Source organism: Canis lupus, chromosome 9, assembly GCF_003254725.2.
Source record: "Canis lupus dingo isolate Sandy chromosome 9, ASM325472v2, whole genome shotgun sequence".
Classification (NCBI taxonomy): domain Eukaryota; kingdom Metazoa; phylum Chordata; class Mammalia; order Carnivora; family Canidae; genus Canis; species Canis lupus.
This window is the reverse complement of record NC_064251.1, coordinates 43,920,527-44,042,422: the sequence shown is the minus strand read 5'-3', so window position 1 is coordinate 44,042,422 and position 121,896 is coordinate 43,920,527. Positions and strand designations below refer to the sequence as shown.

The 121,896-nt window shown below is 48.1% G+C and overlaps 7 protein-coding genes, 1 long non-coding RNA gene and 1 other non-coding gene across 31 annotated transcripts; 6 read left to right on the top strand and 3 right to left on the bottom strand.

Annotated features, from left to right (window-relative positions):
* Positions 1-417: 417 nt before the first annotated feature.
* BLTP2 (bridge-like lipid transfer protein family member 2) lies at positions 418-30,386 on the top strand. 4 transcript variants are annotated; one of them, XM_049114239.1, is made up of 39 exons: positions 421-578; positions 1,431-1,554; positions 2,055-2,104; positions 2,399-2,546; positions 2,724-2,842; positions 3,079-3,139; positions 3,321-3,504; positions 4,045-4,168; positions 4,333-4,457; positions 4,901-4,968; positions 5,084-5,229; positions 6,969-7,087; positions 7,196-7,359; positions 7,515-7,773; positions 8,292-8,497; positions 10,068-11,160; positions 11,586-11,777; positions 11,904-12,106; positions 12,254-12,372; positions 12,494-12,714; positions 13,218-13,408; positions 13,524-13,623; positions 13,761-13,963; positions 15,986-16,280; positions 19,050-19,207; positions 19,486-19,692; positions 23,031-23,130; positions 23,538-23,720; positions 24,076-24,197; positions 24,685-24,840; positions 24,923-25,044; positions 26,131-26,311; positions 27,345-27,435; positions 27,855-27,961; positions 28,097-28,232; positions 28,337-28,467; positions 28,641-28,742; positions 29,048-29,182; positions 29,592-30,386. In XM_049114239.1, exons 1-39 carry the CDS (start codon positions 514-516, stop codon positions 29,772-29,774), a joined length of 6,693 nt encoding a protein of 2,230 aa, XP_048970196.1. In that variant the 5' UTR covers positions 421-513; the 3' UTR covers positions 29,775-30,386. The 4 variants fall into 4 exon arrangements, 2 of the variants coding, with proteins under 2 accessions (XP_048970196.1, XP_025332176.3); XM_025476391.3 differs by having other exon boundaries at positions 422-578; positions 27,345-27,431; positions 27,851-27,961; XR_007413040.1 differs by lacking the exons at positions 28,641-28,742; positions 29,048-29,182; positions 29,592-30,386 and having other exon boundaries at positions 418-578; positions 27,345-27,431; positions 27,851-27,961; positions 28,081-28,232.
* Positions 30,387-30,521: 135 nt separating this feature from the next.
* RSKR (ribosomal protein S6 kinase related) lies at positions 30,522-40,797 on the top strand. Of its 13 annotated transcripts, XR_007413042.1 has the most exons (13): positions 30,522-30,846; positions 31,237-31,485; positions 31,574-31,669; positions 31,771-31,839; positions 32,197-32,266; positions 32,487-32,609; positions 32,785-32,825; positions 33,085-33,112; positions 33,224-33,313; positions 33,398-33,486; positions 33,611-33,721; positions 33,882-33,957; positions 34,157-34,216. XR_007413042.1 is itself a non-coding variant. In XM_049114246.1 (12 exons), the coding sequence occupies exons 1-12, from the start codon at positions 30,790-30,792 to the stop codon at positions 39,046-39,048; spliced, it is 1,134 nt and encodes a 377-aa protein (XP_048970203.1). In that variant the 5' UTR covers positions 30,522-30,789; the 3' UTR covers positions 39,049-40,797. The 13 variants fall into 13 exon arrangements, 12 of the variants coding, with proteins under 12 accessions (XP_048970203.1, XP_048970201.1, XP_025332181.1 ...); XM_049114246.1 differs by lacking the exons at positions 33,882-33,957; positions 34,157-34,216 and adding an exon at positions 38,938-40,797; XM_049114244.1 differs by lacking the exon at positions 33,882-33,957 and having other exon boundaries at positions 31,308-31,485; positions 34,157-35,617.
* On the bottom strand, positions 32,377-43,189 carry LOC112677665 (uncharacterized). 2 transcript variants are annotated; one of them, XR_003147135.3, is made up of 5 exons: positions 42,439-43,189; positions 41,912-41,985; positions 33,871-33,947; positions 33,071-33,176; positions 32,377-32,605 (listed from the first exon to the last, which is right to left on the bottom strand). It is a non-coding gene; the product is annotated as an uncharacterized LOC112677665 (long non-coding RNA). The 2 variants fall into 2 exon arrangements; XR_004819131.2 differs by having other exon boundaries at positions 42,864-43,189.
* Positions 43,190-43,263: 74 nt separating this feature from the next.
* SPAG5 (sperm associated antigen 5) lies at positions 43,264-64,617 on the top strand. 2 transcript variants are annotated; one of them, XM_025476403.3, is made up of 24 exons: positions 43,264-43,440; positions 43,697-43,822; positions 47,525-48,615; positions 48,727-48,904; positions 54,804-54,878; positions 55,127-55,216; positions 55,365-55,499; positions 55,684-55,803; positions 55,929-56,021; positions 56,124-56,237; positions 56,608-56,701; positions 56,867-57,014; positions 57,094-57,196; positions 57,405-57,538; positions 57,987-58,125; positions 61,949-62,060; positions 62,228-62,314; positions 62,579-62,699; positions 62,817-62,928; positions 63,318-63,398; positions 63,688-63,843; positions 63,931-64,005; positions 64,137-64,217; positions 64,419-64,617. In XM_025476403.3, the coding sequence occupies exons 1-24, from the start codon at positions 43,390-43,392 to the stop codon at positions 64,488-64,490; spliced, it is 3,588 nt and encodes a 1,195-aa protein (XP_025332188.1). In that variant the 5' UTR covers positions 43,264-43,389; the 3' UTR covers positions 64,491-64,617. The 2 variants fall into 2 exon arrangements, with proteins under 2 accessions (XP_025332188.1, XP_025332187.1); XM_025476402.3 differs by having other exon boundaries at positions 55,124-55,216.
* Positions 64,618-64,805: 188 nt separating this feature from the next.
* Positions 64,806-69,188, top strand: ALDOC (aldolase, fructose-bisphosphate C). Of its 3 annotated transcripts, none has more exons than XM_025476407.3 (10): positions 64,806-65,044; positions 65,403-65,496; positions 66,563-66,684; positions 66,772-66,983; positions 67,112-67,166; positions 67,463-67,623; positions 67,745-67,828; positions 68,055-68,229; positions 68,355-68,554; positions 68,700-69,188. In XM_025476407.3, exons 3-10 carry the CDS (start codon positions 66,573-66,575, stop codon positions 68,793-68,795), a joined length of 1,095 nt encoding a protein of 364 aa, XP_025332192.1. In that variant the 5' UTR covers positions 64,806-65,044; positions 65,403-65,496; positions 66,563-66,572; the 3' UTR covers positions 68,796-69,188. The 3 variants fall into 3 exon arrangements, with proteins under 3 accessions (XP_025332192.1, XP_025332191.1, XP_025332189.1); XM_025476406.3 differs by having other exon boundaries at positions 64,807-65,044; positions 65,391-65,496; XM_025476404.3 differs by lacking the exon at positions 64,806-65,044 and having other exon boundaries at positions 65,345-65,496.
* Positions 69,189-71,098: 1,910 nt separating this feature from the next.
* Positions 71,099-86,680, top strand: PIGS (phosphatidylinositol glycan anchor biosynthesis class S). Of its 2 annotated transcripts, none has more exons than XM_025476408.3 (12): positions 71,099-71,228; positions 71,508-71,647; positions 71,733-71,844; positions 78,113-78,202; positions 78,484-78,575; positions 79,928-80,135; positions 80,399-80,541; positions 81,526-81,640; positions 83,289-83,434; positions 84,011-84,111; positions 85,070-85,280; positions 85,606-86,680. In XM_025476408.3, exons 1-12 carry the CDS (start codon positions 71,195-71,197, stop codon positions 85,879-85,881), a joined length of 1,668 nt encoding a protein of 555 aa, XP_025332193.1. In that variant the 5' UTR covers positions 71,099-71,194; the 3' UTR covers positions 85,882-86,680. The 2 variants fall into 2 exon arrangements, with proteins under 2 accessions (XP_025332193.1, XP_048970195.1); XM_049114238.1 differs by having other exon boundaries at positions 83,289-83,440.
* Positions 75,701-75,835, bottom strand: LOC112677754 (small nucleolar RNA SNORA1). Its single transcript, XR_003147186.1, has one exon. It is a non-coding gene; the product is annotated as a small nucleolar RNA SNORA1 (small nucleolar RNA).
* An 827-nt stretch (positions 86,681-87,507) lies between the features above and the next one.
* On the top strand, positions 87,508-93,277 carry UNC119 (unc-119 lipid binding chaperone). 3 transcript variants are annotated; one of them, XM_035721536.2, is made up of 5 exons: positions 87,508-87,812; positions 91,236-91,349; positions 91,815-91,917; positions 92,220-92,275; positions 92,564-93,277. In XM_035721536.2, the coding sequence occupies exons 1-5, from the start codon at positions 87,587-87,589 to the stop codon at positions 92,674-92,676; spliced, it is 612 nt and encodes a 203-aa protein (XP_035577429.1). In that variant the 5' UTR covers positions 87,508-87,586; the 3' UTR covers positions 92,677-93,277. The 3 variants fall into 3 exon arrangements, with proteins under 3 accessions (XP_035577429.1, XP_025332194.1, XP_025332195.1); XM_025476409.3 differs by having other exon boundaries at positions 87,512-87,812; positions 92,103-92,275; XM_025476410.3 differs by having other exon boundaries at positions 87,541-87,592; positions 92,103-92,275.
* Positions 93,278-97,996: 4,719 nt separating this feature from the next.
* On the bottom strand, positions 97,997-112,233 carry FOXN1 (forkhead box N1). Its single transcript, XM_049114237.1, has 8 exons — positions 112,074-112,233; positions 111,227-111,685; positions 108,818-108,931; positions 106,937-107,067; positions 105,320-105,416; positions 101,697-101,904; positions 100,974-101,465; positions 97,997-99,531 (listed from the first exon to the last, which is right to left on the bottom strand). The coding sequence occupies exons 1-8, from the start codon at positions 112,194-112,196 to the stop codon at positions 99,221-99,223; spliced, it is 1,935 nt and encodes a 644-aa protein (XP_048970194.1). The 5' UTR covers positions 112,197-112,233; the 3' UTR covers positions 97,997-99,220.
* Positions 112,234-121,896: the final 9,663 nt, after the last annotated feature.

The window sequence follows — 121,896 nt, the reverse complement described above, 5'->3', positions numbered from 1 at the left end:
AGGGTTATACTAGTACCCTCAGTCCGGACCCTAAGTGGCCAAGCGGGCTCTATAATCACCCTAGGAAAGTGCTTTAAAAGTGGAGCGCCGCGGCCGAAATGACGAAATGAGACGGCGGAGTCTGTAGCCAGCCCGGGAACCGGCTCAGACTCGGTCTCGGGTAAGCCCCGGGCTCCGCATTTCCGGGTGCGGAAGGGTGGGTCCAGGGGCGGCGCCTGAGTGTCAGTCGGCGCGAGTTCCGCCCCCCACCCCCGCGGTCTGCTCTGGAGCCACGCCCCGACTTCGCGCAGGCAGCCAGTCGGCCCTGCCAGATCGCGGGCGGGGAGGAGTGCGGCCGGGAGACAGCTGGCTGGCTGGCGGGCTGTGGGGGGCGGGGTGCACGCGCGCCAACGCTTCCTTGTCCGGGGCCCTTCCTGTGCGTGCGGCTGCTCGGCCTGCGGCGGCGCAGAGCGGAGCGGGCGTGGGGGGGCCCCGGCAGGGCGGGGGCCGGAGCCAGGCCGGGCCGGGGCCGGGATGCCCCTGTTCTTCTCCGCGCTGTTGGCCTTGCTGTTGGTCGTGCTCAGCGCCCTGTTAGGCCGGTGAGGGGATCCCGGCCACAGCGGCCGGGGACTGAGGAAGCAAGAGATTGAGGAGGGGGCGCTCGCCTGAAAAGCGCGCGGGAGGGGAAGGGGGCTGGAGTGGACGGTGCGCGGGCGGCGGAGGGGGAGGGCCCGAGGGGGGCCGCGGAAGGGGCGAGCGGCGCGCGGGGGGCCGGAGCGGGGGCGTACGGCCCGAGCTGGCAGCTAGAAACTGGGAGTAGGGGAGACTGAGAGCGGGCGAGGCCTGAGGGGATGCTGAGACTGGGAGCTGCATAGGTGTGTGAAGAGGGGCCCGGCTTGGTGGTCTCCCCTTCCCCCCGTCACTCGCCCCTGAGTGTCCCCTTCACCAAGCGCAGAGGGCACCTGCAGCCTCGCCCGAGGCGGAACAGGTCTGGCTACCCAGGGGAGAGTGGCGTTTGAGCCGGCCGGGTGTGACCCACAGTGCCTTCTCGCGGACACCTGTCTGGAGAGCGGAGACAGAGACCCCGTGGGGGAGTGCGTGATGATGGCACATCTGACACAGGGCTGCCTGTATTTCCACTCCCCTTCGGGCCTCTTCTTTCTTCCTCTGGCGTTCCTAAGGATTGCAAGGACTGCTTTATTTGTTCCCTACTTAGGAAGTGGGCTGTAGTTTGTCTGATTTCATCTGGGTGGAGGAGGACTGTCCAGGGCTAGGTAGGGTCTTGATCTTTGTGGCTGAGTGTGACAGTGTTGTTTTGGGAGACCAGAGAGTTGCCCAGTAGATCCAGCTTTAGGACATGACCTTTTTGCCAGGCGTTTTAGGACCAGGAAGGGGTGAGGACAACCAACATTGGGAGAGGGTCCTGTGGACTTACAGGGATTTTTCTGCAGGTGGTTTGTGGTCCGGTTGGTCACCAAGTGGTGTCAGCGAAAGCTGCAGGCGGAGCTAAAGATTGGCTCCTTTTTTTGGATCCAGAATGTCAGCCTTAAGTTTCAGCAACACCAGCAAACTGTGGTGAGTCTTGGGGAACTCCCTGGGTATGTATGTGGAGTGGACTCAGCTAAATTTTAACTTTTTATTTCTTTTTTTCCTAAAATTCTGGGTGGCTTTCCTAGGCAACCCAGCCTTGTCACCTCTTTGTCAAGATGATCTTAGAGTGAGTTTGGAAACACTGGGACTGATGCAAGTTGTTGAGTTAAAAATGCTTATAAGGCACAGAGTGTTCAGGGTATGTATAGTAAGAAAGATACAGAACTAAGCACAGAAAAAAGATAATAGGAAATAGAAAAGCTTACTGTTCTAATTTAAGAGGAGAAATAGCAACATAGTCATGAAAGAGAAATACTAAGCAAGTTCAATCAGTGTCATTGTCAGGAGCAGATACAGTGCTGAGGAGAGAAGTTGGTGGAAATAGAGTGAGAATATTTAGTGGAGGGGCTATCGCACTTCCTCCTCTTCTTGCAACCTTTCCTGGCTTCAGGCTGCTCACAAAGCTTTCTTCTCCACTGTTTTAGGAAATTGATAGCCTGTGGATTTCCAGCAAACTCCTTAGCCATGATCTGCCGTGAGTACCCTATATCCTCACTCTTCTCTTGGGGAATATTTTGGGATTGGGGTTCGCAGAATGTCATTCTACGGAGGCCTCACAGCTCAAGGAGGGGGCTGGGGTTTTGCTGATATCTCTCAGTTAGCCTGGAAGCTATTATTTTGTGAGACAGATATCGACAACTACTATGAGACTGTTCTCCGTGATTTGAGTTACATTTTTACAGAGGATGGGAGAGTGAATGTGACGGAGGGGTGGAGACTGCTAGGGAAGGGCTGGATCTGATGGCAGTGAGATTTCTCTTCTGGGCAGACGCTATGTGGCATTGTGCTTTGGAGAAGTACGTATCAGGACGGACCTACAGAAGGTTTCTGGCCTTTTTGCCCCATTTTCCCAAAGCACTGGGGTACATCAAAAGGAACTGTCTTTCAGTCCATCCTTACTGAAGATCTTCTGTCAGGTGAGATACTTCTCCCACTTTCCTGGACTATATAGTAGGGATGGCTGGCTGTAGAGTCATAGGTGGATTTTTTTACTGTTTTGGGAACATAATACCAAGAGATGCCTCTTATTCTTTCTCTACTAGAAAGGAATAGCAGTGCCTTGACATTAATGATTATTCTTTGCTTCTTTCTAGCTATTCTCCATTCATGTAGATTCTATAAACATCATGGTTCTCAAGGTGGCTACTTCTGAGTCTTTGTGGCACATTCAAATCAGAGAAAGCAGCTTTCTTTTGGATTGTGATGGGAAAAGGTAACCATTGGGTAGAAGAGGGTCGGGTAGTCCCATTCTTGCCTTACAGTTGTTTCAGGGTGGGTGGATGTCAGGGTTTTCTTATTAAGCTGTCAAGTTCTCATTATGTAGCAATTTGAGGAGAGGCTAAGATTAGGTACTTCTATTTGCTTTGTTCCTTTCAGCCAGTAAAACTTGACTGAAATTAAACAGTGAGGAAAGGGGCCAACTGCTCTTAATTTTTTTTCCTTTCCCAGGCTGAAATGTGAAGTTGGCCTAAATCAGATCAACAGCAAAGTTCTAAAGAGTGGCCAATTGGTGAGTATGCCCTGGTCATTTAGATGCCTTATTTCTGGGCATAAGATATGAAGGAGCTTACATTCTAGATTCCATGTTCTTATGGGGGGAAGTGTCTCTCAAGGTGGTGGTCTAGACTGAATTTTGGCCCATAACCCCCAGACTCCCTACATCACCTTAGAGGCTTTTATCCTCCCTGCAGGAGGACACCTGCTTAGCGGAGCTCTCACTGGCCCTAAAGTTGTGTCTAGAGGTGGGCATCAGCAGTCGGCAACTGAAGGCCATCACTGTGGATATGTGGACACTCCATGCTGAACTGCATGAAGGCCTTTTTCATAGTCAGCTGCTACGCCAGGGCCCAAGCCTGGCACCCAAACCTTGTTCAGGTAAAGACCTGGTCAGTAAGTTTGGCTGCCTTGTTCTCCGATTATTCTGGAAGTACATAAAAATAGGGGTCTCACTATTCATTAGATGTGATTTGTTAGCATGACCTTTGATCCTGAGGATAGCTAAAGGAAATAGGGCATTTACTTGTCATGAATTAGATTTGTAGTATTAGTTTTACATATGGTCTCTCACTAAATTCTCAGCATTTCACAAACAAGAAAACAGAAGCCCAGGAAGAGCAGCTACGTGACTTGACTGAGGTCATAGAGCTAGTCAGTAGTAAAAATGGGACATCAATTATTTTGCTCTAAAGTCCAAATTCTTTCCGTTATATTAACCTCTCCCTACTGTTTTTTAGATTTTGGGGAAGGAAGTACACCAGGTGACTGGATCTCTGGGATATTTGCTTTGTGGCCTAAGATTGGGCATTTGGTTAGCCTACTTTATGTGGGAAGATTTGGCCAAAGAGGATAGGGTATTTTGGGGACTTGAATGTGTTAAAGATTGATGGCTCTTGTGTTATTCATTCATGTTTTCAGAAGTGACGGAGAACTTGGCTGAGCCAACTCTGCCTGGCCTGTACCTCCTTCAGCAGCTGCCAGATCAGGTCAAGGTGAAAATGGAGATCACAAGTGTGGTGCTGTCCATGAATAGTCAAAAGAGGTAGGCTCTCTCCTGACGCAGAAGTGTGGAGAGTGATATGCTCTATATGCTCAGGTCTTTGTAACTAGCTTAGTAGCTGCACTGCACTGAGCTTGTCTGTGGGGAGAAAGGGAGTAAGAATGACATTCCATGCATTCCTGAGCCAGAGTTTGTCTCTGGTTCAGGCACCTGAATTGGACACTGAAGCTGTTGTATTTCCTGTACCACCGTGATGAGGATCAGCTGCCTCTTCGAAGCTTCACAGCAAACTCGGATTTGGCACAGATGAACACTGAACTCATACTAAAAGGTTCATGGGTGGGGATGTTGGTACCGAGATGATTAGACACTCTCTCCCATGCTCCATTTGGCCTTCTTTTTTTTTTAAGATTTTATTTATTATTTATTCGCGAGAGAGAGAGAGAGAGAGAGAGAGAGAGAGAGGCAGAGACACAGGCAGGGGGAGAAGCAGGCGCCATGCAGGGAGCCCGACATGGGACTCGATCCCTTATCTCCAGGATCACACCCTGGGCCAAAGGCAAGCTTTACACCGCTGAGCCACCCGGGCTGCCCTCCATTTGGCCTTCTTAATTTAATATCAGTGTAATTGGGGATGGAGAGGAGGGAACATACTGAGAGAATATAGCCCCAATTCATGAGTTTTGGTGACAGTCTGTTCAGTCTGCTTGCCTGCCTCTAGTTTGCCTTCTGTTTTCCCAGTGTTCTTCTCTGATCTGCTCTTTGCCCTCACAGATGGGTTGTTGCTGTCCCAGAGCCGCCAGCGCATTGTCTGTCTCAACTCCCTCAAGGCTATTGTGCAGGTATGATGACTGTGATACCAAGAATCATTCCTTTCTCTGCTTTCTCCTTGTATCATTGCATTGTGAGTTAATGGGATAAAACCCAAGCCGACAGTTCTGGTGTTCTTATTTCCAGGTGACCACTATTGACCTTTCAGCCTCCCTGGTTTTGAATACTTGTATTATTCATTACCGGCACCAGGAATTCTCTCACTGGCTGCACATGCTAGCACTGGAGACCCAAGGGTCTAGCTCATCTGTTTTTAAACAAAGAAAGAAAAGGTCAGTGTAATCTTTTTAGCCACCATCTTATCAGGTAGATTCCCAGATTCTTTTGGATTAAAGTGGCATATTGTGTTAAATATGTATTTGATTACTTCAGTAGCAATTCTTTTTTATTTTATTTTTATTTTTTTTTTTGAAAGAGAGCAAGTGAGCATGGGAGTGGGAGGGGCAAAGGGAGAGGAAGAGAGAGAACCCCAAGCAGGCTCCAAGCCCAACTTGGGGCTTGATCCTGTGACCCTGAGATCACAAACTGAGCTGAAATCAAGAGTTGGGTGCTTGGGCAGCCCTGGTGGCTCAGCGGTTTAGCACTGCCTTCAGCCCAGGGTATGATCCTGGAGATCCAGAATCGAGTCCCATGTCAGGCTCCCTGCATGAGGCCTGCTTCTCCCTCTGCCTGTGTCTCTGCCTCTATCTCTCTCTGTGTCTTTCATAAATAAATAAATAAAATCTTAAAAATTATATATAAATAAAGAGGCAAACAAGAATCACCAGGGTGTGAGGCTCTGGGATACCTGCCTCTCTTAAAAAAAAAAAAAAAAAAAAAAAAAAAAAGGTTGGGTGCTTAACTGACTGAGCCACCCAGGTGCCCTAATAGCATTTTTTTTTTTTTAAAGATTTTATTTATTTATTCATGATAGTCACACAGAGAGAGAGAGAGGGGCAGAGACATAGGCAGAGGGAGAAGCAGGCTCCATGCAGGGAGCTCGACGTGGGATTCGATCCCGGGTCTCCAGGATCGCGCCCTGGGCCAAAGGCAGGCGCTAAACTGCTGCGCCACCCAGGGATCCCTAGCATTTCTATTTTATATATTTTCCCCATTAAACTAGATTTTTTGACAGTATGATGAAGTCTTTTTTGTTTTTATGTTCTCAGTGCCAGCATAGTGCCTTATTTTTTTATTTTTTTAAAAGATATTTTTTTCTTTTTTTTTTTAATTTTTATTTATTTATGGTAGTCACACACAGAGAGAGAGAGAGGCAGAGACATAGGCAGAGGGAGAAGCAGGCTCCATGCACCAGGAGCCCGACGTGGGATTCGATCCCGGGTCTCCAGGATCGTGCCCTGGGCCAAAGGCAGGCGCCAAACCGCTGCGCCACCCAGGGATCCCAGCGTAGTGCCTTATTATACAAAATATATAATTGTTACATTGAGTTTAAGTGATCCACAATATCTTATCTACTTTAGATTATCAGGTGATAGGTCAACCGTGTCATCTCTCTGTGCATTTGTTGCGTAGACAACTTAAAGTTAATAATGGCTTGGAAGCAGTGTTCCTTTGTTGTATTAGGTTGAATCATATGATCTACTGATGTTCATATTTGACTTATGAAATGGCAATCTCATATGGTTCTATTTAATATCTTTCTTGAATTCCTGCAGATTACCATTGGGAATGGCAAACTGATGAATTTGGTCTTAGTTGCATTCCATCTTAAGCATCACAACAAAAAATTTTTTTTTAAGATTTTATTTATTCATGACAGACACAGAGAGAGAGGCAGAGACACAGGCAGAGGGAGAAACAGGCTTCATGCAGGAAGCCCGATGTGGAACTCGATCCTGGGACCCTGGGATCATGCCCTGAGCCAAAGGCAGATGTTCAACTGCTGAGCCACCCAGGTGTCTCAGAATCACAGCAAAATTTACCCTGACTTTTGAGAGTTTCACGTACCTGTTCCGTAATAGGAAGCTGCAGTTCTTTCTTTATCGAACAATAATGTTTTGTCCTTATGCAGAACCTTCCCCCAAATCCTGGCTCCCATCATCTTTAGCACCTCCATCTCCAATGTCAATGTTTCCATTCAGCTTGGTGATACACCACCCTTTGCCTTGGGATTCAATGCTATCTCTCTAGGTAAGACTTCGGGATGGAAAAGGAACAAGAATCTGTCCATTAGTGAAGCTAAGCCCAATTGATGTTTACAGTGGCTCCATAGAAGTCTTTCTTACCTTCTTTGTTCAGATTACCAACACCTGAGGCCACAAAGTATCCATCAGCGGGGTGTCCTAACTGTGGACCATCTCTGCTGGAGGGTGGGCAGTGACTCCCACATTCAGCGAGCACCCCACCCACCCAATATGCATGTTTGGGGTGAGGCACTTGTCCTGGACTCCTTCACACTACAGGTAGGTGGGGACTTTGATGAACGGAGCCCATATGGTTTCCTTGTCTTGCCATGCTTTAGTGCACGGATCATCTTTTTGGCAAAAGATGATGCATTAGGGTGTTATAGAACTGTGTCTGCATGCTTCTAAGGGGGCTCCCTCTGCTTCTTTTCTAGGGTAGCTATAACCAGCCTTTGGGCCTGTCTAGTAACCAGTCAGATACCCTCTTTCTGGATTGTACCATCCGAGGACTGCAGGTAGAAGCATCAGATACCTGTGCCCAATGTCTCTCTCGCATTTTATCTTTGATGGACACACAGTCTGGGAAGTCAGCTGTCTCTAGAGAATCTTCATTTGGGGAATCTGTGTCATTGCTGTGGAAGGTAGACTTGAAGGTGGAGGACATGAACTTGTTCACTCTTTCTGCCCTGATTGGTAAGTGGGACAGGGAGTCTATACCTAAGTGGGTAGTTTGTGACCTAAACATATTATGCTAGTTCAGTATACTCCCTTCTTATTTAATGAAGCTGATTATTTGAATTTTTTCTAATTTAAAGGCATGAGATGCTAGAAGGTTTTACATAACTGTTGGGTTTCTTGAAATTTCTTAGAGGCTTATAGAAGATATTACTAAGCAAGATTTATTTAAAAAAAAAAAAAAAAAAAGCCTTGATAGTTGGTCAAGAAACTGAGATGTGTAGTTTTTTAATTTCCATGTGTGTTTAGTTCTAGAAACAGATTTATCTCTGGAACTTTGTAGGCGTTAGAGAGCTTCTTTGATTTAGGTAGGTTAAGATAGAAAAGGAAAAATTTCCCTGAAACATGAGGAATGAACTTAGAGGTAGGTATAGGGAATAAAGAAAACTAGAATGAATGGAATGAGTAAGAAAGGAGAGTGAGGGCTGAAGTTGCCAGAGCTGAGAGCCAATGCTAATGTGGTTTCTGGATGTTAGGTGCTTCAGAGGTCCGACTAGACACACTGACCATCCTGGGAAGTGCTGAAACCTCCACTGTGGGTGTCCAGGGACTTGTGCTTGCCCTAGTGAAGTCAGTCACAGAGAAGATGCAGCCCTGCTGCAAAGCTCCTGACATCCCCACTCCTGTGCTCAGTCTCTCCATGCTCTCCATCACCTATCACAGCAGCATCCGCTCTCTGGAGGTAAAGCTTCTATGGGGAGGTGAAGTCAGATTGTTTTTTTCCTAGGCTAAAGAACATTTCCCAGCCTTCTGAGTTTGTTGCAAAACATTTATAAGAAATATGATACCTTGTGTTCTTTTTGGCTTGGCTTGTTCTGTACATTTTTAACTCTTTATGGAATGTAAAATATACACAGAACTAAGGAGGATATTTGAACTTGTATGTATCCATACCCAGCTTCAGTAATTACCAACTTATGACCAGTTTGTTTCAGTTCTATGACCCACCAGTCGCCCCTGCCTCCTGCTCTGGGATTATTTTGAGGCAGATATATACCAGACATATAATTTCAACCCTAAATATTTCAGCATATATCTGAAAAATAAGGGGCTTTTTTTTTTTTTTTTTTCTGGTGTTATTTCGCTGAAGCACACAGCACATTAAAAGGCTGGGAGGGGTGCCTGGTGGGTTCACTTTGTGGAATGTGTGACTCTTGATCTTGGGGTTGAAAGTTTGAGCCCACGTTGGGTGTAAAGATTACTTTAAAAAAAAAAAAAAAGTCTGAAAGGGAACTGAAAATGGAGACCCTGGCAAGTTTTAAGAGGCTTTTCAAGATCTTTCTCCTCAGGGTACCAGGTGGATATGGGACCCTCTTAGGAAGGGAATGGAATATCTTTCTAATTGTCTTACTTCAGCTTCCTTTGGAAACTGAGGAGTTGTCTTTTCAGAGGCTGGAGCTCAAAGGCATTTTTCTGTTCTGCGATTTAAATTTTCTTTGTGTAACTATTCAGGATTGATTTCGTTTTTCAAGCTTACAAAGATTCCCTTCTTTGAAGCATAATTTCGTATGAGTCAATTGCTGTATTGACTTGTGTGGTCAGTTCTTTTTATACTTTTATTTAAGAATTAAGTCAGGGGTACCTGGCTAGCTCCATTGGTTGAGTGTCTGACCTTTTAGCTCAGGTTGTGATCTCATGGGATTGAGCCCCATGTCAGGCTCTGCACTCAGTGTAGAGTCTGCTTCAGATTCTTTCTCCCTCTCCTGCCCCTTCCTGCTCATGTGTACCCTCTCTCTCTCCCTAAAATGAATAAATAAAATCTTTAAAAAAAAAGTATTAAATCAAGATGCAATTAATGCATAAAACATTTTTAAATTGATTGTTGCAGTGGTTATTATCCAGAACATGGCCATTATAGAAAGGTATTTCATGAACAGAAACAAAAAGCCACATGACTTAATAAGTATTTGCTGTATATAATTCATATCCTGTGGTAGATATTAAGAATCAACACACATGGCCTCTACTCTCAGATAATTTAAAATCCAGTTGGGAACTCAAAAGTGTAAGTGCTCTTATATATAAATAAGACCTGAAAAAAAACCCAAAAACAAAACAAATAAGAACTATTAGTTCTGTATATTCATGCTAGGGAAACAAGGCAAGGGAGTAATTAATGTAGTTACTCAGGAAATGCTTCTGAATGGAAATGGTTCTTCACCCAGGTGTGCATGTACATAATAATAATCCCAGCCATCTCTCCTGTTTTGGGATATTGCAACTGACAGATCTTTTTCTCTTGTTCCCTGAAGGTTCAGTGTGGTACAGGGCTGACCTTACTTTGGAGCCCACCAGATCACATGTACCTGTATCAGCATGTCCTGGCTACCCTACATTGCCGAGACCTACTAAGAGCCACTCTGTTTCCCGAGTCTGTTCCATTCCTTGCACTAGAGACTCCAGAGACTGTGTCTGAACTGGAAGACCTTCTCCCTGAGCCATCTCCTCCAAAGCGTCTACTAAACCTAACACTAGAGGTGAACACAGCTAAGCTGACAGCTTTTGTAGCTGAGGACAAGTTCATTACCCTGGCTGCAGAGAGTGTGTCACTGAGCCGGCATGGGGGTTCACTACAGGCTTACTGCCCGGAGCTGGCTGCTGGCTTTGATGGTAATAGCATCTTCAACTTTAAGGAAGTGGAGGTACAGCTGTTACCTGAACTGGAGGAGATGATCCTCCACCGGAACCCTTTCCCTGTGCTGCAGACCCTCCGGAATCGTGTTTGGCTCCTCTCCTTGGGCTCAGTCTCGGTGGAGTTTCCTTATCAGTATGATTTCTCTCGAACTCTGGATGAGGCTGTGGGAGTACAGAAGTGGCTGAAGGGGTTGCATCGAGGAACTCATGCTCAGGCTTCTCCAAGGCCTGCCCCACTCCCACCTGATCTACTCTTAAAGGTTCAGCACTTCTCATGGGTTTTCCTTGATGACATTTTTGAGGTGAAACTTCGTGATAACTATGAACTAATGAAGGATGAAAGTAAGGAGAGTGCCAAAAGGCTGCAGTTGCTGGATGCCAAGGTGGCTGCCCTTCGGAAGCAACATGGGGAGTTATTGCCAGCCCGTAAAATTGAGGAGCTCTATGCCTCTTTGGAACATAAAAACATTGAAATTTACATTCAGCGCTCCCGTCGTCTCTATGGCAACACACCTATGCGCCGGGCACTGCTCACTTGGAGCGTGGCAGGGCTAGAGCTGGTAGCTCTGGCAGATGCCTCCTTCCATGGGCCTGAGCGTGTGGTAGAGCAAGTTCAAGAGCTTGATCCAGGCAGCCCTTTTCCTGCTGAAGGAGTAGATCTCGTCATTCAGTGGTGTCGTATGCTCAAGTGCAGTGTTAAGACGTTTTTGGGTAAGTAGTACTTGCTTATTTGCAGAGTGTGGTGTTTGCCCTCAGAGCTTCAGAAAGCTCTTTGAGTGACTACAGAGGAGTTCAGTTATATTGGGAACTGTGGTGGTTTTTGGATGAGTGGAGTGGGAGGTGGGCCCCTCTTCCTTTCTTTGTTCCAGAATTTCACCCTGAAACTGCTTGGCTACTGTAAAGGACAATTACCATAGTCATCTTCAGGGTTAGTGTGTCTCTTGGGTCTTGGTTTTATTCCCCTCACCATCTGCTCAGTGTCTCCATGCCCTTTTCCAGCTTTTCTTCCAACTGCCAGATCTTGTTTTCTCAGTTGACCTTGTTAAATAGATGGGTAAAAGTAGTGGCAGGGAATGCTCGAGGCATGTTGAGACAGTCCTCTGAATAGCCAGCATATATCCTCCCTGTAATAACAGTTCGGATAAGAGATTATCCCCGGTACCTGTTTGAGATACGTGACTGGCGGCTGATGGGTCGACTTGTGGGCACCGAACAGAGTGGTCAGCCTTGCTCCCGGCGGCGTCAGATCTTGCACTTGGGGCTTCCATGGGGTAATGTGGCAGTAGAGAGGAACATGCCTCCACTCAAGTTCTACCACGACTTCCGCTGTGAGTAGAGGAGGGCAGCTGGTTTGGCCGGGGGATGTTGTGATGGCTGGGATGGGAGATGAGCTGAGGCCTGTTGGAGTGAAGAAAGAAGTTGTGTAACAAGTTGTACCTTTTCCTCCATCACAGCGGAAATCTTTCAGTACACAGTAGTATGGGGCCCATGCTGGGATCCAGCCTGGACACTGATTAGCCAGTCTGTGGACCTCTTGACCAAGCCTTCAGCTGACCCCAGCCCACCCTTGCCCTGGTGGGACAAGAGCCGTCTTCTGTTCCATGGGGACTGGCACATGGATATTGAACAGGCAAATCTGCACCAGTTGGCTACTGAGGTGAGAGGTTCCAGAGGAGTTGTTTTCTTATTAGGATGGTTTGGTTGGGGCTTATAGCACATGGGGGGGAAGAGAGAAAGGTACTCATTTGGGAGATTTGGGTGATACTCTTACCAGATCTCACCAAATTATTGGGGGTGGTTATAGGACCCGTACAACACCACAGAAAATATGCACTGGGAGTGGAGCCACCTGTCTTTTCATTGGAAACCTGGTCAGTTTGTGTTCAGGGGTGACTTGGATGTCAACGTGAGAACAGCTTCTAAGTGAGTGAAGTGATGGGTGGGGCCTCAATAGGGTGAGGGACTCTGGTTGGAGGGAGAGGGGAAGAGCCAGAGGGTTGCAAGTGACCAGGACACTGAGGGCTGGGACTCTGTTGTGAGACAGGTATGATGACTGCTGTTTCCTTCACCTGCCTGACCTCTGCATGACACTGGACCTGCAATGGCTGTGCCATGGGAACCCCCATGATCACCACAGTGTCACTCTGCGGGCCCCAGAGTTTCTGCCAGAGGTGCCCTTGGGCCAGCTTCATGACTCCTACCGGGCATTCCGCTCTGAGAACCTCAATCTCTCCATCAAGATGGATCTGACCCGGCACAGTGGGAGTGAGGCTTGGGTCTGGGGCAGTGGGCGGAAGGGTTGGGAGGATGGGCTTAAACACCAAGGACTTCAACCTGACCCTCTAGGGAGGGGTTAGGGAAAGCAAGGGAGGATTTGGATTAGGATGTTTTTTTGAGAGAGGGTTAGTGAAAACAAAGCTTAGATCTTTTTTTTTTTTTTTTTAATTTTTTAAGATTTTTTATTCATGAAAGACACAGAGAGAGAAAGGCAGAGACATAGGCAGAGGGAGAGACTCCAGGCAGGGAGCCCGATGTGGGACTCGATCCTGAGACCACAGATCACGCCCTGAGCCAGGGGCAGGTGCTCAACTGCTGAGCCACCCAGGCGTCCCAGCTTAGATCTCTAGACGGAAAAGGTGTTGGGGATGTTCTCTTGAGACTGAATGCTGCTTGGGTTTTCAAACCTCTAAAAGCTGAAGCTAGGGATAGATTTAACTTCATCTCTGTTTTAATCACAGCTAGGAAGTGTCTTTTCCTCTTTTTTACAGCAATATCCCAGCCCCGGATTCTGTTATATAGTAGCACCCTGCGCTGGATGCAAAACTTCTGGGCAACTTGGACTAGTGTTACAAGGCCTATCTGTAGGGGAAAGCTCTTCAATAACCTGAAACCTAGCAAGAAGAAACTTGGCCAGCACTACAAGCAGCTTTCCTATACTGCACTTTTTCCCCAGCTGCAGGTCAGGCTCTGACATCCTCAGTTCTATTGTCCTTCCCTAGTTTTCTTGTTTTTTCTTATCTTAATCATCGCTCTGATGCCATTCATGGTTCAGAGCTAAGCTTTCTTGTTGCCAGGTGCATTACTGGGCCTCATTTGCCCAGCAACGGGGCATCCAGATTGAATGCAGTCAGGGCCATGTCTTCACTAGGGGAACTCAGCGGCTTATACCTCAAGGTAAGCTCAAAAACTGCCTTTATTTCTCCTATCCTAATCCTTGCCCTCTTCACCCTTCTCCTTTCTCTTCCCTCTTTCTGTTCCACACTATTTTTCTGTACTGATCCTCATGGCCTCTGTATGCTTCCTTTTCTCAGCAGGCACAGTGATGCGGCGCCTCATCTCTGACTGGAGTGTGACCCAGATGGTTAGTGACCTAAGTCAGGTGACTGTTCACCTGATGGCTTCGCCCACTGAAGAGAATGCTGATCACTGCCTTGATCCCTTGGTAACAAAGACCCACCTACTGAGCCTGTCCTCCCTCACCTACCAGCGGCATAGCAATCGCACAGCTGAGGAGGTACCACCTGATGCAGTCTCTTTACTAGCTTTTTTGTATCAGTAGGTGTCTTAGTTTGCTCAGGCTGCCATAACAAAATACCAAAGAATGCGTGGCTTAAACAACAGAAATTTATTTCTCACAGTTCTGGAGGCTGGGAAGTCTAAGATTAAGGTGCCAGCAGAGTCATATTCTGGTGAGGGTTCTTTTCCTGGGTTGTAGACAGTTGCCTTTGCTTTGTCCTTACAAGGCAGGAAAACAGAGATTATGCTCTCTGGTGTCTCTTCTTATAAGGGCACTAATCCCATCATAAGGGCCCTACCCTTGTGACCTCATATAAACCTAATTACCTCCCAAAAGCCACATCTCCAAATATTAACACATTGGGGATTATGGTCTTTTCCTTTAAAAAAAAAAAAGATTTTATTTATTCATGAGAGGCACTAAGAGAGTCAGAGACACAGACAGAGGGAGAAGCAGGCTTCATGCAGGGAGCCTGATGTGGGACTTCATCCTGGGACTCTGGGATCACGCCCTGAGCCGAAGGCAGACGCTCAACCACCCAGGCATCCTGGAGATTATGGTCTTAACATATGAATTTTGGCTGGCAGAACAATTCAGTCTATAGCAGTAGGTTTCAGGCTAAGTTCCGGGTAACGTTTCTAACTATATTCCAAGCATATGTATCATTACCATATGATGAACTCACTGTCAGCTGTACCAGTTGTCCCTCTTTCTGAAAATTTTTTTTTTTCGGGCAGCCCAGGTGTCTTAGCAGTTTAGCGCTGCCTTCAGCCCAGGGTGTGGTCCTGGAGACCTGGGATCGAGTCCCATGTCAGGCTCCCTGCATGGAGCCTGCTTCTCCCTCTGCCTGTGTCTGTGCCTCTCTCTCTCTCTTTCTCTCTCTCTCTCTGTGACACTCATGAATAAATAAATCTTTAAAAAAAAAAAAAAGAAAATTCCTTTTCTCCCTCACCTTCTAAACATAGTCTCTTGCCCTTCAGGAAACTGAGTAAAACTTATTTCCTAGCACCTTATTTGATGTCTTTTTTTCCCCCAATTAAGAAAAGATTTTATGTTGAAATTATCTTTCTTCTTCCTTCTTCCTCCTTCTTCTTCTTTCCTCCTCCTCCTCCTCCTCCTCCTCCTCCTCCTCCTCCTCCTCCTCTTCTTCTTCTTCTTCTTCTTCTTCTTCTTCTTCTTCTTCTTCCTTCTTCTTCTCCTCCTCCTCCTCCTCCTCCTCCTCCTCCTCCTCCTCCTCCTCCTCCTCCTCCTCCTCCTTCTTCTTCTTCTTCTTCTTCTTCTTCTTCTTCTTTTCTCTTTCTTTTTTTTTTTTTTTTGATTAAGTAGGCTTCATGCCCAAGGTGGGGCTTGGACTCATGACTCCAAGATCAAGAGTCAAATGTTCAACCGACTGAGCCAGCTAGGTTACCCATATGTTGAAATTTTCTGAATCATGTAAAATACGGTGGATATAGTCTGAGTGTAATCTAATGACCTTTTTTTTTAAGATTTTATTTATTTATTCATAAGAGAGAGAGAAAGAGAGAGAGAGAGACAGAGACACAGGCAGAGGGAGCAGGCTTCATGCAGGGAGCCCAAGGTGGGACTTGATCCTGGGTCTCCAGGATCAATGCCCTTGGCTGAAGGCGGTGCTAAACCGCTGAGCCACCCAGGCTGCCCTCTAGTGCACATATTAAGACCACTTAGGTTTTTCTTTCTCCAGGGTCTTCTTGTCTCTCCCAGAACAGATGTCTTTCTTTTTCCTTTTTTTCTTTGGGTAAGTGGGGGCAGAGGGAGAGGGAGAGAGAGAATCTTTAGCAGGTTCCATGCCCAGTGCAGAACCCAACTTTGGGCTCAGTCCCCTTTGATATCATGACCTGAGCTAAAATCAAGAGCTGGATGCTTAACCAGCTGAACGACCCAGGTACCCCAAGAATAGATTTCTTATTCAACAAGGTGGTTTTCCTCCTCTACATTTATGGTCCAGGAACAATTGTGGGAATTTCCATGCTACCTCGTGGTTCTTTTCCTGTTTCTTAGGAGCTCTCTACTCGAGTTGGGGATCCTGCCTTTCATACACACCAGCTGCACTTGGTAGATTTACGGGCTTCCTGGACAACCACCAATCGGGACATTGCCTTTGGTTTATATGATGGCTATAAAAAGGCAGCAGTACTCAAACGTAATCTCTCTACTGAGGCCCTGAAGGGGTTAAAGATTGATCCCCAGATGCCAGCTAAAAAGCCAAAGCAGAGTGTTCTGACCAGTGCCCCAACCCCGCCTCCTGTCAGCACTCCCAGCTTTAGCGGACAGCCTGATAAGGGGTCATCAGGAGGTAAGCTGGGGAAGATGAGATTTCATCGGGTTAGTTGTAGGATATGTACATGGGATTGGACAGGAATTGGGAAGGACTATCACAGATGGTTTCATCTAGGTATAGAAATGAAAGCTATTGTTTTTCCATATTAAACCACCTCACTCTTTTTTTTTTTTTTTAAAGATTTTACTTATTAGAGACAGTGCATGAGTGGAGAGGTGGGGCAGAGGGAGAGGGAAAAGCAGACTCCTGGATGAGCAGGGAGCCCTATGTGGGCTTGATCCCAGAACCCTGGGGCCAAAGGCTGACACTTAACTGACTGAGCCACCCAGGCATTAGCTCATTCATGATTAGCTCATTCATTCACTCACCACTTATTCATTCATAGATTCATTTACCTTATTGAGGGTTTATAATATATCAGACATAAACCTAGACATTAGGGATATAAAATGAGGGGAAGCTCAGAAACTAGTAGGTAGACACGTAAATTATTATTTCATTATGAAAACGTTTTATAAGAATGTTCAAGAAGAAAGTATTTACTTATTTATTTATTTTTATTTATTTACTTGAGAGAGGGTGCACAAGCAGGAGGAACAGCAGGCAGAAGCAGAGGGAGACAGAGACTCCCCCACCAAGCAGGGAGCCCAATGCAGGGCTCGATCCCAGGACCCCGAGATCATGATCTTAGCCAAAGATAGATGCCCAACAGACTGAGTCACCCAGGCACCCCAAGAAGAAAGTAGTTAAATCAGCATAGGTAAATCTAGAAAGGTCTTCCCAGAAAAGATAATTGAGATAGGTATTAAAAGATGAATAAGAGTTCAACAAATAAGGAGAAAGGAGAGGGCATTTTAGGGAGAAGGAATAATAAGTACAGAGGAACGCAGGTTATGGTGATTTTGAGAAAAGGTGAAAAGTGGTGTGTGTCACAAGTGAGAAATGAAAGCATAAGGAGTAAGGAGGGAGTTCTTGACTGGATTAAAAGAGGGAATGCAATCAGGGACAGGTTTATTGATGAAGTAGCATTTAAGCTGGACTTTGAAGGCTTAGTGTGATACGGTTTGAACACGTGGAAGTGGGAAGGAAGGACATTCAAGGCAGAGGGAGTATCCTGAATAGGAGTGAAGTTAGTAAAGGCCAGTATGTTCAAAGAAGAGCAGTCTTATTTCAGTTGGCATAAAGAGTAGCTGAGGTGAGGAGTGAGGGAAGATCCTGGAAAGGAAAGCTGCATGTAGACTATCAAAACTCATAAAAGGCTAAGGAGTTTTTGTCCTTACTCAGTAGATAGTGGTGAACTAACTAAAGGTTTTTGAATAGGGATGTGTCATCATTAGACTTGACTTTTAGGAAGGTAAGTCTGGCAGTGCTGTGGAGGAGGACTGGAGGGGAAGAAACTGGAGGTAGAGGTATAAGAAGTATAAGGTAACTATAATAGTGTCCCAACAACATATAATGGAGGCTTGAACTTGGTAGAGGCAGTGGGAATGGAAATGAGGGGATGGATTGAAATGTTATTGCGTGTATGAAATTTGACAACTAGTTGGAAGGAGTTAAAACAGTGAAAGCAGTAACGACTGAGGCTTTAAGCCTAGGACTGGCATGATGGTAACATTAATATCAGAAATAGGAGAGCCAGAGGCTAGACAAGTTTGGGGAGGTATAGGGTTGTTGAGTTCAGATTTGGACATGCTGAGTGTGTGGCACAAGCAGCACATCTAGGTAATGTCTAACAGCTGGAGATGATGACCTAAAAGCTTAGTCCTAGAGATGAAGACTTTGGGAGTTTCAGCATAGAGCTAAGAGTTAACGCCAAGGAGATAATAATAGTTGCTTACTGTGTGGCAGATACTCTGCAAAATACTTCTATGTGTTGTTGCAGTAAACTCCCTCAACAACCTTGTGAGACAGTTACTGTTACTTTACAGACAAGGAAACTGAGACAGGCTAAAGCAAGCTGCCAAAGGTCACAATCAAGTAACTGGCAGAGATAGGTTCTTAAATATAAGTGGACTAGTCTGATTCTGGAGGCTGCTGTTAACCATAATACACTGTTAGTCTCATTAGAAGAAAGAGGAAGAGAAGGAACATGTCCAGGATAGACCTTAGGAGATACTTATTTCTAAGACCTGGGAGAAAAGGATTTAGAGGCATAATCAGAGGAAACAGTAGAGCCATGAAAACATTGAGGCACTGATGGTAAGGGAGTGGTTTCTTTCTTTTTTTTTTTTTTTTTATTTATGATAGTCACAGAGAGAGAGAGAGAGAGGTAGAGACACAGGCAGAGGGAGAAGCAGGCTCCATGCACCGGGAGCCCAATGTGGGATTCGATCCCGGGTCTCCAGGATCGCGCCCTGGGCCAAAGGCAGGCGCCAAACTGCTGCACCACCCAGGGATCCCAAGGGAGTGGTTTCTTGTGAAAAGGAGTGATCAACAAACAACATTTAAGATGATATGAAATGAAAAACGTAAGGAACAAAATGAAATGAAAAAAAAAGATTCTAGAATAATTTAGAGCTTGATATACCTAAGAGAAAAAAATCCTGCCACTTACATAGCATTTCTAAGTTTTTCTTGGTAATCTATTACTTTTGTTAAATTGAGGGAAAAATGAATTGATAACTTTTATTTTGTCCTCAGGGATCAAGGGGTGGAGTGAGTAGGTTGGAGTTGCAGGTTGCAGAATATGTTCTAGACATACTGAAGGAAGATCAGTTTGGCCCTAGATGTGTTCCCTATCCCTTTGAGATTATGACTTTTCCCCACTTCCTATTTCTCTGCCAGGTGCCTACATGTTGCAGAAGCTGATTGAAGAGACGGATAGGTTTGTAGTGTTCACAGAAGAGGAGTCAGGTGTGAGTGACCAGTTGTGTGGCATTGCTGCCTGCCAGACGGATGACATATATAACCGAAACTGCCTTATTGAGCTGGTTAACTGCCAGGTAACTTCTCTTTACCAGCACACCCCAGCACTGGGCTAGATCATAATGATATGTGTTCACCTTCTCCCACCACCAAATAAGAATGGGCAGACAGAGCTCCAAAAAATTATTCCTTCCAGCAAGTGTCCAGGATAATCACTTTCATATCTAAAACCATAGTGTTCACTCTGTAAGCCAGAATTAGGCCCATCTATAGTTATTGTTACAACCTTTTCACTAACTCTCTTATCTTCTCTGGTGGCCCTTGTGCTGTGATTCTGCTTCTGCCTACGGCGTAGATGGTTCTTCGTGGAGCAGAGACAGAAGGCTGTGTCATTGTATCAGCTGCCAAAGCTCAGCTGCTGCAGTGCCAACACCATCCAGCCTGGTATGGTGACACATTGAAGCAAAAGACATCTTGGACTTGCCTACTGGATGGCATGCAGTACTTTGCCACCACTGAAAGCAGCCCCACTGAGCAGGATGGCCGACAGCTGTGGTTAGAGGTTAGTCAGCGGGGTTGGGAAGGCCCGTTATATTCCCAGCTTTCCATATTTGGCTCCTTCCAGCAGACTACTTGAAAGATTTCTGATAGTACCTGTTGCTACCAGCTTAGCAGAATAATGAAGCTGGTAACACCTTGAATGTAGGAATTCTAGGTAGTCTCTGATCTGTGGTCTGTGAGCACAGAGTGCTTTTTTTTTTTTTTTTAAATCTCTTTCTATTCTTTTTCATTGCAAAGGGAACTCTCATTTCCCAGCACTAGAATAAAATGGGCCCCTGCTAATAAATCATATTAATCAATGGGCAGCCAATAAAACAGGCAGTAAGTCTGAGGACTTTAGATAAATTCTCTTTCTATCCTTTCTCTGATTTCTCTTATGAAGATGGTTGATTGGTTGTTTCAGCAAAGCAGTAAGGTTGAATAGAAAAATTGCTTGTCTAGGAGTCAGGTTATGTGAGTTCTAATGCTATTATGTAGCCATAAGCCTTTGAGTGAATTACCATTATTTGTAAAATTGAGTTAATACTTCCCTCTCACAGGATTGATGAAAGGATCAGTGAGAGAGTGCTTTGAAAAATATAAAGCTTGGGGATCCCTGGGTGGCTCAGTGGTTTAGCGCCTGCCTTTGGCCCAGGGCACGATCCTGGAGTCCTGGGATCGAGTCCCACGTCGGGCTTCCGGCATGGAGCCCGCTTCTCCCTCTGCCTGTGTCTCTGCCTCTCTCTTTCTCTCTATGTCTATCATGAATAAATAAATAAAATCTTTAAAAAGAAAAATATAAAGCTTCATTTAGAAGGAAAATAATCATTCCATTTTTAAAAAGTTATGTCAGGGGAGGTCTCACTGTGTGTCAAGATAATGTTTTGTTAGATGGTGAAATTATGAGCAGTTGGCAGGGACTAGACTAGATTTTCTTTCTTTTCAGCTTAGTAAAACTGAATTTGCATTATAATTTCTAGGATATAATATCAGAATTATTGGGAGATCTGATAGTTTGTTTTTTTTTTAATTTTTTATTTATTTATGATAGTCACAGAGAGAGAGAGAGGGAGAGAGGCAGACACAGGCAGAGGGAGAAGCAGGCTCCATGCACCGGGAGCCCGATGTGGGACTCGATCCTGGGTCTCCAGGATCACGCCCTGGGCCAAAGGCAGGCGCCAAACCGCTGCGCCACCCAGGGATCCCGAGATCTGATAGTTTATAAAATGTATCTAGCAAATAATTCTGCATTGTTACTACTTGCACGGGTGTGAAGTGTCCACATTGTGCTGGGCCTGGTACACCCAAATGAGTTACTGATCCAGCTACATCTGTTAAACACCAATATGATAACTTCATTTGCCACTATACTCAATGAGGAAAAAGCTAATCCTACTCTTCCCTCTTCCTTGCCTGGTGTTTCTTAACTCTAACAACCTTAAGGCTCAATCCAAGCAACCTCAGGTGTAATTACATACAAGGTAATCATTTAATCAGATGTTAAGCCAAGTAAGGGTCAGGTTATTGGTAATATGAGAGGTCATATTACAGCTGTGGTTCAAGCAAGCCCTATTCTTTATCAGTAGACTCAGGAGGTAGGCATAGAAGATATTAACTATTCAGGAAGAGGTAGGCAGGATGAGCTATGTAAGATCTGACTAGCATTTTCTGGGCCTCTGCTTCTTTTAGCCATGCCTTCTTTTGCATGTGAACCTCTTTTCTCCCCCCTCAGGTTGTGATACTAGCATTAGAGTAGAATGTCTTTGGATTAGGTGGGAGGGACTTTTTGTTGTGTGTGTTTTTTTTTTTTTTTTTTTGAGAGAGAGGGAGTGTGCACATGTGTGGGTGCAGGGGTAAGGGTAAGGGGAGAGGAAGACAGAATCTCGAGCTGACTCCACACTGAGTGTAGAACCCAATGTGGGGCGCAATCCCAAGACCCTGAAATCGTGACCTGAGCTGAAACCATGAGTTGACTTAATCAAATGAGCCACCCAGGCGCCCTGATATTAGCCACTTTGGTGTGAAGTGGTTTTGATTTGCATTACCCTGATGATGAGTGATGTTGAGCATCTTTTCAAGTGACTGTTAGCTCTCTTTATGTCTTTTTTTGAAAAATGTCTACTCAGGTCCTCTGCCCATTTTTAAACTGGATTAGTTTTTTTTTGGTGTTGAGTTGTAGGAGTTCCTCATATATTATTTGCAAATATCTTCCATTCAGTAGGTGGCCTTTGCATCTTGCTTATGGTTTCCTTCACTGAGTTGGGAGGGGACTTTGATCTTGCCTTTTCTATATGAATTTTTTTGTGACTTGGCAGATTTGCTTTTGGCCTTCCAAACATATTACTCATTCTATTATTCATTTTGACTTCAGCTTGGCAGAGTCAAAATAATTCATTTCCTTTACCCCATGGCAACAATATCAGAGTGGTTGTCTGAAGACAGAAAACAGCAAGAACACAAACACATAAATATCAAAGTGGGTGGGAAAGTCATTGTTTTCAATGAAATTTTTTGTGTTTGACAGGATTTGATTTTTTCCCTAATTTTTAAAATTGTAAATACATGTAGTATATTTTATACATATATAAGTACGTATATGGTAAAACATATGAAATTTACATATACATAGAAATATATTTATATAGTAAAATATAACATTTACTGTTTTAACTTTTTTTTTTTTAAAGATTTTATTTATTCATGAGAGACACAAAGAGAGAGAAGCAGAGGCATAGGCAGAAGGAGAAGCAGGCTCCATGCAGGGAGCCTGATGTGGGACTTGATCCTGGGATGCCAGGATCACACCCTGGGCCAAAGGCAGGTGCTCCTCTGCTGAGCCATGCAGGCGTCCCTGTTTTAACCATTTTTAAGTGTAAAGTTCATTAGTATTCAGTACATTCATAATGTTGTTCAACCATCAGTACCATCCATCTCCATGACTTTTAAGATTTTATTTATTTATTCATGAGAAACACACACAGAGAGAAGCAGAGACAGAGGCAGAGGGAGAAGCAGGCTCCATGCAGGGAGCCCGATGTGGGACTTGGTCCCAGGTCTCCAGGATCAGGCCCTGGGCTGAAGGTGGCACTAAACTGCTGAGCCACCTAGGCTGCCAGGATTTGATTTTAATCTAGCTTCCCTTTCTTGCCTCAGGCCTGCAGGTCTGGTAAAATGTGCATGTAACTCATTTGGCTTTGAAGAATTTGGGTGGTTTAGGTCAAGAGAGAGTCATGTATGTCTTCTACCCTGGGAGACCCTTCAAGCTATTCCAGGCAGTAGAAATTTGGATGGTAAATATAACTACTTGCATCTATGACCCAGTTGGCCAGGAGTTAAAGGTACCTGTATCTCTGTCTTCAGGTAAAGAATATTGAGGAGCACCGGCAGCGTAGTCTGGATTCTGTGCAGGAGCTGATGGAGAGCGGGCAGGCAGTGGGAGGCATGGTTACCACGACCACAGGTCAGTTCTCCCTTATTCCCCATCACGTGTATCTTTTTTTTTTTTAATTTTTATTTATTTATGATAGTCACACAGAGAGAGAGAGAGAGAGAGAGAGAGAGAGAGGCAGAGACATAGGCAGAGGGAGAAGCAGGCTCCATGCACCGGGAGCCCGACGTGGGATTCGATCCTGGGTCTCCAGGATCGCACCCTGGGCCAAAGGTCGGCGCTAAACCGCTGCGCCACCCAGGGATCCCTCACGTGTATCTTCTTATGTGCTCTTAAGATTACCATATGCTGGAGTAGGACCATTTTGTGTTAGGCTAGGTTGAAAGCAAGTGTTTGGAGTTCTCTAGACATCACACGGAGCTGAAGGCTATTACAATACTGCTATTGAGAATGTCTTTCTCTTTCCCACCTCTTCCCAGATTGGAACCAGCCAGCTGAGGCGCAACAAGCCCAGCAAGTCCAGCGGATCATTTCACGCTGTAGCTGCCGAATGTACTATATTAGTTACAGCCATGACATTGATCCTGAACTAGCAACTCAGATTAAGCCACCTGAGGTCCATGAGAACCAGGAAAAGGAAGATCTCCTAAAGAAACACGAAGGTATTTAGGGCTTGAAAGGCTTTTAGAAGGGAACTAGGGAACTCGTGTTATTTCCTTAGTGGTTTTGAGTTAGTAGTGTTATTAAAAGTCCCACTGTGGACTGGGCATTAACATTTTCACTTTGCTCTACGTTATGTAAGTTTTGCCATAAGACAATAAACTGTACTCTTGGAGGGAAACTGGGGTAAATTGGTATTGTTTGATTCTAAAATAAGCAAACATATTTCCTACCCATAAGGATCTCTCACTGATCCATTTCTATGGCGTTAACTAACAGGAGTGGTTCCAAATATGGGTTAGAAGGTGGGGTAGATAGAAACTTGAGTTTCTTACTTAGCTGCTAACAATTACATAGGGGCTGTGGATACCTTCACCCTTATTCATCATGAGCTGGAAATCTCTACCAACCCGGCTCAGTATGCTATGATCCTGGACATTGTCAACAACCTGCTGCTTCACGTAGAACCCAAGCGGAAGGTGAGCAATGTGCCCCTGTAGAATGCCAGTTAGCCATAGGAACCCATTGACCTTGTGCTATATTTGGTGTCCAGTAAGAAAAGCCATGCTTCAAATTGAAGAAAGGACCTTGGGGTTGGTACATCCTGTTAGTCAACAGCAGCCATTGAAATTTCACTTATCTAGGAAAGGTCTGAGTGTTCCGAAGACTATAGAGCTTGTTTACTTTTTTTTTTTTTTTGGTTAGTTCTCTACTCAGTCACTTCAATATCTCTAAGAACAGTAACTAGTTCCCACTATCACCTCCATCCCTACCCTGTGGGACTGGCTTACTGTGAAATTTTTACTACTTCTGCATTGGCCTACCCCTTACACTTGTTACTAATGGTGACAGATACAGGTAAGCTTTCCAGAAGAGATCCTTATTCCTTGTTTCTTTCTCTGTTTCACTTTACTGCAAGACTTGTCTATTAAAAAATCTTGTTCATCTCCTTTTCCATTCCTTCAGGAACACAGTGAGAAGAAGCAGCGGGTCAGGTTCCAGCTTGAGATATCTAGCAATCCTGAGGAACAACGTAGCAGCATATTACATTTGCAAGAGGCTGTGCGGCAGCATGTGGCCCAGATACGGCAGCTGGAAAAGCAGATATATTCTATCATGAAGGTAGTTATCAGGGCAGTCTGAGAGGGTGTTCTCCTAGGACAAGGGAGATCTCCTCTCAGTCTCTCCTGTCCTGGTTCCCTAGTCTTTGCAGGATGACAGCAAGAATGAGAACCTGCTTGACCTGAACCAAAAGCTCCAGTTGCAGCTAAACCAGGAGAAGGCTAGCCTACAGCTGGAAAGTGAAGAGCTTAATATTCTCATCAGGTGCCACAGCATTCTTTCTCTTTTTCCAGAACGCCAGCTAGGATTGATTTCTCTTCTTTGCCCATGTTATGATAGTCTTTAGGTCTAGTGTGCATTATCAAAGGCTGATGTAGATTTGGGCAGTTCCTGAATGAGTCTTGCTGGACTTGGCCAAGAATTGAGAACAGGAGAGCCCTTCCTTTGTCTTCTTATTAGAGTACCTCCTGGGAAAGGGGAAAATCAGATGGTTTGGAAAGATCACTTTTGTGGCCTTGCAACTATGCAGGTGAACTGAAAATAAAATGTCTTTTTTTTTTTTTTAAGATTTATTTATTCATGACAGTCAGAGAGAGAGACAGAGACATAGGCAGAGGGAGAAGCAGGCTCCCTGTGGGGAGCCTGAAGTGAGACTTGATCCCAGGACCCCAGGATCATGACCTGAGCCAAAGGCAGACCCCCAACAACTGAGCCACCCAAGTGTCTCTGAAAATAAAATGACTTGAAGTTGATCAGTAAGGAACACAATTGCAGTTACAATTGTAGGGGTTTATTTTTTTATTTTTTTCTAAATTTTTATTTATTTATGATAGTCACAGAGAGAGAGAGAGAGAGAGAGAGAGGCAGAGACACAGGCAGAGGGAGAAGCAGGCTCCATGCACCGGGAGCCCGACGTGGGATTCGATCCCGGGTCTCCAGGATCGCGTCCTGGGCCAAAGGCAGGCGCCAAACCGCTGCGCCACCCAGGGATCCCTGTAGGGGTTTATTAACAGGCAGAGACTACTTTATTAGCTATGGGGAGCACCTGGCTGGCTCAGTGGAGCGTGTGACTCTTGATCTCAGGATCATGAGTTCAAGTCTCACATTAGGCATAGAGCATACTTAAAAAAACAAAAAACAAACAAAAAAAAAAACCAGCAGCAGCTACAGAACTAAAAGATGGAACTTATTCTTCCAGGCCCCAGATGTGAGAAGCAATGAATCCAGTGAAAAAAATTTAGGGAATACCTGTTCCAAAATAGGTCCATTTCTGGGTTTATCTCATTCCACTCTACTCCCGACCCAAATGCCGTTACCCTTATTGGCTTTGGCCCTCCTGTCCATTTATAGGTGTTTTAAGGACTTCCAATTGCAGCAGGCCAATAAGATGGAGTTGCGAAAGCAACAAGAAGATGTGAGTGTGGTCCGTCGCACTGAGTTCTACTTTGCTCAGGCACGATGGCGCTTGACAGAGGAAGATGGACAGCTAGGAATTGCTGAACTGGAGCTGCAGCGGTTCCTCTACAGCAAGGTATCGGGTATATATGGTCATACAAAAGCAGCATATTGAAAGGCATTGATTTATCTCAGAAGTCTTACAGAAAGAGATACAAAGAGGCTAATGATGATATTAATGATAGAGACATGAGCACAGATCCCTCTTGGACACAACTGTTTATACTATAAAATAATACAGATATAGATGAGTTTGAACAAATGCTTCTTTCATCGAATAAGATTATCCCTAGAAATATGGCCCAGAGGGAAGTAATCGTCCAAGTCCAACTTGGAATAGAATTTTTTTTTTTTTTTAAGATTTTATTTATTCATGAGAGACACACAGAGAGAGAGAGAGAGGCAGAGACACAGGCAGAGGGAGAAGCAGACTCCATGCAGGGAGCCCGACGTGGGACTAGATCCTGGGTCTCTAGGATCACTCCCTGGGCTGAAGGCGGCGCTAAATCGCCGAGCCACCCGGGCTACCCTGGAATAGAATTGTTAATTCTATACTGACATTCAGCTTTCCTGCAATAAGTAACCAATGGCATGGAGGAGAAAACATGATTCATTATTCTGTACCCTTTCCCTCTGGAAGTTTGGAAATATGTGAGACTATTTTTTTTTTAATCTTTTTATTTATTTATGATAGTCACAGAGAGAGAGAGAGAGAGAGAGAGAGAGAGAGGCAGAGACACAGGCAGAGGGAGAAGCAGGCTCCATGCACCGGGAGCCCGATGTGGGATTCGATCCCGGGTCTCCAGGATCGCGCCCTGGGCCAAAGGCAGGCGCCAAACCGCTGCGCCACCCAGGGATCCCAATGTGAGACTATTTTTGAATATCACAGTGACTGGGAAGTACTACTGGCATTTAGTGGCCTTGCCAGTAGTGCCCACGAGAAACTCTGGATTAAAGAGTGAGTTGATTGTATGGAATTGAAAGAGATACTAAAGGTTGGGATTAAACATATGGAGAACCTGAAAACAGAACATGTAGCAATCCTCTAGCAAGCTCCTGATAAAAGGCTTATTTATAGTATGTGTGTGTGTGGAAATCTGTCTTTATAGGTGAATAAGTCTGATGACACAGCAGAACATCTTCTGGAGTTGGGCTGGTTCACTATGAACAACCTCCTCCCCAATGCAGTTTATAAGGCAAGTCTTATTTCCTCATTCCTATCCCATTCTCATGCTTCCTAACATAGGGCATTTTTAAGATATTTTTTATTTTAGAGAGAGAGAGAGTGAGCATGAGTGAGGGGAGGGGCAGAGTGAGAAGAAAAGAGAGAATCCTAAGCGGACTCTGTGCTCAGCATGGAGCCCAATGTGGTGCTTGATCTCAGCCCTGAGATCATGAGCTGAAATCAAGAGTTAGATGCTTAGCTGATTGAGCCACCCAGGCGCCCCCTAACACAGGGAGGGGCCCATTTGTAAGGGCCCTTCCACATAAATCCAATATGGGAAACAGTGTGGTGATCTGAGAGGTTGAACGTTTGTCCAGCTTAGCAAGACTATTGCTTTTCCTTTTAGTCTGCATGGATTTGTGGGTTGATTTATCACTCTTTATCCTACAGGTAGTCCTGCGGCCCCAGAGTTCCTGCCAGTCTGGGCGACAGCTCGCCCTCCGCCTCTTCAGCAAAGTCCGGCCCCCTGTTGGGGGTATTTCTGTTAAGGAACACTTTGAGGTTAATATATAGTCCTTTGGGGATCCAGAAACAAAGGGCACTCAAAAGCTGTGTGTTGTTATACTATGTTAGGGGTAGGTAAACTGAGGGATGATATCTGAGCTTAATTGCTTCTTCAGCCTTTTTCCTCTTTAGGTAAATGTGGTGCCTCTCACCATCCAGCTGACACACCAGTTCTTTCATAGAATAATGGGCTTTTTCTTTCCTGGCCGAAGTGTGGAAGATGATGAGGTTGGTGATGAAGAAGATAAGTCCAAACTGGTGACTACTGGTGAGAACTTTTATGGTGGAGCTCCAGAAGACTGGGGTAGTGGCCCCAGAGATAGCTAAAGCTTCAAAAAGAGGATAGCAGCTGGTATGCTTGCATTTTCATAGGAATACCAGTGGTGAAGCCTCGGCAGCTGATTGCTACAGATGATGCAGCACCACTGGGCCCTGGGAAGGGTGTGGCACAAGGCTTAAACCGGAGTTCTGGTGTCAGAAGATCATTTCGGAAAGTACCTGAGGTACCAGACATGCCCCTGATCATGGAGAGATGGGACAGTCCTGAGGTTCTCTGTTTGGGCCAGCTGGGGATGTTTTCAGTCTTTTCCAGGGATGAAAGGAGATGGAGACATCTCCTTTCCTGAGTTTCTTCTGATGGTTTCAGGGACTCACACTCCTTTCCTGCCTCTCCTAGCACCCTGTGGATGATATTGACAAGATGAAAGAGCGAGCTGCCATGAACAACTCCTTCATCTACATAAAGATTCCACAGGTTCCTCTGTGTGTCAGCTACAAGGTCTGTTCCTCCCTAGTACTTTCTAGAACAGGGTGGGAAGGGAGCCAGATAAGATCAGAGATTAAAGTTAGTCATGGACAATCTGGTTTGTGAAGTTGGTCTATGGGTGATAATCTGCTATTCCCTCTACTGCCTTCAGGAGTCAGAACCATTACAGGATGAGGTAAGGGGAATCAGTATCTGTAAATTGCTGCTGTAGGAAAGTACTAGACTTCCGACTCAAGTACTAGCTTGAACTAAAAATGGCAGCTAATGTATCTTTTCATTCTTCTTTTCTCTGTCCTCTTCCCCTCCTTCTCTTGCAGGGTGAGAAAAACAGTGTGGATTGGGGTGACCTTAACCTGGTGCTGCCCTGTCTGGAGTACCATAACAACACATGGACATGGCTAGACTTTGCCATGGCTGTCAAGAGGGACAGCCGCAAAGCCCTAGTTGCCCAGGTATCCCGGCAGAATTCATGGCTCTTTGGTTAGCAGGGGCTGGCAAACAGATCCTGGGCTCAGGAGCATTTCATTGTAGGACATATGTAGGACAAGCAGCCTTGGGAATGGACGGGTGAATGAAGTGAGCTGCCCTCTCCATGACTTTGGTCAGATGACTAAATTAAATGTTTACTGAGTGTTTCATATATGTTAACTACTGTTGATTTTTAGGAAACTGAGGGCTGATGCAACTTCAGGTTCAGAATGGGTTCTAATTAGACTGTAAGCTTCTTAACAGCAGAGATAATTTTATAATTTGAATTGCCCCATTGTGTCTTCATGTAAGCTTAATAAATCTTTATTGATTTGGTTCACATTGATTTATTTTGCTTATCCCACTAATGCTTCCCTTCTCCTAACTTATTAGGTAATCAAAGAGAAGCTAAGGCTGAAGCCTGCAACAGGGTCTGAGGTCCGAGGAAAGCTAGAAACTAAATCAGACCTCAACATGCAGCAGCAAGAAGAGGAGGAGAAAGCCCGGCTCCTCATCGGTTTAAGTGTGGGCAACAAGAACCCTGGCAAGAAGTCCATCTTTGGCAGGCGCAAGTGATCCAGCATCCAAGAGTGGCTGCAGTACAGGATCTGACTCTGGCTCAGGCCCCAGGGACTTGTGGGGTGGGAGGCGTCTCCCTTCACCTATCAGGATTTGGGGGGGTTGGGAGACCACGGGGTACTGTGGAGAGAGGCAGTGCTTTTTTAACAGCTGGCCTGTTCCCTGCAGAATACGGTGGATAATAATGCTGAGTTCTACCTCACACTGATCAGCAGGCCAAGGGCCAGAGGCATCAAGAGAGCAAGACCCAGGGAATGGGTCCAGGATCAGGATCTGGTTCCCTTGGGGGCAACTGAAAGGGTGGGAGGGACAGTTCTGATCAAGTGTGATAAATTTTTATAGACCTATATATAAATACATAAATATATATTTCTAAGTGTAACTGCTCTCCCTCTGTGCTGGAAACTTGAGGGGAGGAGCTGATCTGTTCCTCATTTCACTGCCTTGTATGAGAGGTATTAGGGTTCTGGGGGGAAATCAGCCCCTTTTCAATCTGTGCCAAGTTCACTTGGGAAGATGGCAATAGGTGCCAGGGCTGGCCATGGGTCCCCTTGGGGTATGTCCTGGAGAATGGAAAGAAAACAAAGAGAAAAATATATTTAAAGTTGATTTTTTTTTTTTTTTTTTTTTTTGGTGTGTTAAGTGCATATGGGTTCAACCTGTGTCCGTCCCTCCCCATCAACCCAAGACATATCCTTTAGCTGTTACTCTGAGGATGGCCTCTTCCCTCCTGTGAAACTATATCATGGATACTTCCCAGCTCTGGTTTGACGCTGGCCCCCTAATAGGTCTCTGCACATTTTAGTGCTGGCTATGAGCCTATTCATAACTGGGGTGGGGGTGGGGGATAGGATTTGAGGATAAGAGTGGGGTTAGGCTGCAGCAATTTGCATCTCTAGTCATGAACAACAAGGAAGAGGCGGGGCTCATGTGTAATGTAGCATAAGGGGAGGAATTGCTTATGTAACAGACAGCAGATTTAGCAGGAGGAGAGAGGAAGCAGAGGCTTTGAATGGGAACAGTGAGCTGTCGGCAGGGGCAACATGCCCCGGTGGCTGCTTCTCATAAGGTAGGCTGTGGGGCTCTGGCAGCCTATTTAGGGGAGGTGAAGGGGTATGGGCTTAAGGCCTAGGAACTGACTGGTGCGGAGAATGTTAATGATGCCCATAGTGGAGGTGGAACAGGAGGCTATGCTGTGAAAATATCCCAACCCCATAGTAAGAGGCACAGGCTGAATTTCTGATGCCTCAAAGGGAAAGTGTCCAAATACTGCTTTTCTACAGGATTTGAATCATATCCAGGAAATCTAGGCCTTGGCCTAAAGCAAGAGCAATGGTAAATTTGCCTGGTGCTCAAAAACATATCTCTAAGATTGGGATTTGAGGGTATACCTTCTAAGATGGGCAGAACTTGTAATGCCTCAAGGGTAGAGGTTTAGAGTGGCTCCCTTGGTTCTTAGCAGGGTGGCAACATCCAGGGTGCCTGGGTCCGAGGCTGGAAGAGCCTCTGGTCAGGTGTGGGGACTACCAGGTCAGGTCTGGAAGAGTTGTGGGGACTACGGAGACATCAGTGCCTACACCAGGAACCCCCGGAGCTGGCCCCATTGCTAATAGAGAAGCCTCTGTCTGAGTGGCCAGTGCCTCAGTTCGTCAACCTTTTTCTGCCGGAGTTTCCCATTAGGCCCCTGAGGGGGCATCACCAGCTGAAGGTAGGTCAGTCCCTGGAAGGGGTATCAGTCTTGGGGAGATATCTAGAAGTGTCTAGAGTTTCAACAGCCCTACTCCATTTCTCTACAGATTTTAGGCCTTGTGGCTAAAGGCTCCTTTGGAACAGTCCTCAAAGTGCTAGATTGTGGCCAGAAAGCAGTATTTGCAGTGAAGGTAGGGATCCAGGTACTCTTCCACATCATTCTCTAGTCCCTGCCTCCAATCTTGATTTCAGAAAGGTATGGTGGGCATAACCTATAGGAGTCATCACTCCTCTCCTTTTATAGGTGGTGCCCAAGGTAAAGGTCCTACAGAGAGACATCCTGAGGCAATGCAAAGAGGAAGTTAGCATCCAGGTATGCACAGAGCCCAGGAATGGATCCTAGGAAGAACTAAACCGCAGGTGGAGAAAGCACCTTTCCGGTCCAACTGTCCTGCTCTTCCTGGTTCTGTCCCCTCCCTCTGCTTCAACCAAAGTAGATCCTGGGAAAAGTAGTTATCAGTTAATTCTAGGTCCTTCCGTGTCTAGTATGTCCCTCCAGCATGTCTTAGGTGTTTCTCAGTATCCTGCTGGTTTTGGGATTTAGTTCACCTGAACCAAGAGGTGGGGCAGCAGCTCCTTTTCTGCACAACTAGGTAAATCCTGACTTCTTGGCCGCCTTGATCCCCAATGACCTTTTTCCTCCGTAACTTCCTGTTTTCTTCATTCCTAGCGACAGATCAAGCATCCTTTTGTACACAGTTTGGGGGACAGCTGGCAGGGAAAACGGCACCTCTTCATTAGTGAGTGACTGGTTTCTCCTCATTCCCAAGAGTCCTTCTGTTGTACTCTCCACCTGAGATTACCCATCCCTTTGGCTTGTTCTCCCTTTGCACTGTTTTCCTTCCCAGAGCACTTTTATCTCTCAAAGGGAGAGGGAACAATAGGTGGCATGAGTTTGGGCAAGAAGCCTAAAATAAAATGCTTTGAGCCCAGACACAGTAACCCTCTAATATTGCCTAGACTTCTGGTACTTTGCAGTGTGCAGCTACTGCAGTACAGATCTGTACTCCCTCTGGTCCTCTGTTGGCTGCTTTGCTGAGGCTTCCATCCGCCTCTTTGCTGCTGAACTGGTTCTGGTGCTGTGTAAGTGAAACAGGAATGGTAATGGAAATGAGGGAAGAATTAAGAGGGAGGGGCAGAGAGAACTGATATTAACCCTGGAGGTCAAAGAACTAGGATAGGAATGGGATGGGAACTATTAGGGAATCTGGAAACATAGGAGAGCTTTAGCACACCCCATACTTGCTGTCATCCACAGGTTACCTCCATGACTTGGGCATTATCCATCGAGATGTGAAGGTAGAGTTATGTGCTTTTTTTCTTTATCTAAAGTGGGGCCTCAGAAGTTTCAACAGATCTAAGTAGGCGGAGGGGGGAGGGGCTGAGAACAGCTGACCTTAGGGCCCTCATAAGCCACTAAGGATTTGGGCAAGGGCCATCAAAGTATAGGCTTGAATGCTGAATAGGGCATCTTTCTCAGCTGGGAGGTAGGTATACATGATGAAAGAGGGTTGGAAGGAAGAGGATGACTAATAACTTCTCACCTGTGATTTTTCAGATGGAGAATATCCTTCTGGATGAACAAGGTAAGTCCTTTTCTTTTCCTAGCTCCAGAATGAGAGGTACCCTCAGTTTGGGAATAAGTCATGGCTAATAAGGGGAGGAACAGAGTGGTGCTGTTGCCTTATCTTTCACAGGCCATCTGAAACTGACAGATTTTGGTCTGTCTCGCCACCTACCCCAGGGAGCCCGAGCCTATACTATTTGTGGCACTCTTCAGTACATGGGTGAGAGAGGGGCTAAAGCTGGTGGGTAAGCATTGGTTGGAGGATAGCCAATTGATACCAGTGACAACTGTCCTTCAAATCTAGCCCCAGAGGTCCTGAGTGGAGGGCCTTACAACCATGCTGCTGATTGGTGGTCCCTGGGTGTCTTGCTTTTCTCTCTGGCAACTGGGAAGGTGAGAGAATGGTAGGGATGTCGGGCAAAGAGAGAGGCTTTTCCCTGTAGTGGGAAGAAGACCTTAGGAAATCTTGCCTTATTCCTGCCAAGCAGTGATACGTGCCCCCTCCCCCTTAACTCAGTTCCCAGTGGCTGCAGAGAGAGATCATGTGGCCATGTTGTCAAGTGTGACCTACTATGATTCTGAGATCCCATCTTCTCTTAACCAGGGGCTCTCACTCCTGCTCCATGAGGTAAGGGTGAACACAATTTTCCTTCTTGACTACCAAACCATTCATTCTCTCCTTCCCTATTGCTGAAGTGATATTTCCCCATTCCTCTAATAATCTGGGTGGGGTGGGGGTGTGTTCCATTTTGATCAAGTACCACCCTCACCACTTACCCTCTAAACAGCACTTCAGATTTGACTTCTGAGTTCCTCATCCTTCAAGTATCCTCCCCATCCAGAACAGATCACTTCTGAAAGAAGGCGAGTGTTACTCCTACCAGTCAATACAGCACCTTTTTATTCCCACCTTTGCCCCCAAATTAGTCTGTTTCTCTCTCTTTCAAATCCTTTTTTGGATTCTTCTTCCTGCCCTCCACAGCTCTGTGAACTTCTTCTCCAGTTTTCTGTTTAGCCCCCTTCCCATTCCAGTCCCTCATCCTTCATTTCTATTTGCCTTCAGCTCTTATGCCAGAATCCCCTCCATCGACTACGTTACTTGCATCACTTCCAGGTCCACCCTTTCTTTCGGGGTGTGGCCTTTGACCCAGAGCTCCTCCGGAAGCAGCCAATGAACTTTGTCATGGAGACACAAGCTACTCAGCCCACTCCATCGGAATCCATGCTTTTCAAGGATTTTGACTGTAACCTGGAGTCCTACCTGAACCATCCCAGCCTTGCTTGAGCCCCTCTACTGTAGATTGGGGCCCATCTGGGAACCTGAGGATTTCTCCATTGCCAACTTAGTATGACTACCTTAATGATCCAGTTACCATTCTGTTCTACTTATTGGACCAGAGTTCAAATCTTGGACATTCTGCTATTGGCAGCCACAATGGCCCTATCCCTCCCCACCCTCTAATACAACCCAGCTCTCTTTTTTTAGTATATGTGCTGCCGAAGCGAGTATAACAACCCAGCTCTCAATTCAACATCTCAGAGTGTTGACCTTTTCCTTTGCTTCATTTCTCCAGTGCTCATACCCTGAAGCTTTCAGTCAGAGGCTTATTCTACTTTTCCCTTTCCTTGTTTCTCTGCCATATTTCCTTTCTTTATTTTTCTTTATTATAGGGGAGGGGTAAAGGGAGACCAAGAATCTTAAGCAGGCTCCATGCCCAGCTCAGAGCCAATAACTTGGGGCTCAATCTCACAACCCTGAGATTATGACCTAAGATGAAATCAGGAGTCGTATGCTTAACTGACTGAGGCACCCAGGTGCCCCTGCCATATTTCTTTTTTTTTTTAATTTCTTTTTTTAAGGATTTTATTTATTCATGAGAGACACACACACAGAGAGAGGCAGAGACACAGGCAAAGGGAGAAGCAGGCTCCACACAGGGAGCCCAATGTAGGACTCGATCCTTGGACTCCAGGATCACACCCTGGGCTGAAGGCAGGTGCTAAACCGCTGAGCCACCCAGGGATTCCCACATTTCCTTTCTTGAGCAATAATGATACTTCATGGGGTCTCAAGGTGCTATTTATGTGTTTAATAGGCTTGTTGGAAACAGTATGAATGTTTTTCAAACGTCTCAAAAGCTGGCATTTTAACCCCTAAATATGCAGCTAAGACATATGATCTGGGGCTCAAAGCCAGTCTGTAATCCAGTTTTTAAAAATTTCAAAAGTGAATCTAACAGCCTAATGTGAGGAATAGGAACAGAAACAAGTGTGGGTTAAATGTCTTCTAAGGCTAATTGGAATAGCTATAGAATTTTTTTTTCCAAAACAAAACCTCTTCAAAAGACCTAAGATTCTTGGGGCGCCTGGGTGACTCAGCGGTTGAGCGTCTACCTTTGTTTGGCTCAGGTCATGATCCCGGGGTCCTGGGATCGAGTCCCACAGCAGGCTTCCCGGAAGGAGCTTGCCTCTCCCTCTGCTTATGTCTCTGCCTCTCTCTCTGTCTTTCTCATGAATAAATAAATAAAATCTTAAAAAAAAAAAAAAAAAGAACAAAGTTCTTAAATTGATCATTTCCCTACAGAGCCTAGGATTCAGTTTCTTTTTTTTTTTTTCTTCTAAGATTGTATTTATTGGGCAGCCCTGGTGGCTCAGTGGTTTAGCGCCACCTTCAGCCCAGGGCCTGATCCTGGAGACCTGGGATCCTGGATCGGGCTCCCTGCATGGAGCCTGCTTCTCCCTCTGCCTCTCTCTCCTCTCTGTGTATTCTCATGAATAAATAAATAAAAATCTTAAAAAAAAAAAAAGATTGTATTTATTTATTCATGAGAGAGACAGAGAGAGAGGCAGAGACGTAGGCAGAGGGAAAGGCAGGTTCCCTCCGGGAAGCCTGCTGTGGGACTCAATCCCAGGACCCTGGGATCATGACCTAAGCCAAATGAAGGTAGACGCTCAACCGCTGAGTCACCCAGGTGTCCCTAGGATTCAGTTTCTGATGGGCAAACCAAGAGATTAAGAGGCATGACATCAATCTTAAGATTTAAGGTTAGATGTATTTCAAAAACCTTTTCCTAAAAAAAAACAAAAACAAAAAAAACCTTTTCCTTTAGTAAGGAAAATCATCTGGACCTTAACTTTATATACATTTCTGGCCTTTAGGACTTTTCATTATTTTTTAACTTCTCAAAACCTTCATTTTTTTTTTTTTTTTTTTTTTTAAAACCTTCATTTTTTAAAAAACAATTTATTTGTATTTAAGTAATCTCTATATCCAATGTGGGGCTCAAACTCGACCCAAGATCAAGAGTTTCATGCTTTTCTGAGCCAGCCAGGTGCCCCTCAAAATCTTCATTTTTATTATTTTTCAATTATATCTGATCTCTCTTTACAGACCAAAGAGAGTCTGGAAAGTACTCAGTATACTTGTGTTTATTAATTCTGTTCCCTGGATTAAGCCAGATTTTCCTTGTACGTAGCTGGCATTTTATTGGCCTCTGCAAATTGCTTTTTCTGGATTGTACTTTGGCAATCTGTAGGAAAATCCCTATGAAATTTAATTAATTGCTGTGGATATTGTAAACGGTGTTCATCATTATAGTTCGTAATGTTCTGTTTAATGATGCATGGGAGAAATTTCCTCTGGACCCAGCTGTGCTTTTCCTGAATTGCTGTTTGGTTTTACCTTAAAGACACTAAATAGTCAATAGACTGTATTTTTCTCTTCATATCAGTGCTAAACCAATTAGAGCCTAATTTGTGGTCCACTTCCATCAAGTGTTTAGGACTTCATGTTGAATGTTTTGTATGCTAGCCGCATTCTTGGTTCCATCTTCCTTTCCTACCTTTATTTTCTTTTTTCTGTTTTAATCTTTTTTCTTACTATATTATTATCTCCGTCTTTGTAAGCCTTTTTGGACGAGGTTGGGATATAAATGAATAGTGTAACGTTAATGCTTTTGATTATCTCATTTCTCTTTAGACCCTTTTTTAGCTTTACTACATTTTTTTTTAAGTTGTAGTGAACATACTGCATATTGGATAAAAGCCCTAAATACTAGAAATAGGAACTAATGGTTTCTAAAGTAGTTAAGAGTATTAGGTGCCTGGATCCACCACTATCTCAGAGTATTTACACAAGTTATTTTAACTTCTCTGGATTTTAGTTTTCCCATTCTATATATAGAATGAAGGGGTTATAATCACTGGTTCTTGATTGTTGGGGGATGGGCTTCAGAGTTCTGTGATGCTTTTTCAAAGGGCAAATGTAGATAATTTTATGGTACTGTGTGTCTGGCCCAGTGTTTTTTTTTTTTTTTTTAAAGATTTTATTTATTCATGAGAGACACAGAGAGGGAGGCAGAGACAGGCAGAGGGGAGAAGCAGGCTCCTCAAGGGGAGCCTGATGTGGGACTTGATCCCAGGACCCCGGGATCACGCCCTGAGCCAAAGGCAGACGCTCAACCACTGAGCCACCCAGGTGTCCTGTGGTCCAGTATTAATTAATGTTCAGGTCACTTAACATATAGCTTCTTTGGTCACAGCAGCATATTGGTTTAAGGTCTTTCAGACATGGTGATATGTCACTAAGGTCCCTTTCTTAGGTAATATTAGGTAGCTTTAAGACCATAGTCCTATAAGTGTAGTTTGAATAATTTATCACATGTGGACATTTTTTAATGTATTCTGTTCAATCAGTGGGGCACTATAGCAGTTATTCTCAGGGTAGAATGGAAGGGGTGATAGAAAATCAAAGTTTCAAAAGGTATAATTTGAAAAAGCACTGTCTTCACCCCCAGTTTTAATATGCTCATCCCTGAAAGGCATTCTTTCCTGCCGTCCCTCCACCTGTTTAGAATCACTAACCTATAAATATAATACCTTTTACTTATCCACATGAAATTCACTTAAAAATATTTTTATAGGGGATCCCTGGGTGGCGCAGCGGTTTGGCGCCTGCCTTTGGCCCAGGGCGCGATCCTGGAGACCCGGGATCGAATCCCACATCGGGCTCCCGGTGCATGGAGCCTGCTTCTCCCTCTGCCTGTGTCTCTGCCTCTCTCTCTCTCTCTGTGACTATCATAAATAAATTAAAAAAAAAATATTTTTATATACAACCTGATATCATTTAAGTCTAACTCTATGCTTTGATTTTTCATTACCTAGAAGAAATCAAATATACCTATCAGTTTAGATATTTTATGCTATATCCCTTCTATATTTTCTAAGAATGTAAGATTATTCTTAACACCAATCCTTATATTCTTCTAGAAAACTATCTTTGTAGTTCTACCCGTTGTTTTTTACCTCTAAGTTTCTTCACCATATATTGATCTGTTCTTGATTTAACAAATTGGTAATCACAGTTCCTTACTTAGTTACTTCTTTACATAGAATCTTCAATGTAAAAATCTTGTCGAAGCTTTTTCAAAATAAAATCATAGGGCAGCCCCAATGGCTCAGCGTTTTAGCGCCGCCTTCAGCCCAGGGCCTGATCCTGGAGACCTGGGATCAACTCCCACATCAGGCTACCTGCATGGAGCCTGCTTCTCCCTCTGCCTGTGTCTCTGCCTCTCTCTTTCTCTCTCTCTCTGTGTCTCTCATGAATAAATAAATAAAATCTTGAAAAACAAAACTAAATAAAATCATATTCACTGCATTATTAACTCCTGTTACGAGCTGAATTATGTCTCCCCTGCACTCCCCCTCCCTGCATTCATACGTTGAAGTCCTAACCCCCAGTACTTAAGAATGGGACTGTATTTGAAGATAGTCTTAAAGACATAATTAAGTTAAAGTGAGGTCATGTGGGTTGGCCCTAATCCAATGATTGATGTCCTTATAAAGAAGAAATTAGGACACAGACACACACTGAAGGAAGACCAAGTGAAGATACAGGGAGATGACAGCTATCTACAAGCCAGTGGGAAAAGCCTCAGAAGAAACCAACTCTGCTGACACCTTGATCTCAGACTTCTAGTTCCAGAATTATGAGAAAATAAATTTCTGTTGAGTCTCTGGTACTTTGTTATATAGCAACCCTAGCAAATACAACTGCTATGATGAGTTCTAATAGATAAATCAGGAATGATTATTTACAAAAAAAAAAAAAAAAAAAAAGAATGCTAGCTTCTTCCCTATAGTTCTGAGAACATCGTTATTTCCATAAAGTTTTGCTGGTTTATGGAGCCCACTGATTAGCAGCTGTCACACTGCCTCCTTTGTTCAGTACTCCCATCATACACATCATATACACATACATTGTAGCAGGGCTACTAATTCCAGTTTCATTCTTGAATTCACATAGAACTGCCTGGTGTGTACTTCACAGAGCTGCTGATTTGGGTTGTTTATTTAGATTTTTACAAAATAAGTAATCTCTAATCCTAAATTTTTTTTTTCTAATCCTAAAATTAAAAACTACAAGTGTTGGGGTACCTGGCTGGCTCAGTCGGTAGAGCATGTGAATCTTGATTTTGGGATTGTAAGTCTGAGTCCCATGTTAAGCACAGAGATTAAAAATAAAGTAAAACTACAAGTGTTTAAAAATATTTGGACCCCTACTTCATATATATATAAAACTTAATTCCATATACATTAATGATTTTTTAAAATATTTATTTATTTATTCATGAGAGACGCACACAGAGAGGCAGAGACACAGGCAGAAGGAGAAGCAGGCTCCATGCAAGGAGCCCGACGTGGGACTCGATCCACGGTCTCCAGGATCACATCCTGGGCTGCAGGTGGCGCTAAACCGCTGCGCCACCGGGGCTGCCCTACATTAAGGATTTAAATGTGATTGTCAAAACATTTAAAAGTTTTAGAAGAACATTTGGGAGATTAGACCTACAATCAAGGGATGGAGGAGATAACTAAACCAAAACAGAAAATGAAAACACTATAAAAACATATTTACATAAAAATCTGGAAAACAGGGCAGCCCCGGTGGCGCAGCGGTTTAGTGCCGCCTGCAGCCCAGGGCCTGATCCTGGAGACCGTGGATCGAGTCCCACGTCGGGCTCCCTGCATGGAGCCTGCTTCTCCCTCTGCCTGTGTCTCTGTCTCTGTGAATAAATAAAATCTCAAAAAAAAAAAAATCTGGAAAATGAATGACTCGATCAAGATGCTCTTAACTCCACCACATAAAAGTCCTATATGTACGGCCAAAGATACTATTAATAAAGTCAATGGACAAAAGCAAATTTTAAAAAATTCATAATGTGATGACATCACAAACCCTTGCAAATTAGAACAGACATAACCTATTTTTTAAAAAGGGCAAGGAAGGGATCCCTGGGTGGCGCAGCGGTTTGGCGCCTGCCTTTGGCCCAGGGCGCGATCCTGGAGACCCGGGATCGAATCCCACATCAGGCTCCCGGTGCATGGAGCCTGCTTCTCCCTCTGCCTGTGTCTCTGCCTCTCTCTCTCTCTCTCTGTGACTATCATAAATAAATAAAAAGAAAAATTAAAAAAAAAAAAAAAAAAAAAGGGCAAGGAATATGAAATGATGAATCAATTACATCTATATCGTTGACACAGAAGGGTCTTTACTAGGGGCATCTGGCTGGCTCAGTTGGTAGAGCATGCCACTCATGATCCTGGGTTGTGAATTCAAGCCCCATGTTAGGAGGGAGTAGAGTTCACTTAAAAAAAAAAAAAAAGAAGAAGAAGGCTCTATATAAGACATTGAATGAGGGGGAAAAATGCAGAAGTATAAGAAATGGTGTAATTTTTGTAAAGACTTCAATACTTTCTTCCCTTTCATGTGTGTCACAGAGAATGAAAAAATGGGAAAGAGAAGTACAAGTGGAGAAAAAAGACACTGGCCCTCAATCCCAGAGACCCCATTCTACATATTAATTAATTTTAGGGGAGAAAATGTGTGTATAAAATAGACATACAGAACCTGTGTATGTGTATGCATATGTTTTACAAAGGTGTACACACTATTGATTACCTCAGGCAGGTAGAATGGAGGGGGGAGGCTTTGCCTTTAAAACACGCTTGCATTGCATTGTTTCACTTGCTATAACAGGCATCGATTATTTTTATAATTTGAAAACCACCAAATTTGGGATGCCTGGGTGATTCAGGGATTGAGCGAATGCCTTTGGGTCAGGGCATGATCCTGGAGCTCCGGGATTGAGTCCCATATCGGGCTCCCTGCATGGAGCCTGCTTCTGCCTCTACTACCTCTACCTCTGCCTGTGTCTCTGCCTCTCTCTGAGTCTCTCATGAATAAATAAAATCTTAAAAAAAAAAAACCCAAGTTTTAAAAATTATGCAAAACAATACTAATATTCTGTTTGTTACCTATTTATAATAGTATTTTCCCACTCATCTACTCTTCCATATCTGTCCTGATTTGCTGCTGGAAGCACCATATCGTTTTGGCTACTCACCTAGCTCTGACATACCACCTGCGACAAAGAATAAGCATTCCAATCGACACATTTCTATAATACAGGTTTTTATCGGGACACTTGGGTGGCTCAGCAGTTGAGCATCTGCCTTCGGCTCGGGGCATGATCCTGGGGTTCCAGGATCGAGTCCCACGGTGGGCTCCCTGCATGGAACCTGCTTCTCCCTCTGCCTGTGTCTCTGCCTCTCTCTCTCTCTGTGTCTCTCATGAATAAATAAATAAAATCTTTTAAAAAAATACAGGTTTTTACCAGTAGCACTTAGTTTTGTTTTGGTTCTTCTGCCACTTTCCACTCTTATTTTATTTGTGAATCTTTTTGATCGACCAGAAGTACATAGACCTTGGGATTCCCTCTGCGAGTCTTGGGAAACCCCAGGCTCAAGTTTGTGTTTTTACCTTGTCTTTCTTCCAGTTTTCCATTCAAGCAACTGTTATCTGTAGGCTGGGACTGTCATGTTTCTAGAGCAGTGCTGTCCAATAGAAGTATAATATAAGCTCTGTAAGTCATTTAAATTTGCCAGTAGCCGCATTAAAAACGTAAAAAGAAACAAGTGAAATTAATGTATTTTACTTAACCCAATACACCTAAAATATAATTTCAACATGTAATCAATATTAAAAAATATTCTATATTCTTTTTTACATACAAAGTCTTCGAAACCCAGTTTGTATTTTACACCTATAAACATCTCAGTTTGGACTAGCCACATTTGAAGTGCTCAAGAATCACATGTGGCTAGTGGCTATGCTATCAGACCACAGGGTTCTACGGAAGCTCATGCCTACAGTTCATGACAGATTATAGTTCTTCCTCCTTGTATGATTTCCTTTTCCAACTTCATTAAGACTTCAGAGTGTAAGTAAGGTACAGTGAGTGTCGCAAGGAACACACTTTATCACAGACTCTAACTCTGAGTACTTACCGTTAGGCTGTTTCCAAAAATCAATTCCACCTTCCATGGCTAGATTTTCCACGGAGGGGATTCAAGCCGACAGAAGAATATAGTCCTATAGTTGGTGGCGTGGTGGGTTGAAATCTCGACTCTGCCATTTACTACCGGCGGGGCATTGGGCCAATTTTATTAGGGCTTAGGTTCTGGTCTGCAAAAGGGTGGTATTTATACCTACTTCATAGGTCCTTAGGAGGGTTCAAGGAGTTACTATAGAGAAAGCATTTGGAAGTGCCAGGTACATAATAAATGTTCAATACTTGCTAGCTGTCGTTCCCGTAAACTTGTAGCAGGCCCTGAGGTAAGTCCCAGGGAAACACGAGACAGTCCGAAGAGCCTACATTCCAGCTCAAGGCCACCTCAGGCCACCCCGACACAGGGCCTACGCGCGGACCCACCTGGCCTCGTTCGTTACAGGACTTTCCATCACTTCTCCCTTCCGCGCACCCCAAGGCTCTTTCCGGTCTGGCTAAGGCGCCAGGTAACTAAGGCAGACCCGAGGAGAGGCCTCCTCAGGCCAGGGAACCGAGACAACTTTTCTGACAGGGTGTGAGGGTGGCCCACTGCAAGCGGGAGGTAGCTGACTCTCCAGCTGTCTGGGTACCCGCGCCGAGGTGAGGCCGCAAAGCCGGCCTGGCCCGGGGTGTGCTTCCAGCCCCTCAGCCGGCTCCTGCGCCGCGAGTGCTGTTGGTGGGTGTCCGTCCAGCCAGCGGGCGCGCGCCGACCGCCGGGCGGCGGGGGCGTGGCCTGCCCTAGCCCCGCCCCCGCCCGCCGGGCTCGAGCCCGGAGCGGACCGCCAGGCCGACGCGCCCAGGCCCCCGCAGCCAATCGTGAGGCGCGGCGCAGGTTCAAATAAAGACGGCGGGTGAACGTGGCGTCTGCTCTTGGGTGTGAGAGGGGATCGATCGGCGTTCTGTAGTGGAAATGTGGCGGGTGAAAGCGCTGAGCGTTAGCGGGTCGCCTTCGCCCCAACCGGTGAGCGGGAGAGCCTCAGGGACGGAGACAACTGGGCCGGGGTTTCGGGGCGGGGACGCCGGCAACGCCGAGGGTCCCGGAAAGCTGGGCCCAGCCCGGGGAAGGGGCTGTGTATGGAGTCTGTTACTGGTTCTGCCGCTTCGGCGCGACTGGGGTGGAAGTCTGCCCTTCTTCCTATTGCCCCAGGACCCACTTCTTAGGGGAGAAGGGCCGGGCTGGCCCAGCGCAGGCATTCTCACACTCTCTGCTTTCTCAGGGAAAACCAGCTATGAGAACTCCTCTCCGAGAACTTGTCCTGCAGCCCGGTGCCTTCACCACCTCTGGAAAAGGGCCCCCGGTATGCCACTCGCCAACCTCTTCACTGTACAAGCTGGGACTGCAGGTGAGATTCGCCTGGCCGGCTTCTCGATTGGGCTCTTTGCCGAGGTCGAGCGCTCAGAGGAACAGAGGGCCAGGGCTGGAACGTAATTAACCATAATGAAGTCTTCTACCTTAGTGACATCCATTTACAGCTATTCAGGCCAACAGAGAGGTGCCCTAGGGTGGTTAAAGGAAATCCACCGAGAACCTAGACCTCTATTTAGCTGTTAGTTTCTATCACCTCCTCCCTCATTAAACCTTTACCGAACTACTGAGAAATACCATCATTTTGCTTAGTGGTTTTCCCCTAACGTGGGCTCACACGTAGACATCAGTCAGCTGCCATAGTGAGGCAATATTCACATCCATTCCAAGAGTTAATCAGAACTCTTCCTGGGATCAAGTTACCCCACTGAAAGTCAAGGTACTTGGACCATCTTTTAAACTAGCCCATTGTAGAATTGCCCTGTTGAGTTGTGCTTTTGTCAAAAGTCTTGAGAGAAGTAGCCCTGTAGAAACTGCTTTTCAGTTGTTGTAAAAACTTGCCAGAGAAGGAAACTAACTGACCCTTCTAAAAGTTCCTTGAAGAAAAAAAAATTAGATTTTATTTATTTATTTGAGAGAGAGACTGAGAGAGCACAAGCAGGCGGAGGGGCAGAGGAAGAGGAAGAAGCAGAGGCCAGGGGCTGAGCAGGGAGCCCAACATGGGGCTTGATCCCAGAACCTTGGGATCATGACTTGAGCCAAAGGCAGATACTTAACTGACTGAGCCACCCAGATGCCCTGAAGAAATTTCTTTAAGAGCTTAACTGCCTGGAAAATTGTCTTCATAAAGAAATTGCTGTCCTTTTCTCTTTCTGATACAGAGAGCTACCTGTAGTTTGCCATATTTTTCTTCTTGCTCTGGCTTCTAGAAAGCTCAGGGTCAAATTTGATCATCAGATAAAGCTACGATTACTCCTTGAAATAGGAAGATTTGCTTCCTTTTTCTTTTTTGACTGTGATTTTGTATTTCATTAACCGGATCTATTTGTTCTTTTTCATGCAGTCTGAATTATTTTTAATATTTTTATTTTTAGTTATATTCATTTTTTCTTTAGTAGGCTCCACAGCCAATGTAGGGCTTGAAGTCATGACCCCAAGTTCAAGAGTCGCATGCTCCACTGACTAAGCCAGCCCACAGCCCCTTTGCAGTCTGAATTATTTCTTGGAGGAGATAGGATATAAATAAAATAGATTATAGGAGGAAAAAAGAATGTATAAAAACATGATATCCTGAATAACAGATGTATGAAGATGGTGGCCTTTCTTGAAAACAATCTAACACCTACTGGTCAGTAGAACTTTCTGGGAATCACCTGGGTGGGTTAGTTGGATAAGCATCTAACTCTTAGTTTTGGCTCAGGTCATCATCTCAGGGTCCTGTGATTGAGCCCAAGTGGGCTCCTTCCTTAGTGTGAAGTCTGCTTCCCCTCTCCCTCTCTTTTTGCCCCTCACTCTGCTCTCTCTCTCTCACATAAATAAGTAAATCTTGGAAGAAAAAGAGAGATCTTTATGGGATGATGGAAATGTTTGATAACATGGGCTGTCCAATATGGTGGCTATGAGTTATGTGGCTGTTGAGCACTTGAAAGGTAGTTAATGGGACTGAGGAAGTAAATTTTATTTAATTTTAATTTACCATATTAAACCGTACAGCTTAGGTAGAAAAAAAAAAAGTACTTAGTGGGAACTTATCTTCATACACTTGATCTTAGCCAAAAGGCCAAGAAGTGATAGGGAACTGATCTTCATAGAACTTATAAAATTGAACCACAGCCTTTTAATCACAGTAGCAGAATAGAATGGAATTTAGGTCTCCCTTTTGCTACCTTCTGATATAGTCAGCTTCACAGACAAAAAGAATTTTTTCCCCAACAAAATACTATTACTTTTGCTTTTTTAGTTTTTTTTTTTTTAAAGATTTTATTTATTTATTCATGAGAGACAGAGAGAGAGAGAGGCAGAGACACAGGCAGAGGGAGAAGCAGGCTCCATGCAGGGAGTCTGACATGGGACTCGATCCTGGGTCTCCAGGACCACACCCTAGGCCGAAGGCAGTGCTAAACCACTGAGCCACCTGGGCTGCCCTTGCTTTTTAAATTTTGATTAATTATATAATAGATGATCATTGTTTGAAACATTCAAACAATATATAAGAAAGAAGGTATGTTTTTGCCATCTTAGATAACTATCATATTTGAAAATCCTTTCTTGCCTTTCTTTTATTTATTTATTTAATTTACTTTTTGAGAGAGAGAGAGAGAGAGAGAGAGAGAGAGAGAGAGAAGGAGAGATCGTGCCCATGCATACACATGTGTGAGCGGCAAAGGGAGAGGGAGAGAGAAAATCCTGAGCAGGCTCCATGCCCAACTCAGAGCCCCATGCAGGACTCAATCTCACCACCTTGAGATCACAACCCAAGGGGAAACCAAGAGTTAGTTGCTTAACCAGCTGAGCCACCCAGGTACCCCCTTTCTTACATTTCTTTTGTGAATCTGTGTGTATGTACATACACACTCATCTATATATTATTGTAATATATTTTTATAAAGGCAATTTTTTTCTTTTTTCTCTGCCTCTTCCCTTTTTTTTTTTTTTGTTTCTTGTTTTTTGTTTAGCTCCATGTTTCCTATCTCTCTTACCCCTCTTCTGGAATTAATTCTTTCCACACATGCCTTGCCTTTCCCAAGTAACCAGTCCATTTTAACATCCTGATTTATATCCTTCCATATTTTCCTCTGTGTTCTTTTAATAATATGCAAACATACATTATTATTTTATTGATAAGATCACAACATATGAGTCAGTGCTCATTATTTGACGTTGCCCTTTTTCCTAGGGTCCATGGATCTCTGTGGGCCCCAGCAAAACATTACACTAACTCTGGTCCCCAATTTCTCATCTGTCCCAGAAGAGAGAAAATCTTGGAGCAACTCTAGAGTTTGGCAGAGCTTACCTAGGGATCTCTCCTATCCATTCCTCTAATGGAATTAGGACTGAAGATGAGTGGGGTCACATTTAAGCTACCATCACCTCCAGGATATGGATAGATTATCTCAGCCTTGTTTGTATTGTAGGCTGATTCACTTGCAAGGACATAAGATGGGTTCCCAGCTTTAGTTAAAGTTTAGTTAGGTTTATTTATTTATTTATTTAATTTTATTTTAAAGATTTTATTTATTTATTCATGAGAGACACAGAGAGGCAGGCTCCATGCAGGGAGCCCGACGTGGAACTCAATCCTGGGTCTCCAGGATCAGGCTCTGGGCTGAAGGTGGCGCTAAACTGCTGAGCCACCCAGGCTGCCCTAGTTAGGTTTAGTTTAGGGTTTCTTTAGTGAGAGCAGGGCATAGCCAAGTCTTTACTTAAGCAGAGGTAATGAAAAATCTTCCTTTGGGACACCTGGGTGGCTCAGAGGTTGAGCATCTGCCTTCGGCTCAGGGCATGATCCCAGGATCTGGGATCAAGTCCTGCACCAGGCTCCTTGCATGAAGCCTGCTTCTCCCTTTGCCTATATCTCTGCCTCTCTCTCTCTGTGTGTCTCTCATGAATAAATAAAATCTTGAAAAAAAAGGAAAGAGGAAAATCTTCCCTTGAGTTTAGACAGTATTCTGTACTCATAATTGTAGGTTGGGAACCTGAATTGACTGCCTTGGCCAACTACTTTTGTTTTCTTTGGCAGGAAGATAGCAACACTGCATCTCCACTGGATTTTGTCAATGCCAAGAGGACAGACTCCTCTTCAGAACAGTTCAGCCATCCATCAAAGTGCCTGGAAGCTTGTCATCGTGAATCAGATGAACAGTCTCTAGATTTGAATCCCCAAACCAACTCTACTCCCAGAATATCTGAGGAAGCAGTAGATCCACTGGACAACAGTGTGTTTAAAACCATGTTCCTTGTACCCTCTCCAGTGGGGCAGCAGCAAGATGTCACACTTGAGGCTCATTTAGATACCATGGCAGAGACAAATAACACCTCTCCAGATGAGCCTTTGAACCCAGGAGATTTGCTAAGAGAGGGGGTGGCGGCCTGCCTAGAAGACAGCCTTAAAGAAGTTGTTCCTACTATGCCTGAGAAACCTACATTTCAGCATCCTCCATCCCACATCCTGGAGTATCTACCAAATACCTGTTCTGAGCAACAACCACACTGCTCCAAAGAATGCTTTAGGGGCAGTAGGACTGAGGCTGTGGTTGAGGACTTAGTCCCTTCTGAAAGTAATACCTCCTTGCCTTCCTCCATGTTCTGGCTCTCCCCTTCAACTGACTTAGCAACAGATTTCCTTGTCAGTCATGTGGACCCAGGGGAGGAAATTGTAGAGCACAGATCTGTAGAGGAAAAAGAACTTAGCTTTCCCATACTCCCGGAGGAGGTTGAACTAGGAGATCAAGCACTTGTCTCAAATATGGAAGCTACTCCATTCACATGCCTGACCCCAAATCCAAGAGAAATGGAATCCCAGACAGCTGCAGGCCCAACAGTAGAAGATACTGGTAGGGTTCTCATCTCTGATACAGGGCCTTGGATGTCTCCACTGGCCTGGCTGGAAAAGGATATAAATACTTCAGTCATGCTGGAAAATCTCCGCCAGAGCTTATCTCTTCCCTCTATGCTTCGGGATACTGCGATTAGCACTACCCCTTTCCCTACCTGCTCTGTAGGGACTTGGTTTACTCCCCCAGTAGCACAGGAAAAGAGTACAAACACCTCCCAGACAGGCCCAGCAGGTGTCAAGGATGGTACTTCTGAGACAGAGCACCTCCTATGGGGGTAAGTGTCCCTATATCTTTGTGCCTCCTGGGCCTCATTAGCCTGGACCTGCTGTGCCCCTCTCTTCCCCTTTCTTCTTTCTTCTCTTCTCATATTGTTCTCTTGCCACAGCAACCGTCCTCTAGATCTGACTGCCTTATCTCGACACGACCTGGAAGATAACCTGCTGAACTCTCTTGTCATTCTGGAGGTTCTCTCTCGCCAGCTGCGGGACTGGAAGAGCCAGCTGACTGTCCCTCACTCAGAAGTTCAGGACAGTAGCACACAGACTGGCACATCTCCCGGTGGGGTATGAATGTTCTTCTTCCCAGTGGGCCCTCTTCCTTAGAATATGTGTAAAAGGTGATGATCTGGATAATCCCTTAAAGCTGTGGGTACTCATTTATACCCGTGGGATACATCAAGATTTTCCAAGGGAATATAAGCCAGGAAAGTTTTATTTATTCATGAGAGACACACAGAGAGAGGCAGAGACATAGGTAGAGGGAGACTAGGGTCCTCAAGGGGAACCTGATGTGGGACTTGATTCCAGGACTCCAGGATCATGCCCTAAGCCGAAGGCAGATGCTCAACTGCTGAGCCACCCAGGTGTCCCAAGCCAGGAAAGTTTTATTTTTTTTTATTTTATTTTTTTAAAATATTTTATTTATTTATGATAGACCTAGATAGAGAGAGAGGCAGAGACACAGGCAGAGGGAGAGACAGGCTCCATGCCGGGAGCCCGATGTGGGACTTGATCCCGGGGCTCTAGGATCCCACCCTGGGCCAAAGACAGGCACTAAACTCCTGAGCCACCCAGGGATCCCCAGGAAAGTTTTAAAGGAGTCAGTTTCGGGACACCTGGGTGGCTCAGCGGTTGAGCCATGCAGGCGTCCTCCACATGTACTCTTGACTAATTTCTTTTCTTTCCTACTTCCCCATTCTCAATTGCCCCTGTCCACTTTACTAACAAACAGTGTATTTACTACCTATCTTGAATCTTACATTGTCAAGGAATAGTAATCAAAGGACAATTGAAAATATTTGTGTCCATGCTAAGAAAGCAAATGACTATGATGATTATGTAACATATCATTTTTGCATGCTTTCAATGAAATTGAAGGAAGACTTTAGTTATATTTGTGGATCATTAAACATTTTGACAGAAGTTCAATATGAGATTTTTGGCATGTATCTCCAAAGGAGCGCCTAGAATTGGGTGATGTGCCCTTTTCTTTTCCTCCATTCTTACTTATTCCCATTATTTATTTATTTATTTATTTATTTTTTAAATTTTTTTATTTATTTATGATAGTCACAGAGAGAGAGAGAGAGAGAGAGAGAGAGAGACAGGCAGAGGGAGAAGCAGGCTCCATGCACTGGGAGCCCGATGTGGGACTCGATCCCGGGTCTCCGGGATCATGCCCTGGGCCAAAGGCAGGCGCCAAACCGCTGCGCCACCCAGGGATCCCCTATTCCCATTATTTATATGAGGATTCTCAGTGCTTAAATCTCATAAGAAAGGAAAATCAGCATGGAATTGTTGCTGAGCCATGTCTTAGTATAGGCATTACAGTACTCCACAGAAACATGAACTAATAAGAAGCACCATCCATTTTTTTAATAGATGATTTGCAATAAAATTTTACTGACTAAAATGGATTTCTGTTGTTGCAGATATATTGATTAATAATAATAGATTTTATATTATAGATATATAGAGATACTAAAATTTGTTACATTAGGATAAAATTCTGAGAAGAGTAAAAATACAGGTTCAAGGAGAAAAAGGAATGATAAAAAATTTCTTACTTTTGAAAGATGTATTTATTTGAGAGAGAGAACATGAGCACATGGAGGGGCAGAGGGAGAGGGAAAAGGAAAGAAATGAACTCAGACACCCCACTGAGGGTGGACCCTCACGCAGGGCTTGATCTCACAACCCTGAAATCATGACCTGAGCCAAAGTCAAGTGACTGAGCCATCCAGGGGCCCCAAAATGTCTGACTTTTAGGAAGAGCTTGTTTGTGCATTTTTTAAAAGGATTTATTTATTTGAGAGAGAGAGTGCACACAAGCAGGGGCAGAGGGAAAGGGAGAGAGAATCCTCAAGTGGACTTCCCGCTAAGTGTGGAGCCTGATGCAGGTCTTGATCCCAGGACTCTAAGATCATGACCTGAGCTGAAATAAAGAATTGGACACTTAACCAACTGAGCCACCCAGGAGCCCCTGTTTATACGTTTTTTGATGGTATCAAATAGGTATTAAATCATTATGGTAGGGATCCCTGGGTGGCTCAGCGGTTTGGCGCCTGCCTTTGGCCCGGAGCGTGATCCTTGAGTCCCAGGATCAAGTCCCACGTCAGGCTCCCTGCATGGAGACTGCTTCTCCCTCTGCCTGTGTCTCTGCCTCTTTCTCTCTCTCTATCTCTCATAAATAAATAAATAAAATATTAAAAAAAAATTATGGTATATGTACTATTTATACTGTTGGATATACTTAAGAGTGATTTAACAGTTTTATTTCAAACTATCAAGATTTATTTATTAAAATTTATTTATTTGTTTGAGAGAGAGTGAACGAGCGAGTGAGGGCGCTGAGTGGGGAGCCTGATGCTGGGCTCAATTCCAGGGCCCTGGAATCATGACCCGAGCTGAAGGCAGACATTTAACCAACTAAGCCATTCAGGTGCCCCTCAAACTATCAATATTTATAGTATGGTTTGAAATTACAGCCTTTGTAATAATTTAAACCTCAAATACTCAGTCTTGGGACGCCTGCGTGGCTCAGTGGTTGAGCGTCTGCCTTTAGCTCAAGGTGTGATAGCAGAGTCCCAAGATCTAGTCCTACATTGGCTCCCTCCATGGAGCCTGCTTCTCCCTCTGCCTATGTCTCTGCCTCTCTGTGTCTCTCATGAATAAATAAATAAAACCTTTAAAAAAGAAAACAAAACAGTACTCAGTCTTTTGGGGGTTGCATAGGTGGCTCAGTTGATTAAGCATTTGTCTTTGAGTCAGGTTGTGATTTTGGGTCCTGGGATCAAGCCCCATATCAGGCTTCCTCCTCAGTGGGGAGTCTGCTTCGCCCTCTCCCTCTGCCCCTCTCCCCACTCATGTTAGAGCTCTCTCTCTTGCTCTTTCTCGCAAATAAATTAAAATCTTAAAAAATACATTTAGTCTTTTTTTTAAGAAGATTTTATTTATTTATGAGAGACACAGAGAGAGGCAGAGACGCAGCAGAGGGAGAAGCAGGCTCCACGAGGGGACCCCGATATGAGACTTGATCCCAGGACTCAGGATCGAGTCCCACACCAGGCTCCCTGCAAGGAGCCTGCTTCTCCCTCTGCCTGTGTCTCTGCCTCTCTCTGTGTCTCTCATGAATAAATAACTAAAATCTTTAAAAAGAAAAAAAAAAGATAGATGTCAACCACTGAGCCACCCAGGCACCTCAATATTCAGTCTTTCAAAGTTATTCTGGAGATATGAAAGGAAAACAGTTTATTTTATTTTATTTTTATTTTTATTTTTATTTTTATTTTTATTTTTTTTTTAATTTTTTTTATTTATGATAGTCACACAGAGAGAGAGAGAGAGAGAGAGAGAGAGGCAGAGACACAGGCAGAGGGAGAAGCAGGCTCCATGCACCGGGAGCCCGACGTGGGATTCGATCCTGGGTCTTCAGGATCGTGCCCTGGGCAAAAGGCAGGCGCCAAACCGCTGCGCCACCCAGGGATCCCAGGAAAACAGTTTAAAGACCACTGTTCTTGGGGCACCTGAGTGGCTTGGAGGTTGAGTGTCTACCTTAGGCTCAGATCATGATCCTGGGGTCCTGGGATAGAGTCCCACTTCGGGTTCCCCATCGGGAGCCTTCTTCTCCCTCTTCCTGCATCTCTGCCTCTCTCTCTGTGTGTGTCTCTTGTGAATAAATAAATAAAATTTTTAGGAAAAAAAAAAAAGACCACTATTCTAGAGGACTCTGGTTGTGATAGCATAAGCTGAGGAAGGAAGGGAATGGTATCCAGGGAGGAATTGAGAGCCTCAGTCCTGTGGCCTTTGAGGTAATGGGTGGCTGCTGCTAAGAGGAGATGGTCTCCAAATGCCCAAAGACCTTGAGTTGAAAATATTCTCAAAATAATGACTATCTTTTGCCAAAATCCTGACCTTGTTCCCCATCCCTGAGTTGACCTCGTACCCTCTTTCCCTGAAGCTCGCCAAATCCCTTTGTCTTTTTTTTTTTTTTTTTTAATTTTTATTTATTTATGATAGTCACACAGAGAGAGAGAGAGAGGCAGAGACATAGGCAGAGGGAGAAGCAGGCTCCATGCACCGGGAGCCCGACGTGGGATTCGATCCCGGGTCTCCAGGATCGCGCCCTGGGCCAAAGGCAGGCGCTAAACCACTGCGCCACCCAGGGATCCCCATCGCCAAATCCCTTTGGATGCCACTGAGGCAGAGCCAAATAGAGGCAATGATAGCACCGGCTGCCATTCTCTATCGCAGTGCCCTGTCCTTGCCGCGTGGCTGCTTCCTTCACACTAATCTCATCACTTGCCTGGCTGCCCAGCTCTGAGCAGCATGCGTCCCCTGTCTGGGGCTCATGGCATCCTCCATGCCTTACTACATGATGCAGTAGGGAATCATGACTGCTCTGTGCGGGAGGGGAACAGTGAACTCTACAAGCTCTGTCCCCTTAAATCCAGACTGCTGTAACATCGTGACTCAGCACTGCTGCTCCCACAGTAGGTTTTGTCTTAGATGATGGCTGCCTTTCAGCAGTAATGATGGCTCCTGCTTCTGTCTCAGAACTTGAGTCTTTGTATGGCTCTGCTGCCTTGAGATCATACTTTTCCACTCAATGTAGCATACTAATTTTTATCTGCACTAAGATAACGAATAGATAGAGAATGGGAAAATGAAAACGACAAAGGAGTATATGGGGAGGTTACTGTGATCAAGAGAATTGCCAATTAAAACAATGAGATGCTATTTTCGTCTACCAAAATGGCAAAAATAAAATAGATAATGCTAGTAAGTATTGTCCTGTTGTTAGTAAGGTATATAAATTGGCTTAACCTTTTTTGCAAGTAATTTAAGTAAGACCCTTAAAGCAATTCAGAATTTCTGACCTAGTAGTTCTACTTCTAGGGACGTATCCTTAGGGTAAAAAAAAAAAAAAAAAAAAAAAAAGCTGCATAAAACTGATAGCTTTTTTTAAAATAATGAAAAAAGTGTAATGAAAAATGATACACCGTAAGATGGGATAATCTGCAACCTAATTTTATGTGCTTATGAAGAGCTTTTAATAACAGGGAAAGGAAGTATAACATAAGTCATGGTTTTTTAAAGAAAGGAAATCAGAGTTCAGATAATCTTTGAGAGGCTTTAAGGTGAGGTAAAGTATCATCAGAAGTAAAAAAATGAGTAGTAGTCCGCTTTGATAGGTCTCCCTAAAGCAGATTTTCCAGTCTCAGGCTATTTCAGTGAGGAGAGTGAATATAAATTCAGGGTTAAATAACATTAGTATAATAAAATTAAGTAGGGGCGCCTGGGTGGCTGAGTTGGTAAGCGGCTGCCTTTGGCTCAGATCATGATCTTAGGGTCCTGGGATTGAGCCCCACATGGGGCTCCCTCCTCAGCGCAGAGTCTGCTTCTCTCTCTCCCTCTGCCCCTCTCCCCACTCATGCTCTCTCTCTGAAATAAAAAAACCTTTAAAAAAAATTGTTGCTCCAGGTGGTGAAATTATTAATGGTTTCTTTTTCCATTTTATTAATTCTGTGTTTCTAAAATTTTACATTAAGCACATTCTTATAGTTTCGTTCTTTTTTTTTTTTTTTTAAGATTCTATTTATTTATTCATAAGAGACAGAGAGGCAGAGACACAGGCAGAGGGAGAAGCAGGCTCCACACTGGGAGCCTGACTTTGGACTCGATCCTGGGTCTCTAGGATCAGGCCCTGGGCCTAAGGCGGCGCTAAACCTCTGAGCCACCCGGGCTGCCCAGTTTCATTCTTCTAATTAGAAAAAAAAGTTATTTTGAAAATGAATTTTTTATGTATCTCAATTTTTTTCTGACTTGGCTTCATCGAGCTTGTGAGCTTTGCTCCTACTGTTAATAGGAGAGGCTCCTGTATCTCAGGGGGTGGGAGGGGGAATGCAGTGCTGGTGGTGCATGTTGTCTATGCAAAAGGCACAGCTTTTGTTTCTCCACCCAGATAAATAAGAAACCTCAGCATCTTCAGGAGAGTCAAGAGATTGGACAGGTTCTGCAGCAGGCCAGGAATGTCATGGTAAGCTTTGATTGACCTTATATTATCTCTGGGTCTCCTGTGAAGATAAAGAATGGAGAATCCTGAGTAGTTAGCAGATGGTGATACTAAGCCATGGTAGTGAAGGGAGGTTTCCAAACCTTTGTTAAGGACATGTCCCTATTGGGAGCTTAGAATTGGGGTCAGTGGTTTCCGTCCCACTGTCCTTGCTTATTTCTTGCTTAGGGACTTTATTTGATCTAGCCTAACCACCTTTCCCTCCACAGCAGTCATGGGTGCTGGTTTCTAAAGAGCTGATATCCTTGCTTCATCTATCTCTGTTGCACTTCGAGGAAGATAAAACTGCCTTGAGTCAGGAGGTAAGCAGCATGAAGGTGAAGGCAGGGGCCTCTGGTGAGATGGAAAAAAAAAAAAAAAAAAAAAAAGCGGCCGGGGGGGGGGGGGGTGGGGGGGTGGGGGGGGGAGAGGGGCGGTAACTAGATGCAGTGTCTGGTTCTTACCTTGTAGTCTCGGCGTATAGAAACTATGGTCTCCTGCTGTTGTGATGTGTTGAGGAAATTGAAGGCAAGGCTCCAGAGCCTCAAAGCAGAAAAGGAGGAGGCAATGCACAAAGAGGAAATGGCCCTCAGAGGCAAGGATGCGGTAAGGTGCCATGCCTTTGTTCCTGGATGTGAGAGGTCTCTTCCTCAGGGTTCCTGCAGGAACACAAATTCACCTGAGACACAGATGACTGCTTGCCCTGGGGAATAATGAACTAAACCACAGGTGTGGAGAGTCAGGGCTTTTTGTGCTCTTTTGCCCCTCTGCCCACCTCTTCCTTCAATAGGCAGAGGCTGTGCTAGAGGCTTTCTGTGCACACGCCAGCCAGCGTATCAGCCAGCTAGAACAGGACCTGGCATCCATGGGGGATTTCAGAGGCCTTTTGAAGGAGACCCAGACCCAACTGGTAATTTGAAGGCATTTTCTTTTCCTGGGATCCATGCTAATAGAGAGGGAGGATGGCCATATACCCCCATTTTGTTGTATCCAGAGGGAAGGGGCATGTTCTCCATAAGCAATCTTTCTGTGTAGGTAGGGCTTCATACTGAGCAAGAAGAGGTGGCTCAGCAGACAGTGAGTCTGACTTCAAACTTACAACAGGACTGGATATCCATGCAATTGGATGTGAGTATTTGAGGCCAGCATATCACTCCTTTACTCATAGCCAGCCCTGTTAGGAGCCTTGCCTCAAATGTGTTCTCCTGACCTGCTTGCTTCCTCTGGTAGTACATAACATGGACAGCTTTGCTGAGCCGGTCTCGACAACTCACAGAGAAACTCACAGCTAAGAGTCGGCAGGCCCTCCAGGAGCGTGATGCTGCAATTGAGGAAAAGCAGCAGGTACAAACCAGGAGTGGGGACTTTTTAGGCTTGGTTGACTACTCCTCCTCTATAGAAGGCCTTTCTAATGAGTGGTATCATTAGCTTCTTACCCTGGACCTGTCTTTTTTCCACTCTGTGGGTCTGGAGACCAGCCAGTTCCCTTCATTATAGATGGCCTTGGGCCCAGTTGTTTCCTTTGCTCTTCAGCACCTTCTTCAGCTACTTTTCTCCTCTTTCTTCTTTTTACTGAGGACCAGCCTTATTTCTGTAGTGTTGCCTCCCAAGAGCAATTGCTTTGCTGTTCTGTCCAGAAAGAGAAGCTGGGCTGAATCCTAGGATTCCTGATTTAGGAAAAACCAGAGGAGAAAAATATGTCTTTTCTTCCTAGGTTTCCAGGGAGCTGGAACAAGCTACTACCCATCTAGAGGACTGCAAAGGCCGAATAGAACAACTAGAATTGGAAAACAGTTGCCTAGCAACAGGTAGGGGTATGTGTGCACATGCATGCACAAGCATTTGTGCCCTGCTGAAGCTAGAGGTGTGGCAGTAAAGCAAGGAAGTGCTCTAGAGCACTTGTTTTGGAGCAGAAGAATGTGGAGGTTTTGGCCTGATGACTGCATGGTATCATTAGGATACTTTTGGTTTAGATCTCCAGGCTCAGCTGCAGATTCTGGCCAGCATGGAGAGTCAGCTAAATGAACTACAGAGTCAGCATGCCCATTGTACCCAGGACCTGGCCATGAAGGATGAGTTGCTTTGCCAGCTTACCCAGAGCAATGAGGAGCAGGCTGCTCAGTGAGTTACTATCAGGTTATTGTGGCAGGAGGCACCCAGGAAATAGGACCAGTGGAATCTAATATAAGGTCTCTGGTAGATGGCAAACGGAAGAGGTGGCACTAAAACACTTGCAGGCAGAGCTGCAGCAACAACAGGCTGTCCTGACCAAGGAGGTACAAGACCTGAAAGAGACCCTGGAGGTAAGGAATATGGCATGGGGCCAGGGAGCCGGTAGGAGTGTGACTCTTCTGATGGTATTGAAGTAAGGTTTGAGACTGTGGACCAGAAAAAGCCTCTGTTCCCAGGGCTCTAAGATTTCTTACTTAGGGCTCTAAGATTTCTTACTTAGCCTTATTCCCCCCCTCCCTGTCTCGCTTTTTGCCGCCCTTCCTTTTCCTGTGTCCCCAGTTTGCAGACCAAGAGAACCAGGTTGCTCACCTAGAGCTGGGCCAGGTTGAATGTCAGCTGAAAACCACACTGGAAGCACTCCGGGAGCGCAGCCTGCAGTGTGAGGACCTCAAAGATACTGTAGAGAACCTGAAGTGAGATTTCTACCTTTCTGTGCTTCACCTACTGTTTATGTTTCCCAGGAGCACTTTGAGAAGCTAAAGTTTCCAAGAAGAGAATTGTAATAGGGTCCACAGCCTCTTTTTTTTTTTTTTTTTTAAAGATGGTATTTATTCATTTGAAAGAGCTGAGAGCATGAGGCGGGGAAGAGTAGAGGAAGAGGGACAAGCAGATTGCACTCAGTGCAGAGCCAGGGGCTCGATCCCACAACCTTAAGATCATGACCTGAGCTGAAATCAAGAGTCAGACGCCCAAATGACTGAGCCACTCAGGAGCCCCCTTATTTCCCTCTTTTTGTTGTTGTTGTTGTTGTTGTTGTCATTTTTGTTTTTTTTTTCCTCTTTGAATGCAGCTCTGTGTGGGGATTTGGGAGAGGTGTTCAGAGGTTGCCTGGTCTTTGACTGTTTTCTCTCTTTATTTCAGGGCTAACCTGGCTAGCACCATAGCAGAGAGCCAGGAACAACATCTGGAGAAGACACGCCAGTATTCGCAAGAGCTAGGGGTGCTGACTGAGCAACTACAGAGACTCACCTTCTTCCTACAGACAAAACTAAAGGAGAAGGTAGGATCTGGAGGTTCCTTTTCTTTCCTTCCAATCCTATCTTCAAACAAAGACAGTTTTATTCCTTCCTTCCCAATCTGTAGACCTTTTATTTCCTTTTCTTGTCTTACTGCATTTGCTAGAACTTCCACCACGATGTGGAAAAGGAAGGGTATAAGGGGACATCCTTGCCTTGTACCTGATCTTAGAGTGAAAGCTTGAACTTTCTCACCATTAAGTATGATGTTAGCTGTAGGCTTTTGTAGGTTAAGGAAGTTCTCCTCTATTCCTAGTTTTCAAGAGTTTTTCCAGTTGTATCTACTGCATAGAATGGTCTTCCTAAAATGCTATTCTTATTCTATCTCTGACCTTCACTGACTTTCAGTCACCTATGGCAATTCTTCATCTTGTCACTCAAACTTTTCGTCATCTGTCTCCTGCTTCTCTATTATGAACTCTTTACTCCAACTAGTCTGTATACTGGCATGCCCAATCTCTAATCACACCCAGACTTGGGCTGTTCCCATGCCCATTTTCCTCTGATTTCAAACTGGAAATACCTTTTCCTTTCCTTATTCTCCCTATTGCACCTTCTTTGAAATATTCCGGAATCACATGGACTCAGTGATCTCCTGCTATATTCCTCATGAACTTACTCTGCTTTTGTACTTGCATTAGTTTTCCTTGGATGTCTGTTCTCTTCAACTAGACAATGTCATTTTATTTATTTTTTTTAAAGATTTTATTTATTCATGAGAGATAGAGAGAGAGAGAGAGAGAGAGAGAGAGAGAGAGACATAGGCAGAGGGAGAAGCACGTTCCATGCAGGGAGTCCAATGTGGGACTCGATCCCAGGTCTCCAGGATCAGGCCCTGGGCTGAAGGCAGATGCTCAACCGGTGTGCCACCCAGGCTTCCCCAATTAGACAATATTTAAAGAAAGTAGATGGGGTGCTTGGGTAGCTCATTTGGTTAAGCATCTGGCTCTTTTTTTTTTTTTTTTTTTTTTTATGATAGTCACACACACACAGACAGGTAGAAACATAGGCAGAAGGAGAAGCAGGCTCCATGCACCGGGAGCCTGACGTGGGATTCGATCCCGGGTCTCCAGGATCGCGCCCTGGGCCAAAGGCAGGTGCCAAACCGCTGCGCCACCCAGGGATACCAAGCATCTGGCTCTTGATTTCAGCTCACGTCATGATCTTAGTTAGGGTCATGAGATTGAGTCCTGCATTGGGGTCCACTCACAGCTGGTAGTATGCTGGAAATTCTCTCTCCCTCTCATTCTGTCCGTCCCCCTGCACTCGTTCACTTACTCTCTCTCACACAGACTCTCTATCTCTCTAAAATAAATAAGTTAGGGCAGCCCACGTGGCTCATTGGTTTAGCGCCACCTTCGGCCCAGGGCATAATCCTGGAGTCCTGGGATGGAGTCCTGGGATTGAATCCCGCGTCGGGCTCTCTGCATGGAGCCTGCTTCTCCCTCTGTCTGTGTCTCTGCCTCTCTCTCTGTCTCTCATGAATAAATAAATAAAATATTTAAAAAAATACTTGATTAATTAATTAATTAATTAAAACAATTTAAAAAATAAAGCAGAAATTTAGCATTGCTTCTTTGGCTTTCCTACAGTCCACCCTACACAATAAATTGTTGATATCTTTAGAATAGAGTTATTTAGCTTATTCAACAGTGAAAGTTACAACCAGGATCCAGAACTCTGAAAGTACTTATGATCTGACCCTAGTGTGTGCTGAGCACAGGAAATGTTAAAGATTCCACAGTCTTGCAAGAAGAGGAGTGTAAACCTGACATCTTGACTTGTGATCATGACAGATGTCTGCATGGAGAAATATACCTTTGAGAGTTAGCATGTCTTCTCAAAGCAGGTGATCCTTGGGCAGAGTCTTGAGATTTGGAAGTTTATAGGGTAGGGCAAGGGTAGGTTATATAGGAAGACCTTCTAGGCAGAGTGGATGGTGTATGAAAGAGAGGCACTGTGTGTACTTTTTCGTAGTGTCTACCTTGTAACATGACCTGGGTTAGGTGCTGGGGCTATAGGTGAACAAGACAAGGCCCTGCTTATATGGACTTTGGCAAGCTTGGGGACTGGGAAGCCAGCTCTTCATAATTGGAGCATAGCAGGTATATGGGGCAAGAATGACAAACAAGGAGACAAGACTAGAGAAGTAGACAGGAGGCCTGAAGGCTTGAACTAATGACAATTATAGAAGGGGTAGGGAGGAGAGGATGGACTGGATGAATTCAATACATATTTAGAAAATGGAAGTAATATAACCTGGTGATCAATTTGGTGTAGGTATAAGGTGGAAGAGTGAATGATGATCTCTAGGTTGCTGGAAAGATGATGGTACTTTCTAGAACTGGGGGTGGCAGACTTTCTATGAAGTACAATATAAGGCAGCCCGGGTGGCTCAATGGTTTAGCGCCACCTTTAGCCCAGGGCGTGATCCTGGAGACCCGGGATTGAGTTCTGCGTCGGGCTCCCTGTATGGAGCCTGCTTCTCCCTCTGCCTCTGTCTCTGCTTCTCTCTCTGTGTGTCTCTCATGAATAAATAAATAAAATCTTTATAAAAAAAAGTACAATATAATATTTTGGGTTTTGTGAGCCATGTTGTCTCTGCCTTAACTACTTAAATCCACCTTTGTAGTTCAAGAACAGCCATAGACAATATATAATTAAATGTGTATGGCTGTATTTCAATAAAACTTTATTTACCAAAACAGGTGGCTGGCCAGATATTACAAACTGTAATTTGCTGCCCCAACCCTCCTGCTCTAGGATTGTAAATACAGGAGGAGGAATAGATTTTTGATGGGATGGGACAGGGAAAATGGTGAGGTCAGCTTTATACATATTAAATTTCAGGTGAACTATGGAACATTCTGGTAGATTTTTCACAGGCAGGTGAGCCTTTTGGTCTGGAGATTGAGAAAATCATATACTTCAGAGAGATATATTGAAAGGTCAACCATGTAGAGGTGGATGTTTTTGTGGCGTCCCAAGGCAAGGCCACCTGGGGAATGGGTTAGAGTATAAAGAAGGTTAAGGATGAGCCAAAAGGAGTCCAGCAGTTTAAGGAAGGACCTGTGGATAGAGAGCAGAAATTGTTAGAAAGGTATGAGGCCTACCTAAGAAGGAGAGAGTCCTGTCCCAGAAGCTGAGCAAAGAAAGTTTCTAAAAGAAGAACATGGTCATCGATTATCAAATAGGTAAAACAAGAGCTTTAAACTGTCCATTGAGGGGATCCCTGGGTGGCGCAGCGGTTTAGCGCCTGCCTTTGGCCCAGGGCGTGATCCTGGAGACCCGGGATCGAATCCCACGTCGGGCTCCCGGTGCATGGAGCCTGCTTCTCCCTCTGCCTGTGTCTCTGCCTCTCTCTCTCTCTGTGTGCCTATCATAAATTGAAAAAAAAAAAAAAAAAAAAATTTAAACTGTCCATTGAATTTGAAAGTAAGGATGCTATTGGTAAAAAGAGTTTTGGTGGAGTGGTGAGGCAGAAGACTGAGTGTAGTGGGGCTAGGGAGTCAATAAATAGATGGTGAGAATTTTAGGCGGGAAATGTAGTCTTTTTTAATCGGAAGGGAAAGAGAAATGGCAGTTTAAAAATGGGATTTAAGTTAAAAAGAAGGTTTCTGTTTTAAATTGTTACTGTTTTAGTTAGAGAATTAAGCTCAGGGAAAGGAGCTAATTGAGAAGTTGCTGATAGAGAAAAAAGGGAGTAGATAGAAGAGCATTCCAGAGGAGGTGGCTAGGGGGTACCTGGAAGTTCAGGAAATCACAGACCCTGAAGAGTAGCTGACCATGTTTCTCCTTTACCCTTAGGCTGAACCAGAGACCCTCCTGGTAAGCGCAGCCTGTGCTCCTGCCCAAGAATACCCTCCACCTACTGACAGTACCTTCTTGGGGAGCGTCTTGACAGCAGTGGCAGATGAAGGTTAGAGTCCCTGGGATTTAAGAGTGGGAAAGTTGCAGCCCTGCCCCTGATATCTTCAGCTGTTGAAGATGCTCACCAACGGACATCTCTCTCCCTGGCTTCTGTCATGGCAGACCCTTGACTGGGTCACCAAAGAGGCCCTCTACCTCAATTGGTTTTTCTTTTAGAGGTAGAAGCAGCTCCTGTGCCCTTGCTGGGAAGTGACAAGAGTGCTTTCACCCGAGTAGCATCAATGGTTTCCCTTCAGCCTACAGGTTAGGATGGGCTCCAGGGATCCTGCCTCATTTCTAGATCTGGTACTAATGATAAAGACTAAAGCAGTGAGAAGTGCTTTGCTCTAAAAACCTCAATTTTACGTGGGCTCATTTTATTTCTGCCTTTTGAGATCTGCAGTGTTCTGGAGATTCAAATCCTATGGGTGGGGAACAAAGATAAGAGTTGTGGCAATGATGGCTACATACATCTTCTTCCTTTCAGAGCCAAAGAGCTCTACTTCTAGTTAGGACTTGCTCTTTCAGAGACCCCAGGCATGGAGAAGAGTCTGGCAGAAATGGGTACTATGACTCTGGAGCTTCAAAGCCTGTGTTCCCTGCTGCAAGAGTCTAAAGAAGAAATTGTCAGGACTCTGCAGCGAAAGATGTGAGTGGAGGGCAGTCTTGATTAGAGAGGGCAGATCAAGCAAGACAGCTCCTTATGTCAAGGGCTCAGCCAGTGCCTCAGAGGACAGCAGTAATGCTGAATCCTTCCCTCCCCTAGCTGTGATCTGCAGGCTAGGCTACAGGCCCAGGAAGAACACCATCAGGAAGCCCAGAAGGCCAAGGAGGCAGACATAGAGAAGCTGAACCAGGCCTTGTGCTTGCGCTACAAGGTGAAGGAGGGGCCTAGAAGTGGGCCGTTGAAGAACTGGGGCAGCTCTACTGGCCCACTGGGACCCATGGTCTCTCCAGGAATCTGGGTGGTGGGAATTTTCCAATCATTGCCCTAGTTTTGCCCTTCCCAGGGTCAGACATTTCACATGCTTGGGAATTAGCTATGGGCTGACCCATCTCCCAGACTGACCTAGAAGTCAGGAACTCTGGCAGAACTCTCTCAACACTGAAATGTGCCTTGCCTAACATAGCCCTAGAGAAAGAATTGGACTGTTATCAATTGGTATTACTGGAGCTAAACATGGGTCAGACATTAAATCCTATCTCCTGGCAAGGGCTGCTAAAAAGCCAGCTGTCCCAGTGCGGCTTTCCTTCCTTTCCCTCACAGAATGAAAAGGAGCTCCAGGAAGTGATACAACAGCAGAATGAGAAGATACTAGAGCAGATAGACAAGAGTGGCGAGCTCATAGTATGTTCTGTATGATGCCTGACCTTCTGCGTCCATGGTAGTTAGAATCTTAAATTTGGTGGGAATTGGATCCCTGGGTGGCTCAGTGGTTGAGCGTCTGCCTTTGGCTCAGTTCGTGATCCCTGGATCCTGGGATCGAGTCCCACATCGGGCTCCTCATGGGGACCTGCTTCTCCCTCTGCCTCTGTCTCTACCTCTCTCTCTGTATCTCTCGTGAATAAATTAAAAACAAAAAAGGATAAAGAGGCCCTTTGAGGGCTACTGGATACCTCTTCATTCGCATCTCCAGAGCCTTAGAGAAGAGGTGACCCAGCTTACTCGCTCACTTCGGCGTGCAGAGACAGAGACGAAGGTGCTACAAGAGACCCTAGCAGGTCAGCTGAACCCCGACTGTCAGCCTATGGCCACTAACTGGATCCAGGAGAAAGTGTGGCTCTCCCAAGAGGTGAGAGGTGACTCAGAGTTAACAGAGGAGCTGGGCAGCTGGTGGGAAACCAAGGCTGTGCCTCTACTGATCTGGACATCTCTATAGGTGGAAAAGCTGAGGGTGATGTTCCTGGAGATGAAAAATGAGAAGGCAAAGCTCATGGTCAAGTTCCAGAGCCATGTAAGGATTCCCATGCCATTCTAGGCCCATTTCCCATTACTACTAGCAAATGCCCTGCCATATTTTCCTGGTCCCACACACTATGCTGTTCTTCTGAGTACAGGACTTAATGCAACCTATTTATTTTCTAGAGAAACATACTAGAGGAGAACCTTCGGCGCTCTGACAAGGAGTTAAAGAAACTAGATGACATCGTTCAGCATATTTATGAGGTAGAGGAGGGAGGGAGTTCATATAGTGAAGGCACCTGGCACAGGACTTAGCCCCAGGAAGTATGATGAGTATCGTTCTGGTTCCCAGCCTGTGCTCACTGTTGCAGGCTTCTGGTTTCTCCCCTCTCACTCAGTCGGTAATTCCTGGGACTGGGAGCCTTGAACATGTGACCCTGAGATACCTTTTCTGTCTCTTCCTAGACTCTGCTGTCCATTCCAGAGGTTGTGAGGAGTTGCAAGGAGCTACAGGGATTGCTGGAATTTCTGAGCTGAGAAACTGAAAGCTGGAATCTGTTTCACTCCTTTTTTTTACTTGCAATACTCCCTTACCCCAACACCAGGACCAATGGACATAGAGCTAGCTATGTTTAATGCTATTTAAATAAATATATTTAATGAATTTCTTCAAGTTCAATGAATCCTATTTTTTGGGTGTGGGAGTTGGGTGAGGTTAGAGGAGATTGTTGGCTCTCCTGCCTGGGCACCCTCCATACAACCCTCCCACTGCATCCAGAGCCAGAGTTGGCTGCCCCTCCTCCCTTCTCTTGCTTCCTCAAATACTCTGGGCACTGGACTGCTTGTTCCCTGGCTCTTAGCCGGTGGGGAGAATGGACAGACAAGGATTCATTCTCTTACCTTCTCCATCCCCCTCCAGACAAATAAGGGGGTGGGTGAGAACAGAGAAACTCAGTTCTTACTCCCTGCACTGGACTGCCACACTTTGTTGGTACCTCTGTCTCCTTACCCCATCAGTTGTGACTGTTTAGGTGACTCTCCTTCACAGACCAGGCGCAGTTCCCAACATCCAGGACAGTGCCCAGCACAGGGTAAAGGCGATGGTGGCAGAAATGAGGGCAAGGCCATTTCTTGCCTCGGGGGCGGGGTGGTGGTGGGGTGGTGGTGGCGGCGAGTGTGTGTGGGGGGTGGCGGGGGGTGGGGGCGTGAGGGGGTAGTGGGGGTGGCGGGGGGTGGGGGAGGTGCTGGTGGTAGGGCTCCCTGAAGTGGGAGGGAGGGGTACAAGAGCTCCGAGACCTGGCAGGGTAGTCACTCCACCTCGTCGCCCCGCCTCTGTGGGCATGGCTCTGCTGAGTCACCAGTCCGGGGAGGGGGCGTGGCCAGGGGAGGGATGTGCCCGCCCCTCGGGGGAGTCACGTAGCTCTGCGGCATCCGCAGCCTCATTTACAGGAGGCTGAGCTAGAGCCGCAGTTGTTGCCAACCTGAATCCGCGGTGTTCCTGTGGCTGTCGCTGCTAACTTGCTGCGCATCTTGCTGCACACAGGTGAGGCCCTGGGCGGGCGGGAGCTGCTCAGCACTCTTCCGCTCCCCAGCTTTTCCTTCTGTCACCCTTGCTTGGCTCCCGAGGATTCTTGGCTGTGCCTTCTCAGCTCTCTTCTTACATCCTCTCTACTTTGTCCACTCGAAACCCTATGGTTCAGCCTTTCCCACAGCACCGCTTCATCTTAGCTCTCACGCCCAGACCTTAGCTCCTCTAATCTCAGATCTTCCTCTGCCTACTGGATTTTTCTTGGGGATCAGCTTCTCCCACCTAGCCCGTTTTCATCTCAGCCTGCTCCCTCTCCTAGGCTAGTTCCTTGTCCAGCTGTCTTGCCTACTCTGTACCCCTGGTTTAGGTCTTTGCCCTGGCTAGTTAGCCTGTCTCCCTGTCACCTCCCCACAGGCCTCCTCCCTCCTGCTCCCTCCCTTTCTCAGGCCCTCTACTCCTTTCAACCCTGATCCCCTGCTCCCATCTGGCTGCAAAGGCAGTCATGTTTGGGATACAGAAAAGAAGAGGTTACAGAAGCTTATGGCAGTTATTTCTGCCACTCCTACTCTCCACTTTTCCCCTACTTTTCCTCCAGAAGCTGAGGAACAGAGGGTGATAGGTACTTGTACTTCATTCTGAAGTCTTGGAAGTAAGTGCGCTTTCCCTAGAGGCCCTGCTGAGGATGATAATATTGAAATTGGAAAGGCCAGGCCTTATTCCATACCTGAAGGGGCCAAATTCACTGAAAGAAGGACTAGATCTTTGGGCAGTAGTTTCACAGGAAGACCTGTAGCTTCAGGGCTGCTTACTTCCCCACCCCTACCCTGCATCTTTCTCCAGGGCTGGGAAGGGTGCCCATCAGGGACAAAAGGAGATGTGGGAACCGGGGCCCTAAGCCTGCTAGCTGTCAGAGGGATTGGTGCCACTGTGTTGTACAGGACCCATGCCAAGGACTGCTGCCTTGTTCCTAGCTCCCTACTTGTTGGGGGGGTGGAGGAGGCCATTTGGTCCATATGGCCAGGAGAGGAAGCAAAAGAGGTAGCTGGGCCCAGTTTTTATATCCTGTCTCTCTCTTCCACAGAGCTGTCACCATGCCCCACTCGTACCCAGCCCTTTCTGCTGAGCAGAAAAAGGAGTTGTCTGACATCGCCCTCCGGATTGTGGCCCCAGGCAAAGGCATTCTGGCTGCAGATGAGTCTGTAGGTAGGTGGGGCCTGTGGCTAGGTAGGGGTAGAGGTGGCCAGAGAGCCCTGGGGATGAGCTTGCTACCTCTCTTTTGTTTGTCCCCAGGCAGCATGGCCAAGCGGCTGAGCCAAATTGGAGTGGAGAACACAGAGGAAAACCGCAGGTTGTACCGCCAGGTCCTGTTCAGTGCTGATGACCGTGTGAAGAAGTGCATTGGAGGTGTCATCTTCTTCCATGAGACACTTTACCAGAAGGACGATAATGGTGTTCCTTTCGTTCGTACCATTCAGGATAAAGGCATTGTCGTGGGCATCAAGGTGCAACCACTGGCCCTCAGTGGGGGTTGAACATGGAATGAGTGTGTGTGTATGTGTGTGTGTGTGTGTGTGAGGTGACAAGGGGAATTCTGTTTAGGTTCAGCCCTCTGCCTGTGTTTCCTCTACAGGTTGATAAGGGTGTAGTGCCTCTAGCAGGGACCGATGGAGAAACCACCACTCAAGGTATAGAATGTGTGGGTGAAGGGGGATTCCTGAGTGGCTCTGCGGTTTAGCACCTGCCTTTAGCCCAGGTCATGATCTTGGAGTCCCGGGATGGAGTCTCACATCAGGGTCCCTGCATGGAACCTGCTTCTCCCTCTGCCTGTGTCTCTCTGCCTCTCTCTCTCTCTGTCTCTCATGAATGAATAAATAAAATATATATATATAAAAAAAAAGGTGGGTGGGTAAAGACTGCAAGATTGTTGGTTGGTTGATGCTGGCAAAGAGGGGCAGGGTGATGAGCTGTCCTATACCTACAGGGCTGGATGGGCTCTCGGAACGCTGTGCCCAATACAAGAAGGATGGCGCCGACTTTGCCAAGTGGCGTTGTGTGCTGAAAATCAGTGAGCGCACACCCTCAGCACTTGCTATTCTGGAGAATGCCAACGTGCTGGCCCGCTATGCCAGCATCTGCCAGCAGGTGTGTGTATGTTTGTGTGAGGGGTCAGATGGGTGCCTTGTGCCTAGTGGGGAGAGGGTTAGGAGGGCTTTCTCCCCTCCTCCCTACTGCCCCTCCCAAGTTACTCTGCTCTTACCTACAGAATGGCATTGTGCCTATTGTGGAACCTGAAATCCTGCCTGATGGAGACCATGACCTAAAACGTTGTCAGTACGTTACAGAGAAGGTGAGTCTACACCTAGGCCAGGTACATACTTCAAGGAGAGCCTGACACGTCCTGTAGTCCCTGGCTCAGATGCAAGTACTTTCCCCAAGCACTCTTTTACTTCATCCCAGAACACATACCTGTGAGTTTGAGCCTGTACTGACCCTCACAGTCATGCCCACTTTCCCCTAAGAGAAGAGCATTGAGCAGGGGCTTGGAACCTTAGTAAACCCCCTCTGATCTCCAGGTCTTGGCTGCTGTGTACAAGGCCCTGAGTGACCATCACGTGTACCTGGAGGGGACCCTGCTCAAGCCCAACATGGTGACCCCTGGCCATGCTTGTCCCATTAAATATAGCTCAGAGGAGATCGCCATGGCAACTGTCACTGCCCTGCGTCGTACTGTGCCCCCAGCTGTCCCAGGTACTACCCTGCTTCCTAACCTGTTCCTGTCCCTAAGACCCATTCTCAGGGTCTTGTGGCCTTCATGGGTCCCATACCCTGGAAAAATAGGGAGTTGACCAATCAGTTTCTCTTCTCTACCCTAGGAGTGACTTTCCTGTCTGGGGGTCAGAGTGAAGAGGAGGCATCACTCAACCTCAATGCCATCAACCGTTGTCCCCTTCCTCGACCCTGGGCCCTCACCTTCTCCTATGGGCGTGCCCTGCAGGCCTCTGCCCTCAATGCCTGGAAAGGGCAACAAGACAATGCTGGGGCTGCCACTGAGGAGTTCATCAAGCGGGCTGAGGTTGGGAGCTAGAGGTGGTGACTAGGGGAGAGGGGTATAGCTAGGCAGGGGGCAGCACCCAGAGGCTATAGCCTAGGCAGGTTTTGGTGCCTGTGGGCTGTGTCAGCCTGCTTACCCCTTCCTCTCACCCCCTGTCCTTTTACAGGTGAATGGGCTTGCGGCTCAGGGCAAGTATGAAGGCAGTGGAGAAGATGGTGGAGCTGCAGCACAGTCCCTCTACATTGCCAACCATGCCTACTGAGTATGCATTCCACGCCACAACCTTTGACCTGGCCACCTGCACCCCATTTCACCAATAGTTAAGGCCAGAGCCAAATAGCCATGCAGAGCGAGACGCCTCCATCCAGCACTGAGTCATCTTCCTTTTTTGTCCTCCCCCTCTCCCACTGCTGCACCTGGGATCACTGGATGGGAGAATAGGGCGCCCCTCATGACTGAGGGCAGAAGTTGCTAGAAGTCAGAGCAGGATGCCTGGGTTTCCCCCTGCCTCCACCAGCCCCTACCATTTCCCCATGATATGGTAGCTTCTCCTTGGGCTTTCCTTGCCCCTGTCTCCTGGGATCAGAGAGTAGGATACTAGACATGACTCATGTCTTGGGTACATACCACATAGCAAATAAATGGTAGCAAAAGATGCTACTTCGTCTGTCTGTTTTACACATCAAATTCCCATCTCAGTTTCTGATTTCCACTGACTGTCTCTGGGCCCTCTGACTGTGGAGGTGGGGAGGGTAGGTTTTGAGTTTTACTGGGCTTTAAGTTTATGGGGGAGGGGCACACCCAGTCACTATTCCCAGCTCAAGCTCTTCCTAGTGAATGGTCCAAGGCTGGAGGGTGGGCAGTATGGAGGGCAGGTGTTTCAGGGACTGCCAACTCAGAAGCAGTGGGCTGCAGTTGAAGGATACAATAAGGCGAGACTTGTGCAATTCCTGAAGGCAAGACTTGTGTAATTTCTGAACGCAGCTTTTGCCTAAAGCCCAAAACTGGGATAAGAGGATGGAGGTCTCTCACCTGTCCTCTGTGTTGAATTCTGCTGGGGCTTGACACATTGTGCTGGGGGTGGGGGGTGGGGGGTGGGCACTGCAGGAGGAGCACCTGCACTCCTGCCCAACATGGAAAAGCCACAAGGGTCAAGACTGTCAGATGGAGCAGAGTATCTAGGAGGTTGCCAAGGGCTATTGCCCATCCCCATTTAGGGTAGATAAGGGCACAGGAAAGGCTGATTTGAAGGTCTGGGCAAGTGTAGACCTGGTGAGGTTTTATGCTAAACTTTGACTACTCGGCTGGGGTGCAGGGGTACATCAAACACCTGGGTCTGTCTGAGGGGATGAAAAGATGAGAGAACCTGCTAGGTGTGTTCTGTGTGAACTTAGGAGGTCATTCTCTGTAAAGTACACAACCAGTTCTCCACCCAACTAATAATTGCTGTATGGGAAGGTAGGCCCAGTGTCCCCTGCCCTTAACAAAAATAGATCATACTTATATAGCACTTTCTTTTTTAAAATATTTATTTATTTGAGAGAGAGGGAGAGCATGTATGAACAGGGATAAGAGCAGAGGGAGAGGGAGAGAGAGAATCTCAAGCTGACTTCTCCTGAGCCTAATACAGGGCTACATCCCACAACCCTGAGATTATGCCTAAACTGAAATAAAAAATCAGATGTTGAACCCATTGAGCCACCCAGGCGCCCCTATAGAACTTACTATGTGCTCCTGGCAGACCAGGCCCTATTCTAATCACTCTACATTTACTAACTCATTTACTACAACACTGTATAAAGTAGATACTATTACTATGCTTATTTTAATATGAGAAAAACAGGCATAGAAAGGTTAAATTCTCAAGATCACTCAGGTGAAGTGATGAAGTCAAGATTTAATCCTGATCAGGATTCAGAGTCTGTGCTCATGAATTTTCAAGAATTTTAAGTATTCAGACTTCTACAAGTTGGGATGAATTCAAATTAATTAAAAAAATACTGAATGAACCAAATTATGCTAAAAAGGTACTAGTAACTTGCCACGTCCATATTTGAGGCTTGAGGAGAGGGTGCCCAGAAGATAGAGTAATACGACAGGTGATATTTGGGTGATTAGCTTTCTGTGCTAGGCTCTTTACATGAATGACCTCATTTTATTTCTTCAAGTAATCTTTACACGCAACGTTGGGCAGGAACCTACGACCCTTAGATCAGGCTCCAGCGCTCTACCGATTGGGCGAGCCAGGAGCCCTTTAATGAGCTCATTTTAGTAAATGTCTCCATTCTTCAGATGAGAAAACTGAGACTTAGAGCTGCCTGTGGTCACCCAACTAGTATTTAATTAATGCCTGCAGAGTTTGTGTTCTTAATCTCTGGGGCTAGGAGTGTGTTCTACAAGGAAGCGGAGGACGAACGAAGTCTTCCAACCACACAGAAAACCGCACACCTCCGCTGGCCCTCGCTGCCGGGATAAACGCCTTTCAAACTGGCGAACCGGCTCTTTGCGGCCACGCCCACCTCCGACCTTCCCCCACCTTCTCTGTGCCGCTCGCGATTGGCTGTGGCCGCTGCCGTGGTCCCGCCCCTTCCTTGCGGGTTTCTGATTGGGGGCGGCTTGCGCAGCTCCGCCCCTCGACGCCTAGAGCAGCCGGAAGCAGGCATGGCGGCTCCCGGGGTCGCTGCTACAGACCTAGGTGCGGTGGCATTCGGGTGGGGCCCACGGCTCGTGTATTGCGAGGGAGGAATGCAGTCTTTGGGGATTGTGGTGTGCCAGAGGTCCCTCGGAGTGGGGGTCTGGGGTCGTTTCAGACACGATCCCTTCAGACTTGGGCGAGGGCCCCTCGTACAGGGATTCCTATGAACGCGGGCAGAGAGCCTCCGAGTGCCGGTTGCTGGGGCTCCTCTGCATCAGGTGTGGGGCGGGCACCTAAGCCCACTCCCAGCGCCTCAGGTCGGTACCTCCGTGCCCCCAGAGGTGGTCCGAGGCAAGCGGGCCGCTCTCTTCTTCGCTGCGGTGGCCATCCTGCTGGGGTTGCCGCTCTGGTGGAAGACCACGGAGACCTACCGGGCCCCGTTGCCTTACTCCCAGATCAGTGGGCTGAATGCCCTGCAGGTGAGACCTCGGTGGGAGATGGCCGGGGGACGGCCCTCTGGCAAGGTGGAGACTCAGCTGAAGGCCCTGGTGCTCCTTCCTTTAGCTGCGGCTCATGGTGCCCGTCACTGTCGTGTTTACCCGAGAGTCAGTGCCATTGGACGACCAGGAGAAGCTGCCTTTCACCGTTGTGCAAGAGAGAGAAATCCCCCTGAAATGTGAGTTCCTGGGGAGTCAGAGCTGCCTTTCTGGTCTGTGCTCAATCCAGAGATGCGTTAGGTAGGAGGAGCATGGGTCACTTAAAGGTAGTTAAGAATTTATTAAAAGCCCTCTCTGAATGAACAGTGTGATTGGTTAGAAAACTTTAAATTCAGTGTTCACCATTAAGGCTATAGTTTTATTCTTTTTTTTATTTTTATTTTTTTTTTTAATTTTTATTTATTTACTTATGATAGTCACAGAGAGAGAGAGAGAGAGGCAGAGACACAGGCAGAGGGAGAAGCAGGCTCCATGCACCGGGAGCCTGATACGGGATTCGATCCCGGGTCTCCAGGATCGCGCCCTGGGCCAAAGGCAGGCGCCAAACCGCTGCGCCACCCAGGGATCCCCTATAGTTTTATTCTTAAGACAGTTATGCTAGCTGATGAAAGCAATTATTGCTCATTAAGGGATAGGAGAGGAAGTGGGATGTAGTGGAAAGGACGCAGGGTTTGGAAGCAAGTTAGAGTTGTATACAGGCCTTATTAAATTTAGCATGCAGCACTTTACTGAGTGTTAGGTACTTTCTGGTACCAGGAATTTTGGGATGAATAAGGAATTGATAATGGTTTCAAGAAATTTGTAGTCCAGTAGGGGAGAAAGACACTTAGATAAAGAAATCACAGTAAAAGGATGTAAGAAACTGAGATTGTGCTAAGAAAAGAGCCTTTTACTGTCTGGGAGGAAAGAAAGGCAGAGGTTTTGAGGATGTCATTTTTAAGCTGGATTTTTAAAGGATGTGAAGGAATTCACGTTAAATGGGGGAAGGGAAGAAGTTGTTCATCATATGCCAGAAACTAGGTGAAGCATTTTACATATGTTGCCTCATTTAATCCTCTTTAACATTATGATCTCCATTTTATAAACGAAGAAACAGACTTAAGAGATTTTAATATGTTCAGGATCACACAGCTAGCTAGTAAGAGGTGGAACTGGTATTTAAATCCAGGCCCAACTGATTCAATTGTTCTGGCTTTTAACCAACAAACTCTACTGCCTCCTGTGTAAGCATGGAGGGGTGAATCAGCATGTTGGGGGATCTATGAACAGTTTTACTTTTCTGGAGTGTGAAGTGAAAGACTGGGTATGACTGGATGTGTAGGCTGAGTCCACACCATGACGTGTCTATATGCCATTTACTTTCTAGCTTTTTAACGTTGGTCACACACTGTTTTTAGAAAACAATCTTATTTCAAGAGGCACCTGAGTGGCTCAGGTGGTTAAGCACCTGTCTCTTTTTTTTCTTACTTATTTTTATTTTATCTTATTTTATTTTATTTTATTCAGTTTGCCAATAAATAGTATAACAGTGCTCATCACATCAAGTCCCCTCCTTATTGCCTGTCACCCAGTTACAGAGAGAGAGGCAGAGACCTAGGCAGAGGGGAAGCAGATTCCCTGTGGGGAGCCTGATACAGAACTCAATCCCTGGACCCAGGATCACGACCTGAGCAAAAGGTAGACATGGAACTGCTGAGCCACCCAGGATTCCTATTTTTAACTTCTTGAGGAACCTCCACACTTTTCCAGAGTGGCTGCACAGCTTGCATTCCCACCAACAGTGCAAGAGGGTTCCCCTACATCTCTGACTCTTGATCTCAGTTGTGAGTTTAGCCCTGTGGTGGACCCCCCACTAGATGGGGAGCCTGCATTTTTTAAAAAATCATATTTCATACAGTTCAACCTAATGTAAACACACATAGTTTTTGTTTTTCAAAACAAAAATAGGATCATACCTGACATGTTAGTTTACAACTTGATTGTTGTCAATTTGTCATGGATTTCTTCATATTTAGTGACACAGCATTCAATAATATGGACATATCGTGGAGGCAATATAGTAGAGTGGCCAAAAGTATGGAATTTGATGTAAGAGAGCTGGATTAAAGCCTTGGTTCTGGGGCACCTGGGTGGCTTAGTGGTTGAGTGTCTGCCTTTGGCTCAGGTCATGATTTCAGGGTCCTGGAATTGAGTTCCACATTGGGCTCCCTGTGGGGAATCTGCTTCTCCCTCTGCCTGCATCCTGCCTCTCTCTGTGTCTCTCATGAATAAATAAATAAAATCTTTAAAGGAAAAAAAGCCTTGTTTCTGCCACTTATTGGTGTGAATTTTTTTTTAAAGATTTTATTTATTTATTCATGAGAGACACGGGCAGAGCAAGAAGCAGGCTTCATGCAGGGAGCCCGATGTGGGACTTGATCCCTGGTCTCCAGGATCACACCCTGGGCTGAAGGTGGCGCTAAACTGCTGAGCCACCGCTGCTGCCCTATTGGTGTGAAAATTTTTTAAAGATTTTTATTTATTTAGTTAGTTATTTAGTTATTCATTCATTCATTCATGAATGAATGAATGAATGACACACACACAGAGACACAGGCAGAGGGAGAAGCTGGCTCCAGGCAGGGAGCCTGAGGTGGGACTTGATCCCCCTTCTCCAGGAACACACCCTGGACTGAAGGCGGTGCTAAACTGCTGAGCCACCGGGGCTGCCCAATTGGTGCGAATTTGAGTGAGGTTGTTAACCTTTCTAAATCTTGGTTTTCTCATCTTTTAAACATGAGTAGTGATGGGTTTGTTCATTTATTCAACAAATATTTATTGAGTATCTATGTCAGATACTCAATAGTTGTATCTGTAGTTGTAGTTGCTGGAGATATAGCAAACTAAATAGACAAAAAGAAGAGAACAGACAGGAAGATAAACAAATTAAGTGTATTTTAGGTGAGAGGGCTAGGGAGATCCCTGGGAGGCTCAGTGGTTTAGAGCCTGCCTTTGGTCCAGGGTGTGATCCTGGAGTCCCGGGATCGAGTCCCACATTGGGCTCCCTGCATGGAGCCTGCTTCTCTCTCTGCCTGTGTCTCTGCCTCTCTCTCTCTCTGTCTCTCATGAATAAATAAATAAAAATCTTTAAAAAAATATTTTAAGTGAGGGGGCGCCTGGTTGGGTCAATCAGTGGAGTATGTGACTCTTGGTCTTAGGGTTATGGGTTCGAATACCACATTGGGTGTAGAAATTACTTAAAATCTTAAATCAGTCAATAAATGTATTATGTATATGATAGATGGTGACAGGAGACAAACAGTTCAGGACAGGGGGATAAGGAGGGTTTTTTGGGGGATAAGGAGATCATTACTGTTTTAGAAAGGGTGGCCAGGGAAGGCATCATTTGAAAACAGGACTTCCAAGTAAAGATCTAAACGTGGTAAAGGAGTAAATTGTGTAGATACCTGGGAGAAGAGCATTTTTAGCAGAGGGATAAGCAAGTATAAGGTCCTGAGGTAGGAGCAGAAGTGGTGCCTTTGCAGAACGGTGAGAATCCCATTGTGGTGAGATTGAGGTGAATGAAGGAAAGAGTAAGAGGAAATGAAATAAAACCAGAGCAGTGAAAGGGGCCTAGGTTCACATACAGCTTATTCTGGCTGAGAAGGGAAGCCATTGAAGGATTTTTATTTTGTCTTGTTTCATTTTTCAAAGATTTTATTTTATTTTTTAAAGATTATTTATTTATTCTTTCACAAAAGACACACAGAGAAAGGCAGAGACATAGGAGGAGGGAGAAGCAGGCTCCCCATAGGGAGCCTAACATGAAACTGGATCCGAGGACCCTGAGATCATAACTTGAGCTGAAGACACATGCTTAACTGACTGAGCCACCCAGGTACCCCAAGGAATCCCATTTCTTTACGTTAGGGCCTTAGAAGTCAAATTATAGGAAGTACACTGATTGCTATTTTGGCAAATGATCTAAAATTATTATCCCTTAATTCTAATATGAAAAGTCTTGTTACATACACTCTCCTGCATGAGCTTAACAGAAAATATTACGTGTCTCATTGTCAGCACTGCAAAAAACTTGCTGTGATGGAAGCATAACCTATGTCTTAGAGTAGCCACATTAACAATTTTTGGACACCGTGAATAATAGAGCCCATTTCCATCTAGAACAAGGCTTTTCAAAAAGGTGTTCTTTTACAGCTGGTTTATTCTCATCAGGATCAACACATTGCATTTTGTTACATCTCTTTTGCCCTTTTTTTTTTTTTTTTTAATTTTTATTTATTTATGATAGTCTCACAGAGAGAGAGAGAGAGGCAGAGACACAGGCAGAGGGAGAAGCAGGCTCCATGCAGGGAGCCCGATGTGGGATTCGATCCCGGGTCTCCAGGATCGCGCCCCGGGCCAAAGGCAGGCGCCAAACCGCTGCGCCACCCAGGGATCCCTCTTTTGCCCTTTTTGTTATACATCTGCTCCCCCTACCCTATCCCAATATACTTATTTTCTTTGATTTGTTGGATAAAGCAAGTCATTTGTTTTATGGAACACCTCACGTTCTGGATTTTGCAGATTGTTTCCTCCTACTTTATTATTTTTTTTTCTTTTAAGATTTGATTTATTTATTCATGAGAGACACAGAGAGAGGGGCAGATACATAGGCAGAGAGAGAAGCAGGCTCCATGCAGGGAGCCCGATGTGGGACTCGATCCTGGGACTCCGGGATCATGCCCTAGGCCAAAGGCAGGTGCTCAACTGCTGAGCCATCCGGGCACCCCCTACTTCTTCCTACTTTCATTTAAGTTGTTCCTCTACTATCCATATTTTTAATAAACTGTTAGATCTGAAGATTGTATTAAAATCAGTTTCACTTTTTAGGAATGATATGATATACTTCCTATGTCAGGAAGTATATAATGATTGGTTGTTTCACTTTGGGTGGTACAAAGATGATTTTGTGAATTCAGATACTGTCAGCTTGATGTCTGTGTTTTAATTCCCTGTCAACCTTTGACCTGAGAGTTTTGGCAGCCATTGATGCTAGCATCCATTTCATTAGTGGTTGCAAAATGGCAATTTTTAAATTCTATAATTTCTCTGGTGTATATGACCTGGAATTCTTCTGTAACAAAGAACTTCCTCAATAAATTTTAAATTCAACTTCTCAAGTTCAGTGGGGGGTGAGTGGGGCAAAAAAAATCCCTTTGGGATTGCCTTATAGGTGTAGATTAACTTGGGGAGAATTGACATCCTTAGAACATTTAGTCTAAGAACCTTGTATGCTTTTCCCATTTTATTTTATTTTATTTTATTTTATTTTATTTTATTTTATTTTATTATTTTTTTATTTTAAATATTTTATTTATTCATTCATTCATGAAAGACACAGAGAGAGAGGCAGAGATGCAGGCAGAGGGAGAAGCAGTCTCCATGAAGGAAGCCCTACTTGGGACTCGATCCCGGGTCTCCAGGATCACGCCCTGGGCCGAAGGCGGGCGCTTAACTGTTGAGCCACCCAGGTGTCACAGTCCTTAACTTTTCAAATTGGATGTTGCCGGTATTTATCAGAAAGTTACTGATGCTTGTATATACCTAGTCATTGTACTGAATTGTTACCAGTTTGAGTAGTTTTCCAGTTGATTCTTGATTTCCAGTCTTGATTTTCTTGGAAAAGAATTATGCTACTTCAAAAAGTGGCCGTTTTGTTTCTTTCAGATATTCATGTGTCATGTCTCTTTCTTCACTTAATACTTTGGTCAGGAACTTCAGAAAGAACAATGCTGAATAATAGAGGAGATAGCAGGCATCCTTGTTTTATTACTAATTTTTTTAAAGATTTTATTTATTTATTTATTTGGGAGAGAGAGAATGAGAGCAAGCAGGTATAAGCAAGGAAAGGAGTAGAGGGAGAGGGACAAGCAGACTCTCCACTGAGTGTAGAGCCTGATGTGGAGCTCCATCCCACAACCCTGAGATCATGACCTGATCCAAAATCAAGTGTTGGATGCTTAACTGACTGAGCCACCCAGGCACCCCTTATTACTAATTTTAATGGAACTGCATTTAGTGTTTTATCATTAAGTGTGCATCTTATCTTTATCAAGAACATTCATCAAATTTAATTATTTTGAGGCACTCACTGAAGTGATCATATGGTTTTTCTCCTTTCATCTATTAATAGAATGAATACTGTAATAGATTTTTCTTTGAGAGGGTACTTTAGGTTGACAGTAGTGTGTACATAGGCAGGGGGAAGAACTAGTTAGGTGGAAGAGGTGGGGTGTCATGTATTTGATAATCATTCATGTAGAAATCATTAGAATTGGCTGTAGCTTCTTGGTCTTTCTTTGCAAACAGTTAACAGCAAGATGCTGTCCTAAGACTGTGTTAGGGCTGGGAAGGTGAACAGGAGTCTCTATTTAGACTTCTCATCTTGCTTCTTCCTGTTCCTCTCAGACAAAATGAAAATCAAATGCCTATTCCAGAAGGCCTATCGGAGGGCTCTAGAGCACGAGGAGGCGGCCTTGTCCCTGGGCAGTATGCAAGGTACTGGAAGGGGTGATCGTGCTAGTTGAACACAAAGCCCTCTTTTTCTCTTCCAATCTCTAAGCATGCATTTTCCATACCTTGTCTTAACTTTAGAATCTCTCTGGGAAAGCTGGGAATGAGATACCTTATGTTTAGCCTGGGCCACGGGGGGCCAAGCCTGACCACAGTGTCAGCCAGGTGTGAATGGGAGGTGGAGCCGTGGCTTAAGCGCTCTCTGGGGGCCAGTGGGAAAGGGAATGGTGTTTTGCTCCTGGTGCATTTCTTGCTCTTGTCCCCAGAGGCAGAAACCATGTTAGCCAAGTCGCAGAAGCAAGCAGAGGGCTCTCTGACTGTGTACGTGATCTCTGAACACTCCTCACTTCTGCCCCAGGTAGGGTGAGCAGAGAGGCTGCAGCTTTGCTTATCCCGTCAATTCGTTCTCTCCTAGGTCACCTTCTTGCAGTAGTGCTGCCCATTGGCTTGTATTTGCTACAGAAACTCTTTAACAATTTTTTTTAACAAATATTTTTTTTTTTAAAGAATGCAAATAGAGATTTTTTTCATTGGCTCTGGGTCTTTCTAAATCCATGAGTTATATATGGTTAAAGCTCTGATGACCATTTAAAGTAGGGGAGAAAATCAGGATTAAAAAAAAGCTGGTTTGGAAGCTTTGGGCCAACATGTTGACCCTTTCACTTGATGAGCAAGGGGCTCAGTGGGAGCCATGCCATGTACCATTTTCTTTTAAAACTTAGGATGAAGTATTAAAAAGAATTTTTTTTTTAGGTTTTATGTATTTATTTGAGAGAGAGCATGAGCAGGGGAGAGGGGCAGTGGGCGAGGGAGAAGCAAACTTTCCACTGAGCTGGGAGCGGCTCGATCCCAGGAGGCTGGGATCATGAACTGAGCCACCCAGGCGCCACCCATGATAAAATATTCAATTCTTAAAAAAGATGAGAGAAAATTTTAATGAATATCCATGTACTTAAGTCCAGCTTGCAAACTACAGCCTAGCAATATAGCTGAACCCTGCATGTCTCCATGTATACCCTTTTGACCCAGGGTGGCCATATTTTTTGTGTGTGTCTTTTTTTTTTTTACTTTTCTTTCAAGTTTTATCATGTATGTTATATCTCAATAAATAATATATTTAATTGTACACACTTTTGAACTTACAGTAATAGAGCACACATTCTTCTGTAACTTTCATTCAGCATTTCTATTTGAGAGTCATCCATGATGATCAATGTATAGTTGAGTCTAATATGTTCATTTTTAATGTTTCATTATAGAAACATATCACAATTTATGCATCCTATTGCTCATGGGCATTTGGATTGTTTCCGGTTTTTGACTCTTAGAAATAATGCTGCTGTGAGCATTCCTGTGCCTGCCTCTTTGCCACATGCTATCTACTTATATCAAACTTTCTAGGTGTTTGTTTATTATGCTGTCCTTCCACATGCCATCTCCTTGTTTCTAGCCTGTGAAGATTTAGATAATACCTGGGACTTATATCTGCTGGGAAGGCACAAGGAATGGAAATGGATGAAAACATTCATGCATCCCAATTGGTCAGAGATAGTAGATATCTGAGATATCTGAGCTGAGATAGTAGCTCACTGAGATAGTAGGCCTGTTGGTCAGTGGCAGAAGGCCAGATTCTCTGAGACAGGAGCCAGTGCGCTCTTCTGCTTTCTTCCCTGAGCCCTGGGCATCCTGTCCCTTGCTGGCCTTTCACAGGACATGATGAGCTATATTGGGCCTGAGAGGACAGCAGTTGTGCGAGGGATCATGCACAGGGAGGCCCTTAACATCGTCGGCCACCAAGTAATCCAAGTAGCACAGGCCATGTCTTTGACTGAGGACGTGCTCGCTGCGGCCCTTTCTGACCACCTTCCAGAAGACAAGTGGAGCTCTGATAAGAGGCGGCCTCTCAAGTCCAGCTTGGGTATGGTGATGGGGCTTTGCCAGAAGGGAGAGGGAAATGAATGATGGGGAGGGGAATCTGCGGGCAGACTCTTTACTCCTTTCTTCTGTGGTTCCACCTTTTAGTTAAAACACTCAGTGTTCCTCATCCCAATTTTATCCTCTCTTTGGTTCCATGATGTCCATCAAGCCCATTCCAGAGGAGAGACAAATTCAGCTCAGTCGGGGGTACAGCTGCCCTTGAGCCCCAGAAGCCTCTGGCTTCCCTCACTCCTGTTTCTACAGGCTATGAGATCACCTTCAGTTTACTCAACCCGGACCCCAAGTCCCATGACGTACACTGGGACATCGAGGGGGCTGTCCAGCGCTATGTGCAGCCCTTCCTGAGCGCCCTCAGTGCTGTGGGCAACTTCTCTGTGGACTCCCAGGTGAGGCTTAGAGCAAGCTGGGGAGACCTTTCCCTAGCCACTCTGTCCTTCTCAAAGTCCATCTGTATTGATTGTTTGCAGGTGTAGTCTGTCCTTCCAGCTCTTAAAGCTTGCTGATCTGCTAGGAATTTGCCTGTGTGTATATCAGATTCTAGTGTCTGCATTACCTCCATGGAGTACAGCTCAGGGTCTCTTGTCAATATTTGTTAAAAAAACAACTTTCCTTATGGCCCCCTTTATTTATTTATTTGTTTTTAAGATTTTTTAAATTTATTCATGAGAGACACAGAGAGAGGCAGAGACATAGAGGGAGAAGCAGGCTCCTCTCATGGAACCTGATGCAGGACTCGATCCCAGGACCCCAGGATCACGACCTGAGCCAAAGGCAGACACTCAATTACTGAGCCACCCAGGTGCCCCATGGGCCCCCACCCCCCCTTTAGAACTGTATTCACCCAGTTGTGCCATCCTTAAGGAATTTATTTAAAGAATCAGACTTCCGGAAATATGTCAATATAGTAACAGTAAAGATGGGTAAAGAAATGTAGTTTTCTTTAGCCCCCAGAGGCCTCTTTGGGAGGCTATCCTGGTGATTATCAGTAAAGAAATGTAGCTTTTTACTCATGAAGAATGTATCACACAGTGTCCTTTTAGGGAAAACATGGGAGACATTTTTATCAGGTCTTGGTAGTAAGGGTACTTCTGAGTAACTGGCTTGAGTTGATCTTGTGGACGCTGGATTATGCTATTCTTGTTTCCCTCTTTGTTTAGGCTCTTCAAAAGCCTGGTAAAACATGTGGTTTTTCAAAGCATGTATTTAGTGTATTAACTTTGCCCTTGGCTCTATTATTTTTTATCCTACACCTGTTTTCTCTCAGCTCTGATTTTGTCTCATATCTTGTCCTAAGTGTATCATTTTAAATACTTTTTGAGATGAAGTGGGAGTATGAATCAATAAACAAAATAATCTTCTTTGCTTTACAGATTCTTTACTATGCAGTGTTGGGGGTAAACCCCCGCTTTGATCCAGCTTCTTCCAGCTACTACTTGGCCGCACACAGCCTCCCCCATGTCATCAACCCAGTGGAGTCCCGGCTGGGTAAGCTGAGGATGAGGGTCTGTCTGCCAGGCTGGGGAGGGACCCTGAAGGCTCAGTGTGGAGTTAGATGCTGGTAGTATATACTTATGGCTCCCAGGTTGGATGGTCTGAGGGCATCAAGGAAGTGCTGGGCATTTAGACTTCCTTTTTTTTTTTTTTGGCTCCCTTTTTATGCAACTCTATTGACATCTCTTAATTCCACACTATCCTATCCAAAAATGTTCATTTTTAAAAAAATTTTTAATTTATTTATGATAGAGAGAGAGAGAGAGAGAGAGGCAGAGACTAGTCACAGAGAGAGAGAGAGAGAGAGAGAGAGAGGCAGAGACATAGGCAGAGGGAGAAGCAGGCTCCATGCACTGGGAGCCCGACGTGGGATTCGGTCCCGGGTCTCCAGGATCGCGCCCTGGGCCAAAGGCAGGCGCTAAACCGCTGTGCCACCCAGGGATCCCAAAAACGTTTATTGAACATGACTCCCACTGCTTTTTTATAAATAAATGGAAAGGCTGTGTCTCTGTCCATGCAAGCCATCCAGGAAAGATATGGTCACACATGTAGGAGACATAACAGCAAAAATACATGAAGGCAGAATTTGGATAGATAGTTCTGCTGATTGAGGTTTGAAGCTGGGAGGATTCCAGTTTTTCATTTTGAGGGTGGTACCTACGAAGAATAGATGACCATAAACTAATACAGGCAAACCAAAGTTAGTACATCACTAGTTGTGGGATTTCAGACACTAAGGCTAGGCCAGTGTGGACCAAGATATGGGAGGGGCTGTAGGTCATCCTTCCCTCCCTCCCTCTGTTACTCCCCCCACCCCACTTTCTCCCTCCAGCAGTATGGAGTACAGAGATAGAAGGGCATTCCAGGCAAGGGAACTCTGAGCTTAGATATAGAAGAGTCAGGCATACAGACAGGCATTCAGAAGCTCAGAGAAGTTTAGTGTAGCAGAATTGTGAGGGAGTAACTGAGATGAAGCTGGCAAGGCAGGCAGGTACCAGATCATAAGGACCACATTAAGTAGCTTGAGCTTTTTACTGGGTGTGAAGAGTTAGCTGTTGAAGGATTAAGAGGGAATTGACATGAGGTCATGTTTACACTTATAAATAAGATGGGGTTATAGTTACATTGGTGTGATGTGGCATTGGCTAAGAGAGTGGTCTTTTTTTTTTTTTTTTAAAGATTTTATTTTATTTATTCATGATAGATGCACAGAGAGAGAGAGAGAGGCAGAGACACAGGCAGAGGGAGAAGCAGACTCCATGCAGGGAGCCTGATGTGGGACTCGGTCCCGGGACTCCAGCATTACACCCTGGGCCGAAGGCAGGCACTAAACCGCTGAGCCACCCAGGGATCCCCAAGAGAGTGGTCTTAAGACAGTCAAGGGTGGCCTGTTAGAGGAGGGGAGACTCCAGAGGCCTTTTGGGGACTAAGGACTCTACTTCACATATGTGGCATTTCTTGGGAGAAGGTTCAGAGGAGGATTTTGACCACAGAAACCCAGGACTGGAGGCTAACCTGGTGATTATCAGTTGGGGAAAATGAGGCCCAGAGTGAGTGACCAGAAAGTTAGAGGCTGACCTGGAACTGAGCTCTAGATCCAGCATGTTTTAGTATTCTGACCTTCTTTCTCTTTGTACCACAGGATCCAGCGCTGCCTCCCTTTACCCAGTCCTCAACTTTCTGCTCTACGTACCTGAGCTTGCCCACTCCCCCCTGTACATTCAGGACAAGGATGGGGCTCCAGTGGCCACCAACGCTTTCCACAGTCCCCGCTGGGGTGGCATTATGGTAATGGTACTTGAGACTATTCCTTCTGTTGTTCCTCTTGTGTCCTCCATGCCCAGTCTGTGGGAGGGGCACCACCAAAGAGGTGAGGGTGGTAGGAGCTTGTCCCCTCCTCTGCCAGTCCCACACCTTCTTATTTCTATTCATGTTTTCTATGATATGACCCTTTTGCATGTCGTGGTTGGCACTTCCTGAGGATTTCTCTGGTATACATCTTAGATCTTGACTCTGTTTATGGGAGTCTTGCAAGGGTGGGAACTTTGTTTCTCCTATTACACTGGCAGTTTCTTATAGGTAGGAACTCTTATTAAAGTGGAATACAAAAATATTTTTTATATTTAAAAATTATATTTTTTATTTATAAAAATATATTTTATATTTATATATTGAGGGGATAATGGAGATACTTTATGAAAAGCTCCTAATACGTATTCAAAAAATATTAGTGGTACCTTCTTCAGGTTTGTAATTTCTAAAGAGCACAGAACAGGTCTTTTTCTCTCATAGCCTCTAGAGTGTTTAGGGCAGAGCTGTGAATGGTCTGGTGTAGTCTTGAGGCAACCTCATTTCCCCCCACAGATATACAACGTGGACCCCACAGTCTACAATGCCTCAGAACTGCCTGTGAGGGTTGAAGTGGAGATGGTGCGAGTGATGGAAGTGTTCCTGGCTCAGTTGCGGTGAGGTCCTGGCTAATGCACCTGGGGGTGTGGCCACTGAGCCTGACCCTAGTCTCCTGAGCTGCCTGGAATGAAATCTTACCTGGCAGGGATATCTTGACTGTGCCTAGAGCCCCAGGGAAACCAAGAAAGGTTCCTAAGAATCACTTTATGTTCTAAGAAGGAGTATTCGCTGACCAAAACTGTTTTAGGCAAAACAGCCTCCTGAATGTCAGGTCCATGGGCTGTGATTAGGGATGCTTAAGAAAATAGCTATTAATTCTCAAGCTAACTGGTATATTAATAGTGGCTGCCTCATGCCCTGTGCTTAGGATTCTTGGCCTGTGCCTGGGATCATCAGGAAAGAGAATTCTGATTGATTAGCAATGCCTGCCCTGGGTGTAGGATTAGAGATACAGCACATGTGCTTATCAGAAGTGGTGCTGGATCGGGGTACTTGGGTGGCTTGGTTGGGTAGCTGACTTGGTTTTGGCTCAGGTCATATTCTCAGGGCCCTGGGATTGAGCCCTGCATTGGGTTCCATGCTCAGCATGGAGTCTACTTGTCTCTCCCTCTGCTCCACCCCTGCTTGTGCACAGTACTTTCTCTCTCTCAAATAGATAAATAAAAAACAGCAAAAAAAGAAGTCCTGGATCATCCCTTAACTAAAAGTCCAAAGAGAAGGTAGATAGGGTGAGGGGATTAAACTAGATTGCTATTATCAGAAATACTTTAGCCATGGGACCTTTTTTCAAACAAGATCTTAGAAATCCAATCTTGAGACAGGTAAGAGTAAAAACACTGGTTAAAATGGGGCTTGGGGCTCTGTTTTGCTGAGTGTTGCCATTTACCCTTCGAGACCCTGAGGCACTTTCCTAAGACTTTTGTGGTTCTGGGTAAGATTGAAAATCTTAGGCATTATTCTAGGAATCTTAGCCATCTTCTACTCTCAGTCTTCCTTACTTTGCTTTTCCTATAGGCTGCTCTTTGGGATTGCTCAGCCCCAGATGCCTCCAAAATGCCTGTTTTCAGGGCCCAAGAGTGAAGGGCTAACGACCTGGGAGCTTGACCAGCTGCTCTGGGCTCGGTCAGTGGAGAACCTAGCTACAGCCACCACCACTCTCACTTCCCTGGCCCAGCTTCTCGGCAAGATCAGCAACATTGTCATCAAGGACGATGTGGCATCTGAGGTGAGCGGACAGGTGGGGCCAGTGTGTGGTGAAACCAAAGAGCCAGATAATGCCCAGGGTGTGTGTGGGCATGCCATCCTTGAGTGCCCCAAGATTCCTCTAGCGGGCAGTGCCAGGTCCCCAGTAGGACTCCAGATGGGGTGTGAAGTTTTAAGCAGGCGCTAAAAAAATACACCATAGCCCTTTTATGCTGGCCTCCATATCCTGGGCAAACTCCAGGCAACATGCCTGGCTGATGGAAGACACAGTAAGTCCCATCCCCCCTCCCAGCCCAGTACCTCACTGGTGCCTGGGACATACTGGTAACTCCTTGCCCCCTTCCTAGGTGTACAGCGCTGTAGCTGCAGTCCAGAAGGCGGCAGAGGAGTTGGCCTCTGGGCACCTGGCCTCTGCCTTCATTGCCAGCCAGGAAGCGGTGACATCCTCGGAGCGTGCCTTTTTTGATCCCTCGCTCCTCCACCTCCTCTATTTTCCTGATGACCAGAAGTTTGCCATCTATATCCCACTCTTCCTGCCTATGGCTGTGCCCATCCTCCTGTCCTTGGTCAAGATCTTCCTGGAAACCCGCAAGTCCTGGAAAAAGCCTGAGAAAATAGACTGAGCAGGACAGCATTTCAGTGAGAAGCCTTCCTTTCTGGCCAGGATGGAAGGTGTTAGATTGAGAGGCACATAAAGGGGGCCTGCCGTGAAGGACTTGGCTCCTATAACCAAAGTATAGCACTCTAAGCAGGGTTCATTTTCCCTTCCCTTCCCATCTCTCTAGCTCAGATTCTCCCCCAACCTTTGTGCCCCCCCCCCCCCCCAGAAGATGCATCATTTGGGTCTTATCTGGCTTGAAATTGAAGGCCCTCCCCTGTCTCCCTCCAGGGCAGGGACAGTTTGTTGTGCTTCTGTCCTGTTCCTTGCAGTCCTCTTGCACTCAGAGGGAGCATTAGGGGAAAGCCCTGGGTCAGATTCTAGCCCCTTCCCCTCCATGCTTCTCTCCAACCCCTCAGGGAGAACCTTAGCACTGCTCTCACGGAAGGGAGCAGGTCACCCCTGGGACCTTCTCCCTTCCTCCCCTCCCTCCTGGCTGGCTGTGCCTACTGGGTGTAGCCTGATGCTGCGCATGTGGCAGAGTTTCCCTTCACCCTTTTATAGAAGTAGTGTGGTGCAGTGGAGAAGGTTTCAGACTTGGGATCGAGCATGCCTGAATTCAGATGTTTCTGTACCTTCTGCACTTATCATCTGGGGAGCATTGGATAAGCCTCTTAATCTCCCTGAGCCTCAGTTTTTCACTTGTTAAAATAGCACCAATGATATCTCACAAGGTGGTTATGAGGATTAAATGTGATAAACATATGAAAGTGTCTGGCACATGGTAAGCTCTCAATAAACATTGGTTGACTGAATTGAAATGATATGAAGTATGAGCAAACCTTTCATTCTTCATTTGTGTCTAAGTAATGGTTTCCTAGTATCTGACCTGGACTCACAGGTCTACCTTGCTTCCACCTGGCCATGCGCCCTACAAGGAGGCTGTGCCTCTCTGCCCTGTGGGCCCTGTAGTGAAGTGCCTAGGCTGTTGTCCCTCAGCATGTCCAGGGTTTCACAACAAAGCTGTTAGCATATACTGCTTTTTTTCGCAGGAGGTCTGGAAGACAATAGCTTGTACCAGTGTAAGCCCTCAAATACTCATTCATAAACTCAGAAAAAGAATATGTTAAGCACAGGCTGCAGTAGCCACTGTGTTAAATGCTAGGTATTATAGAGAACAAAGACAGGATCTCTACTTTCATGGAACTGATCTTTTGGGGAAAGAGTCAGTGAACAAGTAAAATTAATTTCAGATAATGCATTAGAAGGAAAAAACAGGCTGATCAGACAGTGACTGAGGGGTAGTACTTTAGATTGGGTGTGAGGGGGGCCTTTGAGCAAATGACATTTGAACTGAGACCAGAAGAGGAAGCCATCTGGGGGAAGCACATCCCAGGCAAAGATCCTGAGGCGGGAACTTGCTTGAGGGGCAGACAGAAGGACAGAGTGGCGCGAGTAAGGAAGAGAGGTAGTGATCCCTTCAAGGACCTAGCAGGACCTAGCGGAAAAAATGAATGAAGCCCAAAGCGAGGCCCCACCCGGCCCCGGGGGAGTGGACCCAGGTTGGCGTTCGCAGGGGTGGGCGGGGCCCGTGCCTGGCCCACCCCCGGGGGCGGGGCGGTACCTGGGGCCCTGGCCGGGGGCGGGGCTGCGGACGCTCCCCCTTCTCTCGGCTCCAGCCGGCGCAGGCAGCTGCCGCGGCAGCAAGCGAGCGGTGGCCCCGCGAGGCCATGAAGGTGAAAAAGGGCGGCGGTGGGGCTGGGACGGGGGCGGAGCCCGCTTCTGGGGCCCCTGGCCCGAGCGTGGAGCCCAAGCCCGAGCCGCAGCTGCAGGCGGAATCCGAGTCCGGGTCCGAGTCAGAGCCGGAGGCTGGCCCGGGGCCCAGGCCGGGGCCGCTGCAGAGGAAGCAGCGGATCGGGCCAGAGGACGTGCTGGGGCTGCAGCGGATCACGGGCGGTGAGCACTGGCGAGGCAGCGCCGCCCGCGGCGGGAGGGCGGGAGGGAGAGCGCGCGGGAGGGGGCACTCGCTGTGCGCCGTGCGCTGAGCCTGGGCCCCCGCCCCCTTTCCCGCCCTACCCCCCACTCCCGCCTCCCCTCCCCCACCCGGGTACCCCTCGCTTGAATCCCCTACCCTTCTGCCTTCCAGCCTGAGATCTCCTTGTACCCGCCTTTTCTCCCTTTAGATATTTATTTTCACCCTACTCCTATCTTTCTGAGGAGGCCATCCCCCTTTCCCATGGTGGAGGTGAGGCAGCAGCTGCAACTGTGACCCCTTCCTCATAGAGTCTTCCGAGCCCTTTGAGGCTTTTCTCTGCAATAATGAGGATGGATGCTGAGTGTATTCTGTCCTCAGTCCTCACCCTGGAGGCTAGGAGGAGGCTGAGCTACTTAGGTGACCTTAAGACCCTCCAGTCGCCCTGATCATTAAATGCCGTCACTCCAGATTACCCAGAGAGTCTGGGGCCATCCTCCAACCCCAGGAAAGGACTGGGCAGGAAACCTCAGTGGGTTGGCTCTGGGCCCTCTCAAGGGAGTAGGTTAATGCCCTCCATCCCCCTTAACCTGTCTTCTTCCGGGAGGCCTAGTCTCCCACTGTGGTTAAGTTTCTGAGCTGAACTGCCTGGGTTGAAGTCCCAGCTATGCCATGTAATTGGCAGTGTGACCTTGGGTGAGTAATTTCACCTCTGAGCATGTTCATCTGTAAAATGGGGGATAATGGCACCTATTATATAGGGCTGTTGTGAAAACTAATTTTCCGATTTTGCATAGTGCCTCGCATGCTGTGCATGCTCTGTAAATAGGGCTCTTTTGTCAATAGTACTGAAGGCCCCACAGGACTGCTTATGGCTGCTGCCTGGAGGCAGATAACTGGGCATTCAGGACAAGGGAGGAGGTTGCCAGGCAGAGAACAAGGGCTACGAAGCCTCATGGCAGAGGCAGTGGCTGAGCCTCAAAAACAGGCATTTGGAGAGAGAGTGGTCCTCCAATGTAGTTTCATTTATCAGAATCCTGCACTGGCCCCTCTGTGAGAGCACTGTTGAGACCCCTCTTTGGTGGAAGGGGGCAGGTGCTGGAGCAGACCTGAGCTCTGGAGCTGCAGGAGCAGCAGAGCCCAAGGCTGCCAGACAGCAGTGGAGGGGACTGTAATGGCAGGTCTAGGCCTGTGCATCTGGGTCCCTGGGGGACCAGCTTCTCCTCTCTGAGCCAGGCAGCAGCCATTCTTGGCGGGGCCCCCAGAACACTGAACTGCCTCGCCCAAGCAGACACTAGTAGAGGGAGGGGTCCTGGACCAGTTTGATGGTAGTGCCAATTGAGCTATAACTGGCAATGGCAGCATTTAGAATGAGGGCAGAACTTATAGGATGTTTAGAGGTCAAGCTGACCTGTCTGGGTCTTAGGTAACTTTAGAGACTATTTTGTAACTGTAGGGGCTTCCAGCCCATGTACTGCCATGTGTCTCCTAATTTGGAGGAAATCCGTAGTCCTTAGAGATGGGGCATCTGTGGGAGATGAGTGGGGGAAGGGGCTTCATGGGAACCTTTCCTCTATAGAAGCTGAGACCTGGGTTCCAGGGATCTCCATCCTGGCACCCCCTGGTCTCTTTTGACCCTAATCACACAGGTCTGAGGTTTGTTCTTCCTGGATTACCAGCCCTGAATCCAGCTTAGGAAGCTATTTGTAGCAGAGGGAAGGGGCGGGGGGGGGGGGGGGCAGTTTTGTTCTGAGCCTTAAGCCACTCTGTCCCTTTATCTGCCCTGACCCCGGGCAGGCTTCATCCTTCCCTTGGCAGAAGGGAGGGTGTGGGTGTGGCATTCTGAGCAATGGGCATCCCACTTCCCTCACTTCTTCTAAGGACAAAAGGGCTGCTTATTCAAGGTGTAGTAGAAGAGACTGAGGGCGGACTCTAAGCACTCATTCCTGCATGACAGGAGAGGCTCCCAAAGCGAGAATGTGGAGAGGGAAGGGCTTTCCAGGGAGCTGGAGTCTGCTCCTTGTGCCCTGCACCTTCTCTCTACATCTTGGGACTAGTGCATACATTCTGTGAAAATAAGGTGTGTACAGGGTGAGGTCAGGGCTGCCCACATGTGTTCCTCTTCCTCTCTCCCCACTGTGGATTGTGGTGGACAGGCCAGAGATCAGGCCCTTCCCCAAGCCCTGCTGGACCTTAGGGTGCCAGGAGGCTCCCGGGAGGGCTTCCTGGAGGGGGCTGCCCCAAGCTTAGGGAAGAGAGAGTGACCTTACATTCACTTCCTCTTCCTGCCCCAGAGGAATAGGAGGTGGCCTAGGGGCCTGGTGGGTGATTTCCGGGCCTCTATGGGGAGGATGTGATGCTGTGCAGGCTGATAGCACCAGACCCAACAGTGTTTCTTTCTGTTTGTTGCCAAGACCTCCCTGAGCACTTGTAGTTGCTGGTGCAGAAGTGAGGGGTGGATCAGGCCCTGATATTCCTAAGCTTCCTCAGCCACAGCTCACCACTGTTCCTGGTTCCTCTTCTGGGCCTGAGGACTCCCTTTCCCCCATGCACACCCCCACGCGCACCTGCCACACCCTCTTCCTGGCTAAACTTGGTACTCTTCTCTATGGGGGTAGCTCAGAGCTAAGGCTGGGTAGATGACCTTCAAGCGGGTTCCCTTGGTTTGCTAAGACTTCCCACTTGGAGATCCAAGGGGATAGGAGCAAAGGTGGCCCCCTTCCTCCAATATTCGAGGCTCTGGGCTTGAGTCAGCAGAGCTTTGGCTAAGCTGCTTAAGGGAGCTGGGCTTATATAAGCTGCTTACGGGGAGACGAGGGGGTTAGGGGTGAGGAGGAACAGGAGTGGGGTTGTTTTCCTACCCTAGCACCACCCAGGTCAGGGAAGTCCTTGCCTGACATTCCTAGATGTAGCACCAGGGGCAGCTATGTGCTGGAGGTGGGGCTGTTCTCCAGGGAAGCACTGTGGATATCTTGAGGTTCTCAAAAGCAGGGCTGTATCTTCCCTCTCGTGCTGGGACTCCTCATTAGATCAGAGCCCAACTGGCTCAAAGTCACCAAGCTCGCCCTGGCAGGGCAGAGGCTGGAATAAGGCCGCGCAACTCCAGGATGGGAGAGAAACCGCTGAGAGGAGGTGATCTCATCTTCCACCTTTCTCACCTTGGCCCTTCCTGACCTCAGAGATCTCTGAGGAGAGAGCTGTTTGCCTCTCATTAGATCCAAGTGACAGAGCTGTGTATCCTCCACATTCTGGGTGCATCCTCAAGGCAGGGGCTCCATTCTCACTTTCTGGAAGGCAGTGTGATCTTTCAGAACCAGAGAAAGTAGTAGCTAGTCTGGGGTCCCAGCAAGGCTGAGCAGGGTCTTCAGGGCGAGTCCCTCTTTTGCTTAGCTGCCTGTCTTCCCTAGATTACCTATGCTCTCCCGAGGAGAATATCTACAAGATTGACTTCATCAGATTCAAGATTCGAGACATGGACTCAGGCACTGTTCTCTTTGAAATCAAGAAGCCCCCAGCCTCAGGTGAGTGGGCTGGGTGGGTAGGCTATGGACAGGGGGATGAGGTGGACGAGGGCTGTGAAGTGGGTTGCCCAGGGAGTCCTCAAACTGCAGAAGAGTCAGAGCAGTGGCCCTCTCCTCTTCTTTCCCATCTGTTTCTGGGGCTGGACATCTTGGGAGGACAGTTTGGCCCCTTCAGTCCCTGCCAGCCTGCCCTCTGCAGGCCTTCCTGGGAACTACAGTCCCAGAGGCCCCAGCCTCTGTTCCTCCTGTGGCCCTGGGAACCTCACTTACAATTGGTGAAATGCTGACCTAGAAACCACTCCCCTTTCCCAGTGGAACCATTTGGCCAAATGGTCTGAACCCTCAATGTCAGAATCTCCTGGGGAATTTTTAAGAATCCAGATGGTGGGAGTCCTGGGGTAGAACCCTGGGTGGGCCTGGGCCCCAGCCTGAAGCCCTCTGAGCCCCAGTTGGGGTACATTACAGAGCGGTTACCCATCAACCGGCGGGACTTGGACCCCAATGCTGGGCGCTTTGTCCGCTACCAGTTCACACCTGCCTTCCTCCGCCTGAGGCAGGTGGGAGCCACGTGAGTCACTGAATGGAGGTGGGGAGGGTTTGAGAGGATGGGTATGGGCTGGGGGTAAGGGTGAGGGTGGGAATGAGTCCTTCCTGAGTTCTTACTGAGCCTCTCTTTTGTGGAGTGGTGTCTGTCTTGAGCCTTGATGGCTGACTTCAAGGCCAAGTTCAGCTCTGCCCCCTCCTATCTGTCAGGGTGGAGTTCACAGTGGGAGACAAGCCTGTCAACAACTTCCGCATGATTGAGAGGCACTACTTTCGCAACCAGCTCCTCAAAAGTTTTGACTTCCACTTTGGTTTCTGCATCCCCAGCAGCAAGAACACCTGCGAGCACATCTACGACTTCCCCCCTCTCTCTGAGGAGCTGAGTGCGTGGGCAGGGCCTTTGTGGGAGTGGAGGGTTGGGGGAACTAGAGAGCCCACATTGGGAGGAGTGTGGGTCTGGCTCCCTTCCTCCCACCCTGGGCCTCTTGAATTGAGCTACCATTCCTGTGCCACCTATAGGGGAACTGAGGCTCAGAAAGGCTGGGGGAACTCTTTGAGGTGGTTCTGAGGTTGTTCAGCTTGTCCCCATCCCACAGTCCTGAAGCCTCTGCAGTGGCCCGGCTCAGGCTCCTTCCTGACCTTTGCCCCAACTGGTTGGGCCTCTCTTGCAGTCAATGAGATGATCCGTCACCCATATGAAACACAGTCTGACAGCTTCTACTTCGTGGATGACCGGCTGGTGATGCACAACAAAGCAGACTATTCCTACAGTGGAACACCCTGACTCCCAAAACAGTCCCCTACCCCAGGAGGGTCCCGGACCTTCAGCTGTGACCTTCCCAACACTCCCCTCTCAACCCAAGGTCTTCTGCCTGGGCAGTGTTCTGAGAGCCCTGGACCCTGAGCCAGCGATGGGAGGGAGGGTACCTGATGTCCCCAGCCCAAGTCTCCAAAGCCCATTGGCCCTGGCACATGGGGTGGGGTGGTAGGAGGGCTGTCTACCTCCATGTCCAGGAGGCCTCCTGTGAGAGGTGTAGCCAGGACTTCTGGACAGCCTACCTGGGCCTCTGGGGCCGAAGTTAAAGAATAGTGTTCCCCTATCCAGGCTTTGACTAGATCAGGGCAGGCACCCATTCCCTGCCCCTGCCCACCGCTGACAGGCCATTTAGAGTTGTAAATTCACAGATCAAAATCCATCGGGGGAGGGGGTCTGGCTGCCAAGCTTCCCAAGGGGTTTGGGGCCCTGGCCCCAGCCCTAGCCCCAGCCTTTACCATCAGGGGCTGAGCTACTGCTTGACATGTGGGAGGGACCGGCCCAGATTGCAGCCTGTGGTAGGGACGGACCAACTGTATATAGTTTTCAATAAACTCTCTCCTTTTCTGTTCTTTGGCTGTGGACCAGCATGGCGGGGTGTGTGTGTGTGTGTGTGTGTGTGCCAATAATATTGCTCCCAAATCCTCCTGTCCCCTAATCATTTACACTCTGGCATCATATTCAGCATCTAGAGTCAGCATTTAGTGCGTGTTGCAGCTGGAAAGGGTTTTTCCTTTGATAAAGATGGAGACCCAGGCCCTGAGAGGGAACGCTTCTGCTCAGTCATAGCCAACTCTGGCAAAACAGAGGCTGGGACAAAGGCCCTCCACTCTAGGGTGGACGGGAGGTGTGGGGAGGTGGCCTGATCTCTAGCCCACTTCCCCCACCCAGAGACCACAAGGACTACTATGTTGTGCTTTTAGCCCTCCTCAGAGAGACAAGGTGGACACAGTTTGGGCCAAGGTCTAGAGCCATCTCCTTGCACTCAGCTGCCTTGGGGGAACCCCCTGACCTGGCTGCCCCCAGCACTGCCTCAGACCCAGAAGAGCTCTTAATTTCATTAGTGGAGAAAATTGAGGAACTGAAGGAGGCGGAGAGCTCACACTGTTCTCAGGCACTAATTTGGATATGGCTGGTGACTGTGCTCTTTGGGCTGAGGCTTTAACCTCACCCTCTGACAGGCCTAGAAGTGCTGGAATTTATGTGGGTTCTGTGGAGCCCTGGCTGGGGTCAGGCCCTGGGCTGCCCCATGGGAATTCTAAAATGAGTAAGACACAAACACTTGTTCCCAGGGATAAGGTGGACTGGGCTTACAGGGGAGCAAGAGTCCTGCTTGGAGGGATCTGGGGAGGATCCTTGGAGGAGGCAGTATTGGAGCAGGAGCACTCAGGCTGATTGGGTGAGCATTCTGGCACAGGAGAGAGCATAAAAGCAGAGGTCTAGAGGCAAAATGTATCAGGTGCCTTCGGGAAAGTTAATGTTACAGGGAGGAGTCAAGGCTGAAGCCCAGTCCACAGCCTGAGTGTTGGGGTAGGAAGGGGTGCTGTCACTGGGTTTGGGAACTCAAGTTGGATCAAGGCGGGTGCGAGGGGGACATGAGTTCAGGTTGGGACGTGCTGTGGTGTGGTACAGATGTCCTGAAGGGGTGTTCGGAAAGAGACAGGAAATTGAGCCACAAGACCAGAAGCAGTCTGGAGATGGTGATCCTTGGAGATCCTTGGAGATCAGCGGCTACAAAGCAGTTGCTGACGCTGTGATAGTGGTTGAGTTATGGGATGCCCAACTAGCATTACTGGTGTTTAATGAGCAGGGGACAGGAATGCCAAATGCCTTCCAATTAATGGGGCACTCCATGCAAACAGTCCACACCTCCCAACTAAGGGTCACTGGATGGGAGTATGTAACCCTAGGGAAGGCTAGTGAGTGAGAGCAGGACAGAGGGAGAGGAACCCATAAAGGAGATAGGAAGGGCAGCCAGAGAGGCGGGAGCAGAAGCCTATTCTGTAGTAGTATATGTTAGAAGCTGGGGGAAGAAAATTTCACCAAGAAGCGAGTGCTTAGGAACTCTTGTCACAAAAGTGAGGAAGAAGCATGGGCTGGGTGTGGGGCGGGTTTGCAGATGAAGCTGTGTGGGTATACAAAGTATTGGAGTTGGAGGTGTTGTTTATGGGGTTACAAGTCTACAGAGAAGGGGATCCCTGGGTGGTTCAGCGGTTTAGGGCCTGCCTTTGGCCCAGGGTGTGATCCTGGAGTCCCTGGATCGAGTTCCGCATCAGGCTCCCGGCATGGAGCCTGCTTCTCCCTCTTCCTGTGTCTCTGCCTCTCTCTCTCTCTCTCTCTGTCTATCATAAATAAATAAATAAATCTTTCAAAAAACCAAGTCTACAGAGAAGCTATAGCAAGATGGACTTTTAGGCCACCAGTTGTCAGGAAGAGGATGCTCCACTACCACCCTGGTATCAATCTTAACTGGGCCTGGTAAGTCAAACTGGGTTGAGGTTTTGGGTTGGGCTGAGGTCCTCATCCCTGGAGCAGGTACCAGATTGGCGCTCACCTTGAGAGTCTTATGTCCCTTGGGCCTGGAGGAGGAGCTCGGCTGGGAAAAGCCTTGGCCCCCTGTCTCCTTTTAAGTCTTCATGTCTCTGGCACTGGTCCTGCTGCCAATGTTGCAACTTGATACATTTGGTTCCTGGCACTTTCTCTAGGAACCTAGAGGATCCCTGGGCAGAAGGAGGGAGAAGACAGGGTAGGGGTGGGTCTAGTCCTGACTCTGATGATGATGAGCTATTGACCTTGAAAGTCTGTGGGCCTTGCTGGATCTGGACCTCAGATTTCACTTCTTTGAAGTGGGCCAGATTTGTTTGCTTTGGCTTCTTGGGAGTGTCATGAGGACCCCACTGCCTGGGTTGGGCAAGAAAGCCCAAGGGACCCACTATTCATGCCTACCCAGGCTGGTCTGCATGGTGCGTGTTGGGGGTGCCAAACCCACTGTAAAATATTGCAGTGCTTCCCTACCAGATGGTAAAGAGTTGCTATCTGAACCCCCAGCCCTTTCCTACCTAACCGGGCTTCTCCCATTAAGAGCCACCCTCCACCCCTCACCACTCTGCAACTAAAGCAAGAGTACTTTATTTTTTGTGTGTGTCATGGACCCCTTTGTTATTGTCTGCTGAAGCCTATAGACAATAACGTTTTTCTGACTATAAAATATGTGGTAATCCTGAATATTTTAGGTACTAAAAACCATATAATAGAAATCTATATGTCTATCCTGCAGCATCTGTGATATAATATAAAAACATCTATGGGATCCCTGGGTGGCTCAGCGGTTGAGCATCTGCCTTCAGCTCGGGTCATGATCCTGCGGTCCTGGGATCGAGCCCCGCATCGGGCTCCCTGCATGGATCCTGCTTCTCTCTCTGCCTCTGTCTCTGCCTGTCTCTCACTCTGTGTCTCTCATGAATAAATAAGTAAAATCTTTTAAAAAAATAAAAACATCTGTGATTTCTAATCTGTGATTTCTCTACCTTATGACAGAATCACAGATTCTAGTAAAGCTATTGTGATTCATTGCTGACATTCATAATTGAGGGAAATACTACATTTGAAGTCGAGATGAGTGAAAGTGAAGGTATAATTTCTTCATCCAATTTAAAAATTCTTTTGTTTTATTTTTATTTATTTATGATAGTCACAGAGAGAGAGAGAGAGAGAGAGAGGCAGAGACACAGGCAGAGGGAGAAGCAGGCTCCATGCAGGGAGCTCGACGTGGGATTCGATCCCGGGTCTCCAGGATTGTGCCCTGGGCCAAAGGCAGGCGCTAAACCGCTGCGCCACCCAGGGATCCCTAAAAATTCTTTAAATTTATTTTAGAGAGAGAGCTCATGAGTGTGAGTTGGTGGTGGGGGTGGGCAGAGGGAGAGAGAGAGAATCTCAAGTAGATGGGCACTGAGTGCAGAGCCCAATGCAGGACACATCTCAAGGCTGCTTAACCGCCTGAGCCACCCAGGTGCCCCTCTTCATTGAGTTTAATGAACCCATGAGCTAACCAGGTTTAGAACCCTATGTTCAGAGTCCCCTCTCCCCAAAAAAGGTGAACTCTTCCAGAACCTGCGTCCTTCCATTCCGCTCACCCTAAAACTGTGACCGTTTGGTGAGAGGCGGCCAGCAGGGGGCAGCATATGAATGGGAGTGTGGGGCCCGGCTCCCAGAGCAGCTGCAGTCCAGTTTTAAAAGTTTAAGGGCCAGTCTGGTTACAAACAAAAACAAACACGAGACCCACAATTCCGTTTGCCACCTGCCTTGCTTGTGTGGGTGCCAGCTCGCTTGTTGGTGTGCCATATGGGCCCTGGGGACAGAGGTATGAGTGTCTGGAGGAGATTCGCCACCTGAGCTGGGAGGTTTTGTAAGAGAGCCTTCGCCCCTTCCTTTATAGTCGGGACTGGGCTGGGGCAGGCAGGTCTTCCTCTCCGTGTACTGGCTGGCCATATCTCCTCCCATTTCCCACCCACCCTGTCCTATAGGGGCTAGGCTATAGGGAGGGTGCTGCTTGTAGGGTGGGGCTCTATTAATGGTGTCTTCTACAGAGCTATCCTCTGGGGTAGGCAGGTGGTGTTGACCAGCCTCCAGGCCTGGCCCCTGGAAGAACTCTGGTCAGAGTCCCCATGTGGGGCTGCTCTGAGACTTGAAGGGCATATGTGTGCTATTGTCTCCCACAACTGCCCCATCCCTGTTCAGGCAGAGTGTAGGGCTCCCTCTCAGTCTGCTCTCTGGTCACAGCAGTCCGTTTGGAGGTGGTACCTGGGAGGTGAGTTTGAAGTGCAGTGGAGTGGGCCCCTGGCCCTCCAGAGGCCACCTTCCAGGGCCTGCAGTGCACACAGCAGCAGGCTAGGCTCCATTCGTGGCACCTGCAGAACCCACACCCCAGCCGTGGACAGATTGGGGACAGGAAGGCACAGCCTGGACAGGGAAGTGATCCCTTCTTGTGTGAAGAGATGGAGCGGTTTGAGGAGGAAGGTAGTGAATCTCAGTAGGAAAGGGTGTAGGGGGAGGGAATCCTCTTCCTTCTTATGGGAAGTTCTGGGAAGAGGCACGGCCCACCTGCCCTCTGTTCCTCCTCCAGACTGGTCAGGAATTCCCCCTAGATGCCTCACTCTTCGGATTTGGAAACTTCAGGGTACAGAATGAGGGTCAGGGTGACATCATAGATGCAGGGCATCTACAGTTAGTGTGGCCTGGCCTTTGTGCCCAAGGAGGGGAAATTCGGAAATGAAATCTCGGAAGCCAAGACCACAGGTACTTGCTTTATTGTTCCAGGTCAGGCCACCTAGGGATTTGCTTGTGCCTTACCAAACCCAGGCTAACCTCTGGGGGTTCTTGTCACCCCCAGACCCAGGGTAGGCCGAAACTCCGGCTTGGCTCTCCAGTAGAGCATGGCAGGCAACTGGGCCACACTCCCTAGCTCCAGGGACATCCTGGGTCTGCCCAGCAGTCAGAGAGAGGGAGGCGTCAACCCCCCGCCCCACCCCTGCCAGCCTGTATCAGACTCCCGTTCCCTGAATTCCCTGGGCTGCCTGGGACAGTTGGAAGTAATTAGTAAGTTGAGACCTAAACTATATGAAGTTCTTATAGAGAAGGAGTGAGACTGTAGTGCCCTGGAGGGGCCCTTCCTGCACCCGGGGCTGGTGAAGAGGATACTTTTAAGGTTCTGAGGGCAAGGGCTTTTCCAAACACTTTGTGTCAGAAGTGGGCTCAGTTTGGTCCTGGGGTGGCCGTTACCCCTCCTGTGTGTCATTCTGGGGGAGGTGAGACAGAGAATATACTGAGGATGGGGAGAGCCTGGCAGGGTGGGTGCTAATAGCAGCCCCCCGAGGGGCCCACAGAAGACTTGGGGAGAGGCTCCACACCTACTCCTCCTTGACCAGTTGCTGGGATGGAGATGGGAGAATAAATACAGGGGGCTTCTGGGAGAGAACATACTAGAAGGGGCCAGTCCTGAAGAGAATGTGGACATCAGAATAGGGTTTCAAGGTGATCCTGGCACTGGCATGAGGACCTTAGGCCCCCTGCTCCCCCCCACCCTCAGCTGCCTCAGAAATGGAGTCAAGCTCTCAGTGATAGAGTTCTGATTCCTCTGGATAGAAGGTATGTGGGTGTGGGCGTGTCTAACTCTGTGTGTATGTGTGTTTGTGTGTGTGTGCATATGCATGCACATATTATGAAGAAGGCCTTACTTAAGTGTGGATGAGTGTGAGTTAAGGAGAGTGTGTTTGTTTTTTTCTTGCCCAGACACTTGGTCTTCCGGGACCCTGAGTGAGGAGCTGGCTCACCAGATGGCAGAAATGTGTGAGGGGCAGTGGTGGTGTCTTCTTCATCCCGGCTGCCAGCTAGCAGTTGGCTTAGTGGCATAGGGGACAGGGATGGTTTTCCTTCCTTGACCTTTAAGGTGGGCCCGTTGTGGGCGGCCAGCTGGGACTTCCAGGCCAGACAGGCTGGAGCTGCTGCTGGACATGGCTCATGCTAGGGCCATGGGCTTGGAGCTGGGGCTGAGGTACACAGAGGGGCCTGTGGGGGGTGTGGGCTCCAGCTCCATGAAGGCTGAGTAGAGGGTGGTGAGGTGCAGGTCACCCAGTGCCCCGGAGCCCCCACTGCCTGGTGGTGCCAAGTCGCCGGTCCCACTGCCTGTCTCTGCCAGACAGGGCCCAGGTGGGAAGCAATGGGTAGGTGGCGGAGGTGGCGGCATTGACGATGATGTTGGGGATGAGGTCACCAGTACCAATGGGTCGAGGGCCAAGCTGTCATCCTTCAGCTGTTCCCACAGGTTTCCTAGTTGGGAGAGAGATCAGGAGTCACTGGGAGGTACCAAAGAGCCCTGTCTCCCCCCACTCCATGGCTCTTGTGTGCTAAAGAGAGCAGGATTGGGGTTACCTTGATGGGGGAACAGACCCTTGGCACCAGGCAGTTGCTAGAACTCTCATATTCCTCTGCCATAGCTTTAAGATGATCTCTGGGGCTCTTTTTTTCGAGGGAGGTGAAGTGGGCAAGGACTTGAGAGCTGACCTATTGGAAGAGCTGACACGGGATGCCTGGGTGGCTCAGCGGTTAAGTGTCTGTCTCTGGCTCAGGGTGTGATCCCAGAGTCCCAGGATTATGTCCCAAATCAGGCTCCCTGAGTGGAGCCTGCTTCTCCTTCTGCCTATGTCTCTGCTTCTCTCTCTCTCTCTGTCTCATAAATAAGTAAAATCTTAAAAATAAATAAATAAATAAATAAGGAAGGGCTGATGCTTATGCCTACGCTGTGCACCCTGGAGTAGCCTGCAGAGGGCGTCCCTGGAACTGCCCCCCTCCCCGGGGCTCCTGCCCAAACTCCTAAGGAAGGTGCGCCTGCAGCCAAAACCAAGGATCTTCCAACAACATGCTGAACCCAGTGAGCTGGCTGTGCTTAGCTCCCTGGGGTTCCTCCACTGTAGGCCTGAGGGGGAGAAGTGGAGCCTGGAGCACTGGTAAAGCAACTCGCATGATGGCTGATTGTGAGTGTTGAGCATGCTCCCCACTTCTGGACGGGGCTGAGGATCTAGCTGCATGTTTCTAACATGCTTACCAAGACCTGAGCCATCTCCTCCACACAGCCCGGAGCTCTGTGAGGGCCAGCTGTCTCCACCTGCTTGTGGATGTCCCCCCAGCCCAGTGCACCTGGGGGGTCTGAGGCCTGGGTCAGTACCCCCTCCAAACCTCTTGTGGCCAGGACCAGGGCCTGGGCAAGCACTGGATCTGAATGGGTGGGCTTGACCACGTGTAGAAAAAAGCAGGCAAAATGGAATGGAATTGATAGAACCTCTTCCCGGACTCCTCCTGCCAAACCTCTCCAGGACCTGCCTAGTTCTGAAGCCTTACACTCTTCCTGGGGGAAGATCTCTCTCCTTCTGCATTAAAAGATGAATGAGAAGATGCAACCACTTCAGACTGGCAGTCACTCACAGCCAATATGGAATATAACACTGGGCTCTTTCCCACCTCCCCAAAGCTGAGAGTGGCTAGACGATGGGGTCAGTGGGAACATGTTCAGGGGCACCAGGAGAAGGGAGATAGGGCAAGAACATTCCTCTTCACCCCTTGGCACCCCTTGCCAGCTCAGGATTTTTCTGTTTCCATTGATCAGAAACCTGGCAGCTAGCAGGTCATGTCCTGGAGCCTTGGAGGGGATGGGCCACACTGCCAGATGCATCTGTGCAGTCCTGTCCCACCTTCCTTTTCTCAGCCCTGCTCACCCTGGAGGTCAAAGTCGGTGAGCGAGGGGTTGATGGCATCCAGGTCAGTGCCAAGGTCTCCATCTGGCAGCAGGGTGTCATGCATGGTCTTGGCCGGGGAAGGCTCAGCCAGCAGCTTGGCACTGTGGCTGGGTGGGGTGTTGGCAGGCAGAGGCGAGTCCTGGGGGGTGCCTGGCTGGGCCCGCAGCTCAAGGCGCCCATCTGGTTGTGGGAACAATGGCTGCGGAGGTCCAGGAGGGGCCAGGCCCGGTGAGAGGTGTGAATATGTCTGCCCATAGCAAGAGGGGACGTGCCCCCCAAGTAGGTCCTGCAGGGGGTTCTTGCCAGGAATGGGGCCCGAAGCTGGGTGGATTGGATGCAGTGGCTGGGAGAGCCCCACTGGAGGGGCCAGGGGTCGGATGGGGCCTGAGCCTGCCAGACCCAGGGGTGGGCAGGCCATCAATGGGGAACCCAGCTTCTCCCTCTTCTCTCCAATGAGGCTGTCCAGCTCTTCTGAAAAGGCCCAAGAGAAAAGAGAGAGGGATACCATGAGAATTCCCTTTCCCCACAATCTGTCCCCAGCCTTGGAACCACTCAGGCTACTCTCACTAATCAGTTCACTAGCTCAGCTTCTCTCCCTCTCTCCCTCCCTGCCACCCAATTCCTCCCTCCACCCCGCCCTGCACCCCCCTCAGCTCCGGGGCACCCTGGGCCCTCTCTTGCATTGCCCCCTCAGCCTCTTACCTGGCTTGGCCATGCTCTTGCGCACAGCAATAGGGTCTTTCCTCTTCCACTTCTGTAGCTCCTCCTGCATCTTGTCAATTTTGGCCGGATTGAGGGCCCACAGGCAGCCTTTGCGAGAGGAACTGCCTGATTTGTTCTCCACTTTCTCAAAGCACTTGTTAAGAGACAGGTTGTGGCGAACAGAATTCTTCCAGCCGTCAGGCGCTGTCTGCCAGAGCAGAGCAAGACAAAGTTCAGGCCAGGGTCAACAAGCCTGAGCCAGGTCTGGGCTCCAGAAAACTTCTTTGTCCTCTGGACACAGAACCACCACCCTTTCTGGGGCTTGTCATCCTCCTCAGCACCCAGCCCATGCTTGGTACCCTTCAGTGGTGGGGAAGGGGCAGGCAGGAACCTTGACTACAAATTATTTTCACCTAAAATCTGCCTTCAATGCCACCCCCACCTCTGGCTGACCCTTCAGAGGATTATTGGGATGGTTCATAAAGGGAGGGCTGGTTCCTCCTCTGGAGTTGGACCAGTGCCCCTGGTTTTCAGGCTGTGCTAGGACCCCTCACAACTCTCAGGTCTCCCCAAGGCCAGCTTTGGAATGGGAGGAAGCTGAGGAATGCTCCTTTCCTGGGTCTGCCTCATCCCTGCTTGAGCAAACTCAGGAGAAAAGAAAAATGGATGAGGTTGTATTTGGATGTGTGCACATGTTGCTCATATATTGTGTGTATATGTGTGTTTTGGTTGGGGGGGGAGGGATAGCTTGCCTATGTGTACGTGTATGTGTACGCATGTGTCCCTGAGTATGTCTCCTTGGTGTAAGCTTGTCTCCTGTGTGGGTCTGTGAATTCATTTGAGTGTGAGGATGTTTGTGTGTGAGAAAGTCTCTCTGGGTATGTGGGGGTATCCACGATTGTGCATGTGTGTGTGGGTGTGAATGTTCACATGAGGGTGCCTGGGAGGCGTGCCCGGGTGGGGAGGCCAGCCCTCAGGTGGGGAGTGGGGGGGGCTCGTGCCAACAGAATAAACACCCATTAGGAGGCCTGGTCATACCACCAGTGCAATAATTGTACCCAGGGAGGGTTGTAAAAACCATTAGGCTGACTCAGTTGGGTGAGAGGTGGCGGCAGGGGTGCCAGTGGGTACCCCCACCCCCCCTTCCAGCTCTGTTCCAGCCTCTGTGATAGTCCTGGGCCCAGCAGGGTTACGGGCAAAGCATCTGCTCCAGCCAGTGGGGCCCCCATACCCTCACCCCCTGGTCCCTTTTCCCTTTCAGCCTGCAGTTTCTGCATAATGAGGGGCGGCCACTCCCTCCTCCCCAGCTCCCTTGCCCCAGGGAGCAGCCAGGCTGAATCACGCCCAGCAGAACTGGGTCCCAATGCCAGCGTCACTGCAAGTTGCTGGCAGGAGCTGCTGGAGCCTTTCTCAGGGGGCAGCTGGCCTGGGGCTGGGGGCTGGTTGAGATGACCCCCAAGGCTCGCAGGGTCATAAGGAGGGATTCTGGAGCCACCAGACTGGTCAGCTGGGGATTCACCGTCAACTCCCACAACAGTTCCTACTAGAAGTCCAGGCCGTGTCGCCTGATGGGCAGAGTTAATGTGCACTGGGCCTTTTTATAGGCCCATAAATCTGTGACTTTGGGATGCCAGGGCAGCCCCCGCCCCAGCCACTTCCTGTTTGGAAGAAGGATGGTCAGCACTAATAATTATGTCCAGTGGCTGGACACTTCCCCAGTCCCACATCCCTGACTCATGGGGCTACAGGACGCCCACCTCAGCTGCCTTGGGCATGAATGCCACCTGCCCCAGGGTCCACTCTGTTTTTACCCAGAAAAATGACCTTCAAATGAAGAGTGAGTGATAAAGGGGACAGGGGATCTTTGAACTAATTCCTTAGGTAGGTGAGAGGGGAGCCGTCTGAGTTGGAAGGAATGTATGTGCCAACTGGTTCAACCTGACCATTTTACAGATTGGGAAACTGAGGTCCAGGGAAGAAAGAGGCTGGCCCTAGATCACACAGGAGGCAGTGACAGAGCCCAGACTCCAGCTCTGTCCCCTTATTAAGGGCCCTGCCCAGGTCACCCTATAGTGCTGGCTTCCCCATTGGGGCCCGTCCCATCCTCACAGATGCTTTCTCTCTGAAGTCAAATGTAAACTCAAGAGTGAGGGAGTGATGCAATTGGCTAAGAACAACAACTAGAACCAAAAAAAAAAAAAAAGTTGTTAGACCTCTTCACTCTTCAGCCCCATAAAACAGGGATTACACGGCTCCCAGAAAAAATAATTAAGCCAGGAAGATGAGATGCAGGGAGGGGCTGGGGGCCAGGCCGGGAGTTGGCAGGGAGGAATGGCTGAGAGGAACAGGGCAGGGCCCTCACTTCCTTCTCTCTGGCCTGGCCCCGTGAAGCCCTATAGAGGACCCTCCACAAGCTATAGGGCATAGGGAGGGTCTCGTCTCTAGATCTGTTGGGATATAGGGGCAGCCCTGGATGCTGGCTTTGATGCTTCTCAAATCCCAGAGACAACTCTCCTCCCTCCTCCTCTCCCTTCCAGAATCACTGGTAGAAAGATGACCATACTTTTCCATTCCTGGCCAGACCACTCTGGTCATCTTGCCCACTCCTCATTTGATGGCAATGCAGCAAGTACAAACTTGTTTGAGTATCAGCTTCAGATTATCCTCAGGTAGGACAACTGAGAAGAGAGTGGGGGCAAAATCCCCCTACTGGCAGATGGAGATGAGTTCTGGACCTGGGCCTCAGCATCTACCTCCTGCCTGGTTAGCAGGCAAGATTATCTCCACCAGGGTCTGGACCTTGGAGAAGACACTCCTCACACACAAGCTCTGATCTCTGCCCCCACCCCCAAAGAAGAGGTCTGTGCTGGAGGGTATGGGGGCATGCAGAGAAGGGAGGGAAGCGGTTGATGTGTGAAGCCAAACTGCTTGAGCCAACAGCCGATCCCCTCTGTTGTGTGCCCTTGAGTAGGTGGATCACCCCTTCTGATGTGTTTGCCCATCTGGAGAGAAGGGCATCTTTCCTGCCTCTAGTCCAGTAGAGCCCTCAGAAGCCCCCTCAGTGGATGAGAGGAACTAGATACTGTACTTGGGAAGGTCAAGTGAGCCACCCAGTTCCCTGGGACACTTGAAGACCATGAAGCCCACACCCCGCTTTCTGGCAGAACTGCCGCTGAGCCTGCCACCCACAGAGGCAGATCTTAATCTCTCCCTGGAAGGCAGCGGGTTCTGTGGTCCCAGGATCCCATGCCACCCTGGCTGGCTAGCTCTTACTCAGATTCCTCTAACCCTACAGCATCCTGGGGCCAGGGGTGGGGATGGTCTCTCAGTTCTCCCAAGCTCTTCCTCTCCACTTGGGATAGGTGGATGATTCTTGAAGCCTATCCGGGCCGACATGTCTGCTTTCCACCAGCATAGATCTGACTCCTGGACTGCTGTGTAACCTCGGCGGAATGACCTAGGACTTTTTGAAGTGGAGACAAGAGGATGCATGGAGGAGGCAAACCCTCTCCTGGCTTTCACTCTGACCCTTGCTCTGCCTTCTAACTGAACCCTTTGGCTCCAGAGAGGCCTGGCTAGCCCAGGACTCGGGGTGGTAAGATTAGGGTGGATCTTGGGCTCACCTTGAAGTAGGGAAAGTGCTCCGTCATGAAATTGTAGATCTCGCTGACAGGAAGGCTCCCAGTTTTACTGTTCTTAAGGGCCATGAAGATGAGGATGCTGAAGGCAGAGAAAACTTTGAGAGTTTGGACTTCTGAGCAGGCCGGAAGTCTCCCCCTTCCCACTCCACCTGCCCTGGCTGGAGTAGTTGAGGAGGAATAAACTGCTGGAGACTTAGGTGAGGGGCTCTATAAGGTTGAAAGGAGAAAGGATGAGAAGGTGTCTACTGACGTTGGGAATTACTGATACACAAGGGTCTTGTGGCATCTGAGAGGCCTGGGTTGTCATACTGGCTTGGCCACTCACTGGCTGTGTGACCTTGGGTGAGTGCCTTAACCTCTCTGAACCTCAGTTTCCTCAACTTTGAAGTAAGGAAAGTAATAGCTACCTCAGAGTTGTGAGGATTAAGGATGATGCCTAGAACATAGAAGACACTCGTTAAATGGAAGCCATCATTACCAGCCAGGCCCCAGCCAGTTGCACACTGTCAGACAGCAAGGAAGGGAACTAAGTTTTCTTGAACCCCTACAATGTGCCAGGCGTATTCTCTCACTTAATCTTTCCAAAGGCCCGAATATGGCTGTTCCTTTTTTTTTTATTTTAACAGATGAATAGAGGCTCAGAGAGATTGCCTGAGACTTCACAGCTAGTGAATTTTAGATTTTATTTATTTATTTGAGAGAGAGAGAGAGAGGGAGAGAGGGAGAGAGATAATGAGCTGAGAGAGGGGCAGAGGGAAAAGCAGACTCTATGCTGAGCAGGCGAGCCTGATGCAGGGCTCAATCCTAGGACCCTGAGATCATAACCTGAGCTGAAGGAAGATGCTTAACTGACTGAGCCACCCAGGTGCCCCCATAGCTAGTGAATTCTAGAACCTCGACTTGAACTCAGTTCTGTTGGACTCCAAGGATTGGGTGTGCATCATCATCCTGCCTCCCCCAAAACTCTTCTCCATGCTTCTGGCTGCTGTTTGCCTTCCTTTTCCTTCCCTGAGCTTGCACTGGCTAATGACCTGACCCCATGTGGGGCCTGGCACACAGGAGGTGAAGCCTCACTGTTAACTGGATGAATGAGGGTTCAGGTGGGAAGGTCTCTTAGAGGCATTGGGTGTTGCAGGCTTGGGGCTTACAACCCCAGCTCCAATCTTGCAGGTGGTGGACCCCTGAGCTGTGTCTGCAGGCCTCATCCCTCACTTATTTCCAGCAGAGCTTTGGGGTTGGGTTTCTCTCTGTATCTAGGGGAAAGGGACGGGGAAGGGGGCGAGCATCCCTCCTAAACTGTCAGTCCCAGGCCCTGGGCCCCAGGAGGTTAGAGCTTAGGGGACCCATCACAGGGCACCAGCCCCTGCCAGGTAGAGCCACTGACTTGGCTCCCCAGGGTCAGACAAAAGGTCAGATGTGATCTAGTCCATCTGCCTGCCCCCATGCAGGAATCTCCTCTCCAGCATCCTCTCAAAACCTACTGGGTATGACTTCCATTTTCTACCATCACCTTATATACCTTGAGGATTCCATGCCTCATTTTCCCCACTGGTGCTCTTACCCCTCTTCCATCCACCCCAGGGGGACTGAGAAACTTACCTGTAGGAGTAGATGGGTTTGGGAAAGAGGGGCTGGTGCCCATCAGTGCTGGCCTGGGGTGCGATCCGCTGGTACGGATAGTGTGAGGAGCCCAGGTACGGTATGGGATAGCTGCCACCACCTGGTGAGTACTGTAGAGGTCAAAGGGGCAGAATGGTTGCCATGGTAACCAGTCTTTCCCAAGATGGTGGTGCCCCCCCCCCCACTTCATGTACATCCAGAGGGGGAGCTGAGGCTAGATTCTTCTCTCCCTGGTTATGAGCTCCAAAAGCAGAGCCATCTGAATCTGAGGGGGCTGGCTAAGGGTGTGGACATCTGAGAGACTCTGAGGAGATCCACATTCCCAAATTTGGGATCTCAGAGGCCTCAAAGTGCCTTTCTTCCAAGCCATCTAGGTACTCTGGTTGCCATGGTGATGGGGAAGCATCCTGGCTGGGCTAGAGAGTGTGAGGTGCTCCAGGCCTCCCCCACATTTCCTGGAGCAGCTGGGTCGGAAGTGGGGTGTCCAGCCTGGGCGTTCGTTTGCTGGGCACTGCCACCTTTTATGAGTTTCAGTGGCTCTTTGAAAGGGCTGGTCATGGTGGTGGGCAGGTGGGGGTAGGAGGTGTTTTTACGGCAAAGGGAGTGGCTGCGGTGCCAGGGGTGGTGTTTTATGGGGGCAAAGGGGGTAGGAGACTCTGACTCCCCCATCTGCTCCAGGCTGAAGTGTTCTTTCCAGGTCACCCGAGAGACACTTAGTACCTGAGTCACCCTCTTTGCAGGCTCTATAAAGCCCTGGGTGCGGCCATCTTGTTCGGGGGGGTGGGTAGGGGGTACAGAACTCAGAAAACAATCAAAGCAGGGCTGGGCATGGTGAGGCCATTTAAGGTCTGGCAGCCCCTTAACCTTGCTGTGGCTCAGGCCCTGATGGGCCAGGCTGCCTCAGGGACACCCTCAAGACCTTGAGCCGGATGGCTTTAGCCATTCCAGCTAGGCTCCTCATGGTGGCAAGGATGATGCCTCACGTGCTCCCTCTGGTTCCCTCCATCCCCTGCCCCAAAGCAAGCAGTCTGACCACCTCCCCCACTCCCCCCCACGTGCCTGCCTCCCTGGCTAGGGCCAAGATCAGGGCCAAGGCTAAAGAGCTGGGAGTGGAACCTGCTCCACAGGCAGGGCCTGTCTCAGTGCCAGGCTGCAGGTGGATAGAGCTGGGCTCTGGGCAGCCACTTGCTCTGTCTTGCCCAGTGACTCCTGGGAGCTGCCTGGATGCTCTGGGGCTCTTTTCTTTCTCTTTTTAAAAACCTGCATCCCATGCCAATGCGGGGCGATTACTTGGGCATCCTGTCCATGTCAGGGGAGCTGAGGCTGGGCAGTGGGGTGGAGAAGAGGGAAAGGGCCAAAGATGATGGGGTCTTGGAGGCTTCCAGGTGGGAAGGTCCCTTCACTCTAGGCCTGCTCCCACCCTGTCTAGGTGAAAGGGAAGTTTGGGGCCAAGGCTACATAGCCAGACAGTGGCTGACCCAGACAGGAGCCTGTTGTTCCCTTTCTGCTCAGTCTTGTGTGTCGCCCCACACACTCCTTTTCTCTTCACCCCTGCCTTTGTCTGGCTCTCCTCTTCCTGTTCTTTTTTGGTTCATGTCTGAACCCTGTCCCAATCTCAGCCCCACTCTCTTTCCTGAGACTCTCTGTCTAAGACTGTTGGATGAACCCCACCTACTTCTAGAGAAGGGAAATTGCTTCCTTCCTCATTATCCCCTGGCCCCCGACCCTAGGTGGATCCTGGACCTCGGGCTGCCCCTACCTGCCATTGCAAGTGTGCACAGTCATGTACACGCCCACACACCTCACACCACGTAATATGCTGAGGCCCCAGGGATGCATGCCCACCTGCCTCTGACCCACCTGGTGGAATGGGGGCTGGGAGGGACAGTACATGTGCTGCAAGGGGGGCTGGTAACAGTACATCCCAGGACCAGTCTCCAGAGCTGGGGGCTTGACCTTGACTTCTGACCCCTGCTGGAAAAAAACACAGATGACCAGGTGGGACCTTGATTTTCTTCCTCCCTCTCTTCTGTGGCTTGAAAGTTACACAGAAGCAACCTCCACTCTGCCTCCCCCAAAGCTTAGTCCTGGAGAACAAATGGAGAACAGAGAAGGTCAGGGATTTTCCTGGGGGAGCCAGGGCTGGAATCGACAGTACTCCCTACCCCTCCACCTCACTTCAGGTGAGAGGCAGAGGCCGAGCTGTCCAGAGGAGTGGGGGAGATTTGACAATGATCACAGTGAGGTTGGGTAGGGTCAGAGATCCCTCTGGAATAGCACAAGAATATAGTGCCTGATCCCACTCAAACCTGGCTGGGGCCCACTTGGTTCAGAGCTGCTGAACAGGTCTGTGGAGGACATCTGGAAAAGGTTAGTGTTCTAGAATTCCCACTGCGGGGCCACAGTAAGGGGAGCACAGGAAGTGGTCAGACTGGTTGGCCCAGCTGGTGACCCAAGCCCTGCCACCTCCTCCTCTGCAAAGCCCAGGGGAGCTCCAGCAGGCTCCTGGGAGGGGGCTGATGAGTCCTCTCCACTTTGTCTCCTGGTCATCCTCAACTCAAAGGCCTTTGCTCTCTGATCCAGGGAGTCTACCCAGTTGCTGGTCTGCTTGAGTCCCATGGCACTATTTCACCCAGGCACAGGGAATCTGCAGCTGCTACTGGCAGAGGTGGCCAGACTCTGGCTTCCTGAGGTCATGAGGTCCACATGGAGCCTCTGGAATCTAGCACTAGTCAGAAAGATTGGACAGCTAGGTACTGGAAGGTTAAGAAGGAGGTAGACCACTCTTCCTGAGGTTCCCAAGGGCCCTTGGGAACCAGCATCTGGGCCCAGAGGGTCAAATCAACAGTGACCTCTTTCTGGATGTGCCCTGGGGTTGCTGATGCAGAGATAGCCACCATCATAGAATCTCAGGCCCGGAAGGGCCGTTGTCCAACCTCCTCATTTGGAAGATGATGGGGCTGAGCCCACTGAGGGGAAGTGATGTGTACAAGGTCACCCAGTGAGTTGACTAGCAGCTGCAGTTTCCTGGGCCTGAGTTCCTTTCCACTGTGCAGGGGGAAGGGAGTGAGCTCAAATCTTAGCCTCACTTCCTACAGGCCAAGGGACACCTTGGGAAAGTCACTTGACCTCTATGGAACTTCAGTTTCCTCATCTGCAAAATGGGGATAGTGGGAAGTCTTTTGAGGGTTGCTGTGAGGAGTAAGTGGGGGTCCTTGAGAGGAAGCATCTGGCACAGTGCTCAGGAACTGGCACTGGGTGGACATTTGGGGAAGGCAGCAGCTAATACGATTGTGCCCTCACCATGAACAGCTGTCATGTTCAATGGACCTGAGGAGAAGCCATCAAAGGACTCCAGTACCAAGAGTCCCTGTCTTGGTCACACCTGGTAGGTACCCAACCCCTTCCTTATCTTCCAAGCCTGGGAATCAGGCTTTGTCTGGGGTGGCTTGGGGATGGAATGGGAACCTGTGTGAAAGCAAGAGGTGTGGAGAGCTGGTGGGCATCTTAAGTAGGCACAACCCAGGCTGAGCCCGCTCAGTGCTCACTACCTCAGGGATCTCCAAACTTCCCTTTAGCTTTCCTCTTCCCAAGGCAACAAGACTGTGAGGCTGGTCCTCTTAACCATTTTTTCAGATGAGGCTCAGAGAGGTTAAGTGACTTGCCCAAGATCACACAGTGTGGGTATGGCAGTGGAAGGGCATGTTGACCTTCCAAGGTGCTTTCAAGGTATTTCTATGAATATACACAGGCTACATTCTGGGCAAAGAATGGGGCCTGGAAGCTCTCTCAACCATGTACGCTGATGCTGGAGAGGGAACCTTGTGCTCTGTGGCTCCTCCCTAAACCCTCTCTCTAGGTCTCTGGAATGTGTTTTTCTTCTCACATTTACATATGGGCGGGTAGGTCTGGCTGGGGATTCTCTGACACTTAAACAAATAGAGAAGTCACACACTGGAATCCTGACTCAGGAGCCTCTGGGAAGCTGCCAGCTTCCTTAGACTGATCTGCCTCCCCCACTCCACCCCGTCCATGCTCGTGGGGGGGGGGGGGCGGTGGGGGGGGGGCAAGTCAGCATCCCCTCCCCAGCTGACTTGGAGGCCAGAATGAAGTCGAGACCCCAGCTTTCTGAGCTTGCCACTTCCCTGGCACACTGACCCTGAGTGAAAGGTCTGAGAAGGGAAGGTGGAGTTTGATCTCAAAGGACTCATTCTGGGAACTAGGACCCCTGGGGGGTAGATGGGATGCCCACCAGCCACTGGTACTCACCAGGACTTGGGGGCTGTGCTCTTGGCTGGGGTAGGGGAGCCCGTTGCACCAGGCCTCTGCTGAGAAGCCAGGCAGGAAGGCCTCAGCCTCCCCAACATCCACGGGGATCTCCTCGAAGGCCTCCAGCGCCCCTGGGGTCTTAAAGGAGTGTCCATCGAGGGCCAGGGCAGTCTGGGCCTCGGGGAAGACGTCCTCATGGAAATGCCGCTTGTAGGGGTGGAAAGGCCCATGGCTGCCCTTGAGGAAGCGCCCAGGGCTGCTTGCCGGGCCCTCCTCAAAGCCGAAGCTGGGGTACTTGTCTGAGGGCGAGAGCCGGAAGGGGCCCGGGCCAGGGCCGGCTGGGCAGTGGACTTGCTCAGGGCCTGGTGATGCGACGCTGGGGCTCTGTGGGGGCAGTGAGGCTGCCCTCTCTGGAGGGCCGTCGGGCACAAATGATGAGCAGCTGAAGCCGGCAAGCTTCTGGGATGGATAGAGGGTAGAGAGCCTGTGAGTAGAGGCTGGACCAGGACCCTACTCTGTGCTAGGGTAAAGGGGTCTGCGGCTGAGCTCTGGAGGGCCCCCAAACAACCGAGGAGACATAGACCACCCTTGGAAGCCCTAATCTGATGAGGGCACACTGCTCCTAGATCTGAGGTACCCCAAGTCTGATGGATGCACAGTGCTGCCCTAGCCCCAAACTGAAGGAATCAGCAGAAGCCTGTATCCGAGCACTGCTGGATCTTGGAGTCACTGAGTACTTGGTCACTGGTGGAAGTGACAGGGCAGATCCCAGGAGGTCCCTGGGGGTGGGGGTGACTGGTCCAGCAGCTGCTATGCAGTCCTCAGGCCAAGGCACCCAGGTACTTACGTTCTGTGGAGCAGGGGAGCCTGGGAGGCCCGGTGCCTGCATGAGGTCCCCCTGGGGCTCGCCCTCCAGTCTGGTGGGGCCGGTCAGTGTGGCGTCAGACTGCGGCGGGAGTAGCGACACCATCACCCAGTCCTGGCCTCGAAGAAAGTCGGCTGTGATGAGAGTGAGGACCAGGGTCCTGGGGTGACCAACCCCAAGTTCACCTCCTCCATTCCCACCCTATCCCTGGGCTGGAACCTTCACTCCAGCCAGACATCTGGTGAGGCACAGAGAGACAGACAGACAGACAGGCAGATAAACAGGCAAAGTGAGAGAAACATCAGAGACAGAAGGAGGCAGATAAACAATGAGAGACAGAGGAAGAAACCACAGAGAGAAGGCTGGTGGGGAGAGTGAGCACCACCCCTCCCCCATGAGCCCCCAGCCCCAGGAGGGAGAGTTGACTGCTCTGGAGCTCAACTGCAGATGGTTCCCTGGAGACCCTGCCTCTAGCCCCGATCTCCCCAGTGAGGGACTGGGCTAGGTGACCATGGTGAGCAGCCTCTGCTTGGTGGCTGAGCAAGTGGGTGGTCCTGAGAGAAGAGGAGCTGGAGAGAGAGGGTCAAGCCCAGGCCTAGGGTGGGAGTTATCCTCATGCTGCAGGGGACCCAGCTCTCCATAGAGGCTGGGCCTGTGGTGCCACTTTAGGAACTGGTGGGACCAGTGTGCCACTGGGGACTTGAAGGGACCTGGTTGCCTGGTGGCCCTGTGAGCCTGGCATGGCCTCTTGCCGCCTCCAGACTGCATCTAGTACCTATGACCTTGTACAGGCCACTGACCTTTAAAAAAAAAATTTTTTTTAAGTAATCTCTACACCCCCCATGGGGCTTAAGCTCATAACCCCTGAGATCAAGGGTCACATGCTCTACCCACAGAGCCAGCCAGATATCCCCCAGGCCACTGCCCTTTCTTTTCTTTCTTTCTTTTTTTTTTTTTTTTGCCACTGCCTTTTCTGAGCTTTGGTTTCACTATTTGAAAAACTAGGGGGCTTGTGGTAGATGATAGCTTAGGGCTCTTTCTGCTCCGATCTTCTAGAATTACAGAACTTTGTCCCCAGCACAGCCCAGAGGTTGAGAGGAATTAGCTCTAAGCCTTTTCTTGCTACCTGTGTTAGGGAAGCTCTCTGAGCTCCGACACCAGCATCTACAGAGCAGGGAGAGAGGTAGGGCCTCCCGCATAGGGATGCTCTAGTAAATGAAATCACGCATAGGAAGCATTTTGTACAGCGCCTAGCACACGGTAAGTGCTCAATAGATGCCGGCTCTCGTTGTTGATATCATTATTAGTACGGCCTTACTAGTATCATCCTCAGCTGTCTGCCTTCCTTCTCCACCACCTGCAAAGGGCAGTTCCTCTTGAATGTACTCCTCTTTGCCAAGTAGTCTCTGATAAAGACCTCCATTTGCTGAGGGCCTGCTCTGGGCTGGCTGCTGTGTGAACAATTTGGAGAATTTTCTCATTGGTTTGTCAGAACAAACCGGGAAGAAAGATACATTATTAACCCCACTTTATAGTTGAGGAAATTGAGGCTCGGCAGGGTTGCATGACCTGCTCAAATCACATAGCTAATCCTTAACAGAGTCAAGACTCAAGCCCAGGTCTGTTGGCTGTACCCCCTTAAGGTTTCTTCATTTGGTGGGGGGGCCAGAGTGGGTGTGGGCTAAGCTGGGGTGTCAAGCAATAAGGCAAGCATGAGGTTCACCCTTACCCCTCCTCCCTGAGGCCTCTACCAAACAGATCAGGATAACCATGCATTTCCCAGGCCCTGCTCTCCCAGGAGCTCTCCTGGGACCCCATGGGGCCCAGCCTGGGGTTGGCACGCCATTGATAAATAAACTACCTCCTCCCTTTGTTTGGGGGTAATGGGGACAAGGAAGGGAGGGCATTTGCCCAAAGCCCATCAGGGGATCAATGGGGGAGGGGGGCTAGTAGCTGGGGGTTTGGGGGTGGGGCCCGGCCGGAGGCTCTCCTGCCACTACAAGAGTCTCTACCGCCCCTTCTCCATGTCCCAGCACCCGCTCACTCAGCAATGCTAAATGTGGCGTGACCAGGGAAGCACCGAGCTGGCCGTAACTGGACACCACAGGGGAGCAGGCATGGGGCCCGAGGTGCGGGGCAGCCCATCTCTGGCTCCGCATGACTGCCCGCCTGGCCCCTGTTCCCCGGACAGCTCCAGGACAGCTGGGGCTTGCCTGCCACGCCTGGATCTGGCCCAGAGCTGCTTTCCCAAGCCTTCTCCAGCACCTCCAGGGGAAATGCGGGGGGCCCTTTTCCCCCATGTCTCACACTTTGTAACCCATGAGGCAATAGTTGCTCCTCTCTCTGGAGGCAGGATAGTATATGGATAAGAGCAAGGGTTGCAGATTTGGTTTGACTTGAGTTTGAGTCCAGGCTGTGTCACTTCCTGGCTGTGATTTTTTTTTCTCTTCTTTTCTTTTTTTCTTTTAAAGATTATTTATTTATTCATGAGAGATACAGAGAAAGAGAGACATAGGCAGAGGGAGAAGCAGACTCGGTGCAGGGAGCCCAATGTGGGACTCGATCCCAGGACCCTCATGACCTGAGCCAAAGCCAGATGCTCACACACTGAGCCACCCAGGTATCCCTAGCAGTGTGATTTTGAAGCAACTGTGTAATTTTTTGTATCTTGCTTCTCTGATAAATAGGGCTTGTGGACCTATCTCACAAGATCGTCATGAAGGTTAAGAGAACCAATGCAGGGTCCTGGGATCAAGTCTTGCATCAGTTCCTCATGGGGAGCCTACTTCTCCCTCTGCCTGCGTCTTTGCCTCTCTCATGTGTCTCTCATGAATAAACAAATAAAATCTTTTAAAAGAGAGAGAGAGAGAGAGAGATAGCCAATGTGTGTAGGATGCCCAGCACATAGAAAATGCTCAAGGGGGATCCCTGGGTGGCGCAGCGGTTTAGCGTCTGCCTTTGGCCCAGGGCGGGATCCTGGAGACCCGGGATCGAATCCCACGTCGGGCTCCCGGTGCATGGAGCCTGCTTCTCCCTCTGCCTGTGTCTCTGCCTCTCTCTGTCTGTGACTATCATAAATAAATAAAAATTTAAAAAAAAAATGCTCAAGGACGCATGTCATACATTGGCCTTATTGGCCAAATGTGGCTGTGGCCTGTGACTCCAGACTCTAGTTTCCCTGCTGGTCTTGCAGCTTCGGGTCTGGCAGATCTGGGGAGATAGGCCAGTGACTCCCAGGTGGCAGCTGTCCCTTCTACCCCTGCCCTCTATGCCTGGCCTTCACTCAGCCTGGCCTCAGGGGGCTGAGACCCCAGCTCTGCCTCTCTGAGACGTGAACCTGAGGAGGCCTCTTTGAGTCCCAGCGTGGGCTGCACATCCTGCTGAGGGTCTGGCCTTCGGTGAGGGCCCCCTGAAGCCTCTGGCTCACCCCCATCCTTGTATCAGCCTCTATGTCCCAGGACATCATCTGGAGCCCTGGTTGACTTCCAGCATCTCAGAGACCTTCACCATAGGCTTTAGTTCACACACAGCCATGACTTTTACACTTTGACTTGGCCAAACCACCATCCCCCTCTTCCAAGCCCCACAGGGATAGGATTAAAACCAGGGAGTCTATACAGAGCTCAGAGGCCCACCTGTCCATTTGCACTGAGGATGCAGAAGCCCTGGAATGGCCCTCTGAGCAGGGTTTCCTCTGGCTTGGTTTTAGAGATGGCAACTCCTGATTCAGTGGTACTCCCTTGGTCACCCCAGCCCAAACTCTGGTTTATGAATGAGGAGAGAAGGCCTGGAGAAGAAGTGCAGTGACTTGCTTAAGACCACACAGCTCCTGAAACAGGGGGTCCTCTACCAACTGCATTCAAAAGGGGCCAAGCAGTGGGGCTCTGACTGATGTATATGAGGGGCTCCTGTCTAGCACAGGGAGGAGCTCACTGTAGGGAGAAGGGGGAGGCTGCCTTGGCCCCAGAACCCTTCCTGGAGTAGCCAGCAGTGCCCTTGAGGTTGGATGATCTGGCTTAGAAGCTCCAGAGTCAGGATTGGGTTTGAATTCCAGAAACTGTGACTTTGGTTGGGCAAGGTGCTTCACTTCCTTCCCTGGGCCTCAGTTTCCTCATCTGTAATAGAGGGCTAATAATACATACCTCTCTGGAAGCTTAGATGAAATATTGCTTGTAAATAGCTTAATGCATAGTACATGCTCAATAAATAGTAGCTATTAGTAATAATTAGCAGTGGGACAGAGTTAATTGAAAGCATGAGCTCTGGGGGTGGGGGAAGAACTCCCCCCTTGGTTTCCATGACATCATCCTCCTGCACTGGCAGAGGCTAAACTTCCCTCCTCTTGACTTTCTGACCTCAGACACAATTCCAGCTATTCTCATGTTAAAGCCAGTGTCCGTAGAAACTCCCAGGGAAGGTAGGGGGCAAGGAGGGCTACTCTATTGCTTTGGATCGCTCAGGAGGCTTTGCTAATGGCTCCAGTGTCCTAAGGCTGGCAACCGCATTCAGAAGGAATTTTGAAGTCTAACCTCTATCCTACCTGCTTTCATTCTAGGGAATGTGATGGGATGTGTGTGTGTGCAAGTAACAGCAAACCACATGGGAGGTTCAGTCAGCTCTCCTTTCTCAGATCCCAGGAGCTATGAGAAATGGCTCCCCCGACCCACAGCCTGCCCCCTTCCTGGGCTGGAGCTAGGCTAGGCCTCTCAGTGGTGGACTGTGCCCTGGGGTCCCTTCAACTGTCTGGACGATCGTCCTCACAACTCTACATCTATAAAGCACTCTGCAGTTTACAAAGTCTGCTCATTTGTTCTTCCTTTGCCCCAGAGATTAACAGGCAGTGGTGTGCTGGAGACAGCTACTGTGGGCTTCAAGAGCAACTGGGCCCATGGGCCCACCTCTCTCCAGTTCCTCATTCAGTCAAATCAGTCTGGACTGGCCATGGTGTAAATACTTACCCAGGGACATTAGTAAACACTACAAATCAGAGCCTTTTTATTTTGAGAGCTGTTTGGTGGACATTGGTCAGCACACCACCAGTAGGGGAGCAAGGTCATTAACCCCATTTTTCAGAGGAGAAAATTGAGGCCCAGAGAGAGGAAGTGACATGCCCAGTGCCACACAGCTGAAATTAAAAATCACATCTCCTGATTCTTAGGTCACCAGAGCCCCAAACACACCCCTAAACACACACATTCCAGAGTGCAACCCTGACAAAAAAGGAGCTGAAGACCATTTCAGTAACTTGGCATCCATGACACTTGGAGAGTTGGAAGGCAGGGATGGGGATGGAAGAAGTAGACTTAGTTTTCCCTGGAGTCAGAGAGAAGTCAGAGCAGAGTCCCTGCTCCCTAACCTGGCTGGGGAGCACTATGGGAAGACATTCTCCAGAAAGCATGACAGCAGAAGCAACCAAGAGCATTATGGAATCCTTGCTCTGTACCCTTCTCACAAACAACCAGGCCCTGTGCTCCTCTACCCAGCACATCTCCCCACCTCTGAGACTCTTCTTCTAGTGTTTAGGACTCAGGCAGAAGGGCCCATCTGGGGTTGAGGGCTGGGGGACACCCTGTTTGCTGGTTGTGTGACCTTGGCCAAGTCGCATCCTCTTTCTGTTCCTCTGTTCCCTTATTTTTTTTAAAATATTTTATTTATTTATTTATTCATGAGAGACACAGAGTGGGAGAGAGGCAGAAACACAGACAGAAGAAGAAGCAGGCTCCATGCAGGGAGCCTGACGTGGGACTCGATCTCGGGTCTCCAGGATCAGGCCCTGGGCTGAAGGTGGCACTAGACCGCTGAGCCACCAGGGCTGTCCCCTCTGTTCCCTTATAAGTACAATGGGGGCTGGGACCATTTGCCTCTAAATTTGCTGATACGGGTCCTGCGGAGGTGTACATGTCCCCAGAGCTGTCAGCAGGGCCCTCACCCTTGCCCTGCCTTTAGGAGGGACCTCCCTGAGGACATCCTCGAGGGGACCAGGACCAGCTGGGTGAATTCTTATGTCCCAGAAGAGTATTATCATCCTCATTGTATAGACGCGGTTAACCCGACTTACCCGAGTTCACCCAGCTACCAAACTATGCCTGCCTCCTAGGATTCAGACAGACTTCAAAGCCAAGGTGCTTAACCATGACACTACACAGCCCCAGCTCAGCAACACCTCTGGAAGCCAGAGCAGTGGGTCAGGGACCACGTGGGAGATTCCCTTGGGAGGGTCTGTTGCTGGGTCCTCTGTGGGCAGCTGAGTCACAGAGGACACGGAGGGCCCTGACCGGGCTCCCTGCACGCTCCCTCCCACCAGGCAGCCTCCTGCCCGCCCTTTATGAGAGAGGTGGAGATGGTGCAGTTCCGCCTTAATGGTTTCTGTCACTGGCTGCGGCAGCATGTTTTATGAGGGGTGGGGCCGGGGCCTGGTGCTGCCTGTGGCCCCACCCGGGGCTCCGCCTGCCCGGCCGCTGGGAGGGGCCCCCCTGGAGCAGCTCAGTAATTACCTAGTTGGGGGTGCAGGGAAGGGCCCAGGGGCTGCTCCTGAGCCTTGTGCACCCCAGGATACGGGAGTCTGAGTGTGCCGAGAAGGAGGGAACTTCTAGATCCTTTCATCCCATCAAGGTTGGGGGTTCGAAAGCTAAAGTTCTGGCCCCCCTGGCTCTTCACCCTGCCTCAGTTTCAGGAAAAGGGTCAGGTGCCCCTGCCCTGAGATCTGATTAAAGTGCTTTGAGAGGCAGCTAGGGACAAACAGGCAGGGGGCAGAATGGAGCAGAGCAAAGAATGAAGAGCAGTTGTCCCCCAAATCCGAGCCACAGACACCTGCAGCGGAGCCATTCCCATCTCCCTAAAACAGAGCTCTCCCGGAAGCCACTTCAGCCATTCCCTTGTTTTTGGAAATAGACTGGTCCTACACGATCCCTCAGTGTGCCCATCCTGATAAAGCACTTGAGCCATCTTCCATGTCTGGGGCTGAACTGGAAGTTCTTCCAGATATCTGACCTTAATCTCCCTTGTCATCTAGTCCTCCTGCCCTGTTCTGCCTGCCAGCCACCAAGGGACCCTCCAGAGGCTAGTAAATGGCAGTGGACTCATTCCTTCTCCAGGGTAGGTCCCAGCTCTGCTGTGGATGCCTGACTCCAACTGCTTCCTATTTTCCCACTCTCCTTTGCCCTGCACCCCTTCCTTTCTGCCACCCCTGGCTACCTCCGGACAGCTTCCTATCTCTCCAGCCCAGCCCAGCCCCAGCCCCAGCCCCAGCCCCAGCCCCAGCCCCAGCCACCCAGCTCTGGTCCCAGAAGAGCTGAATCCAAGCACTCACAGTGGGCTCGGGGCCATGGCCACCATCACAGCTTCGGGGAGTCATTCAGCCCAGCAACACCCAGGGAGCCTCCATCAAGGTATAAATACTCCCACATGCCTGGACCGGCCCCCTGCCTGAGGGCTGGGGCGGGGTTGCCTCCCCAGGCCAGGCTGGCAGGTCACATGCCCCATAAATGCCACAGGACCACAGGCTCTTCTCAGCAGCCCTGGGGAGACCAATTGGGGCCTGACCTTCCTGGATAGATGGACGATGGATGGATGGATGGATGGATGATGAATGGACAGATTGGTGGGTGGACTAATGACTGGATGGAAATCAAGACAGTTGGATAGATGGACAGATGGACAGATGGATGAATGGATGGGGACAGATAGGTAGGTATCCTTGACTTGTCTGTTCATTTGGTAGACGGGAAGGAAGGGATGCTTGGTTTTAAGGAAATAAGGAATGCTACCCCTCACATTTCCATCCATCCCTTTCTGAGAAACACTTACCAGGACCCCTTTTCTCCTAGAAAAGACTGTCCATCTAGTCTGAGGGATTGGCTCTACTGGGTTCTCTCTGCTCCTTAGCTTCCCCTTTCCAGAGACCTAAACATCCCAATCCAGAGATCTTTTGCTCTTACTCTTAGGGATCATTCATGGTCTGCCTTCTCCTCCCTCTTGCCTACTCTGGAGCCCAGGCTCCGAGGCAGTGAGCCCACCTCCAGATCTTGCTCCCAGAAGCAAGATCAGCTTGCTCTCCAAGGTTACCAGGAAGAGCCAGAGCAAAATTCTCAATTCCAAGAACATGAACCTTTTAGATGGGCAACTCCCCCGAGGGGCCCTTCACTCTGTACCTTCCCCCAGGGGTTTTTAAAGGCATGATGGGGATCCCTGGATGGCGCAGCCGTTTGGCGCCTGCCTTTGGCCCAGGGCACGATCCTAGAGACCCCGGATCGAATCCCACGTCGGGCTCCCGGTGCATGGAGCCTGCTTCTCCCTCTGCCTGTGTCTCTGCCTCTCTCTCTCTCTCTCTCTGTGTGACTATCATAAATAAATAAAAATTTAAAAAAAATTGTAAAAAAAAAAAAATAAAATAAAGGCATGATGGTTCTGATGGTGAGCACAGGTTGAGGAAGAACTTGTATAGACAAAATGACCCTGAACCACTGGGGGCTTGACTAGACAGCTGGGCTTCTGGAGGGTGGGGACTTCTTTCCTGCTTAATCCTCCCAGGGGGACAGTGTACAGAAAGCAGTGGTCTGAGGCCCCAGACACTGACTTCCGGAGAAGCAAGTTCCTGCTAAACCTCAGTCTGCCCAGTTCTGAAAGGGGCCAAAGAGTGGATGATGAGGTGGGGAGTGATGGAAGGAACAGGAGGATTTTTCACAGATTGTGAAATCTGGCCTCATTCTCCCTTACAACAAGACAGCCATGCCACAGCCGGTAGGAAGGTGAAGGAATGGGCCAGGGGATGTGACTACATTGCTAGCCTCTGAGCACCCATTAGCTCTATAGCCCCTGTCTGGAAGTCCCCCGTAAAGAAGTCACTTGGCTGAACCAGTGGTCCCATCCCACCTCCTGCGGGCTGCATTCATAATCAGCCACGGAGCTCATTGGCTGTGGTGTGATTTGCAGCTGAGGATTTGAGCTGTGAGACCAGTAGGGATGACTAGAGCCTTGCTTTATCCCATCCCTTAGCCTGGCATTTATCTCAGAAGCCCCTCGCTGCCCTGCCAAGCCCCCCTGTTCCTTTACAGGGAGTCCTTCTGGCCAAGGACTCCAGAAGCGTCCTTTCCTAGCTCTGCCATCAGCATGGGCTATGGGGGATCATATTTGTCATATATACCTCATCTGGCCATTCTGGGGACTGAGTGAGAATCAAAATGGTCAGAGGAAGATAAACATGCTCCTGCCTCCTTCCCTGAGGTCCTGGGCCCATGGGATTTCAGGAAAGGGTTGGTGGCTGACATCTGCCCCTTCAACCATCTGCCCTTCCTGGGGTGTTCCCCAGGGGGTAGGTCAAGAGTGCTCACATCCAGTTGGTGGGCCCCTCTTTGCCTGCCCACCTTAGTGGATGACTTGGGAGCCCCCCATCTCCTGGGCCAGGGGTCTCTTGTGCTCTGTACATATTATTTTCTGAAGGCCTGCTCATTATTACCAGTCTATTATTATGGGTATTGATTCTGCCACCACTACCAATAATGCGGATCTAGTACCAAATACACACTGGTGTGGCCCCTCCCCCTCATGTCACCCTGAGCACGTGTGAGCACAGACAGGCGGTAAGCCAACTGCTTGAATTTACCAAACTGGAGTGAAAAGAGCACCGGAAGGCCCTCCCACCCAAGTCCCTCTCCCTTTGACAGATGGGGAAGCTGAAGGGATCCCAGAAGGGATTGCTCTCTGCTATGCAGGGATCTGGGCACTAGCCCTTCCTGCAGGCATCTGGGTGAAGCTGACTGAGTCTCTACTTATTCCCTTGTGCATCTGAGAAGGATACCAAGATCTG

What these genes read in the sequence shown, in the direction of transcription:
- BLTP2 (XM_049114239.1), top strand. Translation starts at nt 514, where the DNA reads ATGCCCCTGTTCTTCTCCGCGCTGTTGGCCTTGCTGTTGGTCGTGCTC. An exon ending in CACTCTTTCTGCCCTGATTG is followed by an intron (nt 7,774 to 8,291) that starts GTAAGTGGGACA and finishes TCTGGATGTTAG; the next exon opens with GTGCTTCAGAGGTCCGACTA. An exon ending in GCAATCGCACAGCTGAGGAG is followed by an intron (nt 13,964 to 15,985) that starts GTACCACCTGAT and finishes CCTGTTTCTTAG; the next exon opens with GAGCTCTCTACTCGAGTTGG.
- RSKR (XM_049114240.1), top strand. Translation starts at nt 30,790, where the DNA reads ATGGGAACAGTGAGCTGTCGGCAGGGGCAACATGCCCCGGTGGCTGCT. An exon ending in AAGAGGAAGTTAGCATCCAG is followed by an intron (nt 31,840 to 32,196) that starts GTATGCACAGAG and finishes CTTCATTCCTAG; the next exon opens with CGACAGATCAAGCATCCTTT. An exon ending in TTATCCATCGAGATGTGAAG is followed by an intron (nt 32,826 to 33,084) that starts GTAGAGTTATGT and finishes GTGATTTTTCAG; the next exon opens with ATGGAGAATATCCTTCTGGA.
- SPAG5 (XM_025476402.3), top strand. Translation starts at nt 43,390, where the DNA reads ATGTGGCGGGTGAAAGCGCTGAGCGTTAGCGGGTCGCCTTCGCCCCAA. An exon ending in GATACTGTAGAGAACCTGAA is followed by an intron (nt 57,539 to 57,986) that starts GTGAGATTTCTA and finishes TCTTTATTTCAG; the next exon opens with GGCTAACCTGGCTAGCACCA. An exon ending in AGACAAAACTAAAGGAGAAG is followed by an intron (nt 58,126 to 61,948) that starts GTAGGATCTGGA and finishes CTTTACCCTTAG; the next exon opens with GCTGAACCAGAGACCCTCCT.
- ALDOC (XM_025476407.3), top strand. Translation starts at nt 66,573, where the DNA reads ATGCCCCACTCGTACCCAGCCCTTTCTGCTGAGCAGAAAAAGGAGTTG. An exon ending in GCATTGTCGTGGGCATCAAG is followed by an intron (nt 66,984 to 67,111) that starts GTGCAACCACTG and finishes TTTCCTCTACAG; the next exon opens with GTTGATAAGGGTGTAGTGCC. An exon ending in TGTGCCCCCAGCTGTCCCAG is followed by an intron (nt 68,230 to 68,354) that starts GTACTACCCTGC and finishes TCTCTACCCTAG; the next exon opens with GAGTGACTTTCCTGTCTGGG.
- PIGS (XM_049114238.1), top strand. Translation starts at nt 71,195, where the DNA reads ATGGCGGCTCCCGGGGTCGCTGCTACAGACCTAG. An exon ending in CCCAGTGGAGTCCCGGCTGG is followed by an intron (nt 81,641 to 83,288) that starts GTAAGCTGAGGA and finishes TTTGTACCACAG; the next exon opens with GATCCAGCGCTGCCTCCCTT. An exon ending in GGGGTGGCATTATGGTAATG is followed by an intron (nt 83,441 to 84,010) that starts GTACTTGAGACT and finishes TTCCCCCCACAG; the next exon opens with ATATACAACGTGGACCCCAC.
- UNC119 (XM_025476409.3), top strand. Translation starts at nt 87,587, where the DNA reads ATGAAGGTGAAAAAGGGCGGCGGTGGGGCTGGGACGGGGGCGGAGCCC. An exon ending in CAAGAAGCCCCCAGCCTCAG is followed by an intron (nt 91,350 to 91,814) that starts GTGAGTGGGCTG and finishes GGTACATTACAG; the next exon opens with AGCGGTTACCCATCAACCGG. An exon ending in CCCTCTCTCTGAGGAGCTGA is followed by an intron (nt 92,276 to 92,563) that starts GTGCGTGGGCAG and finishes CCTCTCTTGCAG; the next exon opens with TCAATGAGATGATCCGTCAC.
- FOXN1 (XM_049114237.1), bottom strand. Translation starts at nt 112,196, where the DNA reads ATGGTGTCGCTACTCCCGCCGCAGTCTGACGCCACACTGACCGGCCCC. An exon ending in AGCACAGCCCCCAAGTCCTG is followed by an intron (nt 108,932 to 111,226) that starts GTGAGTACCAGT and finishes GTTTTTTTCCAG; the next exon opens with CAGGGGTCAGAAGTCAAGGT. An exon ending in CACCGACTTTGACCTCCAGG is followed by an intron (nt 99,532 to 100,973) that starts GTGAGCAGGGCT and finishes TCTCCCAACTAG; the next exon opens with GAAACCTGTGGGAACAGCTG.